The sequence below is a fragment of the Ambystoma mexicanum genome, chromosome 3p, assembly GCF_040938575.1.
Source record: "Ambystoma mexicanum isolate Mex_15411 chromosome 3p, UKY_AmexF1_1, whole genome shotgun sequence".
Lineage (NCBI taxonomy): Eukaryota > Metazoa > Chordata > Amphibia > Caudata > Ambystomatidae > Ambystoma > Ambystoma mexicanum.
In genome coordinates this window covers 910,220,953-910,365,131 of record NC_090925.1, presented here as the reverse complement: position 1 = coordinate 910,365,131, position 144,179 = coordinate 910,220,953, and the positions used below count along the sequence as shown (strand labels likewise).

Genomic DNA, 144,179 nt, shown 5'->3' with positions numbered 1-144,179 from the left:
CCCCCCCCCACTACCCCCCAATGTATTAATGCTGAATAGTGTGTGCGTGTGGTGCAAATATGTATGCACTGTCTCTGGGGCGATTAATGACTGTGACCTTCACAGAGCAAATGTAAACAAAAACCGACCCGTTGGGTCTGATACAAATTGATGGTGGGAACAGGGTCACAGAGTAGTGTCGCTTATTAAATGTAGAGATAGTGACGACGAGGCAGACAATGGGGCCATCTGGCCTGCATATCACTCGTAATCACATTCTCCTGATTATTTGCATTGGATCGTTGCCTAGAGACGTCATTTCACCAAAATGCCAAGAGTAGTGGAATTGACATCACATGACCCTTGAGCCTGATGACATCACAGGGAGTGATGTTATTGAACCCCACCGCAAGTGACATCACTGGAAGTGATGGCACACAGCCTTTCACCTCTTGGCAAAACACGAAGTGGCATCACATAGCATTGTTCCTCGGTACACTAAGAAAAATATAGTTATGCTATCACTGTAATATGATATACATTTCATACAAGAATGGATCACCATACGTAGCGTTACTATCAGTGTGTATAGGCTCATGTTGCCAAATAACTGTGAATGTAAGCAGACGTCCAAGGCCAAATAATGCCATGCAATGGAAAGAAAATGCATGTGGCTTTGAACATTGACATTATTGCCCAATCGATAGCCTGAATACCCTCTCCCATCTACCCAGAATGCCCTTGCACAAAAGTCTGCATTCTCTTGGTTTTCTTTTACAGGGGTGGGATTTCTAGTTAGATGAATGCATTTTTCTGTTTTCCTTGATTGGACGTTCTTTCATTTTGTAGTCTTTGTTCTATCGCTGTTTGAGTTGCTGCTGTTATCTGCTCACAATCCTTCTGAAGATATAGCCTGCCCTGGGCCTGCGCACCACACAAGCAAAGGGATGTTGACTTTTCAGGCTGTGACTGTTAGAACTTTATGATTGGGATCGCTGCTGGTTTATTAGTAGTGTGGAGCGTAGTAGGCAGTTAGCCACTACTCATCCCTGTACTCCTGCAGAGTAACTTTGTTAATTTGGTTGGCCTGGGGGTCTTCTTCAAACATATCCACAGGAAGCATACAGTGAAATGTATGCTTTTGTTGTTGGCTGTTCATCCATTTTTACTGCACCTTCATTTTCCCGATATGAACATTAATTGCCCATTACCACTCTGCATAACACTAGCAGGAACTAGCTGGTGGGCATTATCATCAGTGATCTTGAAGGTAGCCACTATATTAACCTCAGAAGGTAAAAGAGCAGTCTGCCTCGCTAGATTCCTGCAAAGTGAAATGCAGACACACCACCTCAATAGGTGCTCAAACGCTGAGCTATCTTACTGCTTCACTTTCGAGTGTGCTTCAATTGACTGATCGAGGCCAGGTTGTATCACTTCCTCCTTTTCTGTCCTCTTCTCACTCTTTATTTTGTGGGGATCCTCAGGGTTCTGCCTCTGGAGAAGTTCCCGTCTTACATTCCCAATCGGACTCTTTGCTCTAGCAGCGACAGGCTGGTGGTGGTCCCAAGGTTTCGCCTTCAGAGAGTGGGTGGCAGGGCATTCGCTGCAGTGGCGAGTAAGTTGTGGAACAGTCTTTCTCTTCAACTTAAATCTACTGAAAATCATCAAACTTTCTGTCGTCTACTTAAGACCACCCTCTTTTGTTGATTTTTCTCTGCTTGATTTTGGCTCACTGCGTACTTCCTCGGGCCAAGATGCCCTCGGGTTTATGTGCGTGCTACAAGCTTACCTAACATAACATAACAGATAACACGTGGTCAACATTTTTTCAGACTCTGCTTATGTCACCTCCAGTGCACTCGGGGCTGGCCCGATGGCAAAGGAGGAGGATTAGAAGGAGTGATGGGTTCCGGTCCAGCATGCAGAGCTGTTGGTGTGGCTAATTGAGGTGCTGATGATCCACGTGGAGGTAGCGATAATAAAGTGTGCCGCCCAAACAGGTGGCCTGAACTTTATTTCCCAAGGGAAAGATATGGCCGACCGAACAGCAAAATAAGCAGCCTACCTGCCCGAAGGCATGACTAAGTTGTATCCAGGTACCAAAGAGAAAGTATGCATTATGGCACAGGGTTCCAAACGACCTGAGAGCGCTGACACAACAGAGCATTTCAATACACTACGCATTGTCCAAATAATTGAATTGCAGGGAAAAGCACCCCAGGAGGAAAAGGAGCTATGGATACAGAGGGGGTGTTCTCTCTCCCCCACTGACTTGGTGTGAAGGCAGAATAGTACAGGGAAACCAGTAATGCCCAGAACATTACTCAATGTAGCAATGGAGCAAGGTATTTCCGAGGTGGGACATAAGTGGTGAATTGAGGTCAGACAATGGGCAACACTTTACCAATGACCTCTTCAAGGAGGTTACAGCCCTCCTACAGATAAAGCACAGCCCATGCTCAATGTACTTCCTGCAAGCCAATGGCATAGCAGAGAGGTAAAATGGCTTGCTTAAAGAATGCTTAGCAAAGCTGACAGTGATGCTCGGCAATAACTGGCTTCACTGCTTGCCGCTCGCATTATCTGCTTTACGCAACTCTCCTGGCGTGGATCATAACTTGACCCTGCATTCAATTGTTACTGGCAGGAGAATCCATGTGCCTTTCAGTCCACAGCGTACAATTGAAGATGCTAACAGCTGAGCCCAGATCCTTGGTGAGGAATTCAACACATACTTGACGTAACTTAAAAATGCTGTTTTTATATATCTCATCAGGTGCGCCCATATCCACGCACCTGGAGAGACATCGCCCACAGATACACAAGGAGAAGACGTTTTTTCCACTATCTGCACATCTCTATCCAGGCGACAGAATCTACATTCAGAACTTTGTCAAAAAGTGGAAAGAATCGCGCTTTACCGGCCCTCACACAGTTTATAGGCAACACATACTGCAGTGAAGGTGACTGACAGGAAGCCATGGATTAATCTTTCCAACATCCGACAAGACAACAGCACTGACTCCCTCAGAGAAGAGGAGAGGAGCACACATTGATGGGAAGTATTAGTCAACTTTCATTGACTTTTTTCTCTTCTATTAGGTTTTAAAGGAGGCCTGTGAAGGAGGTGAATGATTCACCTCACTGTAGTGTGGTAACATTAGAAAGCAGAAAAAGAATGTGCTATTTTTAGTTCTTGCTTCTTTCTGTGTCCTTCTGTCTCTTTATTTTCTCTGGTTTCTGTTATATAAAGGGTCAGGAAGCACGACCAAAGACAATGGTAAAAATATAAGAACAAAAAGCAGTATATTCAATTCAATGCAGATGTGTTTCATGATGCAATTGGGGCAAGGCAGGACATGGCATCTGGCAATGTATGGTATGACGATGTGCGACATGTGGTGTGAGAGAGGGCTAATGAGACTTGTTATGTGCGCTCTCTCATCCCACACTTCACAGTGACACCAAAGTTTCTTCTGCCCCAGGAAGTGACAGCGGGGGAGGAGGAGTGCATAATGTACTTCTTGTTGTGAGAAATGTAATGCCTTTTCAGGGACAGGCAGTGTCACGCCCCTTAGAAGGCGCTGGTCCCTCTAGCATCATTAGGCTCAGAGGTATGTGTCACCCATCTTTTCTCCCAAGATGGCGGTACACTCTGCGGCAGTCTAGTCTGTCGGATCTCGGATGTCAGAGAGGCTCCACCCCCTCTGCAGCACACAGCATATCTGGCTCTCTCCACAACACGTGGACACGTTGCTACTCTTCCTGACCAATGCTGCATAAGTTCAAACCAAGGCTTTGTCTTTCTGTTCTGACTATCCCACAATACTGATCTTCAATCTCTACCTTCTATTTCCAATTCTCAGACTACATCGACTGCCACCCTCGGGTCCACAGTCTCCCCTCGGTTGTTGTCGGAACAAGCTCTCTCACACACACACGCAGGCTCCTCCCCAGACTTCGCCGCACGGCAGTTCTATTTTCTCCCATTCTGATTCAGAGGTACGGAAGGGAGATTCAGTTTCACTGATTTATGACTCGACTCGTAACGATAATCTTACTCTGCAGCCTTTTCTTTACTCAGCTGACACTAAACCGCAATGGCTTCCACCGGTCATTGGAATACTTCCCCGAATCTCAAAACTGCATCTTTACCACCCAGCCAGCCCCGTTCCGCATCTCAGGACCGTTTCCAGCTCACAGTTGAACCTATTGTTACTCCTCCTCTTTAGTCTTTCTTAAACCCACTATTATTTTGTCAGCGACTCTCTCCAGGTCACAACTTCTCAGTACTCCACACCGTGATTCACTACCGTTCTCTGCGAGGGTAAATACTGTGACATTATTTCCCGCTTTCATTTCTACAGGACTCTCTCTCTCTATAAACGCTTACCTGGTCTTTCTCACCTCTCTGACTAGACACCTCTGATTGACTAAACCTTCAAGATCCAGTCACTGCGCAGAACCCATCCGAAGCAGACGACTTTCCAGATAACGCAGGGTTTTATTCCCCAGAGGGTTTCCCTGGAGTCCTTCTCTCCTTCTGGATTTTTCCTGCTCTGGGGAGAGAGAGAGGTAATTCAGGGGGAGTCCTATAAACATCACGTCCTCTGAATTACTCCACTGATCAAGACGCATTCAAGAGATCCGCTCTTTTGGTGAGTGCTTTACTGATGGTTCTATCCTTGCCTTAATCAAGTCTCAAGTTAACCGTGTTTTACAGTTAGCAATGCCTTAAAAATAGAAAGTAAAGGATAGATAAGATATTACCATAAGTATTGGTGGCACCAATTGGGTAGGCTGCTCTCGATATGGACCAGGCCCAACAGCAACAACTGCTGACGGCCATCCAGTCATTGACTGCCGAAGTACAGTCTTTGAAACAAGAAAATACCATATTATGGCAACATATGGGGAGAGCACCCAGTTGCTCCGAATTACCCCCTGGACCAATACCGGGAGGTATGTACGATGGGAACCCCCATAAGTTAAAGGCTTTCATAGAGGCTTGTACAGTCCAGTTTTCATTCAAGGCCGCCTTTTTTCACAACGATCATGACAAAGTAGGGCACATGATTTCTTATTTAACCGGCCCTGCCTTAGCTTGGGCTACACCCTTGGTCATCACTAACAATCCTTTATTGGATTCTTACCCAGCCTTTTTGAATAGTCTTAGGACCATGTTTGGCAGACACGAGATTACATTGTCTGCCCAAAAACAGCTCTTAGACATCAGACAAGGATCTCAAGATTTACTGTCTTACATCACCAAATTTAAACAATTAGTGGCAGGCACGTCCTTGGCAGATGATGCTCTGATCACTATATTCAGACGGGGGTTAAGTGAGGAGTTAAAAGATGAGGTTTCCAGAGTGCCTTGCCCTTCTAATCTTGCGGAATGATCACTATGTTAATGCAAATGGATTATCGGTTACAGGAAAGACATGGAGAAGGACGCAGACCCAGGAACACCTGATATTCATCCGACTACACCTCAACTACCACTAAAGCCCAAACAGACGAGCCTATGCAGATTGGGACAGCACAAGGACCTTTGACCCCAGAGGAACGTAACAGACGTCGCCAACAGAATGTATGCATGTATTGTGAGGCAAAGGAACATGCTGTACAAAATTGTCCCATCGCTCCTGTTAGAAGACAGGGAAACGCGCGCACCCTACCACCAGGGGAACCACGGATAGGGAATCAGTGAAAGGTTCCTCGCCCTTACACATTTCTTCTCAAGTCACAGAGATCCCAGAGCTCCCCATGGCCGTCCTGCGCATTACTCTTTCATCTGGGTCTTCTGAATCTGTGGAGGTGCTCGCTTTGGTAGACAGCGGTGCAGCTGGCAACTTTATCGATTACCTTTATCACACCATGCCTTGGGGGCAGTCCTCCTTCAAGAGAAGGACCAAAGTCTGGAATGTCTGGTGGCCTATATGTCGAAAACACTCTCACCATCCGAACTGAACTACACCGTCCTCGAGAAAGAACTACTTGCTATTAAACGAGCCTTCGAGGAATGGCGACACCTCCTGCTAGGAGCCTGTCAAGTAATCGAAGTCCGAACAGATCACAGTAACCTCCGTGCCTTACAGTACGCACAGACCCGGAACAGTAGACAGGCCCGCTGGCTCACATTTTTTCTCCCCTTATGAGATTGTCTTCACTTTCATTCCTGGCCGAGTCAACCTCAAGGCTGACATCTTGTTGAGAAAAGATGCCACATTTTATACCCCCTTCCGATCTGAACCCCTTTTCCCCAGGGCTTGGTTCCTGCATGTTGTAACTGTCATGGCCACTGGGCAGGAACCCCAGTTTACATCCCTTAAAGGGTCCAGTTGGCGCCAGGCTCATAAGAAAGTGTGCTCTGCACACCTTTTCCCTTGGGCACGTGTCATTCCATCTCATCTCAGCCAACCACGTGCATCTGGGGCATGCGTGGCCATTGGAATCAATGAAGCTGCACGTGCAGCATCATTTGGGAGTGGCAGGGTTGAACCATCTAGCAAAGCAAGGGGGCGTGGCCAGAACCAAGCTATTTAAGCCTGCTCCGCCCGCAGCCCTAGGCTTCGTGTTATTCTGCCTAAGCAGCGTAACGCTCACCGCCGCCTGAGAACCACCTTACCTGTTTTTCCAGTGCAACCACCTTAGAGAAGCCTCTTATCTGTCTTCCAGCAAACCATCTCGGTGAGGCATCTTACCTGTCCTCCAGCGAAACCATCTCAGTGAAGCAACTTACCTGTTCTCCAGCGAAACCATCTCAGTGAAGCATCTTACCTGTTCTCCAGCGAAACCATCTCAGTAAAGCATCTTACCGGTTCTCCAGCGAAACCATCTCGGAGAAGCATCTTACCAGCACAGCCAGCCAAACCATCGTGGAGGCGCGACTTACCTGTTTTTCTCCTTCAGAATGAGCTGAATCATCCCTGAAGCGTCTCTTACCTGCTCGCAGTAACTCCATCCGCGATCGTCCAGAGCGCACTTACCTGTCTCGTGGAATACAACCACTGACTGCACGCCTTACCTGACCTCCAGCTCAGACACCAACTCTGGAGATCTACTTGGTCAGCTTCATCGCGGTCGCAGGCATAATTCACCCATCTCCAGGTCCGCACACCGCAACTCTTCTCCAAGTGCCGCCAGATCATACATGCACAAGGAAAGAACAAATCAGGTTAGAAACCAAACAGAGACATTTATCACGGTCGCGCGCCATCGCATCTCGCGCTTACCTTAGAATTCCAACTTGTCATTCTTTCTTGGGAATTCTTCGAAGCCCTCCACCGGCGCAACGGCTCCACTGGAACACCATCACCTATAAGGGAGAAAGAGACATTATTAAGAGTACAAGCTTAAATCGTGACAAGACATTAATACTTATATGAACAATAATCATCTCAAACTCCTACCTTCAAAGTGGTTCGGTCACAGCCGGCCTGGGCCAGCCACCACATCTATGGACCAGTGAAGAAACTGGGTCATCGCGAAGCGCCCCTGCTGATGAGAAGCAGGATGGAGAGATTGCCCTAACTATATATCAGGTGAGCCTATATGGGCAAACGCTTACTTACCTCATTTTGGCACGAAAGGTCCGAGGGGAGTCACAATACCTCCACACCCTTCTCATTGCCTCTCGTATTCCTGCAGGGGCAGTACCAGCATCCAGAACCATGTACTTGGCAGCAGCTGGGGTGAGAACCGATCCAGGTGAGCCAAATCCAGGGAGGGCTCCAACCATGCCCCAATGTCCCCGCAGAGAGCAGGTGAGCGTAACAGAACGCAAAGCCTCTCTGAATCTCTGCCTGGGCATTATGGAGACCTCGGAAACCGACCAGCTGGCCCAATTACTAGGGGAATTGCGGGCTGAAGTCCATGCTTCCAGACAAGAGACCAGTGCCTTGCGAAGGGACTTGATTGTAGCTCGGGAACAAACCGATGATTTAGCAAGGCAAATGCTTCAGACACAAGCAGGACAGGTTCCGCTACCTGGGATATCACAACATCCTACATCGCAGCCATCACCACCAGTCCAGGTGGTGCTCACGGTGGCAGTGTCACTAGCCCCACCTGAACGTTTCACTGGCGATCCAAACAAATATGCAATATTGATGAATCAATGTTGTCTCCACTTTCTGTACTGACCTGGGGCCTTTCCAAACGATAGTGCACGAGTGGCTTTCGTCCTTTCCTATTTAGGAGGAAGCGCAGCAGACTGGTCGATACATTAGTGAACCAAGATGATCCTCTGCTCCGAAACTTTGGGGATTTCCAACTAGAAATTGCAAAGTTGTTTGCTAGACATACCCAAGGCCAAGCCCTAGACATTGAACTGTTGTCCCTCAGACAGGGGAGCCAAGACTTGCTTACTTATATCGCCACCTTCAATCGCCTCTTGGCGCAGACAAATTGGCCAGAAGAAAAAAAGGACCACGCTCTTCTATCGGGGTTTGCGTGGGGAATTAAAAGATGTGCTAGCCCAAGTGGTTAATCTTCCTGAGGGGTGTGCAGAGTATATAAATCTGACAGTACTACTAAATCACAGGCTGCAGAATCGAAAAATGAACCGCTCACGGAATGAAGCGAGGTCGGTCTATATGCGACCCCTGGACAATTCAGCTAAAACCCATGAATCAGTCGAACCAATGCAGATTGGAGGAATGCACGCTCCTATTACTAAGGTGGATGCAAGAGAAGAGAAAGCAGAAACAACTATGTTTATACTTCGGAAAAGCAGGACATGTCCTTCGAGAGTGCCCCATCAAACCCCCCAAAAGAAGTGTTGGAGCAACTGACAATGGGAAGGAAGAAAAGGAACAAAATCTGGAAAACTCCAGCACCCGGCAAGTGTAGGGGTCCACTTGTCAAGCGAAAAGAAGGAATCTGTACAGACCTCACAACTGGTCATCCCAGTACTTTTGGTCAACCATCAGCAACCTACAAAGGTGCATGCCTTAGAGGCATATATTGACAGTGGCGCTGTAGGAGATTATATTGACCAAAATCTGGCTAAACGAATAGGCCTTCCTTTCAGCAAAAGCTTAAGTCAGAAAACATCACAGCGGTGGACGGGTCTCAACTGTCATCTGGTCCTATGATGCGACATACCGACAAAGTCATGCTGATATGGCAGGGCAGCCATCGAGAAGACATTACCTTCGACCTTATTGGTGCTTCGCACTTGCAAATGATTTTAGGAATGCCGTGGCTAGAAACACATAACCCAAGGATTGACTGGCGAACAAGAGTCCTGCCTTTTCCTCCAGAATGCATTAACCTTTGCTTCCACCAAGAAGAGAAGATCAAAGAACTCAAAACCAAATCCATCTTGGGACTTTCTGGCTCCTTACCCCTGGAATATCGGCATTATCAGGAGGTGTTCCAAAAGGAACAAGCAAACACTCGTCCTCCTCACAGGCCTTACGACTGCCAAATCGATCTGGTACCGGGGGCACAAATTCCATGCAGCCGAATTTATGCTCTAACGGAGCAAGAAAATCAGCACTTGAAATCCTACCTGGACCAGTATCTAGCTAACGGTTTTATCTGCCCGTCTAAGTCCCCTGCCTCTTCAGCTCTATTCTTCGTACCTAAGAAGGAAGGTGATTTGAGAACTTGTATAGACTATGGAGCACTGAACCAAATCACTGTAAAGAACAGGTACCCCTTACCACTTATCCTGGAATTGCTCGATCAAGACAAGAACGCCCGAATCTACACTAAATTGGACTTACGAGGGGCCTACCACCTTGTGCGGGTAAAAAAGGGGGACGAATGGAAAACGGCATTCCGAACCAAGTACGGGCTTTTCGAATATCAGGTCATGCCCTTCGGATTGTGCAATGCACCTGCTTCATTTCAGTTCTTCATGAATGATGTACATCATGAGTTGCTAGACGTTTGTGCACTCATGTACATTGATGATATTCTCATTTACTCTTCTTCCAAGGAAGAACACGTCACTCATGTAAGAGCAGTTTTAGAAAAACTACGTCAACACCGGCTGTTTGCCAAATTGGAAAAGTGCTCTTTCCACGTCACAGAAGTCGAATTTTTGGGCTTCATGCTAACCCCACGAGGTGTTCATATGGATACCCGCAAGGTGGACGCAATTCTACAATGGCCATCACCAACATCCAGCAAAGGTGTGCTAAGTGTACTCGGATTTGCTAACTTTTACTGACGATTCATTCCTGGATTTTCGCAAATAGTCCATCCAATCACTTCCTTACTGAAGAAGAATAAAAGATTCTTTTGGTCTCCTGAGGCAGAAAAGGCCTTCCAGGAACTGAAAAATGCCTTCACTTCAGCATCAATTCTGTGGCATCCCTGCCCTGACCTGCCATATGTAGTTGAAACAGACGCTTCTACTATTGCCATGAGAGCCGTCTTATCACAAAGAGATCTGGATACTGGACAACTGCATCCCATAGCCTTCTGGTCCCGTAAGTTCTCTGCACCTGAGTTGAACTACGAAATTACCGACAAGGAACTATTGGCGATCAAAGGAGCCTTCAAGACGTGGAGACACTATCTTTTAGGGGCCAGGCACACGGTCACGTTTATTACAGATCACCAAAATTTACAATATTTAAAGACAGCCAAGGCCCAATCCTCGCGCCAGCTCCGCTGGGCTCTTTTCTTTTGCAGAATATGATTTCGGAATTACATACAGACCAGGGGTGCGCAATGGGAAAGCTGACGCCCTATCCCGCATGGGAGAAGACAAGGAAGCCTTTGCAACCTCCGAGCCCGTGGCCAGTATACCCGAAGTACGAATTCGGAATCAAATCGCTGCAACCTCCTGTTTGGAAGAATTGAAAACTGATCTTCGATCTGGAATTAACCCAACTGCACAACAGGAATGGCTAGCGCAAGGAAACCAATACTCCATTAAGGACGATTTGCCTTATTTCCGAGAAAGGTTATATATTCAAGACAAAACCTTGCAGAGGCAGATAATAGCAAATTACCATGAATCGCTAGTGGAAGGGCTTCCTGGAATCACCAAGACTCGGGCCAAGATCCAAAAGGGCTTCTGTAATGCTCACCTGACTCCCACGGAGGCGCTGGCCTGGTTCACGCTGCTGTGACCTCTTCTAAGGTGATGCGCAGGGTTCGGAAGACGGACTGGACCGGGCCCCCAAATCTGGCTTGTCTGGCTCGCAGAAGTATGTTTCTGTAGGCGAAAATAGGGGATTAACTGTCTGCGGGGTAATGCAATCGGCCTCCTACTTTCCCCTCTCACCCTCCTCGAAACCCTTCTGTGATTCCTCGTAGCGTCTAACCTTAGGGTCTGGAAGGACAAGCTCTCCATCCTGCTTCTGATGCAGGGGCGCGTTGGTATCCAGTTACTTCACTGGATTTTCGGATTGGTGAGAACCAAACTTGCTTGGCTTCCAGGTAAGTTTTTTGATAAGCGGTTCCCCTTGTGTCCATGCATTAATGTACTAATGCTAGTGTCTTTTTCCCCATAGGGGCCGGGGTACGGAATGCCGGGGAACAGGCACCGACCCGAGATGAGAGGTGAAATCCTTGTAGAAATCAGGTAAGTCTTTAATGAGCGTTTTTTGGTAATGTCTTTTCATTCGCTCATTAACGCTGATGTCTCTTTTTCCCCTTAGGGGCCGGGGTCCGGAAATGCCAGGATGCGGCGCGGACCCGAAATGAAGAGGGAATGAATCAACTGGTAATTCTTAACATGGAGATTTAGCTTTCCTTATTCCCTTCTCTCTCTCACCTTTTGTTCTGGTCTTTTTCTCCCTAGGCGCTGGGGCATGACTGCGAATCCGGATGATAGCTGCTGAACATGGAGGCGCCCTGAAAAGGTGAGTGGAATGCGGCGCTGCAGCGATCGACGCAATGAGCTTTTAAATAAAAGTCTTCCTTTTCAGGATTGTCGGCGAGATGTCTCCGGGATGCGGATTTAGCAGGCAAGGACTTTTCCTTCTTCTGTTCTCTTCTTCTCTTCCTTTGCAGGTGATCCAGGATGCTGGCAGGCGTGGCAGAAGTCAGGATGCAGGAGCAGACACGGTGAGCGTCCAGCTGCTAGATGCAGAACAACGAGAAGCACGTGTGGCTGTTCGGGTGGGGTTTAAATAGCCTTGGAAGAAGTTCCAGGTTTGTATCCTTCCTCCAATCAGGTATGTATCCTTCCCCGACCACGCCCGGATGGTAAATTAGTCCCACAGGTAAAGTAGTTGCTTTCAGGCCTCAAGGAGGCCGGGATTCTGCAGCATGGTCTGCATCAGGTAAGTGCACCCAAGCACTCCCATAATGAGCCTGGCGCCTATGGCGCCAGGACTGATGTATTTTATGAGCCTGGCGCCATAGGCGCCAGGACACTGTCCAAAGGGCCCCTATATGGGGTTGCTGGGTCCTTCCTTGGGGACTAGATGTCCGCTTTCGGGGACGCAGGGCTTGAACCGGCTCCCCGGGAGCGGGCATCATGACACTTTTGGTGGCCAACCTGGAGAAAGGTCATTGCTCAATACATCGCCACCTGTGGGGTGTGCGCACAAAATAAATCTCAGACACAAAGCCCTGCAGGGCTATTACGTACTTTAGCGGTACCACCAGCACCATGGCACACACTGTCGATGGATTCTATTACCGACCTTCCTTCTTGCAATGGGTCCAATACAATTCTGGTTATCGTAGACTTGTTCTCCAAGATGGCCCATTTTATTCCTTTGAAGGGGCTTCCAACTGCTTCGGCACTCGCCACAGTGTTTTTAGAGCAAGTTGTAAAACTACATGGTTTCCCGTCAGTGCTAATTTCAGACCGCAGAACACAATTTGTTTCCGCTCTCTGGGTGAGATGCTGCAAAATAGCCAAGAATGACCTCTAACTATCCACGAGTCACCATCCCCAAACCGATGGCCAGACTGAAAGGACCAACCAGACCTTAGAGCAATACCTCCAGTGTATGCTGCAACAAACTGAGGATATGATATGATATAATATGGCATTTGTAACGTGCCTATACAAAAGTGTTTCAAGGCGTGACGAGGCGGGGGGGGTGAACAAGGGGAGAACAGACAACGATCCTACTAGGCCAGGTGTCGTTCAGATCGCGGTAACCTTGGAAAAACCTTCTCTGGTTAACGGAATTTGCCTACAACAACTCAGTCCACACTAGCACCGGGCAGACGCCGCTCTATACAGTCCAAGGTCGCCACCCTCGAACATCTATCTTTGACTCTCCTGATGATTTGGAAATGCCAGCTGTCAAAACCTTACACAAAACTATCTCACAAACTCTAAAAAAGGCTACAGAGACACTAACCAGGGCTAAAGAACAACAGAAAAAGTTTGCAGATAGACACAGAAAGGATAAAGTTTGGTTGGCATCCAAGAACATCCCAATGAAAAGACCCCAGGCCTTCTGACCTAGGTTCTTGGGACCCTATCGCATCAAGGCTATTATTAATCATGCAGCCATGAAGTTAGAGTTACCAACTAACATGCAGATCCATCCGGTATTCCATGTCTCCCTCTTGAAACCAATGAAGCCTGATACTCGGATTGAAACAACACCCGAACCGGCTGTCATAGAAGGGGAACCGGAATACGAAGTCAAAGACATTCTGGATTCTAAGGTAGTACATTCCAAACTGTACTACTTAATTGATTGGAAAGGCTACGGACCGCAAGATCAGACTTGGGAGCCCAGTAAATTTCTCCATGCCTCACGACTAGTTAGACAATTACATCATAATAACCCCACCAAACCACGACCTGGAGGGAGGGCAATCGTGAGAGGTGCCTTGAGGGGGAGTGCTGTCATGGCCACTGGACAGGAACCCCAGTTTACATCCCCTAAAGGGTCAAGTCTGACCCAGTCCTGGCGCCTTTGGCGCCAGGGTCATAAGAAAGTGTTCTCTGCACACTTTTTTCCTTGGGCACCTGTCATTCCATCTCATCTCAGCCTACCACGTGCATCTGGGCCGGGCGTGGCCATTGGAATCAATGAAGCTGCACGTGCGGCATCATTTGGGAGTGGCAGAGTGGAACCATCTAGCAAAGCAAGGGGGCGTGGCCAGACCAGGCTATTTAAGCCTGCCCCACCTGCAGGCCTAGGCTTCACGTTATTCTGCCTAAGCAGTATAACACTCACCGCCGCCTGAGAAGCACCTTACCTGTTTTTCCAGTGCAACCACCTCAGAGAAGCCTCTTACCCGTCTTCCAGCAAACCATCTCGGTGAGGCATCTTACCTGTCCTCCAGCGAAACCATCTCGGTGAAGCATCTTACCCGTTCTCCAGCTAAACCATCTCGGTGAAGCATCTTACCTGTTCTCCAGCGAAACCATTTCGGAGAAGCATCTTACCTGCACAGCCAGCCAAACCATTGCGGAGGCGCAACTTACCTGTTTTTCTCCTTCAGAACGAGCTGAATCATCGCTGAAGCGTCTCTTACCTGCTCGCAGTAACTCCATCCGCGATGGTCCAGAGCGCACTTACCTGGCTCGTGGAATACAACCACCGACTGCACGCCTTACCTGACCTCCAGCTTGGACACTAACTCTGGAGATCAACTCAATCAGCTTCATTGCGGTCGCAGGCATACTTCACCTGTCTCCAGGTCCGCGCACCGCAACTCTTCTCCCAGCGCCACCAGATCATACCTGCAGGAGGAAAGAACAAATCAGGTTAGAAACCAAACAGAGACATTTATTACGGTCGCGTTCCATTGCATCTAGCGCTTACCTTAGAATTCCAACTTGTCATTCTTTCTTGGGAATTCTTCAAAGCCCTCCAACGGTGCAACGGCTCTGCTGGAACACCATCACCTATAAGGGAGAAAGAGACATTATTAAGAGTACGAACTTAAATCATGTGACAAGACATTAATACTTATATGAACAATAATCATCTCAAACTCCTACCGTCAAAGTGGTTCGGTCACAGCTGGCCTGGGCCAGCCACCACACCCATGGACCAGTGAAGCAACTGGGTCATCGAGAAGCACCCCTGCTGATGAGAAGCAGCACGGAGAGCTCGCCCTAACTATATATCAGTTGAGCCTATATGGGCAAACGCTTACTTACCTAATTTTGGTACGAAAGGTCAGAGGGGAGTCAAGACACCTCCACACTCTTCTCATTGCCTCTTGTATTCCTGCAGGGGCAGTACCAGCATCCAGAACCGTGTACTTGGCAGAAGCTGGGGGTGAGAACCGATCCAGGGGAGCCGAATCTAGGGAGGGCTCCAACCGTGCCCCAACGTTCCTGAAGAGACCAGGTGAGTTTAACAGTAACAACCTTTTTGCAATTGGTGTCAGAGGCAACGTGACTTCTGAGAACAGATCCTGCCGTATTGAATACCATGGAACTTGTTTTCTATCCAGGGTGCGCCTATCATGGGAAACAACTGTTCATTCCTTCTGAGAATCTCAAAAGGTCTGTACTACAACTATGTCATGATTCCCAGATGGCAGGACACCGGGGGATCGCCAACACCACGGAATTGGTCAGACGTCATTTTTGGTGGTCAGAGATGGTCCGAGACATCCAGGACTACGTCTCAGCCTGCTCGATATGTTTGCAAACCAAGTCTCCTCCTTGTGCCCCTCTGGGTCTTCTCTCCACAATGCCTATCCCGGTCCTTGGCAGCTGATTTCAACTGATTTTGTGGTGGATTTACCTGTTTCCAAGGGTTGTACAGCTATTTTGGTGGCTGTGGACTACTTCACAAAAATTGCCCATTTAGTTCCACTTCCGCAGGTACCCACTGCAGCTCAGATGGCTAGGATTTTTATTACACGGATATTCTCACTTCATGGTCTCCCGGACACCATCGTCTCAGACCGTGGTCCGCAATATACTTTGCCATACTGGCGTGAGGTCTGTAAGAGTCTACACATCACCAGGGCTCTGAGCTCAGGATTTCATCCACAGACCAACAGCCAGAACGAGCGCCTCAATCAGACACTGGCAGGGTATCTACGTTGCTACATTTCGGCCGCCCAGGACAACTGGAGTGAATTACTACCATCGGCGAATTTGCCTACAATAATTCTCGACATACCGCCCTGAACGCCAGCCCTTTCTTTTGCTCATATGGCTTCCACCCTACCTGTTTTCGTGTGGGTCTCACCTCACCTTCATGGTTTCTGGATGTGGATAGTCTACTCCTAGGCATTCAGGAGGGTCATCGGTCTGCTCGGGCCTCCCTTCTGGCCGCTCAGGAACGTGTCAAGCGCTTTGTTGACAGACGCCGCACCCCGGCTCCGCAGTTGATTCCCGGTGACCGGGTATGGTTGGCATCCCGATTTTTGCCTCGTCATTTGGTGCCTTTGAAGCTGTCTCCAAAGTTCTTCGGCCCTTTCCCTATTCTGCAGTGAGTGGGGACCGCTGCTTTCCGTCTCAAGCTCCCTTCTTCATGGTCTCGGATTCACCCTGTTTGCCACGTCTCCCAGCTCAAGAAGAATGTGGAGGACCGTTTTGCCAGACGCCAGGGTACTCAGCCTCCTCCTGTCTCCACTCATTCAGGTCCTGAATTTGAAGTGGCTGGGATCTGCGACCCCCGTTATTACCGGGGACGGCTTCAGTACCTGGTTGATTGGCAAGGTTATTCGAAGGCTGAACGTCCATGGGAAGCCGCATCAGCCGTGCATGCTCTGAGTTTGCTGCGTTGTTTTTATCGGTGTCATCTCGGAAAGCCTGGTGAACCAGCCCTTCGGAGGGGGCATCCTGTCACGCCCCTTAGAAGGCGCTGGTACCTCTGGCATCGTTGGGCTTGGAGGTATGTGTCACCCATCTTTTCTCCCAAGATGGTGGTACACTCTGCCTGCGGCAGTCTAGTCTGTCGGATCTAGGATGGCAGAGAGGCTCCACCCCCTCTGCAGCACACAGCATATTTGGCTTTCTCCACAATGCGTGGATACGTTGCTACTCTGCCTAATCAACGCTGCGTAAGTTCAAACCTAAGCTTTGTCTTTCTGTTCTGACTATCCTACAATACTGATCTTCAATCTCTACCTTCTGTTTCCAATTCTCAGACTACATTGACTGCCACCCTCAGGTCCACAGTCTCCCCTCAGTTGTTGTCGGAATGAACTCTCACACACATGCAGGCTTCTCCCCAGACTTCGCCGCACAGCAGTTCTATTTTCTCCCATTCTGATTCAGAGGTACGGAAGGTAGATTCAGTTTCACTGATTTACGGCTCGACTCGTAATGATAATCTTACTCTGTAGCCTTTTCTTCACTCAGCTGACACTAAACCGCAACGGCTTCAGCGGTCATTGGAATACTTCCCTGAATCTCAAAACTGCATCTTTACCACCCAGCCAGCCCCGTTCCGCGTCTCAGGTACATTTCCAGCTCGCAGTTGAACCTATTGTTACTCCTCCTCTTTAGTCTTTCTTAAACCCACTATTATTTTGTCAGCGACTCTCTCCAGGTCACGACTTCTCGGTACTCCACACCGTGATTCACTACCGTTCTCTGCAAAGGTAAACACTGTGACATTATTTCCCGCTTTCATTTCTACAGAACTCTCTCTCTCTATAACCACTTACCTTGTCTTTCTCACCTCTCTGACTAGACACTGGCTAAACCTTCAAGATCCAGTCGCTGTGCAGAACTCATCCGAAGCAGACGACTGTCCAGACGACGCAGGGTTTTATTCCCCAGAGGGTTTCCGTGGAGTCCCTCTCTCCTTCTGGGTTTTTCCTGCTCTGGGAACAGAGAGGGGGAATTCAGGGGGAGTCTTATAAACATCACGTCTTCTGATTTACTCCACTGATCAAGACGCATTAAGAGATCCACTCCTTTGGTGAGCCCTTTACTGATGGTTCTATCCTTGCTTTAATCAAATCTCAAGTTAACTGTGTTTTACAGGCAGTGTGCGTTCACTGGATAGATGAGGGAGAAAATGTATATGCAGACAACTACATACAGCTACAGAACATGTCCAAAAAAGAGGCTACCAGGCACGTAATATTAGAATACGTAACAAACGGTACAAGGAAAGGAGGGCAACTGTGCACAACTCACAGCAGGGTGCACTGCAGAAATTAATCAGGGCATGATGTTCCATGGTGCCACACAAGGCCATTAATGAGGATACAATGATCAGTATTTAAAGACAGCAAATAGGAGGGGGGATAAGTGCAGTGTTGAGCAGAGGGACTGTGGGGTTTGAAGAGGATTTGGTAGCAAAAATAAATGATAGTTGCAGGGCAGTATGGAGCAAATATATACATTTGTTAACTTGGATAGATGAGAGACATTTACTGATCCACATAAAACCTCTTACATGATTTTCCTTATGTTTCAGGTCCACGGGTCAACATATCTGGGTGCCAATGCCGGCTGCACCAAGGTGATGAGCATCCCAGCACTGCAGAGTGGGACAGTGGCGGTGATGGTTCTTTGGTGGGCATTTGGGACCGAGGGGTATGCCCGGCTGCCTCCTTATCTAGGGGCACTGTGTTCCCTTGTCACGCTTCACAGCCCTGCCCAGGTAGTGCCCTGAGCAGACCCGAACCCCTTCAACAACCATCCGCCAATGTTGAAAAGAAAAATAACAGAGGAAGAAAAAGCACAAGAAGGGCAGGGGCACACATTGAACAAGAGAAGGCGCAGTAGCAACTACTGGTCAACAGCATCATCACAAAGTTTGGAAGCCTTCCCACTTTTGACTATTTTCAAAGGCTTCTGTGTTTTTTTCATCCCTCTTGCTCCCTGGGGTCCAAGCAGCCACTAATGCCAAGTGGCTACATGTGACGTGCTATGAAGTGCTAGCAAACTCGGTGGACAAGGGGCTCAATGCAATGAGGGAAGAGCTTTGTGCAGTAAGACTGGTGGCACTTCAAAATCGCTATGTGTTGGATATGATAACAGCAATGGAGGGTGGCGTATGCCACAAAATAGGCAAAGGCTGCTGCACCGTGGCCATGGAAAATGATGCAGCCAATTCGACGCTAACCGAAGCCATCAAGGAAATTCACACACTTCATGAGAAAATGACGAAACACATGCTGTATTGTCAGACAGTTGGTTCATTTCGCTGTTTGCCTGGGTCCCCGACCTGGTTGGCGAACATATTTAAAGTGACTGCCTCAGTGCTCGTGCTGGTGCTTATCACCTTCTGTGCGGGCCAGCTGATATTGCAACATTGTAACTGCAAAAGGGGTAGAAGGAGCTATGTAAGATCATGAATGTTTGTGGGGAGGAGGATAAGACACAGGGTAAAAAAGTGAATGTCACACAACCTGGAGAAACAGAGTGTGATACATAAGTGGTGCTGCCCATCCCACCTGAAAATGTGGATGAGTATGATGCCTTTTGGGTGGCGTGCTTAGCCAATGGGCAGGAGTGTATGGTAATAGACTTGTCCCTATGGGAACATGAGGAAGAAGTGGGGACATGAACAAGGTAACGAGGTTGTAGATCGGTAAGTAAGAGTATGGTGGACAAAATAGTGTTGATCGATAGGTCGATCAAAGCAGCGTATGCGGTAAAGGTGCAGATTTAGCACTGCCAACCTACCAGTTGCAGAAGTGAGGGGACAGTGGAAGGGTCATCCCTATGGTGGGGGACATCATTGACAGCTGTAAAGTCTAACTTATTCTCCATGTGCACAGGTGCATCTAGAGAAGTCCCTGGGGAAGAGCCTGTGGGGGTATCCAGGTGGGCACGTGGGGGATAGGGATCCAGGGCAGAGGCAAGGAGTAGAAGGGATTGTACAATATAATATGAACCACAAAAGAGCCATTTTATGACATGGGCCCACAGGTAAGTAAACCACTTGTCTTTTTGAACTCACAAGCCTTGAATTTTTTGAGTGCTCAGCCACAGCAGTGTGCTGAAGAAATGTTGCAAGCTGTCCATTGACATTAGATGGTAGTCTCTGGGAAATGTGTCCAGGCGATACTTTTGAGGTCAGCGAGCCAGCCACCTGGGCACTCACTGGGAAATGAAGGGATCCAACTCATAAATACAGGCAAATAAGAGACAAATCACGGTGGGGTAAGAGGTTTTAAATCACCCCTTTGGCAGATGGGCCTGGGAAGAGGGCTGTGGGGTGAGGGGGTGAGCCGGAAGGGGGCAAATCATTGACAGAGGTTTGGTGTCCCTAGGGTGCAACTGTGTTTTGTGTCCTTGCCGATGTCAGCAGGGCACCTCATTGGTTGGATGCCGTGTGAATGCCTTCTCATTGCCAAGCTCAGGTTGTCTTGTGTGTCATGAGAGCTGGCCACTGGCAGGATAATAAAATTCCAGTGGTCAGCACAATCACATAATTTAATCAATGTCATTTTGGGGCATTGTGAAGTCTTATGCCCATGCACTTGAATGACCTTTGGCTGAATTATGTACCATTGATTATGGCTCTAGATTAAAGACTGGAATTTTAAAGATATACATTTCTATTGATTTTATATTTGTGCTAATATTAATGTATGATGTATTCTCTATTTTTCAAGGATTTGCCCATGTCTCTTGTGCTTTATGACTATGTTATGTATGTTGTTCCATACTGTTATGATTTTATACTGAAATAAAGTGAATTTGATTGATTGATAGCATTCCCTCTAATATACACTTTGAATCCTTGCCAAATCGTGCTCATGGAGTCAACAGTGCCTCAGTTCCACTCGAAGTCTAACTGCATGTAGAGTACAATGGATTACCAGGCCTTGTAGAGCTTAGGGCTTACATTTTAACAACGGTATGAACAAACCTATGCTGTCAGGGCCATTTTAAAAATCACCAGGGAGTGGTCTGAGTATGTACGGGCTATCAACACTACTGTGTGCAGGGTCACCATTGAGATCAGGCATAGGTCAACCCTGGATGACATGTCATGTACAGGCGAGTAGTATGAGCATGCACAAATAGTAGGATGTAATGCCCTCCATATGTCCGTAAATTCAAGGTTGCGTTTCCGTGCAGTTAAAGATAGGCTGCCTTGGTTATTGCTTTACTAGCAGTGCCTGTGCGGTCTAGCTCAAGGTCGTAGATTGTATTTTATTGTATTCATGTTATCGCCCCACATAAATGGCACCTCAGGGTATGTGTGGCACATACCAATGATGTCTACATAAAAGCCTGGGTCATCGACATTGCGGCCATACCTCGGTGTACAGGAGCATCGCATGCACTATCATGTAGCAGCGTAGCAGGTTCATATTTAAGTCCACGAGTGTGAACTGCAGAGATTTGTGAATTATAAGCAGTACGCCCCTAGATTGTGTGGAGTATGATGTAAAGAACCTGTGGCGTCCCCAGGATTTGTCAAAAGAGCGATTAGTTGGTGACAGCGCATCTGTTTCTTGTAAGAAAATATTTGCTTTATGGTGCTTTATTTGTGCGAGGATCATCCTCCCCTTTATCAGGTTACTCAAGCCTTTTATATTCCAGCTTAACACAACAACATCAGGGTGCAACACTGTGTTCTGAATTGAATTGTTTCCTGTCCTGGTAAATGGTTTTGATTAGGCCTTAAGCCTAGTGCCCCATATTCTGTAGTGTGTTTCGCCATACTAGACAGCCAAGTAATTTTAACATTTCACCCTGTAGCCGCACCACACCGCTCTCTGACACCACCACCCCAAACTCAGAAATGTCCACCCATAATATACCCAACAATAACAATAAATTATAAGCAAACCAGCAATCTTGCATGGGGATAGCTTCAATTGCTCTGGGCTGATGTCACCGTCTGTAACTTATGTGGGAGTTATGACAATTTGTGGATCCACATGGGTGCCCAAAAAGGTACAACATTTAGATATGATGGGCCTCATTACGAGCATGGAGGTAAAAACGCAGTCATTACCGACATAGTGGTATTAGCACGTCCGTGCACCCTCGACGTCGCTAATAGCGGCTGATTACGAGAGCGCGAGCACGCGCGAACCCCCATGCCGGTAATGGCTAAACTGCCATGCCGCTAAAGCCCCCCCAACCTCCCGACAGCGGCATCACGGAAACCGCTGATACCGCCTCCGCCCAGGAGCAACCCCTAAATAACAGACCCGGAAATACCATCATGCAAGTACCGGGTTCGTAATACCGGACACGGGAATAACGTCATCGCGCCGGAATGGGAAATGCTCCGGCAGCCATCTTGAAAATCACAATCCATTGCAATCCCATGGCTACAGGCACTGAAATCCAAAACCGAGATCCCAGCCTGCCAGAAAATGACACAGTCCACCCGCAAAGCCACACCTCATCTACGCAAACAACGTTTCTCCGACGAGGAGCTAAAAGTGCTGGCAGACACCCTGGCCCAGCATGCAGATGTGGTGTTATGAACAGACCTGCGCCATGCGACACAAATCAAGAAGAAACAGATCTGGGAGGAGGTGGCCCAGAAGGTGTCTGCAGTGGGGACAACTACACGCAATACAAAGGACTGCCGGAAAAGGTGGGACGATCTGCGGCTGCGTGTCTGCAACATACTGACTATCAACCGCCAGCAGGCCCAGGCAACAGGAAGCAAACCATCCTCCCCCATCAAGCTAGCAGAGTGGGAGGAAACATGCTGCTCCCTGATACACATGGAGCACATTGAAGGGGTCAGGCGTGCTGAAACGAGAGAATCATCATCGGCTGACGAGAGTGAGTGAGCGTTGGCACTGCACAAAAGAGAACACACACACCCCAAACCAAATCCAATGGCTGAGTGCAAATGGCAAGTTGATGACAGCAAGTACATTGGCCATCACCACCCACCTAATGTCTGCCATAACAGAAATGCCACACCCCTGTCACGGACACACGCAACCAACCCCACTGACACAAACCACCAATTCCCCAATTCCAAACCCAAGTACCATCAGCATGCAGACACACACATGCAGCACTGCAGAGAAGCAGGCCCCACCACTGTCACATCCCACTGCATGGTGCAGGCATCTCCACCAACAAGTGTACACCAAAGCTCTAGAGACACATCACATGGCACGCAAACCCTGAGGCATGTACACCGCACGCAATCCATGACACACCCATAATCCACCAAGCAAACTGCATGCACAACATGGAATTGCTAGAAGGATGCACAGACACTGCACCACACACCCAACACCTGTAAGCACCATGTCTGCCCCTCCAACATGCAGACAGCAATGCACAGGACCCAAAATGTACTGACATCAATATATGTTGGATGTCCCTACACCCATGACTCATGCCCTGCCTCTCCATCCCACACAGGCACAGTATCAGATAGTGATGACAGGACCACTGCAGAAACAAAGCCAACAGCAGCACGCAGAAGCAGAGGGGAAGATGATGGCACTAGGCCGTCCACGTCAATGGCCGGGTGGATGAAAACCAGCACACCCTTTCCACAGCAGTCCGGTAAACAGGGGCCACAGGCCGTAGCACCTGAGGAGCAGCCACCCCCGACACATGGGAATGTGCACCGGGATGGGAAATTGGGTGCCATCACTGCACACCTGCCACAAGGCACACCAGCCCCCAAGCCCACAGACAAAATTACCCCTGCCCCACTGCAGCCAGCTCATATGGACGAGGAGGGTACACCAACGGCCAGCAATGGTGAGGTGCCTCAGTCAAATGCCACTAGTAACCTAGGGGAGGGGGCCCAATCCGCAATAAATAGTGCAGAGGATGATATCCAACAGGACGAGGCTGACACGGCAGGCCAATGCATGTCGGTAGACACTGAGGGAACACCATCCATGGGGTACACACCACAGCACACCCTGGGACATGGGTCTTGTGGTGGTAGCTCCGTGGAGGGGATGGCTGGACCTGTATCCAGCCCTCAAAGCAGTCCAACTCCACCTCCCATGCGACCATCAGCAGTCAATGACATACGTGACCTAGAGGGCCGCATCACCCGCATGGAGGAGCGACAGCAGTCCATGGACGAGATGTTGCAACAATTCATCACAGTAGGGGAAGCCACACGCCAGGCCCACTGTAACAGCACACAGGCACTCACCCATGCTGTGAACCAAGTTGGCAGGCGGGTGCGACAGGGCATGGAATCAGTGACCCAGGCACTCACACATTTGGCTGCCACCATGGCACAACGTCCTGCAGCACGTGCCGAGTCACAACCCTTGCCATCCACGAGCAGTACCCCTGTAAACTCAGCTCAGACGAGCCCAGCGCGTAGGTCGCTATGCACCATGCACCGGCCAGAGGGGCCACAGCCTCCATACAAAAGGGGCCGACTGTAGCCAGATAAACATACGGGATGGAGGCTGTTAGAACTCTTATTGTGTGCCGGGACGTGGGTGTGTGGGGGAGTTGAGGGATGGGGGTGTTTGGGGCGTGTGTGTGGGGGGTAGAGGGATGAGTGGTGGAGGGTGGTGGGAGTTGATGGGGGTGGGTGGGTAGACTCAGTTGCATCATGGGTGGGCTGTTCATCTATGTAAATAGTTTCATTGACAATTACATCTCATTTGGTTACAAATAACATGATCGGACATTGCTTATTGGGTGTGTCACAGTTTAATGCCAAACAGTGTACAGTGCCCAGAGTCCCCCTATCCCAGTGCACAGTGAGTGGGAATTGATGCACCCTCTTCATCACAGTGCATCAAACATAAATGTACATCACTGATTGCCGCACAGCACGTCCGCCATGTGCATCGGCACATGGCTGATGTACTACTCTTATCCTTCATCATTCCCATCTTCACCTGGTGGTTGCTGGTCAATGTCAGGTGGCAGGGGTAAGTTCCACTGGATCCATGTGTCGTGCAGTATGGCACAGACCATGGTGATCTTTCCCACCTTCTCAGGCCCATCAAGGAGTGCTCCACCAGACCTGCTGAGGCAGCGGAACCTTGCCTTCAACAGCCCAAAGGTCTGCTCGATCACAACACGGGTACGGGTATGAACCCGATTGTACTCCTCTTCGTGCCTGTTCTGCTGGTTCCATACAGGGGTAAGTAGCCACAACTTCAAGGGATATCCACCATCACCTGCATGGGGGCACAATGAGGTATGTGTTAGTCGATATCAGACCTGACACCTTAGTGATCACTACCATGGCTGCCGCTATTCGGTGTTGACATTCACATGTCCCTGGATGCATGCACGCAGGTTCTTTTGACGCAATGTGCACTGTACTATGGTCTGCTGGTGTGGATTGCGTTGTCCAGATGATGCAGGGCGCTCACTTGCATGCTGATGCAGATGTACTATGGATGCGGAACAATGTTTAAACACCCATGTTGGTGATGTGTGGTACTCTGTATGTATTCACAATAGCGGCATTGCCACAGGTGTGATCATGTTTGGTCATCCATCGCTTGACATTCCCATGGTGGCCTGCTTGTATGTCTGGCATATTGTCATTGCTGTGCAGCATTGGTTTTATGTATGGCATTGATGTGTCATGTTCAGGTTGAGATGTTCAGGGCTACAGTGTTCGGCTATATGTGCATTGTCCACTCACCACCCATTCTCACCTAGGTGGAGTATGCGTTCCCCCCCCAATCTCACCGAGGTGGAGTATGCACCCCCCCAATATCACCCAGGTTGAGTATGCGTCTTCCCCCGGTCTCACCCCCCCACTGCAGTGCCATGGGCCTGTCAGGCAACTTACCAAGCAGCCAGGCACGTCGTCCAGCATGCCGCTCCATGTAGCGGGGTAGCGTGGAGTTACACAGCAACATGGAATCATGTGTGGATCCAGGATATCGGGCATAACAACGTGTGATCATCCTGCTGGAGTCACATACCGTCTGCACATTGATGGAGTGGTATTGCTTACAATTCCGGTACACCACCTCAATGGCATGAGGTACCAGCAATTCTACATGGGTGCAGTCGAGGGCACCGACGCAATTGGGCATGCCTGCCAGTGCATGGAAGCCGACTTTAGTGTCAGCCAGCTCCTGGGCAGTCCGTGGTAGGGAAATTTGGTTGCCTGCATGCTTCAGGAGGGCATCCAGAACTTGGGTCAGCATGCGTGAAAAGAGTGGTTGTGATATGCCATGCAGCTGGCCCACTGTGTTCTGGTAGGTGCCTGTGGCCAGGAAGTGGAGCACAGACACCACCTTCAGTAGAGGGGGGGTGGCAGTGCGGATTTCTATCAGGCTGACAATGTTGTCATGTATAATGTCCACTATGGTGGTGATGGTGTCCCGGTGCAAACGGTACAGGGTGTGGATCTGCATGGGGGTTAGATTGAAGGGACTGGCTCTGATGCGAGGTATTGGTGGCTGCCTACGTGGTACCACTGGCTGCACTGGTGGGACTTGCTGGGCCTGTCTCACCCTCCTTCTCCTCCTGTGTCTCCTCTGTGCTGCCTGTTGTTGTTGTTGTAGTTGTTGCTGGTGTAGCAGTGCAGGCATGTCCTCCAGCCCCAGGATTGCTACAGCAAGTGGGATCATTTTGGTGTTGGAAGGGGTGTCTTGTGTGGGTATGCTCATTTTGTGCTGGGACAGGCCCAACTGGCTCCACCTGTGGTGATTGTGTGCACCTGTGGCAGTTGGCTACACTGCAGGTTGCTATTTACGGGTGGTCCACGATGCCTGTAATACCGCCATCGTGCAGGCCCTATTTATCGCCTTCGGGATGCTGGTAAGTGCATGCCCGTGTGACTTGTGATGTCCTCTTGTTAGCGGCCACCCGGTATTGCCGCCGCGAAGGGGCGCGTGTACGCGCGTATGCCGGTAAGAAGGGGCACAGTACGGGCTGGGGCGGCATTAACGGATTGTTGGCTCGTAATGGCCCGGACCTGTAATCGATGCTGGTAATACCATTCCGCCTTCCTTTTTTCATTACCTCCATGCCCGTAATGAAGCCCGATACGTAGGAGAAGAAAGTGAATAATGTATGTATGTGCATGAGACAAAAACATTAGTCACCCTGGTTCAATGGCGTTGGCAGTCATGTCGACGCATCGGTTCTCTCGCCTCTAGGCAGGGGGATGTTGGATTCTATGAAGTTGGTTGCTTCCTCTGGTATTGTGAAAAAGTAAGTTTTTCTTTTAATGTTGGAATCTCAATTTTGCTGGGAAGAGCACTGCATAAGTTATAGATCTGTTGCGGAGCAGCTTCTTGACACCAGTAAATGTTTTCTGTTCTGCCTGTACAGATGCTGAGAAGTCCAGGTAAATATAGATCCTGCTGAATTCATACCGCAGCTCTCCTTTCTCGCGGGCTTGTCGCCAGATCTTATCACAATCCCTGTAGTTGAAGGTTCAGGCTACTATTGGTCTCGGCTGCGCACTGGGCTTTGGTCTAGGTGCAAGGGTTCTATGTGCGCATTTCAACCTTCTCAGGGACCTCAATTATGCAGATTCTGTTGCAGAGTGACTGGGATTCTAAGTCATCGCACTTTGCCACCGCATGCTTCTGTTCAGTCATCATTTTACTGAGTCCCATCTTCATGTTAGCCAAGTAGTCCTCCGCTGTGCTGATTGTGCCCTCAGCTTCAGTGATTCTTGTTGCTTCTTTATCCAGTTTGGCACGCAAGGTATTGATGTTCGCTGTGATGTCGTCCACTAAAGCAAAGCCAGGCCGCATGCTGTCCATCAGAATTTGCACAGTTGGCATTTCCTGCTCTGGTTGCTGCTCTGCACCCTCATGAAGGTATCCATCTTCCCCTGCTTCTTGTTGGTGGAGTTACCCTTGGTCAATGTGTTCTGGTGGCAGTAGATGATCACAGTATAATGGCAGAAGTATATGGTGGCTATGCCCTTTTATGCAGCGTGTCCCGTGTCTTCAACATGCCATCAATATTCAGATCGGGCAACATGGGTGCGAGTATCTGGTCGCCCATGACATGGGTCCGCTATGGGGTGAAGCGCCGAACAGAGCCGTCCGTTCAGTGCGGTCTGTTGCACTGCAATCGATCGCCTATCGGACAGGAGTTTGTAGCAGCAACCGAGGGCTCAGTTGCTGCTGAATGTGAGGGCGTGATGTTGCTGGCACTGCTCCGTGGTACGGAGCTCATTTAAAGATGCAGCCATCTTGCAGGCTGTCCCCCAAGCAACCCCCAATATGTGTTATAAATGTGACGAGAAATTCAAACAGCTGGGCGTGTCAGCTGATGGCTAAATCAAGTCATGCTTATGTGTGCATTCAATCAGCCTGCAAGCCCCAAAGAGGATGGCCCTTTCCTAAAAGTGTGCCAATACAATTCAAGTACTCATGTATGTATTTCAGCTATTACATTGAACCAAGTCATGGGTGAGCTTGTGCTCAGTCCACCCGTCTGCCCCGAAGAAGTCTGCCATTGACCCAAAGTATCCTAATAAATTTGACAATGGACTAGAAATTCAAGTGCTCATGAGTGTCAGCTACTGAGATCAACCAAGTCATGCGTGAGCATGTGTTCATTTAACCAGTGTGAACCAGCGACATTTCCCTTCGCCCAATGTGTGGTAATAAAAATGACATGAAATGTAAGCGCTGGTGTCTGTTAGCTCTTGTGCTCATACAGGTCGTTCCTGAAATTCCTCCTCTGTCCAGGCAGGTGGTGTGTTTTGTTGCAAACCCAATTACCCTACAACTAATGCCACTTTCTGAATAATCTGCAAGGCTCTGAAAACATTTTTCCCAGCAGGCTCCAAACATAATTACCCTTCCCCTCCGTAATGGAAATTCTAGTGCTTGTGTCAGCTATTGCACTCAGCCAACTTTTTCATGACCATTTCTCACCTAGCACTAGCACAAATAATGCAAGACATTTGCCCTGTCAAGACTGACTGAGCCTGCCTTTTTCAATAAAATGCAGATCATCTTTTAAATACGTTTTGATAAATAAAAAATAAAATGAGGTACTGTTCAGAAATTACTAACATCACCACTAAAATCAATGCCTTAAAATCCCTACTTCAGTGAAATGCTCCAGTTCATGAATAAAGAGCAACAGAAATCTTCCTTCTTCCTCTCTGAAACATTCTCGGCAACTGCTGAAGAGCCAGAAGCAAGCTCCTGATATAGACCGGTGATTCGGGCTACCCACGCTCAATTACCCGAATCTCTAAAATATTCATACATTTCGGCGGATCATGAAAATAGAATAAAGTGGATGATTCGGGACAGAGCAGAATAAATACACCCATTCTTAGCCACAGTGTTGCTGTTTCCTAGAAACCTTGGCTCGTCCCATGACCGCTCACTCTAGAATAAAGCTTGACTATTCAATGTTCCCTTACAGCTAACCACCGGTACTGGATGCACACAAAAGGATTTGTTATCCCAATTGAAATTAGGCATGTGCTTTGCAGAAAATGTGGGTTCTTCCAGCTAGCTTTGTGGAATCCTGAACTCACTTTAATCTTTTAATGGGTTAACATTGAGACAGAGTTATTGTTGCATGTCCTTTCTAGTCCTTTTTTGATCCCTTCTCCTATCTCCCCAGGCTCACAAAATCATTCTCGTACGTAGCAAAGTCAGAGACTGCTTTATTGTCTTGCAAACAATAATCAGAACAACATGTTTGCTGTGCTAGAACAAACCGGCAAGAACCTGATCCTTTCAGCAGACCACCACCTTTATAGGTTAGCACTGTAACACATATTCAAACCCAGAGAGATCTGGGTGGAGAGGTCTGTCCTTGATTAGGATTTCCATCACCGACTTGATCAAAGTATTGGGAGGATAGCTCAGGGGCAACATGCTCACCTTGCAAGCAAGACGACACGGAGCAACACAGGTTCGATCCCCGACACGGAGCAACACAGGTTCGATCCCTAGGTCCGCACTTAGAAACCTCTGGGTATTAAGCGCATTATAGATCACCAATCATATATCATATCTCACAATCACCTGATCAGTTCCTTCTAGAAAGCTCCCACCGGAAGTTAGCCACAAATCACCATCTACCCATACTACAAGTGCGTGTTTTTCATGGTCTTGACCCAAAGTATGCATTCCCTGTTACCTTCATCACATGACCTGCAAGAGGATGTCCATTTAAAAACACTTTAACTTTCAAGTGAATTTAGTTACTCAGTAAAAATTAGCACAGAAATGGCAAGGGGAGAAAATTATAGATATGCCTTTGAAAATGAAGCCCATATAAATTAGCATATCTGCAAGTATAAGATGGTGCGATATTCACACTGAAACATTGGATTGACAAGGGTGTAATAGTCACGTGACATTAGAAGTAAAAGTGAAAAAATAAATATTCCCTCTAAGCAATAAGGTCGAACATTAACTAAAAATACTGTAACTCACCCTGTCAGGTAGCACAATTGTTTCATGGAAAGCGGGTCTACACAGACGGACCTTTATGAATGCCCTCACTACAATCAAAATGTCACTTTGTCGACTCCTCTTTGCATGTCTTCATCTGCCTCAAATATGTCAGCTTCTTTTCTATTTCTGAAACAAACCATCATATCTCTAAGAGTAGTCGGTGGAAGTCTGGACGTATATATACTTACACTACCCTTTCAATTTAAGCACCTACAACAACAACCAAACCATGCTAGAATAATAAGAAATACGAATTAAACTTACAACGGTAAAGATTACTGGTTTATCCTTGATATTCTCAGTTAACACATTGAGAGGGAGTACACATGGGTGCATGATTTATAACGCACCTATACACAGGTGTTTCAAGGCGCAAGTACACATGGTGGCATGCTGGTGTGCCACCTGGAAAGCCTTTTCTTTCCTCATCGAACACTTCTTCCAAAATAAGTATTTATCTCTTAACATCAGTGTTTTCCTGAATCTGGGGCAGGAGTCGTAATCATTCATCAAACCTTTGTGGAATCATAGTCAAGCAATCTATGGGAATACATTGTACATTCTATTTTGAGTTCTAATCAGAACTTATATATCTACTGATAGTATTCCATTAACCCAGATGCAACTATTGTTTACTGTAAATAGTTCTTCACCTTTCATGGACGTAATAACACCCCAACCTTCCTAACTAATCCTGCCCCCTACCAACATTACCTCACCTGCCATGAATTTGTCCGGATATTGTTATTATTAGGTTTTTTTATACTGCGCTAGTTGACCATCATAGTCTTAGGAAAGCACATAAACTTTGTCCAAGCTAAGGTCTATTGAGTCCACACCAGGGACATTAGGACTTTAGTCTGTTTAAGATGAATTGACCAGAATTAGTGTAATATATGAGAAGTAAATAGTATTCATTGAAGTAGAAAGTGGTGCTGAGCATGCAAATGGATGTAAGCGGGTAGTAGAAGAGCGGAGATTGCTGTGTTGTAAATATATATGTAGAGTAAATATATATGTAAAGTCTGGATGCTGATGGGCTCCAGATGTACTCAACCGATCCTAAATCGATTGTGGGCATAATTGATCATGGTCATCCCTTCTTTAGGTAGGGTTGCCCAAAGACAAAGGACAAGGTCTTGGGGTTTGGAAGCGTTCAGCTTTAGGAGGTGGATGGCCATCCAGGTAGTGATGGTGTGGTGACAGCTTTTGATGGTGTGGATTTGTGAAGGGGATGAGATTTGGAAGTTTGTGTGTCATCTGCATATTCATGGAAATGGACATTGTGCTTGACAAAGGTCTGTCTGAGGGATTCGACATATAGATTGAAAAGGAGCGGGGAGAGCGAGGATCCTTGAGGGACCACATCCTTGACGGGGTCGTATAGATAAAGGGATATGGAGATAAAGTGGTTTCTGTCAGTGAGGAAGGAGGTGAACCAGTTGATGACAGTGCATGAGAGTTTCATTCTTTGGGGAAAGATTTTTTGAAGAATGGTGTGGTCGACGGTGTCAAAAGCTGCAGGGAGCTTGAGGAGTAAAAGTAGGGCTGTGAGTCCTTTGTGATGTTGTGAAGGTCATTGAGGGTGTGTAGTGTAGCTGTCTCTGTGCTATGGTCAGGTTCAAATCCAGACAATGTTGAAAAGTTTGTTTGTATAAATGGTGATGGACTGTAGTTCTTGGCGGCAGTCTGTGCATTTGGCATTGCATATGGCTGTTTTGTATGTGGTGCGGAAGTGTTTGAGGGGTGTCCTGGTGGCAGAGCATAGGTTCTTTAGCCAGGATTATTCTGGTAGTCTGGCTTCCTGCTTGATTGAGAGGAGGGGATTGCTGAACCATGGAGTTTTGTGATTTGAGGGAGGCTATTTGGCCAAGTGCATGTGTGATGATGTTGCCATAATTGTTGAGGAGAATGGAGTGATATGGGTGTGGGGAATAAGGGGTGGCATGAATGGTGCAATGGCTGCGTCTATATATTGTTTGCTTTGTCTGCCTGTGGGTGGAGGAGGAATGTGTGGCAGGTGGGGGGGGGGGGGGTCTTATGTGGCAGAGTGAGTGTGAAGCGAATTTCAAAGTGGTCTGATCACAACACCAAATTGAGAATTTCCTCTGAGATGTGATTTTTTCTTAAAATCCAAAGGACAAGGCTGTTGTCAGCAATGTGAGTGTTGTAGGTGAAGAGTAGTGTGAGGTCATAATGGGTGAGAGTGGTGAGAATACTATGGAGTTGTTCTGTGGATGGGAACTAGCAGGGTTGAAATCGCCAAGATATTGGTGCAGTGGGAGCTGCCGTTGTTATTAGCAAAGTCAGCCCAGTCAAGAGTCAAGTCAGAGTGAAAGTTGGGATTGTGGGCTGGGAACGGTAAGTGAGGTGGTTAAATGTTGGGTGTGGGTGTGTTGGCGGAGCACAAATGAGAGAGAGAGCACTTTTGAATGGAGTGTATGGGGGTGTTGCCGAGTATAAATGTGTCTTTGTAAATTATAGCAATACCACCACCTGTTTGTGTGGGCGGTCCCTGGGTGGATGAGATATTGTGGAGGGAAGCTTGTCAGGGATGATTGGTGTGTGGTGGGGTTTCAGCTATGTCTCGGAAAGAAAAACAATGTCAGCCGAGTGTGTACTAAGTAACTTATTGGCCCTCATTCCGAGGTTGGTGCTAGTCATGGCGCTGTTAGCGCCATGACTAGCACCAATACCGGTACCGCCACAGACTTGGTGGTATGGGGACTTACCGGTCTATTCGGACCTTTGCGGGACCGGTTAGTCCCCATTTGAAAAGCCATTCCCCATTCCCATTTGACCCCCCTTAGGGCTCAATGGGAAGGGGGAAGGCGTCAATAACGGTACCGCAAATTGCAGTACCGTTATTGACCCCGGTATCCCTTTGCGGGTCCCGTCCATAACGCCTGGTAAAACCAGGCGTTAAGGGAGGGACCCGCAAAGGGACCTCGGAATATGGTGCAAAGGGATTACTGGCACCGGTGTCATTACCGGTGCCCGGTATCCCTTTGTGCCCAGGTCGTAATGACCCCCATTGATTGTGTGTGTATGTGTGCGTGCGTGCAGAATTTGAGGAGAATACAGTTGTATGCGATCAGTTTTTTTTTTGTGGAGTCTTATATTGAATACTAGCTTCTAACACTTTGACCCTGTCCTCGGTCCTTTCCCGCAACACCTCACCCCATTCCTTAAGGATTGCAACATTGGGGTTTCTCTCTGACAGCAATTGAAACTTTAACAGTTCATTAGTACCCGGCACGCTCGGCGCAACGGGAATACAGCGTGGTGATTAGCTCATTTGTGAGCCATACCACACGGTATTCCCTTGTACGCCGTGGTTGTCCCGGGTACTCTGTTCCCGGGGAGGGGCATCACAGCCACTCAGCCAATGAGGAGGCTCGAAACGGGGCGATCCCTGCTATGAGCCTCCCCGTGGCTGGAGGCTTCCTTTGTCCCCCGCCGGGGACTCAGGTAAGACATTTTTTTTCCCTTTCCTCCCTCCTCCCACCCCACCCCACTTACCTTCTATCCCGCAGTCTCCAGGGGGGGACGACGGAAACCTCCAGCCGTGCGAAGACTCGGAGCAGGGCCATCCCCGCTCCAAGCCTCCACACGCTGGAGGCTTCCATCGTCCCCCGTCGGAGACCGTGGTACATTATTTTTTTCTCCCTTCCGCCCTCCCAACCCCACTTACCTTCTTTTTTCTTCTGGTCTTGGGAGCGAACACGCTAGGAACACTTCTGTTCCCAGCGCATTCGCTCCCGATGGCTGCCATGGAAAGGGAAAACGGACTACGTTTTTCCTTTCCCGGCGGCCATTTTTTTTTTCTTTTTTCGAAATGCGCGAAACAGAAATAAAATGCCATTATTACCCCGGTCTAACAGGCCGGGGTACTAATGGCAATAAAACCCTCTGCGGCGGGCCAATACCGCCCACGGTAATGCCCCCGGGGCTTCGTTAAGGCCCACCACCTCACCTTTCACTTCATCAAATTCTCATCTAATCTCTTGTCCTCAGTAAACTAAATTACTGCTCCAGAAATGTCATAGGGCTCATTCTTGAATAGTACTGAACTTCGCTCCTGGCATCCTTTTTGACCTGCGTCGATCCTGAACCACACCTTTGCATCTCCTCTGCATGTGGTGGTTATAAACACGCAATCAGTCTCTGTTTCAATTCCTTCCCCATGTGTCCAAATCTATTCAGCGGCAAGCTCCCCTCTAATTTGCCAAATCTATCTCTCACCACACACCACCTTGCACCTCAAGATGTCTAGCTCTCTTCAGTCCTCTCCGTGCCAATTCTCGCTTTTCCTTCTTCATCATACCTGCTCTCCATTAATTGAACTCCTTTCCCCCTGACACTGAGTTCAATCGCATTGTAGTAGGTTGCAAGATTCCCCTGAAGAAGCACCTCCTTTCCTGTGAAGGAACATCAGAGATGTCGTCTGTTACAAGTCTGCCCTCATAAACCCTCACTTGAAATCCCACCTGTACTCCGGTGTAAGTACTGCAAATTGAAAATCTTGTAGCATATTTAAATACTCCAGATGTTCATTATGTAATATGTTGATCTATTAAAATTGCATATCAGTGGCTGCAGTCCCACCACCTGCCTTATACACCAGGTGTCTCATTACTGAAAATTTGCAACGGTGTAAATGGATTTCCACATCTGCACATGGTGTATATGTAATTGATTTGCTACTTGATCAAAACGAGAGCATTTGTGGATCTCTATTGCAATTTCATAGAGCCTGTTTGTGAATGTCACGGTTGCCCTGGTTACTGTATCCGACTTTGCATCTTGTTTATTAGTGCAAGGCACTCAAGCCTGGGATTGTCCATTCAGCCATCTTTGCTTCTGTACACAGACTGCTGCTGATGCTTGTACTAATAAATACAAGAAGTACCAAAAAAGTACTAGAAACGTTTTGGGGATCGTTGTTTGCAGATGTGTTTATTGAATAGCACCAAAGTTACTTTTAATTTTACAAAGTGCTTTTTATATGAACTTAACAATAACTGGAGCAACTCTATTGTGGCCAATGTGACATACATGTATATGTGTTTTAGGAGGCGCTTGCTGACCAGAGAATTTTCAAAAGTGCTATGGCGAAGTTGGGGATGCTGAATCTGCACAGCCCTGTAAACTACAGGATTTCTCATCTAACTAGTGGGAACATTTGTCAGTGTGTATGTAACACAAAGGGGTCATGTTTTTATGTGGCAGAACAATAAACCAAGGCGTAAACGCAAGGTGTAATGCTTTTATGCCTTCCTTTAGAATCCTGGTCTATTCTCAGGATGAAGCAGAGTTAAAATAGCCGACATGCTTTCCTCCTGCGTCTTGAAAGTGCGCTTCATTTTACGCTTGAATGAGATTTTCATGCAGGTGCAAAACGAATGGAATCCACCGGCATTCAGCATCTGATAAAAGAAAGCAGGTTCCATTTAAAACCTATTTTAAATGCCATCTGAAAAGCGTAATTTTCAAGCTGCATTAACAATTTATATAAAACATAGCATAAAAAGGAAAGGGTCAATGGGGCTAATGTTGGCAAAACTCCCAGCTGCCACATTTCCGTCATTTTCACTGAGGGGTGCAAATGTAAAGGGCAAAAGGCATGTCTTTTGCCTTTCACATTTGCACTCCACAATGCAAAGGTAGTAAACGCTGCCTAGCATGCTGCCATGCCATGCAGCGTTTACCTTTCTTTGTGAGCACCGCTTGCCATGCTTGAAGCAGCACTCACAAATTAAATTAAACCCTCTCCGACATGTGTGCATGTCGAGCAGGCTTTAATTGTAATTGTGCACGCTCTGAAAGCTGCATGCAGGAGACACAACAGCCCATCATTGCTAATGCTGGCCATCCCCTGCATGCAATAACCACTTTATATAAAGTAGCGCCTAAAGTGTTTGTTTATAGTCCTGCTTGTTATGATTTCATATGATGTTAAGCACATTTGCATCTTCATATCAACTCATTTTTGGGGTTGCACAGGGCCTCAATGATGACTAAATAGTGTCCATTCCAGAATGTTCTCCATCTTCTTCTCGGAAAAAGAATGTCTGTGTTGCTGAAACCCAAAGAAATATCCTACTTTAGATTATCACCCACTAAAGGGTTTTTCAGTAGCCCGCCGCAACGTGGCACAATCTCAATATGTCTTCCCATCCACCCTTATGTTTCCTCTGAAGTCAGTATGAGCCTAACACAACCCCGTCCCTCACTGGTGGCCTTTAGTTGCAATGAGGACATTTATCCCCGATAACAAACAGCTATGATCAGGGCCACTCCACAGGCGGTGGCAAGAATCCCCACCACCATCCCCACTTCCATATAGCGCTGTGTCCACTGTTTGGGCTCCCCAGTGGGTGACGCGAGGTGGCGTGGGCTCGCTTCATTTGGAGGATCTGTGAAGAAAAGAAGAAAAGAATGAGTCAAATCCACTGGGAACAAAATACATACATTTGGGTTCATGAAGAAAGTGGCCCCACCCAATGCAGATGTTAAAAAAGCTCTCTGCACTGTAAAGTCCCAAAGCATCCTCACCAAAACACAATATTGCCACCCTTGACAATTTCCTTGTGACAGTCTTTATGAGGCACGCCCGCATGCCACACAGCGCTGAATTAAAACCCGCTGGGGTTTCTAAGTACCAAGACTTGAAAGACCCATTGAGACAGTTTGAAGGTTAAAACTGTTCAGATCAGTATCAGTGGATTAACATTCAAACCAGTGTGATGTAGAGTCCCATTCGAGATATGAGGACGCCAAATACCTCCTGCTGGAGCCATTGGAGGTGGCCAGTGGGGAAGTTCTCATCGAGAGAAAATAAATAAAAGAATGGGTCAAAAGGGAGTATTTCACTGCATAATTCTCAGAAGCAATTCCGTAAACATCCATATAATGCACCTTGACCTCTGAAGGGGAACACATGGGGCATTACATTCCTTCAGAGGCCTTGTGTGGCAAAGAACACAGGACAGGTTCTCTGCAGGAAATCATGCATGTGCCCATCAGAAAATCATGCATCCAACACAAACACTGCATGCACTGCAGGCAAACATTTCTTTTACACCCCTGGGGCCGTACTATAGCGTGCTATGGTCACATGGGGAAACATGTCAATCAAATCATATGCATGTACATCATTACTTTTGAACATTGTACAAAGTGATATAATTATAGCACTCTTAAATATTGTGGCAGGAGGCATACCACATATCATGGGGGCCTTTGCTAGCTACTACAAGAAAAAACGCTCAAAAGAATAGAACTGTATGCGTTACTCGCTCATGCCAAGGGTAACTTGTTAGCCCTGCGCCAGCATTCAGCATAATCTGTTACATCTTCCTCTATCTGAGGCAGTGAGAGCAAGTTCAGTAGTTGTGAGAAATTGCTGTCTGGCAAGGGTGTACATCTTGTCTTTTTAAATTTGTAGTAATGCAACACAATGAGGCGGGTAATTCCATCTAAGAAAGGGTGATCTGCTAAACAGATTTATTTATTTATTTTATTCAATAGTTTTTTTTATAATGCGCCTAATACTGTACCTGAGTTAGGTTTCTAAGCGCAGATCCGGGATTCGAACCTCTATCGGTCTGCGTGGTCTTGCTTCCAAGACCAGGCGTTGCCCCCATGCTATCCTCCTTTCCATTTCATAAGCTCCATGACAAAAGCATAGTGACATGTTCCCTGCTGCATTTGTCTCCTGATCTTCAGCACCTGGGTACAGAACAGTTTCTGAGGTCACCTGCCCCCTTTTGACAGCTGCAGTGACAGCCGTGTCAGCCCAGACGCTGAATTTAAAGCCTGCACCTCTGTTTCAAAACCACATAGTCGTGAGGAGTAACTATTCTGGTAGCAGTTCATCTTTAAACATAAAGCAATCACAACATTTAGGTTACGCTGGATAGTAATTCACATAACTATAGGAGGCTACATGTGATTTATAGGGTGATGTGTATTCTGGTCAGGCAGCTTGACCCTGCCAGACTGCAGAGCAACAGACTGAAAGACCGTGCCTCTCCTGTGATCTTTTGTTAGGTCTGGTAACAACTCTCTCCAGCAGGACAGCCTCCCAGCTGTACTAGGAAACAAGAAAGAAAGGGCACACCCAACACAAAAGGACGAACCTCAAACCAGGGTGCTGCATAGCAAAGAGCCTTTTATGCTTTGGGTCTGAGAAGGGAGTCAGAGTTAGTATTTTTTAATTTAATTTTTAATTTATTGGACATTTGTATGGCACCTATACATAAAAAAAAATTCTTGGCACCACAAGACAATAGGGGCGGGGGTGCAGGGGATAAAGTAACAGTAACGGTGCTACTAGGCCTTGTGACATTCGGATCGTGCAAGTGCAGTAACAGGAAGTTCAGGGACAGGTGAAGAGGAGAAGTGCAAGGGAGAGGGGGCCAAGGCACTGGGCAAGTGCTAAAGGAGGCCCAGGAGGGCAAGTGCTCAGACAAGGGGATGGGGTTAGCTAGTGCAAGGGGAAGGGTGGTGGACCAGGCTCAGCTTGGCTGGGCAGGGAAGGGTGCCCAAGGACAAGTACTGGTAGAGTTAAGGGGGAGACTGGTAAAGGGAGGGCCTGCCCCAAAAGGCTCATGATGGATGCAGGCCACCGGAGATAGAGGCAGGTAGAACTAGAGAGAGAGGGGGAAGGAGGAGGTGAAAAGGAAAATCTAGAGAAGCTTCTGGAATTTAAGGAGATCTGACTCAAGATGGAGAGGGTCTGGAAGGCCATTCCAGAGGGAGGCTCCTGCCGAAGAAAGATCTACCCCACACTCTCTGCTTATATAAATGTCTGGATAGTGTGAGAAACCTGAAGGTGTCTCCCGGGCTAGTCCCCGGGGATCTGTCATCCAGGTGGCCAGGACACGGCCATCGCTATTGGATCCAGTTCCTGGGGGTGGACCAGTGAGGGAGGATCACCTGGATGGGTGGTCCTTGGGGAGTGCGAGTGGGGCACCGACAGGTGATACACAGTATCCCCCTTCTTTCAACACCTTTTCCCCATCCACCACATAGGATATTCTAAAACACTGCGCCCCCTCCCCCCTTTTCCGACAGGAACATGTTCGCACAACACGAAAGACAACCAGAGCCGTTTACCTGCAATGTCCCAATACAAGGGTCAGGCATAGTCAGGCAATCGACCAGAATCACACACACCTTATGGCCCTTTCCCTTCCCCACAGGGATAAAAGGTGGAGCACAAAACGAGCAAGGCAGACCGCACGACCTGAGAGCTAATTCAGCACGGCAGTTCAAGAGGAGGAGAAAGAGGGTGCAGACCGAGAGGGTGACAAGGAGAGAAGCAACCTTGCCCTTTCTGACCAAGGCCCGTAAAACCTATGCAATAACAATTATAAGTCCGCGAACAATAGCCAGCGTGTGTTGCAGCAGATGTCTATGGTACATGAGACCCTCCTCCACTGATAACCAAGCCAGAGAGAGACGCAGGTCTCTATGGTACCAACCTTGACTCGAAGGAGAATAAAGCGAAGCAGTTCATCACAGCCGGTGAGTCGAGGGAAGAGCTGATAAAAAACTGAACTGTGTTGAACGATAAATAGCCAATGGCTAAATTGGAACTTTTGAGAAGCTTAAAGTTACTAGTGAGAAAAGAAGGGGAAACCAGCAACAGAGGAATCCGGCACCATATGGGTGCTTAGGCAGGAAACTCTGGGCGATTACCCCATGGTAGAAACTACTGTAACCAGAAGCCCTTGGGAAGAGGCGAGAAGAGGTCAAAGTGGTCTTACAGGGGTCTTGTAAAATCCTTTGTACGGTCGAAAGTCTTTGACCGTAGTCTTTGATTGCGAAGATAAGGGAAATTAGTCCCGCTTGTTGAAATGAGCATATGAACCATGTGTTGAAGTTGGCAAGACTAAACCCGGCAGAGGGATGCTAACGAGAAGGGGTGAAGTCTAAAAGTCACATAGTGAACTGTTTGGTAAAAGTTGAGTGAACTCAGCAGAGGGATGCTAACAAAAAGGGGCGAGGTCTGAAGTCCCTATGAACAGTGTGTTAACCGAAGTGAACCCGACCACAGGGTGTCCACGGTAAACTGTCTGTAAAAGTTGATGAGAGTGAACCTGGCAGAGGGAAGCCAACAAAAAAGTGTGAAGCCCGAAGAACTGTTTAAAAAGACATTAAGATTTGTGAAAGTAAGAAAAGACACTGTGAGCCCGAAGGAGGGAGGCAAACCTCTGAAAGGGGTCTGAGTCCGAGAGGGAGATCCAGGGTGGAAAGTTGTCATCCAAAGTGCTTTGAAAAGGGAACTGTTTAATTGATTTGTTGAATATGATTTGTGAAGGGTCAACGCCCGGAAGAAGGGGACCCAGGGTTAAGCCATCACCTAAGGTACACGTGAAGCAGAACATTGGGTTTGTTTGTTGGATAAATCAGGCCTCGAAGGCAAGAGACTTAACCTTCGAAGAACCTGATAGCTGATACGGAACTGTTGGCTCATGCTGGGAAAGCTCGAGAGTGTGCTGTGCTCAGAAGTCCCACCTCATCCTGTGCTCAAAACGTGGGGAAGGTAGACTGCTGCCTAAAGCCCATCCTTACTTATGATTTGAGTACACTTCTTTCTTTATTGAAAACCCTATCCCACACTCTTTCTATATTGAGTTGTAAGGATTCGGCAATAGTTATTTTTAGTATAGGCCATTTATTTTGACAAGACACCACAAGAACTGCCTTATTTTCATTTTGATGGTTGAAGCTTGCTCCCATCTTAGATTTAGGTTTAGTTTAGGCTTATTTTCACCCTACATTTATAGTTTAATAAACACCCTTGAACTGTGTTCACTTGTGTCTGTCTTCACTATTGCCACCATGAGTTCCTTACAATAGTCACGGAAAGCTTAGCACAAGTGGAGAAGTATTCCGTCATCTTGTTTCTCTATGTAACTCGCTTTCCTTTCTGCCCCCTCCACTTCCCTTCTCATATAGCACTTTGGGCTTGTTGTCAGAAGGCAAAGTCCACTTGTCCCAAGGACAGGGATTTGACCCTTTAAAGTAGGCTTTCTTTTGTCTAATCACCTTTGGACTTTTGCTTATAAATGCAGGAGTTTCCCATTCCTTCTTTGATTCACTTTTGGATCATTTAGGCAGAAGCTCCTTTGGGGGAGTTTACTTTACAAATGCCTCTACCAGTGAAGTGATGAGTGTCCAAGGCAGAGGGAATCGCCACTCCCTAACCATCCCCAGGGCATATTGGGGGTGATGTGCTGTTGGAGCAAGATCTGGCTCTCTGCCAACTACACTGGTACCCGTGTCCTGACAGGTGGTGAAGGACCCCTGCAGGTGTTTGCCAGCTTCCCCCGTGATCGGGAGAATGGTAACAAAGACATATCTTATCCCTGAGCCCATGGATTGGCACTCACAGCAATGTTTCAAATCAGTTTGACACAGTCGAACCAAGAGGACCCTCAAGGGTTGCTTTTGGCACTGGCTTGAATTTCAAGCCACTGTGACGCACGTTCAAACCAGTTTTCCATTGCACCATGCCAGATAAGTGTGCTATTACACTGGTTTGAACTAGATGCTCATCAAACCCCTTTTCTTACCACCAGCCTCTTCTTCGTCACTCCAAATCAACCGTCAAACTGACCCTTGTGGCTTCGATAAGGGGCAACCCTCGAACGCTTCATCGAACCATGCATCCAGTCATCAGCATCCTTTCCATCGATCCACCCTGGTTACCCTCACGATCTGCACTTCTTCGAATGCCGTTTCAAACAGCAGCAAGCTTAAGGTTGAACCCAGTTTCACACCTTCTGGAATGACTCAAATGCATGCAAGCCTCATTCGAACAGCTCAGACAGCACCAAGAAGTCTGTTTCGATGCTGTTAAACCGCTAAAAACAGCAGAAAGGTATTATTGACTGCTAAAAGCTCCCCTGGTCCATCCTTGGGCCCTAGAGACTGATTGGGTCACTTTTATTCCTTTTTTTGCACAAGACCGTATCCTTTTATGAACATTATGACAGTTGATTGACTTTTAGCCCTGTTTCATTAACCAAGTACTCTATCTTTGTACCTTTTGCATAATCTGCTTTCTTTCTACAGTGTGAGTTTTTGTAGTGTGTTTCTATTTAGTTATTATTGCATATGTTGTGTTTAATTGAAGTATATATATACATATATATATATATATATATATATATATACATATTATATTCACTGAAAGAAATGTGTTCAAGGGACGTTATGGTTAAGTTGCACTAACAAAAACCCATGAAATTCACTGAAAAAACGTTGTTAAAGGGATGTTATGGTTAAGTTGCACTGAATTTTGTGGGTTTTTGTCAGTGCATCTTAAACATAACGTCCCTTTAACAATGTTTTTTTCAGGGAATTTCATAGATTTTTACTAGTGCCCCTTCAGTTTGCTACAAGCTCCTTAAATTATATGCCCTCCCACCCACAATATGTCAGATATGGAGTCCGCAGACAGCGCAGTAGTCCGTGGACGCCGGGCGGCATTTACAAGGCTCAGGATCATAGAGGAGACCCACAAAATATGTACCCATCAACCAACAAACAGATGTACATAAAATCACAACTAATGTTTACTACATGCAAATAAACTTTTTTGTACAAACACTTACGTTAAAAAATAGGAATCTTTTTTTATTTAGCTCACATTACACTGGAATGCACCAATCACAAACCATAACTGTACACTTCATATAATCTCTTCACTACAACTATGCATACAGATTGAGAAATACCGGGTGCTTATTGGACAACAAATTCTCACTAAATAGTAAGTGCATTGTATTTATTTCTCTTTTATTAGCTTTCATTATATAAACATGTGTTATCAATCAGAAGTCCTTTTTTTCTCACAGAAATGGCAAGCAAACTTGAATGGTTAGAGGACATCTTCCCAAAAGAAGAAATGAGCGATGATAACATCTCCAATGGTATACAATAGATATTTTTATATAAACAAATAATGGATTTTAGTACACACCTTACCAAAAAATAGTATTGTGTATTTTTCTTACAGTAGATAGTTTTCATGAAGAAACTACGCCCCGGTTTAATCATACCCAATCCCCAGAATCACAAACAGAAGCCCTATCCCAATAATCATGTCAATAATAACATCATGAACTTCTCTAACAAATTAGATGAACTTAGTAATGATTACAAAGAACTTTAACAGTATGTGAAAAAATCATATGATTACAAATGTTCCCTATCACTGTCCTTGTTGCACCTGTCCCCCTTTTCCCCAGCAAATTCTCAACATTTTAATTAAAGACACTGGCCCTCATTACGACCCTGGCGGAAATCGTGGTGCAAAATGCACCATGGAGCACGGCGGAAAGCTGCCGATAGCGCCATGGGGGTTGGCGGATTTTCCGCCCCATTCCGACCTTGGCGGGGCGGTAAATCCCCATCCCCCATTTTACCCTTCCCCATTCCCATTTTTGCCCCATAGGGTATAATGGGAGTGGGGAAGGCGTTAATTACGCCACCGTAAAATACGGAGGCGTAAATAATAGCAAGGTCCCGTAGCGCCATGGATTTCTCCGCCCGGAAAAACCAGGCGGAAAACGCTCCATGGCGCTACGGGAACTCGTAGTAGGGCGGACGGGTCCGCCGCGAATACCGCTGGCGTAAACCCACTCCGCCAGGGTCGTAATGAGGCCCACTGTGATGAAACCTCACTCCCTTCCTCCCCTCATATTTATTGTACAAAAGTTCCTAATTCTCCCATTTATGTTTCCCAATCTGATACCCCATCCCAGTCTTGAATAATTGTATTTTTTGTGCTATAAATGTTTGTTTATTGTTGTATGGTATTTCCTATTTTTTTTAAAATCCCTTTATGATCCGCGGACACTACGACTATCCGGGGTGTCCGCACTCAAAATTGAGGTGCTCCCAAACAGGCGTAATGTCCGGACATGTCAGTTTTCGTGTGACATACTTTTAATTAGTCGGCGGACACTGCGCCTGTTCTACGGACACCCAGCGCATGCGCCCTGCGATTCCTGCCCGAAGGGTGTCTGCGGATGGCCATCAGGGCTGCGGATGTCCCCGGATGTCATCATGTGACCGTACCCATGCTGCATGATGGCGGTGTCTGCGAACGGTGTCCGTGGCCATGGACAGTACTGCTTTTCCAGCCAATCTAGGGTGTTTCAAGCAGAAACTTTACCCTTGCACAGCTCCCAGACCCATTCTACATTTATCTGGCAATTTTTGACAACTTTTCAAGGTCTATTTTTGACTCGATAGTCTGCAGACAGTATGACTGTCCGTGGATGGTTCCTCAGAAGGGACCCACCTATTACTTTTCCTCATTCTCAATCTGGCTATCTAGGGGAGAGCACCTGCTTCACTGCTGGGCACATTTCTTTTGCAGAACTTGGTCTTGGAGACCATGGCATTTCTTATGGCCATTGCATCTTCCCTGCCACACCCACACCCTTGACCACCCCGACCATCATCATCATCATCTGGAGGGCCTGGAGAGGGGAACAGGTGCAGTGATACAGAATAGGAGGATCAAGAGGAAGAAGAGTATGAAGTGGAGGAAGTCCCTGTAACCAGTACTCAGAATGAGTCCTGGCTGTTGCAATTGTTCACGACCGTTGGAAAAGTTCCAAAGGCTTGTGCAAGCAAGGTTCGATGCACTGGGTGCAAAGTTGTACTCAGTTGCGGGAAACCTGGCTTGTATTCCTACGGGACTACTTCCATGAGGCGCCACACCAAATTGAACCATGCAACTGCTCTGAGGAAGGCAATACCTTTCTCAGGTAAGAGCAGGTTGACTTCCTCCACCCCATCATCTTCATCTGCTCCTGTCATCACAAAGGATACTCCTTTGGGGCAGAGGATCCCAGCTGCGGCTTCATAGGGCATACAGAATGCTGTTGACCCTTACCTTTCGAGGGTTTTAGTTGTATGTATGTACTGTGAAACACCGATCTGTAGGGGGAAGCAGTTTTGGAATGCTTTGGCGGCTGCGGACAAGGAGCATGTGTAATGCTTACCTTATGCATCGCGGGAGCATCCGGACCCTCTGGCACCCCTGCTGTCTTGCACTGTGTAGCTGCAGATCGTGGGCTCTGCAGACTTCTCCCTAAATGAGAACATGTGTGTCATGCATGTACAAGACTGGTATTATGCCCCCTGGCTTCCCCTTCCTAGGAATACTGGACTCACCTGTGGCTTGTACTATGGTGCTCTCCATCCTGCTGTCGTCGCAGGTGCTTGGTTATTGGCTTGCCTTCTCTTGGTTCTTGGCTTGCCTTTTTCTTACTGCGTGTCTCCGTTCCAGGTACTTCACTGGATAAGCCCAGACCAGCTGTTGCTTGTGGGGAGGAGATTGTCCTTCTTGTTCACCTTCAATAAGTGCTCACTATAGAGTTTACCTGGTTCAATAAATGTTCAGTCTTTCTTATCAGATATCTTCTGCCTTGTTTTTCCTATGTGGTATGAAGCGGTGTGTACAGCTGCCTTATGTGCAGCGTGTGTGTGTTTGACCTCTGCTCAAGGGCTGTCCAATACTGTTGTGCTCTTACTACTTTCTCTTTTGTCTTTCTTTGCAGGTGCCGGGAGCTGAGGCACGTCGGAATGCGAAGCAGGAGGGCACTGCATCGGAGCGCGGAGCTGGAGGGAGCTGGAAGGAGCTGATGGCACTAGAGGTCTGATGCAAGCTGGGATTGTGAGAGCTGCGAGAAGGTGAGTCCCAGCTGGTAAGTGTGCTGAAGCTGCTGCAATCCATGCAAAGTTACAGCCTTTATCTAATCTGTGTCCTTTTATTGCAGGTTCGGATTCTCAGTCGGAGAGCCTTCGGTAAGTGTCACGCTGCGGAGAGCAGAGTAACGCGAAGCAAAGAAACATGCATGGGTGTGGTTTAAATAGCTACCCACCAATGCGCACTGGCTGCAAATTAAAAAGAAGTCTGATGGCCCAGCTGTCGGCCATCTTGGTGGGATTTAGGCTGGGTTTTCATGGTGGCCATCTTGGGAGGCTTCAAAGCAGCAGTAAAAGCCAGATTTATGGCCCAGATAAGTGTCAGGTGTGCCATAAAAAGGTCCAATCTTTCCTTCCCTTTGTCCTCCTGGCCCTAAATGTGATGTGAGTACATGTGGTGCAGGGGGAACTCCTGGTGGTCATGACAGCATGAGAAACACTGCCACCTACCTGATTAAGGCTCACCCAACATCTTACTCTCTCCACCCACCCCTTTGTCCCTGTGGTTGGTGCCCCTTCCCACCCTTCCCTACCCTACCTTGCCTCTCCTGAAAGAAAAGGCAAAAAATACATAATTGAAAAAACACAAAAAAGGTTCCTTTAGGAGCCACCTTTCACAGCAAAAATATAGAAGTGAGAAAAAAAGTCACAGGCCCCTGGGCAGCATCCATAGTCTGTGGACAGCGCAGTAGTCCGTGGATTTCCAGGCATGGACAATTGAAATCATTTTACTTGTTTTGCGTTCAAAAAGGGTTGCACTTAAAAGAACATTTTTTTCTGTTTTTGACTTTTATATTTTTTTATTTTTGGTTTTACAAACTGAACTAAGAAAACATTTCACTGAATTTAATTATTTCGTCTCACTCTCACAAAAGTTGCTTCAAAGCATTTTGAATGTTTTCCACAAAAATCTGATTACTCACATGAGTTAGATGTACTCCATCTCGCTGAAAAAGGTTGGCCCTATAAAATTTAATTTTCTCATTATGAAACGATGTCATGCCAACATCTCGAACAAAAGCACACACAGCTTTATTGACATTGCGCCTGGCTTTTTCCATTTGTGGACCAAATCAACTGGAACACATCCACATCTGTTCCTGGGCAATGCATCAAAAAATAATTTTCGAATTAGGGAACATTTCCTTCAACTTTCCAAATGTCTCCTTGATTGCAAACTGCAATGAAATTCCAGTCACGTTCCCCAAACTGTTCCCTCTACAATGAACAATAATAATGTCCGGATGTTTCAATTCAACAATATTTGCACAAAATGGGAGCAAGTTCACCCACTTCATGTCTCGCACTCCATACCAGAACACTTCCAATTCAGGGAATACAAGATTTTTGCCTATTCCACAATGCTCAGCATACACCTTCAACCAATGAACACAAGTGTCCCCCAAAATCCAAACACTTGCCTGCTAAAAGACATTGCCATGGCCATGTTCAATCCTCTCATAACTCCTACTAACAAAACTCCTGCTATCCTCTCTTCTTGTACACCTTACCCAGGAAACCGGATTGGCTGATCCAACGTTGTCAGCGCACAGCCACGACTGTCCTCGGTCTCTGCAGTCCCCTTTCCATGCCAGGCAACCTTAAAAGACCGGATGTGGCACGTGCCCTCCGGAACTACTGCGGTATCCGCGGATGCCACGTTCACACAAAGGGGTGGGAAAATTAAAAACAATTTAAGTTATTTAATCTTTAGTGGTGGCTCTGAAAAGAACCTTTGTCTTTTTTTCTGGTTTTGTTAACAAACATCTTTTTTCCTTTTTTTGTTTTGATGTACAGCAGTTCTGTACACTCTACATCTTCCTTTACCATTTTCTTACAGGAACGTTTTCAATGCATTCCAAACATTTTAAAGGAAAATTGCATTTCCGACATCTGTGAAGGGAACTCTAGCTTCACAAAAGAAATTCACACCATCAGAATTTATATTGTCATACTAAAAATATGACATTCCTGCAGCATATAAAAAAGCAGATAAAGCTTTATTGAAAAGCTGCCTTGATTCTTCAATTTGTAGACTGGAAATGTGTGTTGGACATCTCCATGTTTGCCTCTGATTTAGTTCAGAAAAAAATATCTTAGCAGCAGGAAAGAGTTGCATTAGGATTTTAAAGAAATCCTTCAGGGCAATCTGCAAAGGCACTGGAGTCACCAACCCCAAACTGTCCCCTCCACAATGCACAATCACAATGTCTGTACATTTAAAGTGAGTCATAATCTCACAGAATGAAAACAAGCTTGCCCAGCTTAAACTACAAACTGCATGCCACAAACCTTCCACTTCTGCAATCCAATATTTCTAAGGATGCCATAATTTTCAACATACACCTTCAATTACTGATTTGAAGAGACCCCCAGAATCCACACAGTCTGCCATCTCAAACACATAGCCATAGCCATTGTCAGTGCTCTCACAACTCCTGCAAACAAAACTCCTGCAACCCTCTCTTCCTGTACAACCCACCCAGCAAACCAGATTGGCTAATTCCCACAGTCCCCTTTCCATGGCGGGCATCCGTAAAAGACCTGGATGTGGCACATGCCATCCGCGGGCTGCCACAGTGTCTGCAGATCCCATAGCACAGGGGCAGCCCTTCTACTCTTTCCACTTCCATCTTCTCAACACTCCATCATTGGCTGCTTTCAAAGATTCAAACATCCATCCACAAATCACATCCAAAACCCCTACACTTAACCCTGTCATCTCACTTCAACACTACAGATGTACACTTGAACTCCCAGAGTGGATATCTCCTGCTAATGAAAGGCATCTGCATCAAATATGAAAAAAATGTTTCTCTTGTACACGTACAAAAAAGTCGGGATGTGCTCCCCCAAGCATCACAGAAACGCTGTGTGGGCTTCCAGCAAAGAGACAGGGGCACCAAAGGATATCCAGACAAACAAAATCCTTTAATAGTAGTTTGTCATGTTACAGGGAAAGTAGCAGAAAACGACGCGTTTCACGGAGCACACACCGCTTGATCACGTTATAGACAAAGGGTCCTGCTACTTGCCCTTAAATAAGCTTCTCAATAAGCATATTCTCTTTTTAACCACTCTAGCAGATGCCATGCATTGCAGCATTCATCACCTGCTCACGTGAAGCAGCAAACAATTACAATGCTCTGCACTTCAAAATATTTATTTTTGGAAGCATTTTGAAAAAAGTCAAATAAATGCTTATCTGCATTTACAGCAGCACTGTGTCACTTTTTCATAAAACAAAGTAAAAGCATATAAAATAGATGTGCACAGCATTTGTAATTAGCACTCAGTGTGTGCCTGTTTAATATATTTACAGTACATGTATACTTCCTACCATAACCCATTACAATCTTCAGCTACTTATGCACTCATACATTTTTCTCTACATTCTGTGTCTTATATTCCAACTTTCACAATGGGAAAAGTGGAACTACAAGTCCCAGAACGCAAACAAAAATCTAGGACTATATAAACACATACAGATTAGAATGCATTATGTTGGAAAATATGCATATAGTCCTAACATGTTAAACTTCCACACACCAACTGCCATTTAAAAGCCTACTACAAATCTTTTCCAGCAACTTTTCTTCTCTTTTACAAAACGTTACCGAGCTTCTACAAATGCACATATGCATTTCTTAACTTTCATGAAAATGCTCCTAAAAGCAACAATTTTTAACCGTCCACCAATGTTAACTGTTTTTTCCCATCACTTGTCCTTCCTTCATAAATATAAGCCTTCCTTACTAGAAGTACTTTGTCATTACCACATAGCCCCCTCTAATGTTTTTTAAGAATTACAGGAAAGAAGCACATTACTGAAGACAACACACAAAAAATGAATACCCTTTGCATCCAACAAAGTAACTACATTAATGTACCATGTACATGTATGTCATTACAGCAGCACAGTTGTACTAGATAAGTGCTTCTGTGGTGTCTGGTAATTACCTGTGTGTGCCGGAAGTAGGGGCACACATTTGGAGCAAGTATTAGAGGTTTACAATTCACTTCACTTGATGCACTTAATTGGTGCCTCAATTAACTCTTAACCTGGATGACCAATTCAATCCGACACCCCTAACTAGATCCCTGATCCATACTCCTCAGGATCCACTGATGTGCAATAAGACACCTTATGGGTAATCCCCTGCCTCATGTGAAGATGTTGCTTAAAACACCTAGGGGATCTCAATTGACTCGACCAATATCAGGAAGGAGGTTCATGGAGCATTATTTTGTTAAATAAGCTAGAACTAGCACATAACTGAAAATGTGCACAGTTTTAAGAGAGAATGCTATGTTGGACCATTCTGCTATGTCTACACAGAATTTCTTTCGGGGGCACAAAGATATGACTGACATTAGCATTATTGAGTTTGCTGATAAGGCAATGGAACATGAGAACTCCTTTAATAATCTGGAAAGTGTGATCCAACAGACTTGTGATGCATCAATACAGGACTCACCTACGGCCCTCACTAATATAATGGAGGCTAATGATAATGTAAATTTAATCCGAGAATGAAGGACAAAGTATAAATGCTGGTTTGGGGGAATTTGCTCATGAATGTGGTTCTCCTGCTCTACACCATACTCTGAAAGATATCGACGAGAGAATTTGACTGACACATCCAACTGTTTCTGCCTTTAATGTGGTTTTGAGTTCAGTTGTGGCACTCAATGACAACATATGGGCAGAACTAAAATTTACTAATGGCCTGATGGCTGAGGTAAATAGTAAATTGGATGGTATTGGTTCAAAATTGAGATTTGGGCCCATAGGTATGGGCCAAACTATGTATAGGGTGGAGGTGGTTAAAAATCAGTTGAAACGCACCACTATTGAAAGTTCCTCAGATATAATTGAAATCTCTGTCTCATTCAATATCTGAGGGAGTATTGGAATGAATGAATAATGCTGCATCTTCTAATTTAGAGATAGAAGCACTGGCATCACTCCCATCCCCGATTGATAATTTAGTGCATGATTCCCCAAGAAATGCGATGAATGAACATCTAATATGTGAAAGTAGTGGCAGTCCCCCTAGGGGGGACAATATTGGCAACAACATAAAGAACCAAGGAATGTCTGCCAGCTAAAGTTAGCCCTCTGCGAAAAATGAAACAGATTAGGTGGAAGCCAATGATGCGCAGGCCGAATATTTTGAGCATTAGAGCGGCCCACAACTCACTATTTAGATCAAAATTATCTCTGATCACGGAAGTTGGTTATCAGCAATAGGAGGCCCCCATAAAACCGATGTCTGTCGATTCAACTGTACAGAGAGATGAAATCTCTTTAAAGGCCCACATTGAGCCTGGTCGGCACCTGACTTGTGAGAGAGAGAGAAGAGTGAAATAAGAAGGGAACTACCAGTGGGGACCAGGGGCCTCTGAAAGATGTGGTGAATGACGATTCAGGGCATTTCCCGGTAGGATGGGGATGTGGGCCTGGGAAATCAAGCATCCTTGAAGCTATCTGGCAACAACGAGAGAGTGAATTGAGCCCAAGATTGACCTGTGCTATAGATGGTTTAGGACGGAGTCTACCAGCGACAGGATGTGGGTCTGGCAGAGCTTGTGTCCCTGAGTCCATATGGGGGCCAGCTGAGTGGGCATCTACTTCAGATTGTTGACCCCTGTACTCAGAGGTGGTTAAGAATTTGCCTGAAAGGGGACGTGGATTTGGGAAATTCCGGGTTGAAAATATCCCCCCATCTCCTATGTATCCCAGACTGGCCTTGGGTATAAAGAAATGTGGAGAACCAGCTCCAAAGGCCTAATAATAAGGCACTTGGGGACGGTCCGAGTATTAAATATCAAGCAATAGGCGGCATTAAACATATACCACATAGAGATGAGATTGCAGGAAATAAATTGAAAGGCACGAGTAATGCTAAGTTAAATACCAAACGTCCGACCATGGACTCCCACCAACTTAGAATAAAAAGCTTGCTGGGCCTGTTTGAACAGGCCAAATATCTTGACAATTTTTGCGGAAATTCCGGAATTAGCTATTGTGGGCTTAGTGGATATACAAAGAGTTCCCTTCCCAGATAGGAAGCGCCTAGACACTAGCATTATATTTTTAAATACACCATTGGTAAATGAGTTGATCCTTACCCAACGAGAAGCACTAATGAATCTAGGTTTTCAAATAGAGAAGATGCCGATTATGGAGGGAGTCACTCTAAATACAAAAGATAAACAGAGTGATGGGTAGGCTTAAGTGGGCAACTTGGTGTGCAGTCAAAGAGGCATTGAGAGGCCTGTCTCCGAGAAGGATCAGGGAAAAGAAATTGATTGGGCTGCCGTAATCTCAACCTTGTGGCAGAAACGTATACCATAATCAGCTATTCCCACCAGGAGGGGAACATAGAAACATCAGTTTATGCCTAAACTCTTGGAATACTAGAGGGAATCAACATCTATTTAGCAATCAAAGCTGCTTGGCTAATTTATGAGAGGCCAACTGTATTTGTTTACAGGAAACATGGATGGCTATAACTCTCATACTAGATGGCTATAGGACGTTTAACCAGCATGCTAAAAGCAGCAGTGGAGGGAGGCCCTCAAGGGGGCTGTTGATTGCTAAATAAAATAACCTCGGTATGAGCGGGATAAATGCCGAAGACCTACCTTTTGGGGCTTTGGGGGTGGATCTCACTTCCCGAGATTGGATCCCTTAAAATCGTAGTACTGAACATCTACTGGCATAAGGGAATATCAGCAGTGGATGTCTTTGTGGAGAAGGTGTGTCAAGTAATTGAGGATTGGGTGATGAAGCACCAGAATGGACGAGTCCTGGTGGTGGGTGATTTGAATGCAGATTGTGATTTTGAAAACTCTCCCTGGGAGCTCTGTGATATGGACTTGGCACAAAGGGGAATTACACTAAAAAGAAAGATTGGTAAAATCTGGTATGCAGGCTTAGGGACCCTGGCAATACTACCCTTGGTGGGGACAAAGAATATTATTTGTGATTAAACATCTTGGCATACGTGGCATTGAGGGAATAGTACTTCCCTCCTGGATTACATCTATCTCGATGACTATGTAAGGAATAGATGTACATCATTTACTGTCTCTCAAAATGCCTGGATGGACCACTCCATTCTGACTGCACTCTTTGATATGGTTGCAACTACCAGAGAGTTAAGATGTCAACCTCAGATGGCATCTAACACGTTAGGGAATGCAATCAGATGGACCTCCAAAAATATTGATGCCCTCAATCAGAACTTATGGGCTACCCTGAATAAAATCACTCTAGATTGGACAATTAATAATTTCAATATTCATGAGATACAGAGACTCATTGGGTCTGCTGTCTCAGATATTTTCCCAAGGACAACCAGAAGCAGAATAAGCACTGGGCATACACACTGCTACATCCATGAGTTAGCCCAGGTAAACTAACAATGAAGAGGGAACTACGTAGAATCCAGAGCTCTAAGCTAGATGATTCCTCCCGACAAATAAATATTAGGAAAATCAAACAAAAATGTAGAAACTACTGCAAAGCTATAAAAACTCAGTTATTGCAACAGGATACTGAAGTTATGTTGGGTGTTTTGATCAATGCCCAAGTTAGTGTTTTTTGGTCATTGGTGAACGGACAGGATCCTAACCAAGTAGTATATCAGCTGAACCCTATTGCAGAGCTGGAATCGGTTGATTTCTTTGCTAAAAGGTTTGGTGCCCCAATAAGTGTTCAGGGTGAGTGAGGGAAGGAAACCCTGGTCATTTAGAATATGACAAACTGGAACCTACTTTCGAGATCGGTAATATAAATGATCTAATAATAAAATCTAAAGGTTCACGTGCTGCGGGACCCAACAGCCTAATGAATAACACCTTTAAGGCGGATCAAACTCTCTGTGCAAATCTCCTGTACCTGGAATTTAGGGATATTTTTTGGACAGGTATTAATCACTCAATTATCGTGGCACACAGCACATGTTGTGCCAATCTTTAAGTGCGGAAGAAGGCTATACCCGAACAATTACTGGCCGATTTTGTTAATAGATGCCGATTGTAAAATCTTCTCGGCAGTAAACTATAGAAGAAACTGGCATCATGGGGAGTGTCGTTGAGTCTTTTGAAACTTGTTCAGGGGGTTTATGAGAACTGTGGGATCCAGGTATGTCTGAGTCAGAAAGGTGATGTGTCACAGAAAAGTCTGGTTTTACCGAGGGGTTAGACAGGGTTGTGTGCTAGACCCCTGGCTGTTCATCCAATATATGTCAGATTTTGCAGAGTGCTTGATGAATGAAGGGTTGATAGCGCCAAAAGTAGGCCAATCTAAAAATCACATGGCTAGGATATGCAGATGATTTTTTGATCTTTGATCAAACAAGGGTAGGTCTGCAGCGCCTCCTAGACATTTTCTCAAAATATGCAAAAGAAAATGGTCTTATTATAAACCCTAATAAAACCAAAATCTTGGCATTCATGAAAGCACGACAGAAATATATAGACCCTTCTTGGCATATTGAAGGAACTACTGTGAACACATCGACGAGTGTTAGGTATTTCATTTTGGGGCCCATAAAGGAACTAAAACTGGGACGGAGATGCTCCTACACAAGGCTAAGCTTTTGGAATCCCAGATCCTTAAAATAGATCGGAAAGGTTCTCGTTAAAACCTGCAATGATGTTTTTTGAAGGGAAGATCGCCCCTAAATTACCGTATGGCCTTGAATTGTGGCATGGTAGGATGGCGAAAACCCTGGATAAAATTGAGAGGAGAATATGGAGACGGATCCTCGGTATACCAAATGCAATGCGATTTGTGCCAATTAGGTACGAATTAGGGTATGTTTCACTTTGGGCCCGAGTGCAAAAGCTACTATTGTCACTATAAACTAAATTCATGGCCCTGACTCCTAAAACCATATATGAGCTGATGGGTAACAATGTGAATTTCACTGTAGGTTTGTTATATCTCAAAGATACATGTGAAACTATCCTTTACAATATTGGCTCAAATTTGGAAACTCTAGTTAGTAACCCAATGTTAGCCCAAAAATAATTGCTGTTAGATCATGTTTGGATCTTAACCACAGAAGCTTTTCATTCCTATGTATCTTTGAGAAATTTAGCCCATGAGCATAAGGGCCGAGGTTCCCTCTCTCCAATTCTCCTTCAATTCCCCAATCAATACTACTGTGGGCTCCTCTTAAAACTAAGATGGAACATCTTGCTGAGTAAGGATGTTAGAAGGAATCAAATACTTCCAGACGATATTGGCTGTAGGTTCTGTCGAACAAACCCAGAGTCTATGAAACATCTTGTTCTGGAATGCGAATGCTTGAAAGATCTAAGGAATATATTTCTGGCTACATTGAGTGACTACCATTTGGGGTGTAGTATGGATATGGTCTGGAAACGTTGTCTTAATATTCAAAATATACATGAGGGTTTAGCCCTATCATGATTCATCAAGGGCATTAACATTGCTCAAGATTGAAGAAGGTGCACTATCATTGCTAAGTTATCTGGACCTAGGATTTAGTGGATTCTTTCCTCTTGTTGGGTATATTATTGGAGGCTTTAAGTATCTTCTCCTGTTGCAGGTATTCTTAGAATTTTAATTGTGAGTTTAATCATCTGATCCCAAATAAGTGAGATTGATCGAGAAGCTCTAATTCTGAGATGCTCTAACGATGTTTGTGGGCTTCTAATATTCGGTATATAAGTTTTCTTTTTTTTCAGTAGCTCTTGATATTTAGCTTATTGTCTGATTTTATCTTTTTCTTTTTTTTATGATAAGTAATTGCTTGATGTGATGGTTTGGTTTTATACTGTTTATATATGCTAGGTTCTTATATTAATCTGCACTTCATTGTTTTAAATATGTTTATTTCTCTCTTTTTTTGTACGAAACCTAAGTCTGAATTTGTAAAGGTTTGAATAAACCAATTGCAATAAAAAAAAAATTAAATCAAAACTTTACAAACCATAGACTGCTGCCCAGTGCGCAGCCGCACTGGTCTGCAAGGACATTCATTAGCCTGCATTTTAGGAACTGCTTACAAAAGCACTTTCCACCACATCAAAATGTTATCGACACACCATTCTACTCTACGTAATCTTGTTTATTGACCATACTATGCAAAAAGTCCAGCTCGGGAAATGCAACATTTAAATAACATTCTCCTACATGGAACAGCCAAAGAACTGCTTCAAAAAATAGAGCACTTCCAACGTAAATACTTTGGAATTGAAGGTTCTGTACCTTCAGAAAACAGTACCGAAAACCTCATAAACACCAACGTCCTAATAAACACATACAAAAAAGAAATAGTTAAGTTTCAAAACACATCTGCTGAAATACCAGACCAATTAAGTGTCTGCTGTCGCAGAAGGTTTTATAAAAAAGAGCATAAAAATAGTAGATTTAGCATACAAAACAGAGGACAATGAAGAATCCCTATGGTTACAATTAGCTTTACATCTAACAGCAGAAACTAAAAACAAAATAACTGACCCCTCAACAGTTTGCACATACTGCAACACAATGCTTGACAATAAAGAAATGCCATCACGTGCTATCACTAATAACTTAGAAATATTCCCACTTCCGAAAGCTCTCCAACAGCTTAACTTGTACGAGAGCATTTGTCATGGGTGGTCTCCGGGGCTGGTCACTGTGGCGCCTACGAGTCTCCTCTCCCAAGATGGCGTCCACTGCACTGTGCGATGTTCCAGTCCTTTGGGTAGGGTCGGAGGATGAAGCTCCTCCCCTTCACCCGGACATGGTACTTCAGTTCACGGATCCGACACAGCAGTGCGTTTCTACTGCTCAGTACCTACTTTAAATCTTTCCTCTCTCATACTCTTATTCATCCGTTGTATGCATAGGGAATCCCCGTTCGTTGACAGATCCTCGTTGGAATCATCGATAATATCCATAAATAGGAACACACCCGGGTCCCCTTCCGACATAGGTGATCTATTTATCTCGAGTCTTACTCTCCCGGTCTCTCTCGCTCTCTCTCTCTCTCTCTCTCTCAAGAGTACGGTTTCCCTTTTTACTACAGAGTGGGTACGCCATCGCGTCTACTCGGACTACACTTCCCTACACTCCCCGCGGTTTCATTAAGGAATCCGCTTTGCCAGTTTCTTTCGCATTTCCCCCCAAGCCGGTAGGTTATAAAAACTGTTTCCCTCACATTCCTCCCTTTTTATTTCCTATCCAAGTCCATCTCATTTCTGTCCTCTCCCCAAAGCCTGGATCACTACAAGAACGAACGAAACCCTGCCTCTATCTATAGTCCAAACAAACCCGCAAGGCTTCTGGAGAAGGTATACTATTATGTCCTGTAGGGATAACACACTTCCTCCTATCCTCTCTAACTGTGCTTCTCTTTCCTTCAGCCTCCTTCAGTTATAAGACTCTAAGGCCCGCATTTACCGGCTGTTTTCTGACAACGCTCCCAGCTATAGAAGTATCCCAGACGCACCCTCCAGAGCACTCCAGCCTCATAGGGTTTTTTCCACCACAAGGGCTTCCCTGGCATTTTCTCTGAGTACTTTTGTTTCTAGGCATCGCAAGAGGACGCCAGGTGAGCTCTCCACTCTTCACACTGATTCGGAAGACCAGATTAGTGAGCCTTCTATATTATTGCCTGCATATAGACCACAGTGTGTAGCTTTGAGCTAACAGCATTATAATACAAACAGTGCACCCATTTCAAGCTATAATACTTCTTCAACTGAAACCAGCCAAATCACCTCCTTCCGAGTTAATAAAGGGCAAAATAATATATCTGCCATTAGATCAAAAAGAAAATTTACAAACTCTAGGAATACAACGACCAATGGATCACTCTTTGATTGTACTAGTTAATGGTGTGCCAACACAAGACAAAAGAAATGTGACAACAACTAGTCGAATTATTGAGGACACACCAGCAACTGGTCAATTTGAACCTGTAGGTCCTGTTACTGCAGCCAACATTTTAGACCAGTATACAATTCACCCACTACACTCCTAAGACACCATTGATGATGTATTAGAAACATATCAAATGCATCAAGAAAAAGGATCCCCAACGAGCATGTGGGAAACAAGTGTAGAAGCGCATTCTTTTCCTCTACTATTTCCTACCGGAAAATGAGGAAGATATGATGAAAGGTCAGCGCAAATTAGTGCATCAGAATATCTCTCTTTACAAATATTGAAGAGCCCAGATACAGACAAAATGTTGAATACATTTTCCACCTCCTCTTCGAAAGTGAACTAACAACTCTATGTTATGGAGTTGCACACACATTAGAAACAGGCTCCAACTTTTTAAAAATATCTGCTACCCAACTGCTTCAAAAAATAAAAGACAAAGATTACGTTTTACAGTCAAGTTTCACAAATCCTTGGCAAACATGCGTGTTAATGAAAGAATACTGGTTCTGGTATCACGCTGATGTACGTTGTATGCCAAGGAACCTAGGCCCATCCACATGGTTTGTTACTTTAAGTTGTGCAGAGTACGCATGGGATGACTTGCACAACTTCTTACGCACTGCAAACCAAAATAAAGATGGAATTGTTATGAAAACACCAGGAGAACTCTGTTCACTGGACCCTGCCAATGTATCAAGGTACTTTCACTATTGCTTCATTGCCATGTTGCATTTTATCTGCAATAAAACTACCCCTCTGCTCGGAGAAGTGCAACACTTCTTTTGGAGAAAAGAATATCAATCGGAGGTGCACCACACATCCACATGCTTTTGTGGATAAAAGATGCTCCTAAAATTGGCCATATAGTGACGCCACTGTTTTACAGTTTATTGAAAAATACATTACCTGCGACATCCCTTCATAAACCACAGATAGTGAGCTACATACACAAGTCATACGCTTCAAAAAACATAAGTGTGGAAAATACTGCTGACATAGATATAAAAACAAAGGCAAATACTATACCAAATGTCGCTTTGGCTTCCCTAGACCAGTTTGCAAAAAGGGACTGGTAAATAGCTTGATGTCTTCTGTAAGACGCGGCGTAAAAAGCAAACCCCCTAAAAATACATACAACATTAAAAGGGACAAAGCATCCAAGTACATCAATGAGTACAATGCAATCATTGCCCTCTTGTGGAATGCAAACATAGACATACCATACATTGCAGACAATTCCACTGAAGTTGCAAGATATGTCAAGGCCTATATCACCAAAGCTGAGAAAACAGAGCTAAAAGATATCTATCACAAATATTGTACAGCTTTGGTATAAAAATGTTCTCACATAGAGCATGTGGGTGCTGCAAAGCAGCATACCGTTTAACAGGTACAGCCTTGTATGGCAAATCTGAACACATTTGTCTGGCTAAACCTTGGGCCAGCTTCATCCCAAAAAAGAGTACTAAAATCCTACCAAGAGATAGAAAACATAGCCACAAATGATCCCAACAGCCAGGACATTTGAAAAAACAATGTAATTGACACATACTACCCAAACAGAAGTGCTGCTTTGGAAAACACATGTCTGTACGACATTGCCTACACCTACAACAACAATCTCACACAAAATGACACAACTGGCAAATATTCAGTCTCAACTTGTGAAGGAAGCCTAGTGAAACTCACCAAACCCAGTCTAATTAATCATATAAAGTTATCATTTAAATCTACACAACATAGAGAACTGTATTACATGGCGCTACTACAACTTTTTAAACCTTGGAGAAAAGAAAAATAATTATTAGGTGACTATGGCTCACTTGAAGCTGCACTCAAAGCATACGAAAGCAGTATAACAAATGACAATTTCAAACAATACAAACAAATTATGGATGATGAATGCCTACAAGAGGAAGAAATTGAAGCTCAACTAGACAAAGACACTCCTGAAGCCAGTCAACATTCCCTTACAGGAAGCCAAGAACCACTTGGAGAACCACTCATTCTAAATGAAGCAGAAATATCCATGAATGAGGCAGAAAATACCATGTATCAATATAAACAATCTGAGGAAGACTTGTCAGTGCTGGATTCACAGCTAAATGATGACCAACTCCCCATTTATCTAGAATTCCCTCAAGAAATTGAACATTGTTTCAAACATGAAACAAAAATCTGTAGCTGCAAAAATTATAGACCTCTGCTCCTGTATGTAAGTGGTGAAGCTGGTACTGGTAAAACATTCTGAATTAAAATAATCAACACATTTTTACAAAACTTAACAAACAACAACCTTTCAGCTGTAGTAACAGCCCCCATATGTTTAGCTGCCTACAACATAGGAGGTGTAACTTTACACTGAGTACTCTGCTCCTCCCCGTAGAATACCGAAAACAAATGACAATACTACAAATTATCACAAGAAGATGCTACTGAGTATGCAGAATTCTAAAACAAATGAAAATGCTCCTGATAGATTAAGTAAGCATGGTTTCCAACCTCATGTTGGCTTTAATTCATCTCAGAATACATGAAGTCCTAAAAACCAAGTACGAGGAACTGTTTGGAGGAAAACATGTTTTCAGAGACCTTCAACAGTTAACACCAGTGAAAGGTCAACCTATTTTCAAAACATTAGGACTCAAACAATGCTGCAATACCCTCGGCAGCATTGGAAATGTAAATCTCTGGCAACATTTTCACTACAGTGAACTAACTCAAAACATGCACCAGTCTGCAGACCTCCCCTATGCTAACATTTTAAAAAGCATTAGAACTGGTCTGCTTACTAAAGATGCAGAATCCATCTTAAATAGACTAATCCATTAGCTATATGGACGAAACACATCTGATTCTGATTTCATGGAACAATTAACTCAACAAAATCTAAAATGTATGTCCATAATGCCAACCCTTGCAAGCTGTAGTCGATTCAACAAGACCATGTTGCAAAACTAAAAGCAACCCATACTGCATATCAGCTCCACAGACAAACTAGAAGTGCACGGCATGACACAATGACACAATCAATAGCACGACTAAATAGCTTAGAAAAATATATCTCCAACACAGCTTGATTGGAGAAAATATTGAATGTGTCTAAACTGCAGTGCAGTTCTAAAATGTAACCTTGACATAGAACAAGGTTTAGTCAATGGAGCAATTGGTACAGTTGTTGGCTTCCAAACATATCCACATGCCGACAACATTCAGTTTGCCAACATCCACTTTGACAAACTTGCAGAAATTTAAAAAATTGGCTGGACAATAGCATGTTTCCTTCTTTTCAAAGACATGCACATACACAGAGAGCAATTTTCTCTATCTCTTGCATATGCTGTCACTATTCACAAATCACAAGGCCTAACCCTAGATCATGCATTGATTGACATTGGCAGCAGACTCTTTCAAGAAGGTATGAGTCCACGCTGAAACTCCTTTCATCCTAGAATACAACAGGCTATGGGCACTATACAACCCCATCTAGATATGTACCCTGTACATCAAAAAAAAGAAACCTTTAAAAAGACAAGTAATACAAAAAGAATCTATAGCACATCACCCAACAGTACAGCTAAAAAAACAATGACCAATTCCTTCTGCATCAAACTATACAACAACAAAACTGTCTAGTACAAAGTCAACTGCATGTCCATCAGAAAAGAAAGACACACATGTCTCTTCTCCAGAAGGATCTGCAGGCCCAGAACTCACTGGTTTATTTAAATTCAGCAGCACAACTGGAGTAAATTGTTATGCTAATGTGGCAATTAATCCTGTCTTTCAATTGCCACCAATTGTTCACAATTATTAAATGGCTTGGACCAGTTGTGTTTGCAAATGCTCGTCCTTCAGAGAAATGCCACAAATAATCCTGACAACACTTACAGTGTCTCAGGTATAAGGCAAGAATTGGACTACTTTGCAGGAATGGTAAGATTTACCATAAAGACGCAGGAAGATCCACAGGAATTTCTAATGCACTTACTACAAGTAATGGAAAACAAAAACATCCCTATAAATGAAATCTTCCAGGTTTCATACACGTGGAAACATACATGCACTCTCTTCAACCATTTTTCACAAGACCAAATCCCTAATTAACGATGTGTATATGTATTCATACCTAATTCTGAATCCATTCCATTTCACCAGCTTCTGCAGAATGCAAATCATGGCATATTATGCCCTTTTTGCAATTCAGACCATCGTTCCACCATACAAATAAACTCACATAGCCAATATGTCATACTAATGCTTCTGAGGTACAATGCAGATGGGACCAAAAATAACTGTAAGCTTACAGGCTTCACACACACCCAAGTATCTCTTGGACAGAAAACCTTCACAACAGTAGGTATAGTATAGCACACTGGTGCCACAACCACTTCAGGGCACTACACTGCAAATGTCAAAAAAAGAGGTGGTTGGTTTGAAAGTAACAATACCTCTGTTACCCAAAACATAAGTTACCAGCAAATGTAACACATGCCTACTTAATATTCCTTCAACCCAAATGTAGTCACTAAACTATAGCACAATTAACAGTTAGAATACGCCAGCAGGTATCTAACTACATCCATAATACTACAACAGTACTTTGCAAAGTCAATCTAGTTAGAATACGCCAACAGGTATCTACTAATTAAAAAATACCCTCCATTCCAAAACACTTTAAATACGCCATCTCAATTCGTATACAAAAAAACATCTTCTAATCTCTAATGTAGAATACGCCAACAGGTATCTAACTTCTTCAAGCATTCCCTTAATCACAACATAATTCAAACAAACATACTATCACCCTTACACTCATGTAACTGTAATCGTTTTTTTATCCAGTACAGATTTGTTCTACCAATGACCCAATGATTATTTAATGTCAAAACAACAGCAATGTGTCGTACACTAATGTTGTACCAAACATAGTACTTACAATGTACTGTTTATGAGGGTCTAAAACAAATGTGTATGTAAAATTGTATACAACTACAGCTTTTAAATGATCCTGCTTGACAAAATCTACTTTTTTGTTACACAGAAAATAAACCAGATATTCCAGCTTCAATATATAGTTCAAATACATAATTCCTCCATATTAAAAACACTTTGTACTCCCACTACATTACCTATAATGACTATACACATATTACTACTATGGTGATTCTGGCCATACTCCTACTCCAATACCTATAATTACTATACACATATTACTACTGTGGTGGTTGTGGCCAGTGCACATATTCTTAGGGCCATGGCCTGTGGCCAGGCCCCCCGGAATATGGCCACTGGCCTCAACCACCACAATACAATTAACTATGTAAGAAGTATTTACCATACACAATCAAGTAATAAAACTCACCCTGCCCCCCCCCCCCCCGCAATCGAAAATGAGTCCTGCGGACACCGAAATTGACCGCAGACTCTGCAGCATTTCCAAACCTTTTTTCACCTATAAAAGCAGCTCCCCATAACCTTCAATCCACTTCCCTACCATTTCTACACCCTCTTTCAGCCATCAAATAAACGCAAAAACTGAATTGTCCACGGACAGCTACAACACCTGTGTGACCTTTTCTGACCTACAAAAATAGCCCCATATAATTTTTATTCCACTCCCCCACCATTCCCAGAACCTCTTTCCACCACCAAATAACCCAAAATGTGTTTTCCAGACTTTTTCCCAGCACGCTGTTCGCAGACACCAGTGGCTGAAAATCTGACGCGCTTTTCGCCATCCAATCAGCCAGTGCGTTTGATGTCCACCAACCTCACATCGCCCTCTGGGCCAATCGGAGGCACGTCCGCAGAGCGAACAAGGAAATGTGTCCGCGGACAGAACCCAGATATCACTTTTTTGGCCTTTTTAAAAAAAACTACTGGACGTATTTACACCAAATCTACAAAAGCACTCTTTCGGGACCAAGCCACCGCTCCTGCCGCTAATTTGGTGAAAATCCATGCAGCGGTTTGGGCTGTAAGTGTGAGCTAATTTCTTTTTCCTTTGCATCTATGGGAAAAAACACACATTTTGGGACCCCCCTATAATTTTGCCCCCCTGCACGAAACCTCACCAAACCTTGCATGATCAATCTGACAGGGCCATATACTTTTTTTGCAAAGTTTTGTGAGGATTCGTCCACGGGGAGGGGAGAGTTATAAGCCACCCAAAAAGTTATCTTCCTATGGGTTGAGCAATTTAACCATAACTACACAGCCGCTACCGCAGGCTGTGTAATATTTATATCAATAAAAACCAGACGAAGCCCGTGTAGAGTGAAAAGCGTCGTTTTTGTGTGTTTTGCTGCTGCCTTTCTTGTTTGTCCACAACCATGGAATAATAAAGGACTATTTTTGCACAGCAACTGAGGCTGGGGTTTTGGATTGGATTCTTTCCATCTACACTCTTTATGCATTTTGCTGGAGTGCCGCTACATTTCAGACTGGGTGTCCAGTCCAGTCCAGTTTCCAGTCTACCTTTCCCTTTCATATAAGGAAAAAAACTTTAGTGCAGGGATGTTAAGGTGAAAACTTAACACAACAAAACCCCTGATATTCAGCTAAAGCCACCTTAACTTCGCACCCCCTGTTGCACAGCCTATGACCACAATTATGACATCACAGATCACATCACTGATGACATCACTAATGACATTACAACAGTAACCAGCATTAAGAATGGCCTTCAGCCATGGTCAGTGTGCATGGCCATATATATTTTAATATATTTTAACACATTAATGGGTACTAATCATGGCCTTCAGTCACAGACACTGCCCACAGTCTTCACGCATGTGCACTGTATATTTTAAAACACTAACAGGCTACCAACCATAGACTTTGGCCTTCACCAGTGGCTACAGCTTTCAGTTGTGTCCACTGTATTTTAATCAGCCACTAGTCATGGGCTTTAGCACAATATTGGCAAGTGGCCCCAACCTTTGGCTGTGCCCACTATATGTTCTAATATATAAATGGGCCTCACTATTTATTTATTTATTTATTTATTTTGCATTTGTAGAGCGCGCTGCAGTCCACGGGCATAGAGACGCTGTTCAAGGATACTTAAGAAGGCTTGCTTGAGGGTTACAAAAAGCGGCCCAAAAAGTAAATAACATTGGCTTTAGATGGTACAGTTACATAACAGTATTATACAGTGTATCATTCAATGCAGGAGCATATGACCGGGATCATACAAAGGGAAGCCCTCTAGGCAAAGAGCCTAGTTTTTAGTGCCTTGCGGATGGCAGCATGGGATTCAATTGATCTGATCTCATTTGGAAGGTTATTCCAGAGAAAGGCTGCCATAGTTGGGAAACTTGAGCCCCCAGCACGCACTCTATGCGTGTGGGGAGTCAGGATGCGATTGGCATAGGCGGCTCTGGAGGGTCTGGATGCTGTTTGTTTGTGAATCCGTTGCTCAAGATAGGGAGGAGCGAGTCCATGAAGACATTTATGAGTTAGGGCAAGGGTTTTGAAGATAACCCTTTCTTTGATGGGTAACCAGTGTGCCTCTCTCCTGACCAAGGAGATGTGTTCTCTACGTGAAATGCCTGTTGCGGCCCTTAAGGAATTGTTCTGGGCAATCTGGAGTTTGGCCAGGTTTCTTTGGGAGGTACCGACGAAGAGGGCATTGCAATAGTCAAGCCTGGAGCCAATGATAGCTCTGGCTATGGTAATGCAGTTCTGTTGAGTGAGGAAAGGCCTGATAGCATTGATCAGTTTGGAATGGTACGCTGCTGAGGATGCTATAGCATTGACCTGCCTATCCATGGTCATGCTAGGTTCTAGGTATACGCCTAGAGTCTTAATGGTTTGTGATACTGCAATGGGGGTGTTGTCTATATTGAAGGCCAGATACTCTTTGTCGAGTTTGCTCAGTGTAGCAGGGGACCCGATCAGCAGGAGTTCGTTTTTTTCACTGTTTAGACAGAGCCAGTTCTCCGCCATCCAGGTTTGAATGATGGAGTAGATGATGTTGAGGGTATCTGTATCAGTGCGATAGTCTCCCGATAGGGGTATGAGCACCTGGGTGTCATCCGCATAATTGGTGTATGAGATGCCCAGTGAGTCCAGAAGACGGAACAGGGGTCTGGTGTAGAGGTTATACAGAGTGGGGGCAATGCAGGAGCCCTGGGGGACTCCACATTTGATTAGACTGGGTGTGGCGTTGGAGGATTCTGAGAAAACCTTCATGACTCTCTCCTGCAGGAACGAGTTGATCCATGCACAAGCCTTTGGGGAGAAGTTCGCAGTGGTTGTGAGGTGATGGCATAGGGTTTTGTGCTCCACCAGGTTGAAGGCCGCAGAGAGGTCTAGGAGCAGAAGGAGCGATGGTTTGCCTGAGTCTCTGATATCGTCTATTTGATTTTTTAGGTCAAGTAAGGCAGTTTCAGTGCCATGACGAGGGCAAAATCCAGATTGGCGCAGGCCGAGAAGGTGATTATCCTCAATTAATTTCTGAACTTGCAGATAAGCTGCTTTGTCCAAAAACTTTAAGAGGAAGGGGACCGTAGTAATGGGTCTGTAGTTGCCAGGTATCAGTGGGTCGAGAGATGTTTTTTTTAGTAGAGGTCGGACCCAGGCTTCTTTGAGGGAGCTGGGTACAGTGGAAGATTGGAAGGAGGAGTTAATGAAGGCCGTCACAAAGGGGGCGATGACTGGCGCACAATCTTTAATAATGTGGGCTGGGCAGGGGTCTCTCTTACAGTTAGAGGGCTTAACAGACTTAATGAGGGCAGTGACTTCCGATTCGCTCATGGGGGCGAAATCAAATTTGGGTGCCTGGTTAAGTCTGTCCAGCGTAGGGTGAGCCGTTTGGGCTGCTAGTAATGAGGAGATGGCCTTTTGGTGGGCTAGGATTTTGGTGTGAAGGGAGTCAAGTTTGTCGAGCATAGCTTTTTGAATTTGGTTACACCAGGCCTCGTCTTTGGCAATGCTGAGTGGTGGGGTAGAGGGAGATTCAAGTTCCCTGAAAATAGCAAAGATTTCTTTAGTCCCTGACTCTGCATTATTAATTCTGGTGTTGTAGGATTCAGCTTTGGCCTGTGTAATAGCAATTTTGTATTCTTTGGAAATGGCCTTGAAGGCGGTTATGTTTGAATCAGTGGGGTTTCTTTTCCATTTGACAAGTGAGGCCCTTTTTGTGGATCTAAGATCCATGAGCGCTTGGGTGAAACAGGCATTGGAATGCTTGGTTTTCTTGGCTTTTTTGGCTGTCAATGGAGCAATAGTATCTACTGCAGTGGTTATGAGATGGTTGAAGGTGTTGGCTAGTATTACAGGATCATTGAGGAAAGGTGGTTGCATGGCTAGAACCTTTAGGTGTGGGAGGAGGGTATCTTTAGTTAGTTTCTTAGAGCTCCTGGATAGTGTCACGGGGAGCAGGATGGTGGGTTTCGATGGTTCAGTAGAGATGTCGATGTGAAAGTTAATGCAGGAGTGGTCTGACCAAGGGATAGGGGATATGGAGGGCTGGAGAATGGGGCAGTTATGTTGCGCAACCCAGTCAAGGGTCCGACCTTTAGTATGTGTGACCATGAGCAGTTTGAACATCTTTTGGCCATCTCCACAGTACATTTTAAAATACTAACATGCCATAAGCAATGGACTTTGGACGTACCCACTGTGTATTATACAACACTAACTAGCCCCTATCTATGGTCTTCGGCCATGCCCACTGTATATATATATTTTTTTTATTCATATATTTATATTTATTAACAATATAAAAAACCGTATAACAATCAAAAACAATACACCAACTACAAATTACATATATAATGAGAAATACATAAGCAGATTGAAAAAAAAAAAAAGATTGAGAGAGAGAGGGGGGAAATTCCACCTTAAAATAGATCATTAAATCTACTCCAAATTTTTTCATAAAGACTCAATTTGCATTTCAATTTATAAATCATTTTTTTCAATTCTCGACAATGTATGCATTTCATCTGTCCATTCTTCCATTGAAGGAGAAACTCTGCTTTCCCAGCCCCGAAGAGTCAATCGTTTCGCGACAATTGTCCCCCTAAAAAGAAATGTTTTATGGGCTGAGCAGAGATCATCAATCTCAGAGTCATCTCCTAGTATCATTGTTTTGAAGTCCAAATTTGGATCCCCTCCAAAAACCTGAGAACAAGCCTCACAGACTTCAGACCAGAAGCCAGAAACTCTTACACAACTCCATAACATATGTTCCATAGATCCAACAGCATTCATACATCCCCAGCACTCATCACTATCAACCATCCCTCTTCTTTGTAGTTTTTCAGGACACCAATAAACACGGTTAAGTATTTTGATCTGTCTCGTCCGTTCACCCAGGTTCAGAGAACACAATGATACATTTCTACAAATATTTCGCCAACAATCAGGTGTAATCTCAGAGCCAATCCTCATACTCCAAGCATTCTGTAGCATATCCTTGCCACCATAATTCGATACAATCATCCTGTACACCCTGCTCGCTAAGCCACCAATCTTGTTCTCAGTAGTTGCAAGAAAAACATCCAAGTTCACAGTGTTAGTCCAATCAATGTCCCCCATACATCTCTTCAAACGTCTCTATGCCGAATCAGTCATATCCCAGAAATCCCACCTCTCTCTTAACTCATTAGCGGTCATCCATCGGCCATTTCTCTCCAGATCACCAATCTGTTTAATGCCAACCAGAAACCAATCTGGCCAAAAAATTGTTCTAGTGTTGGACCCTGATCTTAGGATTCAACCAAATAGAAGACCTTAAGCATCTGAAAGCATCTTTGTCCAGAGGTGACAACAATTCGCTCCACGCAATGCGCAAAGATGTCGTAACCAATGAACTGCATCCATGAACTTTAGTATTAGTAGACAACAGAGCCTCCCGTCCTAGAGGACCAAAGGCATTAGATTCCGCCAGAGCCCACTGATCTGGTTCGGGACACAAAAAGGGGATGAAAGCATGAGAAAAAAAGGCCAGATAATAAGCTTTAAAATTCGGTACACCCAATCCACCCTCACAAACCGGAAGCTGCAGCTTCCAGATGCTGAGTCTTGGGTGTTTCTGATCCCACAAGAATTCCTGAATGAGGCGGTCCAAATCTTTCCAATATCGATTACTGATCTTCAAAGGGAGCATTCTTGTCACAAAATTCACTTTAGGAGCCAAATTCATCTTAAGGGCGTTGACTTTACCCCATAATGAGAGATTAAGAAGCAACCATCTATCAAGATTAATTTTGCATTCCCGAGTGATCGCGCTCATATTCTCATCAACAACATCCACAATTGAGGGTGTTAACCAGATGCCTAGATATCGTAATCTCACATCACACCATTTAAAACCCAGACCAGTCACCAAAGTTTTGTCAAAGCAAAAAGAAAGAGGTAGAACCTCGGACTTTAGCCAGTTCACCTTGTAACCAGAGGACGTGTAGAATTTCATTAAAATTCTCATCAAACACGGGGCAGATTTGTCTAAATTTTTAAGAACCAACAAAAGATCATCTGCATAAAACCACGTTTTCTGTGTGATACCCCAACAGCCCACTCCATCCAGCTCAGGGGCTTCCTTCAGAGAAATTGCCTATGGCTCAATAGCCAGAATAAACATGAGCAGGGAAAACGGGCATCCCTGACGAGTGCCTCTTTCTAAAATAAAGCCTTCCGATCTAATACCATTAGTGTTAACATCCGCCAAAGGTTTAGAGTACAAAAGTTAAACCCATGATAGGAACTCCGAACCTAGATTAATTTCCTTCAAAACTGAAAACAAATAGTCCCAATTACGTCTATCAAATGCCTTTTCCGCATCGAGGGACAACACAGCAGTATCACAATCCATCACATTAGCTTTCTCAATAGTGTGAAATATTTGCCGAATATTACTGGATGCACGTCTATTCTTCATAAAACCAGACTGTTCCAGACCAATTAATTTGGGAAGAAATGACTCTAATTGCAAAGCCAAAATCTTAGCCAAGATCTTATTATTAGTATTGATGAGACTGATAGGGCGGTAGTTAACCGGATAGTTGTCATCTTTGCCCTCCTTTAAAAACACAGAGATAGAGGCATGTCTGGTGCTGTCAGGTAAAATCCCGACCGACCTACTAGCAATAAACATATCTCTCAAAAGTTCAAGAGCAGAGTCAGGAAGAATTTTATAGAATTCACAAGGTAGGCGTCAGGACCAGGTGATTTACCAACGTTCGATTTAGAAATCGCATTCTTCACTTCATCAACCGTGAGATCCGCCGCAAGAAGTTGACACTCAGCATCAGTAATCTTGGGAATATGGAGACTACCAAAAAAAACACTTCCAACACCAGTAATATCTACCTCGTTACGATACAAATTCAAGTAGAAATCACGAAAAAGCAGATTAATCTTTTGTGGATCAAATGTAACCCTACCATTCGTGTCCATGATGGAAGCTATTGCGGTCTCAGACATTCTCTGTTTCAGTCTATATGCGAGCCACCTATCGCATTTCTCACCTTTTTCAAAGTAAGTACAACGGGAATAAAATAAACTACGTTCCGTACTTGATGATAAAATATCATTCATTTCCTATTTAAGGTTTTTCAAGAGTGTCAATTTTACAGACTCCGACAGATCAATCATCAAATCCCTGGCTATCTCTCGAATTCTCAGGTCAAGAGCCAATCTTGCTCTCTCTTCTTTTCTCTTTTTACCACTCGACAATCCTATGCAGACTCCACGCATACAACACTTGAAAGCCTCCCATGTGGTACAAATACCAATCTCATCAGAACGATCCTCCATAATAAAGAAATTGGCTTCAGATTTAATTTTCTCCAAAATATCATCATCCATCAAAATTGAAGCATTCAGTTTCCACGAAAAGGATCTATGAGACTGATACTTGAACATCAAGCGCATATTCACAGGGCTGTGATCACTCACTGAAATGTTCCCTAAATCACTGGAAGCATGACTCTCCGTGACCGTCCCTCCAGTCAATAACATATCTAATCGAGAGTATACATTATGAGCACTAGAGAAATAACTATACTCACGACTATCCGGATTGACAAGGCGCCAATTGTCTTTCAAATTATGTTAATGACAAAAGTGCTCGATGATGAAAATCACTCCGATTCACATTTCTAACATTACTTCTATCTAACAATTGGTCAATTATAGTGTTAAAATCTCCCCCAAGAAGGACGTTAGTAGAGTTTAAATCCAAAAGAGTCTTGGCGACCATCCTAAAAAAAGAGCCATCGTCCACCGTCGGAGCATATACATTACAAAGAGTCATCAGCTGTCCCTGAATCTCCACCAATAACGCGATCATTCTCCCCTCATTGTCAGCACGTTCTCTCAAAATTTTAATAGGGAACTTTTTACGAATCAGAATGGCAACACCTCTAGATCGTGATGAAAAAGAAGAGCCATAGGCCAAACCAACCCATTCTTTCTCAAGTTTCGGGATTTCATCGGACAGAATATGTGTTTCTTGTAGAAAGCAAATATCCGCTTTCATATCATTCAGAACTGTGAACACCTTTTTCTTTTTGAGTGGATTATTAACACCATTAACATTCCACGACACAACACAAAAATCCATATCGACCTTATTTGCTGGAGACAAGGCCATCATGTCCCCCTCGAAATTAAAAACACAAACAAAAAGTAAAAAACAAGAAGAAAATAAAAATAGAGTTAATAAACCAATAACAGAACAAACAAAACCATGAAGACAATTCAGCCTAGCGAATGTGGGAAAGAACATCAAGGATGAAGTCTCTAGGACCTCTCCCAAATCCTAAAAATACTCAAAAATTAAAAACCCTAACAATAACATTCCAAAAACCCATTCAGGCTAAGGATGGAAAATTGGAATATAACACTCGAACCCCAAATGATCACACATCCTAAAAAACTATCCCCACCTACCCCGCAAATTTGAAAATATTCTAAGACAAAACCATGCCCCAACCGGGTAACAATTGTGGAAAAAGAAAATGTAGGACTCATCAGAGAGTAAAAATCATGAGTGGAATGAACAATCACTCAATACAAATAAAGAGTAATATACATGCAAGTCCTTACAACCCAATAAATAAATAGTTAGAATAAATAACGATCCATAAGTAGTTGGAACAGACAAAGTTAAAGAGACAAAGCTACCGATGGGAAGAAAGAAAAAAAAACGAGAAGGCAAGGAGATAAATTGGAGATGTAGCAACATCAAGGTATAGAACTACAAACATGCTAATAACCCATTCCTTACCATCTAAATAGAAACACAGACAGAACTTAAATTTGTCACGATTTGCTCGAAATCCTCACCCAGCAATCTCCAATACCAGATCCGTCCATCATAAAATTAGAAAGTTCAGGCAAAATATAGGTAAAACAATTTTAAATATCCAGCATATCCACCTGCCCAAACCTGTTCCGGCGTATTAATCAGTAAACATTCAACATATGAGGACCAGCTGAGGGCTGCAGCAAGCATAAAGGAACATCAGTTAGCATCCGGACCAACCCGCCATTTGCCAAATAGGGCATAAATAAAAACCCCGATGAACACAGGACATAGCCATGCACAAAAATATATTGGTCAGTTAGAGGCCGCTGAGGTTGGCACATAAAACAGATTAAATAGAAATATAATTAGAGGCCACGTAAGGATATGGTGAGGGCAAGCCTCACTACCTAGCTATATTCAATGACAGCAGGAGGAAAGATAGGGCAGGAAAAAGTATCACACCAGATGCCCCATTGAACACAAGCAATGAGACACTCATATATGTTGAGTTCACACACTAGCATTGCCCAATCATGTCAATATTCCGTTCACCATAACAGAAGTACAACGGGTAATCCATGTAACATGCAAATGGCATAACCTAAGATGAGAAGGCATCAAAAACAAGTGTGCGAATATATATACAGTACATGTGGGCATCGATATTGCCTGAAAAAAAAAAAGGATAAATTACAGCTTCCATTGTTCAAAAGTGTGAAATACACCTCCGCAGTACACCTTTGCAAGAAGAAGGATTAATTCACTCATTTCTGCCATTATAAAAGTCAGTTAGTTGACTGGGCCATCATAGAGACAGCAACCAATCATTTGCAGAAAATCTGTATTTGTGATCCAAAACTAATATTCAACAATCATATATTAGTAAATAATAAATCAATATCTGTAAAAAAAAAAAAACAGCCATGGTCTTCAACACAATACTATCCATTAACTATGGCCTTTGCCCGTGCCAACTGTATATTCTAACATATTAATGGGCACTAGCTATGGCCTTTAGCTATGGCCATTGACTACAGCTTTCTACATTGCACACTGTATATTTTAAAACAGTGACGGGCCAAGCAACAGGATATATATTGTATCCCCAGTGAGATGTTTTGCATCTGCTTCATGAGAGGATTAAGAGGAAACAAAGTAATTTATATACTGATTGAAAGGGTGTGTGCCAACTAAAAAAGGATTAGTAACCTCACCTCCACAGATCCAATGCACAGAAGCAAAATTATTGAGACAAGCCTAATAGCAAGGAGATGCGCCAAGAGGACGCCACATGGGAAATGATTCAACCAAAGGTCTGATCTAGGTACACAGTCAGAGCTGTGCATCATTCTACAAATAAAAAAGAAAGTGGCTGGAGACTAAATATCACAAACCTTTGACTTTGAAGGAATAGCTTAAACATGGGCAACAGTACGTACCCCCGTTTTCAAACCAACCTGTAGATTAGATATCCCAGAACCTACTTAGATCTATCTCACAAAGTAGTTTATGAGCACCTTCCCATAACATTTTCTCAAATTATCAACAAGAGTTATAGGTCAATAACTACTTGTGGCACTCTTGCATGGCTTTTTAAATACTCGGACCATGTCGCCTCCAAACCGGAAAGCTGCGACAGTATCACTATTAGAAACTGCATTAAACAATGCTGTGATATATTGTACGCAGATATTAGGTTCAATTAAAAATAAATCCATCAGTCGATTCCTGGGGCCTACCTTGTTTTTTGAGACAACAAAGACAGTCAAATCTCATCTTCTGAAAAGAAAAATGCCAATCCGATTACATTGAATGTTAAAATCCTCACCTGCGTCCCTATGATGATCAGTGGAAAGGAGCTGTGAAAAATAAGATGAACAACTTGAGGGAGTAACATGATTATTAAGGTCACTCATTAAATGATCGTTGTTGCTTATAAAAAAAACAATGCGCCAAAACAAGAGGCAATTATTGCTCTTACAAGCTGTCCTCACTTCCCCCATCTTACAATGTCAGCTTCCTCCGTTTTTACATAGATCTGTGTTTCTTAATCCTTTTGCAGATGGTCTATTTGATTAGAATTAATCTTAAATGGTCCTTTGAGATCAGACAGTATCAAAGACTTTGCTTTACAGCAGTTCACATGCAATCAAGGTCTGCCATGCTGCTTATGACTCCTTAAAACAGAACCAAATACAGTGAGAAACAGTGTTACTAACACAAGGCAAAAATGTATTTGAAACTGAAATAAAATATGTCGGGTTAAGTGGTTTGTTTAATGCAAAGTTGTTTGTGTCCATTCACTTGTTCCAAGACTGTCTGCAAAGATATGACATGAGTCCAGTGCCCTTTGCAGAGATTGATAATTGCAAAGTTTCACTGTAGAACATATGCTGGCTTTGGTCAAAACAAGTAACAAAGCTAAGTCAGGATGTTTCTCGTCTTAGGTTTAATTTCAAATTCATGAAGAACCAGCCAATGCTTGGTATTCCTCAATTAAAAAATGACTGGTGAGGAATATGGCTAAAGAGGTAATGGCTTCACTACTTACTAGTAATCCCCTTTACAAGCCTTCCTCTTTGCAGTCTGTCTGCGCCCCCTCTGTTGGCCGTGGTTGGTTCTTCAAGTAATTGGTTACTGCTAAGCATTAAAAACAGGGTGCCAGGGGGTGTTTTATGTCCACCAGAAGAGCCTAATTTAAAACAAAATCCAAAAGGAAACTATTCTATTGTGCATGCGAGAAAGAATGCAATTCTTTTTAGTAGGCACGTGAGTTATCTGTACCTAGCGTGGGGGCATGCCTGATAAATAATGTCTGTGTCAAAGCAAACTCAGAATTCTTGAGCTGCTAGAAAGTTATTAAGACATTATCAACTACTAGACATAGCTGCCAAATAGCCCCATCCTGACACATTGAGATGGTTCTGGCATTGCACTTTGCAAGAAGAACTTGTAGTTTTGATTTTGTCATTATAACAATGGGCCTATGATTCCCAGCGTGGAAATTGAAATGTCAAGACTGGCCCAAGTTGTCACGCATGACATGGCACCATTTGGCAGCTATGCCAACAAGTCAAGGCCCGTGTCTCGCTCTCTCCCTGCCTCAGTGCTTATCCGTAGAAGCCTGACGCTTTCCTGCTCTCGCAATGTCTGACGTTGAAGGTGAAGGCTTGTCTCTCACTACCTCATCCTCTCCCAGTGCCTGCCCCTGAAGGTAAACCCTGCCCCTCTCTTCTTGCACCTGTTGGCCCACATCCCTCCTCCCTATTCATTGTCAGAGCCCAGTGAGAAATGCTTTGGCCCAAAGAAATGGAGAGATGAGGGGTAATTGCAGATTTATTCTAAATGATAGGGCTTGTTCTTCTAGTTCAGGGGAGGTGTCTGCCCCCATGTGATTTGTGTTGAATGATTTCACTCCTAAAGGAGATAAGCACACTGAAACCATATAGTTTGATGCATTTGACTAAGAATGTGTTTTTATTTACTGATTACTAACACAATGTTCAATTTTATAGCATTCTAAATAAGATCTGTTACTATAATCCAGCACAATGGGACACTTGTTTTTTTGCCTCAAAGGATGTAAGACTAAGTCGGTCCTGCCAGGCTTCGAACTTGCCACCGGCAGGTTGCACCCAGATCTCAGCCAGTTGCATGAAGCCATGATTACCCAGGTATCACTGTAACATGGCACTCACCCTATTAGAGGGAGGTAAGCCTGCCCTCAATGGGTGAAAGTGATGAGAAGAAGTACCAGGCCATAGTACTAGGAAAGAGTGATGGGATGAAAGCAGCTGAAACAAGTGCCTATTAAGGGTGCCAGGCAATGAGGGCTTTAAAGAGTGCAGGACAATGGCAGCTGGAATGAGTTTAAAGCTATTAGGGATGGATGGTGTGGGGAGCAATTATGGCTGGAAAAGCGCAGAGCACAAGGTCAAAAGAAGTGCTGGGGGAAGGACTGTTGGAGAGAGTGCCAGTCATGCCCAAATGAAAGATTACTAATTGGAGGTGTTATGTGATTTTGAAGCTCTGGCCATGGTCATTGCCTCTTAGATGTCTAAGTATGAGTGGTTTTCCCTCACCTTCCACCTTCAATATGATCTTGCACATCTCGTTCTCCTTGTTCTGGTAGGTTACGAGACAATGGTACGATCCTGCATCTGCTGGCATCAACTGGTCTATGACCAGGGTGGCATTCCACATGCCATCTGTTTCTGGCTGCAGGTGTTCATGAAATGTCGGACTGTAGTCCTTTTTGCCATTCTTCTTTATCCACCGTGTGGTCAGCTCCTTCTGATGCACGGGCTGTGGGGTCACTCTGAAGAGACACCAGAGCACCAGCCCATAACCATTCTGGCCAATAACTTCATCCACTTGTAATGAGGTGTCCACCACACTTGGGGGGTCTGCAGCTGAAAAGAAAGCACATCTGGGATTAATGCTTCAGCCATGCCAGAGGCAATAGAACCCACCTTATATAATACCCCTACTGATTCCGATTAATGCCCACAGCCACCCTGGTAGAATACTGTATTGAACCACCAATACTTTCCATAGCTAATGTGCTTTTGCTGTTCTCTATATTATGTGATCATTTGTGTACACATACATGTACCATGTAATAAGCTATATTTGGAGACAGTGTATGTTTTTCTTGCTCTAGGATATCAGAAAGCACATATGCAGCACACCCTCCTGGTAATCACCATGGCATGAATCGCGCTGCAACTAGCCCTTCTCAAATTGTAACTATAGGAAGCCCTGATGACCATGAGAGCTCAATAAGACCCTATGATATGATATATGATATGGCATTTATAACGCGCCTATACACAAGTGTTTCAAGGCGCGACAAGGCAAGGGAGGGGAACAAAGGGAGGACGGATCCTACTAGGCCAGGTGTCATTTAGATCGCGCAAGTGCATGGGAAGGGGGCAGAGACAGTGCAGTACATGGCAAGATGATAAAAGTAAGTAAGTAGCGGCCAATATGTGGCAAGTGCATAGATAAGTGCAGACAACAGGTGTCACGGGCAGGGAGGGGGACTGCAGGGGTACAGAAACAGTCCCCAAGTGCGGGGGTTGCCAGGAGGGCAGTGCAGGTGTGAGATGCTGGTGTGGGAGGGACCTGGTCCCGAGATCAAACTGTGTCCAAGTAGCCAGCGTAGTTCCTGTTATAGCCAGGAGGTCAGCAGAGGAGTGGAGGGGAAAAAGCAGAAGTAAAAAGAGAAAGGTTTTGAGGTGCTTCCGGAACCGGAGATGGTTCTCCTCAAGTTTGAGAGAGGCAGGGAGGCTGTTCCAGAGGGAGGCACTAGCCGAGGAAAGAAATCTACCACCAACTCGTTGCTTGGAGAAGCGACTGACCCTGAGGGAGTTGGAGGTGGATGAGCGAAGAGCTCGGGAAGGAAGATATTTAGGAAGAGAGAGTTGAAGGTACAGAGGCCGCAGGCCCCAAAAGGCCCTGTGGACAATGCAAAGGGTTCTGAACTTAATACTTGCAGACACTGGCCTAGGGGGTGTATGGCTTTGCCAATATATCGGAGACAAAATGGCTCCAGAGGTGCTCTTCATATTTTCAGACTTGATGGAGGTGATGGTGGTCACTCCTACCTACTGTGGAAGAGGTCTACAGGGTAGCACACCCCAGGAGATGTTAGTAGGCCCCAACGTGATCATGGAAGTGGCATAAGACCTTGGGTGGTGGCAGGGTACATCCGAGCTTTCTAGCTCCCATGCTGGCGGCATGTTTGTGTTCTTCTTTAGGTCACTAAAATAAGCCCTGCGGTTGCAAGAGCGACCTGTTCCACAAATGGAGAATATGGATCCCCAAAGTTGAATGGGGTGCATAAGAGACAGAAAGCGTGCCCTGTAACCCTCTGGCATGCTGAAATGGTGCAATGTTCTGAGAGGAAGTGGAAGAGGCAACGCCTGCCTGTGGATCGTAATTGAGGAAAGTACCTTCGCCAGTACAATGCATTTCCTCACACTAAGTGCATCATATTCGCACAAGTCTCACTCTCAACACGACATTCACAGCAACCTTGAATTGCCTAAACATCATACAGCGTAGACGAATACCAACAGATGGCACTCAAGAGTGCTGTTTAAAAAAATGATTACGTACAAAGGTATTAAAGAACTTCCTAATTGTGTATTATACAGTTTCCAAAAGCATAATTCCAGTCATGTGTAACAATAGGCAAAATAATCGCTTTATTTAGAAATGCATAAAATGTGTATAGAAGTTTGTGTTGGATCTCGTCATAAGAATGCTAGTGTTCACAAATAAAACTGCACATCATATAGTAATCATACAAAAAGTGTATTAACAACTGAGGGTGGTAAATCAGGAGCTGAAATGATATGTGAAACATAATAAAGTTGTAAATACATTAAATAACATTAAAGTGATAATAGTATAAGTAAACAAGTAGACTAAATTAGATAATCACTCTATAACACCAAATTACCATACCACCCAACTGAAATGAGACTGCAGCAAACAGCAGAAACTATGAAAGATAAGTGTAGAGAATTGCGTGTTCGCTCACGCTCTGTGCCTCGCTGCGGTCACGCGAGCCTTGTTTATGTTCGAGAGGGTGGCTGTCGCGGGACCGCAGTGAGGCGGTTGGAGACAGAGTGAGAGGCAGGTGTTTGCTCTGTGGGGGCTCTTTAATAAACACACTTGAGCTTACCTTAACGAGTGTGCCCCCATCCTTTCAATAAGCATCAACGGTATTGACAACATGCTAAAATCTATCTATATTTTCAGTGAAAAAACGTTGTTAAAGGGATGCTATGGTTACAAGTAAAACCGAAAACCCCCATAAATTCGGCAGTTATTGTAAGCTAAGCACCCATAACTCGCACCACCACTAGGCACTGCTAAGAATAACACCCAGGACATCAACACTGGCATCACATATGAAATACATTTTGATGAAAAGTACCTGCAAGAGGTGTGTTTATAATGTTGGTAACAAGATGTCAAGGAGCCTGTTAGGAGTCTCCGGACCTTACTGGCTACATGAAGTTTGAACGCCCCACCCCTTTCCCCGGATTTTCAGCAAAAGTGAAAATGTGTGTGTGGGTTTGTGGCTTTGCATATGTTCCCTATACAATTCCACACTGTTTCACCAATCTGCATCAAATTTTGCAGTCACCTGTTAGGAGCCTTTGGCCATTACTGGTTACATGACATTAAAAAACCCCACCCCTTTCCCCAGATTTCAGCAAAAGTCAAAATGTGTTTATGGGTTTGTGGTTTGGTGAAGCGTTCCTTATACAATTCCACAATGTTTCACCAATCTGCACCAAATTTTGCACTGTTACCTGTACCTATGAGGGAATCAAAGCACGGGCCATGCAGGGTATATCAGCTAGTATAATTATACAAGTGAAAATGTGCGGGTTTGTGGATGTTTCTGGCTTGGCAGAGCATTGTTTCTTACACAATGCTACACTATTTCACCAATCTGCACCAAATATTGCATAGTTACATGTTATGACCCTCTGGACAATACTGGCTACATGACATTTGGACACCCCATTCCGTTCCCCGGATTTGAGCAAAAGTCAAAATGTGTTTGTGGGTTTGTTGCTTTGCGTATGTTCCCTATACAATTGCACACTGTTTCACCAATCTGCACCACATGTTGCATAGGTGCCTGTTAGGACCCTCCATACATTACTGGCTTCAGCACCTTCACACAAGAGACAGTTGCCTGAAATCAGCAAACATCAATGTGGTCGTAGAAGGACCGGTCTTCAACCCTAGAATGCACGGTCTCTGGGACATTTGCACCACAATAAACTGCACCACGTCAGTGTGAGGCAACAGGTGGGGAGAGAGCGCAGTAGGTCCCAGTATGTAGCAGCAAATCAACCCTGACCTCCACCCAACATCTGCTCTAGGGTATGCAGGCCAGCCACACACACCCATTCTCAGTGCAGTTTACTTCAGAGTGTAAATCACATCAAGCAATAAGCGAATTGGAAAAGCGATCTACAGGATCATTGGTTTTCAACAATTGATGAGAGTGTTGTCATGTCTGTCCACAGAACCCATTCGGAAAACGGGTACTTTCTGCTAGTAAATCAAACCAATACGCTAACAAAAGGTAAAATAACAACATGCAATATAACATCAAGACAAAACAAAAAGAGAAAATATATATCTGAAGTTTGACTGCTCCACTGCAAATGTGCTGGGAAAATTTGTCATAGTTCTTGGACTACGCCTTTGTCAGACGATAACTCTCTTCAGTACGTATGGCCCTAACATAGATGTGAATTGCATTTATAAATCAAGTTATATGTGAATTTAATAAAAGGACATCCATTTCAAGACAAGTTGGTGAAAGACAGCAGAGTCCACAGAATATTGGATCGGACAGATCCTGCATCAGGGAACTGTCTCAAAATAATACAGAAAGATATGTGGAATATGTGGTAAGAAGCACATGAAGAGCAATTCATGAATCGCCTACTCATTAACCCATTACCAGAGATTAGTAACATACTGTTGTTCAGGATGTCTAAATAGCCAATTAAGTGATCTACAGTTACAAAAGGAACATGATAACAGGCAGACCAATGAACAACCAAGCTCTACAACATTATACATGCACATTAATGTAAGAAACGTAATTTAAACGTAGTGGATATTTATAGAAAATATAATGGTCCAACATTCAAGAATAGTGTCTTAAACTCACAGAGAGTGAGTCAGAAGAGGAAACCCACATTAACAATGATTCTGTAAAACAAAGCAAAAGTAAGGAAACGTTGCAAAAAAAGTTTATCATTCAAGAATTGTAATCAAATTGGACACAGCAATTGGCAAAAAGTGAATGCACCGTAAAAAGGTGTTGAGGTGCTTTAAAGTCACTGGGCCTCATTACGACCCTGGCGGAACGGGTTAAACGGCGCCGTAAAAGGCTGCGGCGCCGTTCAACCCGTTCCCTCACATTACGAGGTCCCCTCGAGGGACACGTTAAGCACGCCTGGGAAAACCAGGCGTGCATACTGGGTCCCGCGAGGGGAAGAGGGAGCAAACAACGGGCCATCTCGTAATGGCCCGTTGTTTACTCCCTCTCCCATTCCCATTCAGCCCTATGGGGGCTGAAATGGGAATGGGGATGAACCGTGTCCGTGTCCTCGAGTGAGGAATTACCGGGCCATCCGAACTCGGAATGGTCCGGTAAGTCCTCATTCCGAGGACACGGACGCGGTTTTGTCGGCAGCCATGCCGCCAATAGCGGCATGGCCACCGGCATACCTCGTAATGAGGCCCACTGAGTTCCAAATTGAAGAATACACTGCCCTTGTCCTCCTTGAAAGTGTGTTATGCCCAGACTATCTCGGCTGCTGTCTATGGGAGCGAAATGTGGGGTTTCATGCAGGTGGACAACTTAACAAGAGTGCTAATTCATTAAACAAACCTTCTGCCTACCTGTAAGCACCCTTTTGCCCCATTGTACTTGGAAACAGGGACTCCCCTCATTGATCATTAAATTGCTTTTAAAGCTGTGATATTTTGGTTCCTCGTCCATTCGTTCGATTAGCGAATTATCTTCATATAAAGGAGCTACCTGGGATGTTATGGGCACGGAAGGGGGTGCAATCTTGGAGGTGGTAGAAACATGTGAAAAATATTTTAGAAGCCAGGTTAACTATCCTCTCTGTGGCCAAATTAAAGTCTCAGTGGTTGAATCAATATTTTTCCAGAGCTTGCCTTTCTTGTCCAGCTTTATCTGAAAGTGAAATTCACTTTCTTTTAATCTGTCTTGGATACAGTGGGGTCTGAAAGAAATGGTTAATACCCATTTTCGGCAAAAATGGCGCACGTTCTGTAACTGATGCTTATGTGGTATGACATTTTTTCTAGAAGTCAATTTAGCTAGTTTCATTAACAAATATTGGAATAGGAGACACGACTACCTGAAGAGCTGAACTTTTCTTCAGTTTATATAACTATGCATATTTATTTGCTTTCTGGATTGATTGATGAATTGTTTTATCTGTATTTTTATTGTTTGTGCTTTTATGGGTGTTTACCCGAAATAAGGCAGACTTTGAATTTAAAATCCAGATATTTATGAAAAAAGCCACCTTCCAAGAAACGCAATTGTCAACTTACTAAAAATGCTGCAGTTCTAGTCAGTAACGGGATGCATCCATTTCCAAGAAGGTTTCTTGCTAGCTCATTGCTTTCTAAATACTGTACAGAGGGCAAATGTGTATACTGATGTGCTTTTAGAAACCTTTCCTGTGAAAAAAGGCCATTAAGTAGAAGAGTATTATTGGGTGTGGTGCCTTCTCCATTTTGATTTTGTTTGGAAAGGTGGGAGTGAGGTTGAAGAGGTTGTGTGATGGTATATAAATACTGGAAAGAACAGAAACATCTGATAAGAGACTATTTGTCATCTTATGATTTCTTTAGATATTCATCATCCCCTAGGGCCAGGTGGCATTAGGTAGGGCAATTTAGCTGCTGCTCACCGTCCTGATCTTGTCCTTCCTGTTGGCATCTTTGGTACCTAACTATTCACAGTTAGAGAATTGTACCTTTAAGGTACAGCCAAGACCACAATGCCAAAACCCATATTTGTATTAAAACAGGGTAAGTAGTAGGTATTTTAATATTGTGCATGTGCGTCATAACCCATAGAATATCATCTACGATGACATCTCGACATCATATCATCTGTCCTTTGAGTCATAACATCTTTGCTTTCATTTGGGAACTTATATTCCGATTGTCAGATGAAAAATACTAGCTACTGAATCACTTAATCACATAACTTAATCTTCATTGGCATTTCTACATGTCTGGGGATGGTGCAAACTAGGCACCCCCATTCTAAGTTACAGACAGTTACCAACACAATCTTCATGCCTCCTTGCCCAAAACTACCTAGACTAACAGCTGGTAGACCACAAACTCACATGGATCACAAATTATTTCATCCATCAAGGCAACAGGAACAATTCCTTTGCCAGTTACCACACAGTTGCATACATCAAACCATACACTGTGGCAACCATTTCACTGGACTTAAACTTGTGGAAGGGCCTCCTCTCCTCTCCCAGTGTTAAATATATGTTTATTTCCCTGATACATAGCTTGTGTGCGAGTGTACACACACTCTGAGATATAACATGCATCACATATCTGCCGCTGGTACAATGGTGAGCACTTTTAGCTCACTGCCTAATTCTATATGGTTTACCCTACCTTGGGCATCTGTGGTACACCAGTTTCACTGTGTCCTGCCGACAATGCTGGTCATCACACAATAACTCTGCACCACCCTAGATGCTCTCACACCAGAGCTCTGCTTGCACTTGCTGTGCAACATTCTCTGAGATTACTTTGGTGGTGATTTGGTGCAGTACAAAAACAACTATATCATATTAACATAACATATTCTCTGTGAACTTTGTATATTTCCTCATCTAACATGGCCGACAAAGAATAACAGTATGTTACGACGCAGACTCTTTCCAACTATTGTTAAAATGGATCCATGATGGTGCTGCACTATGACCATATGAATGCTTCAATCAAAGACAGTAAAGTGATTAACAAATGATTACCAGGTGAGCCCCTGTGCCCTCTGCTTGTACACAAAAAGCTTTTCATACTGTTTATGCTGTGACTCACTAAGCACATATGGTTAATATTCCTTTAATCTAGGAGCCAATGGGAGTCTACAATGTGCCACCCTGCTCCTGTAGTAAGCCCTGGCTCCTACCATACTTTCCCGATGCAAACCACATAACCCAGATTCCATAAAGCATCACAGTAGTCCCCTCCCATTTGTCCTTATCATTTTATTTCCCTGCACTGAACCCAGATATCTTTAATGTGCTTCAGCCATAGGATTTAGATCAAATAATTCACAAGGCCAACTAAGGAAGGACTCTCCCTTAGTTTACCTGTTTATTTACACACGTGTTAAATCCTGTGATCTGCGTGATTGATTCTGGTCTCCTTCTCTCTGTGTTGAGGTAGGTTCTGGTACAGCTTAACAGTACTGTTGCCCACAACATTCAGTGTTTTCAAGCAACATGATGTGGATAATGTTTGGTTCATTATCTTCCTGAAGGCCTGCCCCTATATACAGTGATTTCATACTTTGAGATGCCTGAAAAATATCTCTCTTGATACCATGCCTATCTGAAAATATCCTCTATGGCAATCTGTATTATGCCTTCTAGTTTCCTTGGGTTTTATATTTAGAACTGGCCCCAGTAGAATGCTCCTTCAGCAAAGGTTATGGGGCTGGTGTTGTCAGTATCCCTCCATTAGCAGCACTGAGACATATTGAGATTTTACTCTGGCATTTCAGTACAATTCTTAATCAGGTCCCGAACAGTGCTCAGTTCAGCTTGAAGTGCATCCTATGTACAAATGATTGTGGCACACCCTTCATCGACTATGCTATGCATCTGAGTCCCAAGTACACTTCTGGAATGGTCAACTAGTGAACTTGGAGAAGAAGCTTCCAAGTATTACTCTGTCTATTCCAGTTACAATAATATTTTCTGAATAACATTAAACTCATTGCTGTACTGCTCGAGATTTACCTCACGATTGAAGTTACGGCTGAAACTCCTCCTCTTTTCCCAGAGGCTATACATGTTTGGCCTGTACGCACACAGCACGTGCACACAGTGTGGAGTGCACAGTCGAGTGCTGTCACGCTGTCTCGCAGGCTGCAGACTACAGGCCAGACCAAATATCCTTCTGAAAACTGGTAAAATTGAACAAATAGTTTGAGTGTGTCTTGAAGCAGTGTTCCTAAAAAACATTAGGTATTCATAATAATTACATTTCCAGAGCGAGGGTAAAAGTAAAACAAACAACGTGAGATATCATCTACGCAAAGGAAAACAAAGACCACTAAACTTATCAACATCTGTATTAGTTGACAAATTATGTGGAGCTATACCTAACCGTACCCGTAAGCCAGTACTTGGTAAACAAACAGATAGCAAAATGACCAGCTCTTAAGGAATTTGCGTTCTATTTTTCAGTCCACAATACCTAGTGTCGACAGGGCTCAGAAGAAGGATCAAGGATTGTTTAATTCTACCCTAGACCTTCTAAAATCACTCTGTGGTGGCCCTGAGGGTGTGACTGGGAAAAAATGGAATGCAAATGGAATGACATTTATACATCTCTGATTCTGAGAAAGCCTTTGGTACTGATACTGTGTTTCCATAAAAATTGGGAAGCTTGATGATCTCTTGGCTAGCTAATGCACATGATACTGTATTATTGCATAAGGTATTTAAATGTGGTTGAGAACTATATATAAGCCAACAACCTGATTGTAAACGTACAAAAATCTAAAATCATAAATTACATGCAATCTAAGAAGAATAGGAATGTTACATGGAAACTAAATAACACTAAATTAATTAGAAGTTGTTCAACAACTTCCCTATGTAGGTTTTAATATTTTTAAACACAAACAGAAAGGCTCAGATTGCATCAACGGTGTTAAAAATAGTTAGCCCAAATGCAACGAATTCTAACTAAATTTGGCAAATGTTCACTTATTCCTTGAATTCCTTTCTACAAGATGAAGATATGTCCAAGCATTCTACATGGCTTAGAATTAGAATTAACAAGCAACTACGGTTGGCTCAATGTTCTGGAGGGAAGACTCCGGAAATACATATAAAAGTACTCACTGCAATAACAATAGCATTGATATGATAAGAGTTGGGTTTAGTTTCATGGGAAGCACTCATCCAGTGGTAGAAATTAGAAATGCACACAAAGATTATACAGGCTAAATCCAGAATCCCTCCGTTATGACTTATTATATATCTATAAGGAGGGTATAGTTCCTCCATTGAATAACTTCATGAGCCTCTGTAAAGTATACTTGATAGAATTGAAGAGTGAGGTAAAGAAGGAAATTATAAATGTATCCATATTTAAAAAAGAATGGAATTGTAATGGGTAAAAAAACGAATAGTGATGAAAAAGTATGTAAAAAGAATACCTATGCTTCTCAGGGAAATTAGGAACATTATGTTATGCTATGTTATGTTATTGGGTATTTGTATAGCACCTTTCACCATTGGTATGGTCTCAACTCGCTGTAGGTTGAACACACTTAGAGACTAGAGTCCAAGTCAGTGGAGATAGTCAGAGGAGTAAATAGTGCGTATATGCACTCTGTGTGCAGCTAGACTACATTTTTCATGGTGGGTAGCTGCATTCTGATGCTGGAAGTAGTGTTCAGGGTATGTGAGACAGGTAGTATGTGTGCTGCTAGGCCGAACTGTTGTGGGAGTAGTTGCATTCTAGTGGAGGTGGTGCTAGTATGTGAGATTTTGTGTGCAACTAGGCTGAATTGATCGTGGGGCATAGCTGCATTCTAGTGTTGTAGGTGCTGAGCGGAGAGTCAGGGTAGAGGGAGGTAAGTCTGTGGGGTTAGAAGAGGCCTCCCTCTCACCGATTGCCTTCCTGGGCCTACCAAATTAACTATGCCCCCCTTTATAGGAGGCTGGTGGGTCAGGAACCTCTAAGTCTAGTATGAACTCAGTTCTATCTGCAATACGTGGCAGTACCTTCCCGGGCCTAGTAGTTCAAGCAGTGCTGTGTTAGGACAGCTCCCACCTGCTGTATGAGGCTAGTAGCTTCCAGGTGCAGAAGACCGTACAATAATCTAGGTCAGTGCATGGCTAGGGCTGCTGAGTGTAGTAACTATGCTAACTTGCTCAATCATGCATAATTCTAAATTAGGATAACCTACTCAATAAGGTGAAAATGCTAAAATTAGGCTAACCTACTCAGTCAGGTGAAATGGAGTTTTAGGCTAATTAGTGCGATCAGGCAAAACGCAACAATAGGCCAACCAGCATGACCAGGCAAAATAAGCACAACAAGAGACATACGTCTGTGGGAACAGCGCCAAGGTTTGAAAGATATAGCAATGAAAAAATGCACATAGATTTGAAACACACATCAGTGGAAAAGTGGACCTAGATTTGAAACACAATGCAGTGGGAAAATGCACCTAAAATTGAAAATGCACCTAGATTTGAAACACAAAGCAGTGGAAAAATGCACCTAGATTTGAAACTCACATATAATCAACAGTGTAATGAAAACCACTCAGATTCAAACGTTGGCAGTGTAGTGTACTAACAGTTACATAGTTAGGCTGGGTACAAGTAGGTAAGCTGTACTCTGCACCCACACCACACTTACCCTATCCATCACTGTAGGTTGTCTGTGTCAGGTGTCCCAGGCGTACACGGGCAAACACGGAGTGGAGCTGCTTGGTAGAGGAGCTGCCCTTTGCTTCTGGCCCTTGCCCGGCTTCCCGGGCAAGGCTGCCCTGTGAAAGCCTCTAAAATGCCGGTCATGTGAGGAGACAAGGGCCAATGAGAACCAAATGGGCAGTCAGTGGGGGTGGGGATGGAGGGAGAGACAGGGAATGGAGGAAGGTGGATGGGAGTAGGCATGGGGGATGCACTCAGAGAAGCTGCCTGGACAAAGCCACAGAGACACTTGACTGCCTTAGCCAAATGCCAATGGGTGGGCGAGGGGAGGAAAAAAGCCAGAAACAAACAAAGGATTGCAGCATGAAGCCAGATAACCCTACTTGCATATCAGCTATAAAAAAAAGATTGCAAATCATAGTACAAATACTGAAAAATCCCTCTTTTAAACTAAGGCCAAAAAACGAATTCGAAACTCACAAATCATCCTTCCTAGAAGCACTTTACAAGCCAAAAACCGATTGAAAATATAAGCAAAACGCAGTCAAATCCTCCCCAAAAAATTACACAAATACCTAGTGCTATTTGTCTGCCCAAAATTTTGAGGGATTTAAATTAGGTTTAGATTTAACCTACACCTCCACCGTGAATGAGCCCTAGGCGCCTATTACCGAAAGATAGGTGAATCTATTGCTTATGTGGGAAAGAAGAGGGTATATGAAACCTTAAAACATCTTATCATTTATTGTCCCTGTTTGGAATCAAAATGTATACAATTCTTGGGGCAATTTATGCAAAACCTAGAATTTCTGTGTACCGAAAACGTTTAGGGCAGATTTATAAGAGGCTACCAGATTTCACTAATTTTAAATTTGATTGCATCTTGTACATGTATCTGTAAGTCTTTAGTTGGAGCGCCTCATTATGAGTTTGGTGGCATACAGTAAAAGTGGCAGGAATGGAATTACCGTCACTTTAACCACATCGCTGAAATAGTGGGATGCACTAATTCAACCGGCAGAAATAGCCCCATTGGAATTACTGCCAACATCAGGCGGTATTAGCATCAGCCCTAATGCTGCTGGCAGATTTACTGCCAAGATGCAAAATAGTATTTCCGCTATATCAGAAGTTGAAATACTGCTGAAAATGGGCAGTAGTTCCACCAAAAACACAGTGCACTTACCTCAACCTAAAAGGTGGAGGTAAATGCATACAGGTGATGGAAAACAAGTCACAGGTGTACCGAATCCACGTTGAAAGACCACATAAGGCCTTCACCTGATCCAAACACACTTTCAAACCACATGCTGCCATCAGCTGTCGCTAATTGGGACATGCATGTCAGTGCCACATTTTGTGCCCAGGCAGGTACTGAAGGCATTCCTGTGCCATGCATCCCGGTACATCTCCCTGTGCTACCCTGGCACAGATGAATGCAACAAAGGCATACGTCTATGTAGCAGTTCACCTCTCAAACGTTATTGCTGTGCTTGACTGCATTCATGTGGCGTAGTTTGCCCCCCAGGCATTCGAAGATGCATACCGCAACAGGAAGCAGTCCCACTCCATGAATGTGCAGGTTACGTGCTACGATGACCTGACAAGAACACACTGCTGCGCCCGCTTCCCTGGATCTACCCACGATGCCAGGGTCCTCCATAACAGCACCCTGCCTGCGTATATTGACAGACACAGAGGGCAACTGACATGGATGCTGAGTGAGTACCATCACACAATACAATCTTGCAGCACCAGTTGAATGCCATGTGAAGGGGGGTTGGACATCACTACTATTGATCAATGCATGCCCTGACAAGGCCCCATACATGCAGGACCTGCCCTTTCATGCCACATATGACAACCATCAACCCACAGGACTAGGCCCATCAGGACTATGCAGTAGGGTGACAGCAATGCATAATACCCCAACAAGTAACTAATGCACGAACAGATGACTCCAGGAACCACAATACATAGTTCACAAAAACCCACACAACCAATGGAACAGTTCAACACTGCACAATGACAAATCAACACTTCCAGCCACTGATGGCATGCTCACTGCAAACCATGTGAATCCATTGTGGCAGGAATACACATACCACATAAATGCACAAGAACAACAAATAAACCAGCAGGGCACTACCTGACAGCACAGCACACCACAGGCCCACCACAGACAATATGCAAATTTCATATCCTATCACAGGCCATATCTGGCACAACTTGCGTGTGAGTCATGTGCACAGTGGATCTCTAAGTGACAATACACAGGTACCCCTTTAGTATATCAGACATCAATAAATAGTTTGGAATGAAAACCATGTAGCACAAATGCAATATAGCTTCATCAAGAGAGGGTCCTTTAATAAGACATGTAACATAATATGCATCCTCAATGCACTGTGACTGACATATGTGTCCTGTGTTCTTGCATGTGACCTTGGTTACCCCCAGGTCCCACGGGTGATGACATCTGAAAAGGAAGACCCTTAGTAATCTCCAGGAAACCATGATGAGAATCACAAATTGAGAGAAAACACAGGTTAATTACAAAGAATTAACAGCTGGCAGAGGTCAGTTAGTCGCGTATGACCAAAAAGCGGAGAACTCGCCACCCCCACATCAGTCAGTAGTATTTAAAGACAAAAAACAAAAAATGTGAATATATTTGCATAGAATCTCAACATTTTTTGTAACTACATTCCAAGCATCCTATTGGCTCCTACATATATAAGACCTAAGTCAGGAGAAATTGGCCTATGCTCATATGTTAGTACATTTCCCCAATCTTATTGGTTAGTACATTTCCCCACTCCTTTTGGTTAGTACATTTCGATGTGCATCGTCCAGAATGTGACTTAATCATGGTCAGTCACCAAGAAGAGCGAAGTCCCCCATCCCCAGCAATAAACTAAATGCAAGGCCATTCTCCTCTGTGAGACCAGATAACCTGGCTACCATGTTACTCCCCACACCTGCAGCTCTCCCACGTTAAAGCATCCCTGTGTTGCTATTGCATTTGTGTCTGTGCATGCCATGGCCAAAACCTGTGATTTCATTGTGTGCTCATCTCCCTAAAAAGGATCCCATGAGAAAGTGTAGCAGCTGCCCAACTCTTAGACTAATAACTCATATGTGTGCTCCCTGGCCATATTCGTCAGTTTGATGGCTCTCTTGGAGTGCTGCAGGCATAAAAAACAAATTCAGTAAAGGGCAAATTAGTGGTGTGCATTAGGCCTCAACTAGACCTCAATTCTATTTGATGACCATAAAGCCTGAAAACGCAAAAAAAGATGGCGGAAATGCAGCTTGTTAATGGCAAAGCCTATACCAAATATAATCAAAAAGATGCCCACTTCAGTATTGTTCACGTAATTTGTATTTCTGCCTACCTTCGTGAAATTGCACCTGCATGTTTACACACCTGTGTGCAATCCACATATACTACAGGAGGTGGCCTACAATGAGGCACACGTTAGGACCAGGCTCTGTATTGAGCGGACCTGTGGCCCCATAGCATAGCATGCAGGCATGTTTTCAGGTGCCTGAACCGTACCGGAAGGGCCCTGATATACAAGTCAAAGAAGGTTGCCCAGATCTTTGTTGCTGATGCCATGCTGCATAAGATCTGCCTCAGGCAAATGTCCCCCTGGCCACTGATCTGGACATGCCACCCCCAGCAGACAATGATGCACTGTGCCCAGATGCAGTGCTGCCACACACCGACAGTGACGGACGTCTGGTGTGGCAAGAACTAATAGAATTTTTTTTTCTAAACACATTACTTTTCACATGCATCACATTTTAGCATATATGCACATTTTGAACAGATCACCTTCACACAAAAAGTATGGTCTCGCATTTCTTCTAGTGAAATATTTCTTTATTTATCAACTGTGCTGAGCTCTCATCCCCAACACCCATACCCTCACACATCCCCAATCCCCAACATTCCCTTCCAAAAACCTCCCCAATTGCCAATCACCTCCCCAATCCCCAACATCCCTTGCCAAACACCTACCCAATCACCAACACCAATGGCCTCCCACCTCCCTTGTGCCAGCGAAATAGTGTCACATCACGTAATGTCACTTTTGTGGCCTATTGCCCTCGCCAGCTTGCTCGGACACTGTATGGGCCACATTGCACAATGAGCGCCACCTTGGGGTCCCAGACAATGACTCGTGGGGTGACGCAGGTCGAAGGCCCTGATTCCTTGTCCTGGATGTGTTGCATCATGAAGAGCATGTTTGCATGCATGGATTCGGCAAATGCTGACATGCTCTTTCTGTGCTCCCTCATCCTCTGACCCACAGATGTGATGGCAGCAGTCGCTATGGACAGCTTCTGGCACTTGCGGTCCAATGACCAGGCAATCCTCCTTGACGTACCCTTGACACTGTCCCTAATGGCCTGCAGATGCTGCACCTGCCACTCCACCAGGTTATCTATGGTGATTTGACACTGCTCCATGGTGTCCAGCCTCCCCCAGATTGCAGCCAGTAAGTGCTAAGGCAAAGGCTGGGGACTTTGGAGAGTGCCAGGGCTGAAGCAGGGCAACCTGATGCCAGTGTCATTCTCCTCATCTGTATGAGTGCCGTCAGTTCCTGTGTCCAGTAAAGCCTGGTGCTGGTAATGGCCGTCTGCCTCAAGTGACGAGGGGATTTCAGGGGGCAGATGGGTGGGTGCAGGTGTGACAGTGGAAGCATGTTGCTTCTCAGGGATCACCAAAGGGGACGGATGTGGTTTGTCAGTTGCAGCTGCTGGGGGTGCTGCACCTGCAGCTACATGTGTAGTGCCTTATGTGCCATCGGTAGTGCTGGTGGAGGTGCCACTAGTCACACTTGTGGGGACAGCGACTGTCTCCACACTTTGAAGGGCAAACATGGGGCTGATGTGATATAGCCTTGGTACCTCCATCCTGCTTTTCCTCACGCTACCCCTATAGTTGGCCTGTGGTGGAGGTCTCCTGTGCAGTGAAGGAAACTGTTGGAGGGATAATGACATGCTGTCAGTCATCATGAATACATGTAAGTGGGCTAGCAAGACACTCATGCAGCATGGAAAATGGTCATTCTACACACATTTTGTTTGTTTGGCATGGGTCAGTTGCAGGCCAATGAGTACAGCTAATGCAAGGTAGGAGTAGTGTCTGCTGAGGGTGTACACAGCACGTGCATGGGCACATTGCCTATTGGCCTGGCAATATGGCTTGTTGTTGTGGTGGAACAGGGGGTTCACTTTGCAACATGGACTTTCACAGCACACATTGGTGCTTCTCATGGTGCCATGGCTTCATATCCACATTTCCGCTTTGGAGAGGGTGCATTAAAACAGTATCCCATCTTCCCTTGAACATGCATGTGGTCTTTATGCCTTTGTCCAGACTGCCATGTAGTGGCCCATTCCCTTGACCATTGGGCTCATCCATGCTGGGGAACACATGCTTTTGGCCAGTGGATTCAGACTCACCAGCGTCTCCTTTGCTGCTAGCTCTGACTCCAGCATTGCCGATCTGCTCCATATGGAGGATTGAGCTGTTCTTTTCTTCCCATGGAGTTAGGACAAATGGTTGCTCAGTGCTGCCGCCTGTGGAGAAAAGTCTCACGCCTGTGCTTGGTGAGAATGCTGTGGATCCTGGCCTTCAGGTCGTTCCGCCTTTTGCAGCAATCTTTGCTATCCCCTGGGGCAATGCCCACTGCCACAACCATGTCCAGTATGTTTGCCCAGGTGGCAGCCTTCCACTGGAAAGAGATCTTCCACTGTCTGCTTCCATACAGCTCATTTGAATGAGTGACAACCTCATCCACCAGCACCCACCTGGAGTTCATCCTCACTCAATTTGCGCTTCCAGAGCCTCATATCCGCCGCCATCGTTTTCCCCTTTTCTTGGGGCATATTCCTACCAAATCTTGTGTCCGGATGGCACCAGGAAATCGAAGATTCAGAGTGGATTGGATTTTTTAAGATGGCCGCCGTCAGACTTTCAGTTCTGGCAATAACACTTTTTCCGCCAGTGGTAATTCCGCTGGCGGTGGAATTAGTGCTGAATGTGGCAGCGGTAACAGTGATTCTGCCAATGCCGGGTAGAATTACAGACCGAAACATATTTACGGCAGTAATGGTAACTCCGCCTGGACAGATTTACAGCTGTATTACTGCCCAACATTTAATGAGGCCTGAAATATTGTAAACAAATGGTTAGCTTAATATATTTTCTATTTGGTCAAACTATGTACATGAATTTGCTAGTTTTAGACGAAATTCTGTAATGATGTGATATGTTAAGTGCGCAGAGCAGTCAGGTGCATCAGCCGGAGAGAGGAAGAGAGAAAATGGAAGTGAAAAGGAAGGTCTTGAGTTGCTTCTGCAACCGGAGGGGGTTCTGCTTAAGTTTGAGAGAGGCAGGGAGGCTGTTCCAGAGGGAGGCCCCAGCCGAAGAGATATTTCTGCCCCCAACTCTCTGCTTGGAAAAGCTTGTGACCCTCAGAGAGTTGGAGGTCTACGTTATATCATGTTAATAACTTTTTTACTGCACAGTATCAGAGCTGCTAGGCTTATCAGTAAGGTGGTGTATTGTACCCCCACAAGGTGTAACCAGACCTTAGTCTGCACCAGGAATGTTAGCTCTGAAAAGAGGATGGGAGAAGAGAAGAGGAAAATGGACGCAACAAAAAAAGGTAGGCAGGGAGGCAGCCGGTGAAGTATATTTTATGAAAGTGTGGGTGCATGTCAGTCCTGTTAGGTGAACCATACTTTAAAAATACAGAGAGTAGCTTATGCCTAAAGAGTTGAGAGAACTGGAATGCCCTTCCAAGGTATCATCGGAGAGGAGAACAGGAAATCAGTATACAGTGCAATATTTGGATGCATGAGTGGCTCAAGAGTCTGCTTGGCCAACCCTAGAACATTTGGAAGCTAAATTGCCTAATCATACAGTTAAAGTTCACTCCAGGCGAGCTCTACAATATTGATGCCTGCAGTGCCACGCTTGAGCGGTCTAGTTGATTGTGTAGAAAGGAGAATGTTGTTGGATACCAAAAGGTAGGCATTGAATCCATTACATATGGACATGCTGACATGCTTGAGGATGAGCTGTGATGTTTTGATAATTCTTACATGGTCCTGTCTTGCTAGAATTCATTTAAGCCCCACGTTTACAAAGGGCCTACTTTTAGCAACATATAATCAGCCCTGGTACTCAATTACAATAAACCAACCAAATAGTCTTAATCCTCCTGGAACAACTGAAAGTGGGGGAGTTTTCATGCAGGCTGTTTCAAGCTGACCAATCTCAGTATGACCCCAATATGTGCCCAAAATCTCCTGGCCCTATAAACTGACCAGGCTTATTTTCCTGACAACATCCAGGGAGCAATCTGGGGTGCCATGGCAATCAAACAAGCATTGGCATCAAGATCAGGTAGTACACAGTTACTTGCCATTCTATGTTAACAAGCATCTACACTGCACCGATCACACCCTCAGCAGCCCCATAGCATACAGGCATGGTGTAATAATTGCTTCGGTTGAGTGGAAGTGTCATCCTCCTTGCCACCAAGCCTCAAGAAATTTCCTTAAAAACCATTTACCAAAACAACAGCTGACATAACATAAGAACACTACATAAAATACAATAGATCCATTAGTTCCACAGAGTCACACAAGTAAAGTGCATAGTGCAATGCAATATATAGATACTTCGAAAATTAGTATAAAATCCAAGGTGTTGTACAATATATGGGAACTGAAAAATTATATCATATCCACACAAAATCAAAAAATAAAAACACTTGATAAAATACAATAGATTATATAATTCCACAAAGTAATAGTGTAAAGTGCAGAATTATGTAAAGTGTACAACATGCGGGCACTTAATTATATATTAACCTCACAAAAATTGGACCATTACTTACTATAAAAAGAAATCATAACACTTCTTACGAACTCAATTTAATTCATCATACAAAACAGTTCTATACATTAATACATTAAACACTAAAACCTATCCAACTCCATTCACTGTCATAAAATGTAATAAATTAATAGCTTTTAGGAAAGATACCAACAGAACGTGGTCTATTTGAATAAATATTAGTCCAGCCCCCCCACCCCCCCATGTTGCATCGTTCATGTGGATTATCACGAAAGCATGAACATCTGTGGCAACTCGTAAATCCACGTAGTAATCCACCTGGCAACAGTTAGAATTCCCCTTTAGGTCTTGGTCATGCGGGTGCCCTTCTGCTGATCCGCCAATGGAAATCTTAATCTCTTATGCCATGCTGGATAAAGGGCATATTCTTTACATTTTCGGTAACCTTACAAAAGCATACTGTATCCCTTAAATGTATCATTCCCCTGTCCTTAAGCAGAGGTTTAAGCCAATTATCTCTTGCCTTTCTCTAAAGGGACATAACAGTAGGTAGTGGGCTACTGTTTCATCATAAACTACACAATACTAGCATTTGATTTTGATTATTTATACCGTGCTTTAAGACAAACTAACTGTATCCAGGCGCAGATGGATCAACACACCTGTAATCAAGGTGCCACAGAACGAATACCATGCTGTCTTTGGGTTGAACGGCCTACTTGAACACGTGGCTTTTTAACACCTTCCTGAACTGACCCAATGACCCATTTAGTTGTCCAACACCCCTGCTCCCCCATCTTGAAGTGAAGGCTTGGATGTGGAGTAGCCATAGCCTTAACTTCAATAGGAGGGAGTGTTCCTTGATCTCCAACAGGTCAAGATAATCCCCAAAGTCAGCTACACATTTAAACTCTAAGTACTCTATTGACATGTGTGCACCAGCTTTGTTCGTCCAAGTCGCATATACGGCCCACTCCTTATATGCTGCATTCTTTAGGAATTTAGCATTGATTTAGCTAACGCAGCTTTTGAGTTTAGCTACATCAGAATTCTACTGAGTTAATTAATGCTGCTTTTGAGTCTAGCTGGTCACACTGTTGGTATTAAGGCGCTACTTGCATTCAGCCTTAGAGTGCCCAAAAAGTAGACTTTGCTGTCTTGCAATCAGCCCCTAGAGCGCCCCAAAGTAGATTTTGCTGCCTGGATATTTTGCCACTAATTGTACTTTGGCACTACTTGCATTTAGCCCTAGAGTGCCAAGAAAAGTAGACTTTGCTCCCTTCCAATCACACGACTGTTTGTGTATAGCTACCACTTGCTGACACATTATGTCACCACTACTTGTGTGTTGCCACTACTTGCATTTAGTCCACAGTGTCCCAATGGTAGATTTTGCAGCCCATCATCACGACACTATTTATGTAGTTCTGTTACTTGCATTTAGCCCTAGTGGGTCCTGAAGGTAGATTTTGCTGCCTTGTTACCACAACACTGTCAAAACCACGAGACAAGTTCCAAAGGGAGGCTTCTGCGCCAGGGAACCCCAGAAATGATGCAGAGCTCAGCATCCAATTAACCAAACCAAAATTCAACCGCAAGATAAGTCCACAGAGTGAAACAAGGCACCTTAAGCCTACAACCACCACATGGCCGATGTCACTGTGTGTCACAGCCTGCCGACTTGCCCCGGAGACCAGAAAATGTATCAACCCAGAAGGTCACCCGCCTCTGGAATATATCACAAACCCGAATCCAAGTCCGAGGTGAAAAAACAATACGCCACAGCTCTACAACCACAGCAAGGAAGATGTCACTGTGTATTGCAGCACAGTGAAGTTTGAGTGTTTCGTGTGCCCATATGTTCAGAGCATTTCTTTTCTGCAGCAGCAGTCTTTCTTGGCTGCCTGACCTGGAGGCCGGGCTTGGAAGCACTACACACTCTTCATAGTCTCCGGCTCCAAGCGGAGCGGAGTGAAGGTTGAGTATTTTGTGTTCCTTGCTTCCGTGGCTTTGTGGATTAGGTTCCTATGGTTCATTTGCAGTGTTCCAGCTGAAGCAGGTGCGTGCTTTCCGCGCCTCCCCTTCTGGGGAATTCTTGACTGTGGGCCTTCACCCCCCTGCTATTTACTTTATGGTATTTATCATTTTAGCCTGAACATTTGCCCCTGGAGTGGAGACTGTGGGGAGAATTATCTCTGATCCATGCAGGGCTAGGCGGGTACTGTAACCTCTGCAAACTACCATGAAAAACGAATCCAAAGCCAAACGTTATACCTGAGAAGCTCGAGATATACCTCGGTACAGCAGGAGGTGGTTGCAGGCACAATTGAGGGTGGAATTCCGGCAAGTTCATCTGCCCATGCCAAAATCACGGTTTTCCTACCGCAGAAAGCAGGAAAAACATACAGTCAAGCAGTGGGGGACGATGAGGCGCCACAGGCCACACAGAGGTCTGGGGTGGAGGAAATTAATGGGCAAGAGTTGGAAATCTCTGGGGTAGTGCTGACCCAAGCTGAACTGGAGGATAGCATCCCCCTGTCGGATGTTTGCATGAGCCTGGAAAAGGAAATTAGGGAAGCAGAAGGCGCTTATGAGCATTTGAGAATGTCGGCAGGCCTTTTTAAGACCCGAGAAAGAGAGGCGATTGTAATTCCAGACACCATGCCGGCTACTATATCCACTTCTAGTCGACTGGACGACACTTCTTCCTTCACAAATGATCGCTCGTCACTGCGAGTCCAGCGCAATGATTCAATGTCCCGGAAAGCCCCAGAGGAGGTCTTAGGTTTGTTAGCAGCCCTGAACATTGTCCTTCAGTCATTCATCAGACTCTACGATATCATGGCTCTGGACATGAAAACAAATACCCTCCTGTTGACAGAGATTAAGAAACACCTTGCAAGGGGATTGCATTTTACAGCTAGTCCTGGCATGAGTGTGACCACCTCCCCAGGCCAATTTATGGCACCAGTGCCTTTAGGCACTATATCTAAAGATGCGTACATCGAAGTCGGCAATTCGCACACACTGACAACACTGGAAGAGGACCGCTCCACCCAAAGGAATGGCGGCCCCAGCAAAGGGCAGAACTTGCCCACCACCAAGAAATTAAAGAACATGAAAAATGGTCAAAAAATTTCAAATAGGTGATCACGCAAGTTAGGTCTTTGGGGCTAGCTGCTAATAAGCGCTCTGGAAAAAAAACAGAGGGTAACATTATTGATCAAAGGAGTTAATAGTGGATCTGACCGACACAGGAAGTGGCCATAATGTGCTTTGCCTCACGTCCAATACAGAGCCTGTAATGGCCTTGCCTAGGTGTAAGTGTGACGCCACAAAAATAGACACCGGCAAGAGGGACCCGGGTCTTAGGCAAAACAAGAAATTTCCAAAAACAAAAAACAAAGTGAATGCAGAGGCCTCAAGGATCGGAGGAGGTGGAGGGGGCGAGTCGTGCCACATGCCACTCAGTATGACCGCGAGGTGCGTTGTGAGCACATAGAAGATGGCTTCAACCGTCACCACCCCTTTGCAGCATGCCCATTATTGGCCGGCGAAAATTCCACTGAACACAAGAGCTGCGGTTGACACTCCCAAAGTGGGGGTTGCTCCCAGCCGGTTAGAGGATCGGAGTCCTCATTGGGGCCATCAGACCCAGTCAACTTGATACCGCCCCTTAATTTTTGTATCCGTTTTTGAGGAAGACAAGAACGTGCCGCTAAATAGACACAGTATATTGGCCCTGCATGCCTCGATCCCTGCCTTAAAGTCTTTCTCCTCTATGTGAGAATAACAGTTTCCCCAAAAAAAAACAAGCTACCTATTGGTGTCACACACTTAGACTCTAGGTCTAGACAAGGATTTGGCACATCTTAGAAAAAATCTTGTGTTGAAGCAAATATCACAAGATATAACACATAGGCTAGTATTTTGCCATAAATATATTCTCTATCCTCTATGGACATCAAATTCGTCCATCTCTATGATTGTTCACATCTTGCGAAATGCAGAGTCCACTTTTATTCCATGTTGGCTGAATCCTTGGTGAGTGCCAGGAAGATCTATTATTCAATGGTTTCGAGACGTATTAAGCCAAAGGCCCGAGGAACGATCATTTAGACATGGGGCGTGTCAACCTTACAGTGAAATCCTACTTTGACAATAATCAACGGAGGCTAGTTGACCACGATCCTGCCCTGTCAAGTTGGAGATGGCTTTCCAGCTCACTGCCAGCCACAACGCGACAGCGCCCATGGTTCTAATGACACGGAGTATAAAATTGGCTGTTGGAAGTTGAAAGGCCACAATTCCTTCTTGAAAACAGACATGAATGCAATATTTTTGGGAGCAGATGTAATCTTTTTGCAGGAAACCTGGTTTAGGGAAAGCCCCACATTTGATGGCTATATGATTTTTTGTTAAAAGGCTAAAAAAAAGGCTTCAAAGAGTGTCCGGTGGGTGGATTACTAACTGCTGTGAGAATTGAGAGCTCTCGGACGATTCATCATGTGAAGACATGGTCGGATGGCGTACTGATAATCAAGTTGACAGATAAGATTGATGGCCATCTGGCACTCACTCTTCTAATTAACATCTATTATAACCAACTCACGGGGGGACTTCGATAGCGTCGTAAATGAGGTTGAAAATGTGTTACTTGATTGGCATGCACAGGACGGGGTGGGCCCCATTGTTATTGGGGGGACTTTAACTGCAAATGTACGGTATCTCCCGATGAGCATGGTAATGTGGATGGGCTTGACTCCAGTGGGGAGTGCATAGCTTTCACCAGAAGGGCCAATACAGGGAGAATGTGGTCACACTTTCTGTCTTATTGGGGATTTGTCCAGTCCAATTTGATTGGGGAAGCCAGACTAAAAGATGTTCCCACATGGGCCAACGCAGTTACGTCCTGAACGATTGATTACATTTTTATTAAGAACATAAATTTGGCTAGGGTGAAAGATCTAAATATTTTAAAAAAATAACTTGAGTGACCACTCCCTCCTTTGGTGACCCTACTGCAGATAGGTGCCAGGGAAAAGTTGGAGTCCATAAGTAGTAGAAATCCTATTATCACCAGACCCATTGGGTAGACTGGTCAGCGTAGTCGTAATGCAGAGGCAATAAATAAGAGGCTGAGTGCTTGGTGGTATGGGCTTACTCTGGAGGGACAGGAGGGGTGCGACAGCACCTGCACTCTTACCCGAATTATTATCAAAATTGGGGAGAATTGGGGAGGAGGCTCATGTGTGTGTGTGTAGCCAGATCGTTGGCAGCTGCCATATGCAATCCGTTTGACAGAGAGGTTGTGGACAGAAGGCGTCTTATGAGAGCAGAAATTCGGATAATAAGGAAGTGTAGTCTTAACTCCAGTGAAGAGAAGCACAGATTAGCACTTATATCGAAGCAGAAGTATAGACTTTGGGCCAGACATCGCAAAGTACAGCAATACATGCATAACAATCAGGCACACCTGGTCAAAAAAGACATGAGGGCCATTTGTGAACTACCTGCAGCATAAGTTCAGTGGAGGTCTGAAAGTGCCCGGCGTGGAAGGTAATCCTCCGGAGAAGGAGCCCATCTGGGACTTCCATTTCGACAGGGAGGACATAGAGTCGGTGATTAGCAATTTGAATAATTCCCGAGCCAGTGGCCCGGGCAGGGTAATGAACAAGGTTCTGAAAAACAATCCTCAGCTGTGGGCCGAGATCCTCCCTAATCTGTTTGAACAAGTAACTAGGAGTAGGACGTGCCCTAAGTCAACGGCGTAGCTCTATTGTGATTTCGGTCCAGAAAAGGGGCGAAAGAGGTTCACCTCAGAGCTATTGCCCAAGTTTGCTACTAGACACGACATCTGAGGTCTTTGCAACTTTTATATTGAGGGAGCTAAGAAATTGGGCTGGAGCGACACATCTCCTGCACCCATTCCAAACAGTGGTGAGGAGGGGAGTGGGCACCATACAGAGTGGAATGACTGTCCACGCATGTCTTTCAGAAATCGATGGCAGCGCCCAAGAAATCTGTACGTAGCTGCCATCGATTTATCGGCAGCCTTCAACACAGTAGATCTGTCATGTCTCTGGAAGAAGCTAGCAAGGCAGGGTATAGACCCGGGACTCCTGGCAATGATCAGGATGTTATACACAGATAACTCTGCCAAGGTCAGGCTAAACATCAAGGGAACATTTCCAGGGACATTTCTGTGAGAAGGGGTGTCCGCCAAGGGTGCGTAGTTGCTCCCACTCTCTTTGACTTGAATCGTTTAGACTTGTGGGAGGAGTCTAAGAAGTGGGAAGGGTCTGCCCCCCTCTGGTTGGAATTGAAAGTGCGATGTATCGCCTATGCAGATGACTTAGTCCTACTGGACTATACTCCGGCAGGGTTGCAACAGTGCCTGACAGGGATAATGAATTATCTGGCACAGAGTCATCTAATTGTCAACCCTGCCAAATCCTACGTCATGACCTGCACCAAGAGGAAAAAACAGCTTAGTTTCTCTTGGAAGATGAATTATTTACCCTTTGAGAAGGGATATTTGCATACAATATCTGGGCTTCTTTGTCTCCTACAAACAGAAAACTAAAATCGAGGAAATAAATATGAAAATGAAAGTGGGTGCATGTCTAACTCCATTGAAGGCAGTCAAAAATAGGTTATGTGCATTGTCCCTGCTCCCCCTAATTGTGTTTTACAGGGCAAAAATATATGCAATCGCGCTGTATGGCTGCGAACTTTCCAATATGAGTTCCAGGAAGTTCCATGACAAAATGGAGGGCAGGATCTTGAAGCAAGCTCTGAGTCTTCCGCTATCAGTCCCGGTCAGCGTGATTAGATTAGAACTTGGCCTGATCGCGTGGTGGGGACAGTGCATGAAGCAAAGTCTCTCCCTGCTCTTTAAAATGTCTAGAGTGGAGAAACCACACATTGGGCCTGATGACGACTTTGGCGGTAACGCCGGTGGTATTTCCGCAGGCGGTATTAGCCCTACCGCCAAACTCCCCGGCGCTAATAGCACCGGATCACGAGTTCAGCGGAAATGTAATTCCCCATTCCCCATTGAGCCCATTCAGGAATGCCCCATTCCCCATTGGGCTCAATGGGGAAAATTCGCGCTCTTACCGCCGGTGGATTCCCCACCGGCGGTAATAGCGCAAATTTTCGGCGGATTTCCGCTCAGCTCAAAGCTGGGGTGAAATCCGACGAAGTCCTGATTTGGCTGACCCTTAAATCCTGCGGTAATAGCGCTACCGCCGGATTTAAGGGTTACCGCCAAAGTCGTGATCAGGCCCATTGGGCCTGATCACGACTTTGATGGTAACGGCGGCGGTATTCCTGCCGGCGGTATTAGCCCTACCGCCAATCTCCCCGTCGCTAATAGCGCCGGATCACCAGTTTGGCGGAAATGTAATTCCCCATTCCCCATGGAGCCCATTCGGGAATGCCCCATACCCCATTGGGCTCAATGGGGAAAATTTGCGCTCTTACCGCCGGCGGATTTCCCGCCAGCGATAATAGTGCGAATTTTCGGCCGATTTCCCCCCAGCTCAGAGCTGGGGTGAAATCCACTGAAGTCCTGATTTGGCGGACCCTTAAATCCGGCGGTAATAGCACTACCGCCAGATTTATGGGTTACTGCCAAAGACGAGATCAGGCCCATTGACTTTTATCTGCATAGTATGATGGTCAAGGGATGAAATCCCTTCCTATCAAAATTTAAGAAAAGATGTGAGCAATTCCTTGAGCAGTTAGGATTATCGTGCCCTGTATCTGATGATATACTAAAAAGGAATATAAAGAGATGGGACAATATAGTCGATATGCAGGATCTGGGGCATCTAAAACTGTACAGTGGGCAAGATCTATTGTATCTACCTCTTGAGGAGGTTAGACTGTATTTAAAAAAATGCTGCCAGCAAAACTAAGAGACTGGTACTTTAGATTTAGAATCAATTGTCTTCCGACTTTAGAAGTAATAGGGCCCAAGTTGGGCATTCCCGCAGAACTATGTTCTTGTAGATTATGTGGCGAAGAGTTTGAGTCACTGAAGCATTTGGTGCTGTCCTGCCCTAGGTTGTTGGATGAAAGGATTGCAACTTTCGGTCCCTTTATCAATTCACCGTCAAGGTCGTAGTCCCAGACCTATGCCATAGGCTTATGACGACCTCAGATCTGTCCCTCATGTTAGCCCTAACAAAATTTCTAATATTAATTTTTGAGGGAATAGAGGAGGTGATGTCCGGAGCACAAGTTGACCTAGATAAGATAATTGCAGACTAGGCCAATTGGGACAGAGCTCGACTCCCTCCCTCTGTCCGGCACATGTTGGTCAGTTACGTGGCAACAGCCATATACATTGCATTGTTTGAGTTAATGAATTTAAGCTCCTGCTCATAAGCCGTGCAAGCTAGAGGGGGCGGGGAAATTGAATTGCATTAACGCATGATTTGTATATTAATTTGTTCTGTGTTGTTTAATTGTTGCATTGTCATTTGATTGTAACTTTATTGCTACATATTTTTTATTTTCTATGTAAAATTGCCTTGTGTACTAAACACAATTTAATAAAAGAAAATGGCAGCACATCTATCTACTACTGATTCCAGGAAAGAAAGCAAGCCAGGACAGTACCCACCCCTGGAGTATATCACAAACCCGAACCCAAGACCAAGGTGAAAAAGCAAGATGCCACAAACCTACAACCATAGCAAGACAGACGCCACCGCCATTTGCAGCTCCTTGATCGACTAGTGATTCCAGAAAAGAAAGCATCCCACGAGGGCACCAATACTTGAAATATATCAAGCCAAACCTGCTGTACAAAACCAAACCACAACAGCCCGACACACCAAGACCCCAAATATGCCACGATAGAAGAAAGACAAAGAAACAAGAATGGAAAGCAGAATAAGAAAGAGAAATTAAATTGCCTCCCTGTTGACCTGGAACCACCTATCAGAATTTGCAAAACCTTAAAACCTGACCAACCCCCACTAAGCGGACTAAAGCTAACGACAAAGATAAGAAACAAAACAGCATACTTCTCCCGCTACCTCTCCACCTACAACCCCACCACAACAGAAAACAAGCAACCTACAATTAAGTACCCCACTAGACCGCCAAACTACAGACCTCAACAAACAAACACAGACCACAGCAACTCCAAAGCCATTTTCAGAAAAACCCCAACTAGAATCAGAGCTAAGCTAGAATCTCTAACTATCCAGACCTGTTACATAACCAGAGACTGGAAAAAAGACTACACAGACAATCAAACACCAGAATACTAAGAACAAAGAACCTCATTACTCAACTTAATTGACTGCCTCAACGAAGCGACATAGGCCCCAATTACACAACCACCAAATAACAGCCTCACCCAAGAGAGAACCGATAATCTGACAGACACCACCCCAACCTAGACATGAGAAATGATATACATTAATGAACAAGGAAAAACACACACTCTACACTGCAGTCTACTCAACAGTTTTTTTTATTTTTATTTTTTATTGTTGCATTGTTAGTTTACATAAAACCTTATACACCAGTCTACTCAACGTAAGATCCATGGCTAAGCACAAAACATAAATCTATGACCTTCTAAGTGAAGGCGCACTGACGTGCTTTTCCTCACAGAAACATGGCCATCTGACAACTACAAAACTTTCGCCCACCAAGCCATATCCGACAACTTTAAACGAATGCATGCCAGAGAAAACCAAAGAGGAAAAGGAATCGCAATAGCACACAAGGACCACATCTGCTCCACACCACTGCCCTCAAGTGACATGGAAGATTACGAATCATTCCTAATAAATATTAAGCTCCATGACCAATCCAACCAACTGTTCCTCCTGATCTACACACCACCCTCCTACAACTCCATCTTTTCCACAAATCTCACTGAAACCATTGCCAACCTCCACTTATCATGACAACACAATTGTTCTGGGAGACTTTAACATCTGGTTCGAAAGAGAAAATGTAACCGCAGCAAACTCCCTCAGAGCCCTACTGGAAACTCTACACTTCAAACAAATAGCAAACGGCCCCACACACAGTGCTGGACACACCTTAGACTCAATATTCTGCAGAGACAGACTTTCGAACACTGCCCCACCAGAACCAATCAAAAGGAGTGATAACCATATTATCCCATTCACTGACAAAATCCCAAACTGCATGATGCCCACAAACGTAAAACTCCCTGCGACAAGCAAAAGCAAGTGGAAACGCTAACTGATCTACTGGAATCAACAAAAACAAACACCTCCCAGTTAAATAGATTGACACCAGACTCAGCGGAAAAGAACTTGACACCTGGATCACAGACGCCCCAGACCAATTAGCACCTGAAAAACGATTCAAAACCAACCCAAAGAAACTTGCAGCAGGATGGTTCACAGAATAACTTCCGGACCTCAATAAAAAAAAACGCAAACTGGAAAAACAATGGCGAAATCACTACAACCAATCAGACAAAAACAAATACAGACAACAAATTCGAATGTACAAATCAGTAGTCCTGAAAGCAAAAAAAGCATACTAGACCACAAGAATCCAATCAGCAACAAACCCACAAAAATAATGATTCAAAATCCTCGAGGAAATTAAAAACGCAACCTTGTGCAACAAATGCGTCATACCATCACAATCCCTATGTGACATCACTCCACCTGAGGACAAAAATAGAAGCAATAAAACAGACCATCGATGCAAACCTCCCTACCAAAAACATGCACCCCAAACCACCAGTAAACCAGTGGTCCACCAACCACCACGGCACTAAATCACTTCTAATCTATAAGCAAAGAAACGTTCAACAAACTAATTAAAGACACCAATCTCGCCGGATCGCCCATTGACCCATGCCCACCGGGCATCTTCAAAAAACTCCACAACCAGAGAACGCCAGCCTCATTCTTCTGACTTCTAATGAACCTATCCATGAAAACGGAATAGTACGTAAATCTTTCAAATCAGCATACAGCAAGCTCCTCCTAAAAAAATGAAACAGGAAACGCGGGAGGCCCTACCAACTACAGACCTATATCGAATCTACCTTATCCAGTGAAATTCCTTGAGAGCTACATCTACAAAATATTATTCAGCCATGTGAAAAGCAACGGAATGCTCGACCACTCCAAAGATGGCTTCGGACCAATGAGAGGAACTGAATTAGCACTTGTCTCAACATGGGATGACCTAAAAATAAACACAGACAACAGCACACAATCGGCCCTCATACTACTAAACATTTCAGCCGCCTTTGACACAATCAGACACACAACACTAATACAGAGACTGGAGGTATGCAGCGTAAAAGACTCTGCACTGCAATGGCTGTAATGTTTCCTCGCCGACCGAACAGAAAGAACAACCACCATTTAAATCTAACACCAACACATCACCTGCATCTTACCACCAGGATCAAGCCTCTCCCCACTCCTCTTCAACATCTACATGTCCCCCTAATGAACCTCAATAAAACCCATGGACTGACCACATACAACTACGCAGATGACACTCAACTCATCTTCAAGATAACCTCTGCCCAAGAACCAAACAATACCCTCAACAAATGCCTCATGGACATATACACATGGATGCCAAACAACAACCTCAAACAAAATCGGACCAAAAAAGAAATAAATATCCCCTTTCCCCCCAGTAGACACCGTAGCACAGACTCACCTGAGCTGGCCACCATGCATGGCAACCCAACCGGAAACATTGCCAGTGATAAAAAAGCTGGGAATCCTCATGGACAACAGACTTTCACTAGAACCACAAGTCAACGCAATCACAAATAAATGCTTCTGCCACCTGCAACTAATAAGAGGGATACTCCCCAACCTCAACTTCCCACACAGAACCCTCACAATCATCTCCATGGTACTATCAAGACTAGATTACGCAAAAAGCCTCTATCTCGTAATGCCACAACACCTCACAAAAAAGCTACAACGCATCCAAAATACTGCAACAAGACTTCTCCTTAGACTAAATAGAAGAGACAACATTACACCAGTCCTGAGAATCCTACACTAGCTTCCAGTAAAACAATACATGAACTTTAAAGCCCCCTGCATCACCCACAAATCATTTCACAGACAAATCAACTGTTACCAACCAGGAAGAAATCTAAGATCCAGCAACAACCTCCAAATAGAAACGAAACACTACAAGAAAAGGAAATTCTCAGGAACCACATTCTCCCATTTGATAGCCGAACTAAGGATCTCGCTACCGAATGAAATAACTATGATGGAAGATTACCTAACTTTGAGAAAACTACTGAAACCCTGGCTATTCAACTCACTGAGACAAGCATAAAAACGCACACACCCACTAACTATACTCTGAACCCAGAACAAGCATGGGAGAATTTGGATCAAAGAAGCAACAATAAAAACAACCAAACACCCAGAGCCAAAAAGAAACCAACTAACCACCCCCTTCTTCTTTTCCACTCTTCCATACCTCCCCCATACTACACATGCCCAAGAGCTAGCAAAACTACACATAAAACACACAAACCACACATCCACAGGTAACCACGCCACAAGACTAAACAACTGCAAACAACAAACAACCCAGACACTGGACGCTATCCTTCTGGATACAACAAGCACAATGCACAACAACAAAGTACACCCAGAAAGCTGACACATACAGACACCTATTCCTTCTGGTTCAGCAAGCATCAACAGAAGAGAACAACCTCCGCTCCCTCTTTCCTCATTAACCAACCCCACCCACTTTCCTTACAGTGCACGTCAGCACCTGGGGACCATGCAAATGGCAGCGATGTGCAGTATAAATCATCATAATATAACATAACATATTTGAAGCATGGTAAATCTCCCAACCCAGCTGTTGACAGAATATCCTTTAGGGATTCGCTGTATTTCTTAAAACTCACACAATTCCAAATCTTCATCCCATAAATAAGGGCTTTAGTCTCAAAATATAAGGAGCTTCGTTGAGGGCCAACTCCATCCAAATTGGTAGGGACGGGGGACTATATTGAAGTCCCGGCAGCCTCTCTAAGATTTTATTTTCCCTTACTTCTACAGCTTTGATCTTACTGTGCCCTATAGTTCTTTAGGGCAATTTACAGTTGCAGATATTGCCTGTTCCCTGTAACCTTCCGGGGCACTTGATAGTGCCCTGCCATCATGCTGTTTGGAAAACTTTTGTCCTGTTGACATTTACGTTCTGGGGCACGGGGCAGGATAGAAGGCGGGGAGGGAAGTGACGGGGTGCGGGCGGGGGAAACACGGTATGTTCGGGAAGGCACAGGGATAAAGATGTAGTTAAGAGCACTGAGGCTCTGTCTCCTTACTTACTGCGCAGCATGGTGTGCGCTCATGCTGGGTTTTCCCTCAAGCCCAAGGCATGCACATCACAATGGCAACGTGGCATGCGTGAAGGGCGGAAGAATCCAGGCGGCAACAGAGCACGGCAGGGGTGCCTAGGACAGAGGGCAGTGAAGTTGCCCGGGCTGCGGGGGTGAAAGCGGTGCCCCGCCCTCATCCTGAAAACAGCAGGAGGCTTAGAGACAGACCGGGCTGCGGCGGTGACATGCCGATAATAGGCGATGAGTGGGGAAAGAGAAGGAGGTGGAAGGGAAGGTGCTTGTGCTTTACGGCGGACTTCCCTTCACGCCAGCTTCCCCTGGCAGCCCTCAGAGGACAGAAGGAGATGTCCACGGTGCTCATGCCTCATTAGGCGGCTGTGTGATGGACTTGGGCAGACAACAGTGTATTAAAGGGCCAGTGCAGGAAAATTACATGAGAGAAACATGTCTGATCAGGAAGGCCCGCAGGCAGTCAACCAGGACATACAGGGGCAAGGCCAGAATCCCCAACAGGTTGCTACTCCCTACAGGCTTCCTGATTCTTTGACGGTGCAGTTACCAGGAGCTTTCAATTTGTCTGAGACAAGTAATATGGGCCCAAGATGGGCCAAATGAATCAGGGAGTTTGATTTGTACATGGGGGCAACGGGACCTGTGGATGAAGAGAGACAGAAATGCTTACTCAAGCTAGCAGTGGGGCCAGTGAAGAGAGGCATCATTGATGAGATGCCGGCAACTTCTATTGACTCTATTCAAGATCTGAAAGATGCATTGTCAGCCTATTTTACCCCTCAAACCAATGTAGACTATGAACGCCATCTATTTCATAGCACGAAGCAGGACAAGGGCGAAACCATGGATGCAAACGTTATGCGTCTGCGCATCAAAATGAAGCTCTGTGATTTCGCCAACTATTCCAACACAGAAGCCCTGCTCTCCCAAATCATAGCAGGCTGTGAATCTCAAACATTCAGGCGAAACCTACTCCAGAAGGCCCGGACTCTTGATGAGAGCTTAACACTGGCCAGGGCTGAACTGGCAATTGATACGCAGGTCGAAAGTTTCAACACGAGCGCACAAGCAGAGTCCATTCACTGGATGAAGAACGACAGGAGTAAGGAGGAACCTTTTTGCTATAGGTGTGGGCACGAGTATCCGCACGATGGAACCTGTCGAGCCATAGGACAGAGGTGCTCTGCTTGTGGTGAAGCAAGAGAATCTTACCCTGACGAAGGAGGCCATAATTTGTGGGCACTTTGCCAAAGCTAGTTGCTGTTTGTTGTATACATTGTTGAATCAAGCCTGGAATTTTACAGTCACGATCTTTGTACATAGTTGGATTAAACCATGAAGTTTACAGGCAGAAACATGCAATGTATATGGTGGTGGTAAAAATGTATTCTACAGACATTGGTGATAGAATTGTATGCTCTGTGCACATGCCTTTTTATACAATCTATGAAAATTGTAAATTGCCCTGACACAAACATGGGGTCATTACGAGTTTGAAGTTATACGTTAAAAGTGGTAGTAACAGGATTACCGACACATTTACAGTTCCACATAATTATGAGACCACGGTTTTACCATTGATAGTAATTCTGTATATCGGCGGAATTACTTTTGGTGGTATTACTACAGAGAACACAAAAGCTGCATTACTGTCATATTTCAAGTTGGGACATAGCAGGAATACCACCGAAATCTGCCAGTAATACCACCAAAAACACAGCGCAGGTGAAGGTAAATGCAGACTGGTGGCACAAGTGAAGCCACAAGTGTACCCAATCCAAGAGGGCTAGATAAGGCACACGCCTTCCTCAAACACACTTTTTTAACACCATGCTGCCACTAGCCATTGTGACTTGGGATTTGCAGCTGCTCACGCTGTGCTTGGACCTACAGAGGCAGGAGAATCAGCCCAGGGCACATGGTGCAGAGAGGAAGAGGAGGAGGAGACACCAAGGGACAAGCCCTCACCCTGGACCCTCACGGACATCCAGCTGGTAACCATTTACCGGCTCAAAAGGGAGACCATAGGTGAGCTGTTCACCATTATGCATGGGGACATTGAGAGCAGGATTAACATCAGGGCAGCTGTGCCCCGGCTGCTAAAGCAATTGCCGTCCTGCAATTCCTTGGAACTGACACCATTCAGCGCTACGTGGCCATGCTGCATGGCATGTCACAGCCAATATTTTTAATTGTGCTTGGGCAGGTGCTGGTAGCCCTTCTGCGACATGTGTCATGGTATATCTCTCTGCCCACCACCCCGGCAGAGGAGCATGCCATGAAGGCACGGTTTTATGCAGTGGCACACATGCCAATGTCATTGCATCCCTGAACAGCACCCATGTTGGGTTGTTGGCCCCCCGGGCACATAAAGCAGTGTACCGCAACAGGAAGTGCTACCACACACTCAACGTCCAGGTGGCCTGCGATCCAGCCCTCTACATCACACACTGCTCTGCCAGCTTCCCTGGTTCCACCCTCGATACCATGGTCCTATGCAATAGTACACTACCTGGATACATGGAGAGGCACAGAGGACAACAGACGAGGATAGTGGCTTCACTACAGAAAAGCATAGTGAAGGGGAGTGCATGGGCACAACAGCAAAATGCATGCCCTGACAATGCCATGTACATGCAGAACCTGCCCTGTCACCACACAAATGGCATCCTACAACCCACAAGACTAGGACACGATGGACAATATTGCATGAATATGCATATGCACATTGGCACAACAGCCTAACAACACACACACATGAATGAATACAGGTACCACAATGCAACATGATACATCCCAAATCATTGAACCACAAAGTGCTACACACCACCAAAGAACAGTAACACTGCAGTTGTTCAGGCAAGTACTCAGGTACATGACACCATCATGGAAGAGATGCAGACACCAGAAACACGCTGAGGTACAACTAACCAACCTTCAGGGCACAAGCATGAGAGCATCACACAGGCTCAAAACAGGCACCATGGCAACTTGCCATAACAATTATAGAAAGCAACAATGGCAACTGCTGCCATTGAGCTATGTTCATGGGGTAACACAAAAATGGAAAATACTGCTGAATTCCACATGCACATACTGTGATAGATGTGGTTTGAAGAAACTCATAATGTATGCACAGAATGTCCACCAACATGCTGAAGTAACTAGCAACACATCCAAAGGTATCAGGTAATATGGTCCCCATACATATGGTTGCCATACATAATGTCACTGGGAAAAAAGGTTGTGGTGACATTATATATGGTGACCATATATACGGGGTCAAGGGGAGCAGAGGTTGCGGGGGTGTCCCCGCTCCCCTTGAGAAAGAAAAAGGGTTTGGGAGTTGCGGGCTGTCCCCTACATGTTAAATGCAATAATGTCCCTGCAAACAACTGCCATTTTTTGGTGACTTTCTTGCCAGGCGACATTTTTGTGGGGACATTATTACATGGAACCCATCCAAAATGCACTGTGACTGAAAACTTTGACCTTTCTCCTTACAGGTGACTCTGGATACGCCCAGCTGCCGTGGCACATGACACCTGTATGGGATCCACAGATGGCACAGGAGGTGTCCTACAATGATGCACACAGCAGGGCTAGGCTATGTGTTTAGCAGACTTTTGGCCTTCTGAAGGCCCGTTTCTGCTGCCTGGACCGTACCAGTGGGGACCTTGTGTATGGGACTGAAAAGGTCGGCAGAATTGTGCTGGTTTGTGAAATGCTGTATAATATGTGTATCGGGAGGTATGTCCCTCTTCCCCCTGATGTGGACATGCCACCCCCTGAGGGGGCCGATACACTGCCTATGGCTGAAGCACTTGCACACAGTGGCCGAGAGGATGTCAGAGCTGGACGAATGGTTCATTAGGAACTCATGGACAATTTATTCTGAACACATTTATTTCCACTTGCCATGCACCACTGTAAATATAGTCATATTAAGTATTAAACACATGCACACAAAAAGGAATGTCCTGGCATTGCTTCAGGTTAACTAAGGTTTAATGTGAAATTGTGCAGACACCCAACACAACCTCTCTTGTCCCCCCAACCCCTCCTCCCCATAACACCATTCCCAACACACCCTCCCCCACCTCCCATTCCCCACAACACCTTCCCTAACACACCCTCCCCCTCTCCACAACACTAACGCCAAAACCCCCTCCCCTGTGCCTATTATAAACAAATGAACAGTTACTTGTGTGGCCTCTTGCCCCTACTAGTGTCCTCCAGCACCTTCCGAGCCAGACTGCGCACAGAGCAGCACCTTGGGGTGCTAGGCAGTGATCCCTCTGGGGGGTGACAGAGTGGATGGATCGGATTCTGGCACCAGGTTACGTGACATGACCAGCAGCGTGCTGGCCTGCAATGCCTCAGCAAAGGCCTAGGTGCCCTCTGTCATCTCCCTCACCCTCTGCCTGACAACAGTCAGGCAGGTGGATTTTGTGGCTGACTGCCACCGGTCCCACTCCATGGCCTTCACTGTCCTTTGTGAGGCTCCCTGTACACAGTAACCGATGGCCTGTAAATATTGGACCTGTGAATCAGCAAGTGCCTCTAAATGCACCTGGTGCTGCTCCATATCATCAAGCCCTCTACATATGGCTTCCTGTGATGGATGGATGATGGGCTTAGGGCTATGGGGAGCGCTCGGGTTGAAACAGGGTGACCCATATGACTGGCCATCGCTGTCACCCTCTCATTCCTCTCATTCCTGGCCACGCTGGTCAAGTTGCTGGGTGTCCCGCTGAGGTGATGTGGGGTATCATGTGCCAGATAGGTGGGTACGTGCACAGTGTCCTCTGTGCACCTGCCAGCATCTGGCTTCCTTCTCACATATTCATTGGCCTGCTGTTGGGGGGTTGTTGCGGGTTCCAGGGGTGCAGTACCCCTCTCATCAGATGATGTTCCACAGCTGGCACATGTGGTGCTGCTGGGCCCTAGTTTTGTGATCCTGCCCTTTCTCGTCCCCTTCCCATCATTGGGCAGTGCAAGGGTGGAAGCTGTTGGCATTGCCCTGGATGCCCCACCATGTGATGTGGATATGCCTGCATCCTTATGCGTCACCTGTGAACCTGTTGGGCGAACAATGGCATGCTGTTACTCATCATGCATACTTGTATGTGGGCTTGCTTGTCACACATGCTACATGGTGGAGGGACATCCTACACAGGTGGTCTGAGGGTTATGGTTGATTGCAGGCCCATGCATGTGGCCACTGCAATGTGGGTCTAGTGACTGCTGAGGGTGTACTACCCGCTGGCATGTGGTGGTAACTTCCACTGTCCGTTGGGCCTATCTGTGCTTAGGGACAAATGCTTGGGATGGTCATTTGGCCTGCGCATTGTCAGGGGGTCCAACTTGGCTGCTGGCCCCGGCCTCCACACTCCCGAGTCCCTGGATCCTCTCCATGTGGAGGATGGGGCTCGCCTTCTCCTCCCATGGGGTCAGAACTAGGGGATCCATGCTGCAACCTCCTGTGGCCAATGACTCCCACCGATGTCTGGAGAAGGTGGACTCTGCCCTTGAGGTCATTCCACCTCTTCCTGCATTCCTCTCCATCCCCTTGGACTCTTCCCACAGGTGTCACCTTCTCGCCGATGTCAGCCCTGATGGCGGCCTTACTCTGCACCACGGTTTTCCAGGGCCAGGATCCATAAAGTCCATAAAGATCCTCTACATGGGCTACCACCTCGTCAACAGGGACCTGCAGCTCCGCCTTGCTGAATTTTTGTTTTTCGAAGCCTGTGATCAGGCACCTTCCCCTTTGCTTTCTCCTGGGACACCTTTTCCCTCTTCTGTGTGTTTGGATGGCAACAGGAAATGGGAGATTGAGAGTGGATTGTGTTAAAGACAGCCACCGCCGTGCTTCCTGTTCTGGTGACGATGCCATTTCCTTCACCGGAATTACCGTCAGCGGAAATAGCGTTGGCAGATACAGTGCCGATTACACTGTGGTAATGGTAATTCTGCCAAATATGGATGGAATTACCGCCGTGGACCAGTTTAATTCCACTGCATGGGATTACAGTTACCGCCAATGGTGTGTGCCTGCTCCCCCCACATTTTATTATGGTAGTGATTACGCCCGACAACACAGCAGTAACAGTAATTCTACTGAGACGGAATCATGATGAGCCCCATTGAGTCTAGCAATTTCTGCCTGAGCATTTACATGTGATATATGGTGACCCTGCTTATGGGCACTTGAGTTATTTATGATTTAATTTGCAATCATTGTTTTCCCGAGTGTACCATTTCCCGTATGCTACTTCCACTAACCCTGGCATTTTGGTGAATTGATGTACCTGGCTAGCGTCACCACCATGGAGTTACCAACTGCAGAAGGGTGTCGGTCCGTACGGGACTGGGTGCTGCTCATTCCTGTGCCCCCCTCACTGAGAGTGTTCAATCCCCTTTTATGCTGCTGCCCAAAAGGAGAATTACCCCTATAAATCATGTTTAGCCATAAGGGAACTGAACAACACATGGCTGCACTACTTCTTATGTTCCTAAAATGCTCTTTGATTTTATGCAAATCACTACTAATCCATTTTGGGGCTGTTTGTCCCCCTCCCCTCCATTTTTGCATAGGTAATTTATTTACATAATGACAGTGATGTATTTCCTCACTGATTGAATTGGTTATATACTGAGAGAGCAATTCATTTACAAACCCGAGAGAAATGAATTTACAATATGCAGACTAGTTGCAAACCATGCAATACCATCTGGGATTATGCTGAGTGTCCCAAAGTGCATGTTTGCAGGGTACAATGATCTATTGCTTTGGTCAGGTTTCACCCGCTTGAGTCCACGCCCATCACATCACAGGGGTGTGGAGTCCCTATAACCACACGCCGAGAACAAGTTCTTTGTTGTCAGGGACAAGAAGCATTCATAAACATATTGTTGCCTGGAGGCAGTCTGAATAGGTTGTTTGGAATTCAAAATGCTCCCTTTAAAATATTGTGTACCTGGCAGCATCATGGCTACCAAGTCTATGTTGGTAATTGAGCTGCATGGCTCCAGCAACTGTGTGTTGGTTGCTTTGTGGTTGAAGAATAGTATTGCCAGCTTGGGTAGGTGTTGCAAAGTGACCACATTGACTTTTCCAAATCGGCCTAGATATCCACCAGTCCAGAACAGCAGCTGTCAGCAATAAAAGCCGTTTCCCTGGTCATAAACCATTCCCCTTGGGTTAATGAAACCAGAAAAACGTCATCCCCATAATTCCCCACTTGAAACCAAATCAAAATTCAGACTGGATCTATGGAGGGGAATTTTTGACACGGGAGAGGATGGACCATACAGAAGACCTAGTCAGACCACTTACGTCAAGAAGAAGGCTGGAAAATACGTCCATGTTCCAGACAGCCCAAACCATGTTAACGAAGTAGCAATAAAGGGATTGCATCTTCCATAATCCCTCTTTCCCAACTGTAGAAAACCCGGACAGGACTAGCGAAACAAACTTACAGATTTGGGATCAGGAAGATAATGTAGGAGGGTTTTCCACCCCCTCCCAACCAACAAAGTAGGCAGTCTTGGGGTGCACACATCCCTCGCCCATGTCATATCCAAGGTGGCAGCAGGAAGCCCAGTCCTCACCCATACATTTAGTGGACAAACAGACAGAGCCTCACTTCCTTCCCACGCTTCCAGGAACACTGGGAAGAACGTATCTTCTCTCCTCACAATTGCCAGCACAAGGGAGACAGGATCACCTGCAGCCTCCATTATATGAAAGGGAATGGATACCAGTGATCCACCAAAGGATTGATATTTTTTTCCAAACTCCTACCCCTCCCCAGGAGTAATACTTAATACATACACTGAGCGGTTTCGCACAGAAGGTCACCAAAATGAGATTCAGAGAAGTGAAACTCCCCAACACAAGATGGGGGAACAAACCGCCAGCTGCTTCCCAGCCAGCAACAAAACAGATTGAAGTGGGATCCAAGATGGTGGCTTCCCCATCTAAAGAGACAGAGAAGGCGAGTTGTGGTGTTAAAGAGAAAGATGATAGCTGGAGTAGAGAGGATGTTTGCTGCACTGGATGTAAGACCTGGAGTGGAAGACCAGATTGTAAGACCTGGCGAGGAAAAGGGAGGTGAGGAAGACTGCTGGGCTGGCTGCAAACCCTGGAGTGGAAGAACAGATTACAAGAGCCTGAGAGGAGTGGAAGATTCTGATTCCTGTGCAGACTGTAAAACCTGGAGTGAAGCGATGGATTGTAACTTCTGGGGAAGAGAGTGTGATTGTAAAATCTGGACACCAGAGAAGACTGAAAGCGGGAGACCAAAAATACAGAAAATGAAGGAGATTGAAGCAGCAGGGACCTGGCGACAGCCCTAGTCAAAAAAAGGGCAGCGCATGGAAAGATGGAGGCTTTTGATGAGGGAAAGGCAGGTAAGAAGATGAATGCTCTGATCCAGTGGATGGCAGGGCAATTAGACCAAAGAGGTAAAGACAAATGCTCTGTCCAATGAAATGCAGAGCAGGAAAGGCCAGAGACCCCGAACACGGAAGTGCCCAAAGGCAGCAGAGAATGGCTGGGTAGAGACCCAGGACTACGAGAGTGAAAGGGTGGCGAGAAGGAGAAGGTGAAGAAAGTAAAAAGGTTCCCTGGGGACTAACCTGGGAAAGAAGAACATGCCGTTTCCTTGTGAAGTGTCGGAGAACACAATAACAAACCTCAGCAAAGCTGACACCTTAAATAAAAAGCATAAACTTGAATATCCTTGTTGTGGCATTTGTTACAACTTGTGACAGTAGGACTATTAAAGTTCTCCATCTTTTGAAATTGCAATCAGTCTTCTTTGATGTTGAAATGCGGGTCCAACTAGACTTCACCATTAAAATGCATCAGACTGAAAGCAGATCTTGGTTAGCTAGAGCATGAAAACGTCTGTTTTTGGACTATGAATTAAGTGTACATTGCTGGTCAATGCAAATAACTTTTAGTGGGGGCGTCTTTAACACTGGGAGAAGTGGCTTTAGGTCAGTAAGTGAATGAGGAGGGATGAGGTGACAATTACGCAATTATATTTTCAGCATGTAAATCTTCTGTCGTTTGCTTAGACAGTTCATGCACCGCCTACGTTTTTCAATTAATTGCAGACAATTAGAAGTAGTGATTATGCTAAAATGCTGTGACAGAATACAGGTATTAATGCGAAGCTTTGTTAATATTTGTGCAGACAACATCCTCCTACTCTTTTCGGCTGCAAGGCCAGAGTACCACGTTCTCTATGGATCAAACCTTCCAACTTGACGTTAAAGCTCAAAGCGTCTCTTCTTCGGGCCGCTTACACCCAAGATGAAGTGAGAATGAAACCACCTTATGCCCTCCAACTGCAGACGAGCGCATGGATGGCCTATAAAGTGTGGACTGAAAACTTGATTTCTGCTGCTTTGATAGTTCTGGGAAAATAAATGAATAATGATGTTGTTCAGTTTTCCTATGTATAGCTTAGGTACTTAATTATGCTGCCCAAGGGATCATTATATTTATTTTGGCCATGGTGGACCCTACTATTTTAATTCTAGGTATAAAGCTACATTCTTCAATACTGCACGTTTTGGTTACAGCTGAACATGATGTGTTGTATTAATTGCATATCTGTCTGGTATATTTGACAATTAGCAAATATAAAATAGGATTTTGCGTCTGTGATATTACATAATTTAGGTCACTTATTGCCAAGTAGATTTTTCTAACATCTAGTCCCTTGGACAGTAGATTTTTGGAAACATATCCATACCCCTCAGGGCATGCCCCCTTATTGGCGCTCCCCTGACTTCACATCCCACTTAAGGCCTAGCCTGCCTGTTTGCCCCTCACTGCCACACATCTAGAGTAAGATTATTAGTCCATCGTATGCAGCAGTGTGGTCTCTTCCACCCCCTCTACCCAAGTCCCCACTAAAACTGAAGCTGAGACCCACCTCATTCCCCACTCTAGGTATGCTTCAGCCGGATTCGATGCCGGGAGGTGCATATGCCATCCCCCACACCCAGCCCCCATTTACCCCTCCACGCAATACACCAGGGCAAACCAAACTCCCCTCCAGATTACCAGCAGTCCACACCACATCCCTACAGCACCACCACACCCCACCGATGCATCACCACACTCCACATCACCACACATTACCAATCGACACTGGCACTTCACTCCACCACAAATCTACACCGCCACTCCAGACCTGGACTCCACTCTGCTAAAATACCATTCCAAATCCCACACCACCGCTCCAAGCCACCACACCTGCACACCACACCATGACTCTACATTGCCATACAACTCCATACCACCAAACCTGCTCACTTCTCCACTCCACAGGGCCACTCCACACTGCCACCATTCCACACCACCACCAAAGAACACCCCCACACCACCTCACAGCATATCAAGATACCACTTCACAACTCCACACCACCACACATCCATTCTATACTCCCACTCTACACTCACTCCACACCCCCACTCCCACCACTTCACACCACCACCCTACACCAAGACCCAACTCCAAACCACCACACTCCACACCAAAACTTAACTCAACCCCACCACTCCACCAATCACCCCATTATTCCACAACACCACTCAACACCTGTTTCACACCATTCCACATTCATGCTCCACACCCCCCTTCATGCTCCCACACCACTCTACCACCCCATCACACTCCACCACTTGACACCAACACACACCCACTCAAACATCCACACCACCACTCCACACTTCCAATCCACAAAACCACTCTCACTCCACACCAGACCTCGACACCACGAATCATCACCCCCACACCACTCCAAAACTCAACACAACTCCACACTACCACACCCAAATCTCCATACATCCATGCCTCTACACCACAACTACATAATGGCACACCACACCTGCACTCCATATCATTACTACACACCCTGACTCCAAAACACCCCCACCACAACACTTTGCCCCATCCCACTCCAAACCACCCTACCTCATCGCCCCACCATGCCACTCACCCCCTCTCTGCCTGTTTCTATCCATTCCTAGCCTACCCCACTTCACCACCACCCAAACTTCCTCATCCCTCTCTAAAACATGCAACCTTCCTCACCGCTCTCTACCCCACCCACCTTTCATATCTCTTCTCACCCACCCTTCCTCACCCCTCCTACCTCCACTCAATCTTCTTCACCACCACTCCACCACATTCCTCCACACTTTCACTGCCACTCGACATGCCCACACCTATGCCAAACCTGACCACTCCACAAATCCACACCTCCATGTCACACCACCACACTGCCACTCTACACGCCCAAACCACACCACATATCAACTCCACAACTCCCCGTACACTTGACACATCACATTTCCACTCCCCTATTCTGAACCCCTCTACTCTGTTCCACTCTAACACCATGCATACAATCTTCCAGACCGACCCTAAACAACCTTCCTGACACCTGCTTAACTCCAACAAACCTACCCTACCTCATTTCTGCCTTCCTCCACTTATCATAGCTAATCCATTCCTACCGTGCTCACCTTTGCCTTCTTGATCCCAACTTTGCACACCACGTGTACCTTCCACAGTAGCTCACCCTCAAAGGTGCAACGCGCTGGTCTGGGAAGGAAGCCAACACAGAGCAACAGAGGTTTGAATCCTGGATCTGAGCTTAGAAACCGAACTCCGATGCAGTATTAGGCGTGTTATGAGAAAACAATTGAATAAATAAATTAGCTGACGCTTAGATCACCATTGTTGCTTTTAAATGTTCAAACATGTTGTTTGCTGACCTGTAACGTTAGTGGTACTCATAGTAAAAATACTCTGTTCAATGTGGGGAACAATAGTATTTCTACTATATCTATTAATAATGCAGTAATTCTATCAGGGTCGGATTGCCCCTCGGCCTTTTGGACCGTGGCCGGGCCGAAATTGTCCCTGGGGGGTGGGGGCCGGTTTCTGGCCATGCCTGAGCCGGTTTGGAAGAAGAAAAATAATGAAAAAAAGATATATTTTTTTCAAATTATTTTGTTTCTTTTTTTTCAAAAAGCCTTTCATCCTTCTTAGGTCGATAAATGAGTACCAACCCAGGTTGGGTGATATTGTGTGCATATTTGTTCCATAAAAAAGAGTTTAAGTGTAAGTGCTATACAATAACATATCATTTGGCCTTGGACTTCTGCTTGGAGTCACAGTCATTTTGCACTTCCCATGCACTTGCGCGATCTGAATGACACCTGGCCTAGTAACATCGTTGTCTGTCTTCCCTTTTTTACCCCTCCCTTGCCTCGTCGCGCCTTGAAACACTTGTGTATAGGCGTGTTATAAATGCCATATCATATCATGCTTAGGGACAATGCTATTTGATGCCACTTTCTGTTTTGTCAAGGGGTGAAAGGTCGTGTTTCATCACTTCCCGGTATGTCACTTTGGGGTGGGGTCAAATGACATCACTTCTGGTGATGTCATCAGAGGTCAAGGGTCGTGAGGTGAGGGGTGGCCACTTCTTTGAGGCGAGGGGTGGGCCACTTTTTTCTGGGTGACCAGGCCTATTTCTTGTACCAGTCCGACCATGAATGCTATATACATAGTAAATCATTTCTGTACAGTGAAGAGAAGCCTTTCTACTATGTCTATTGCTAATTTCTGCAACAACTAATTTGCAGAAATGTTTGGCATTACTGGCTAAGTAGAGCCAAGTATTTACTCCATAAATGCAAAATGCAATAAACAGCCACAAAAGCCCAAACTATTTGCATTGTCACTGCTTTTTTACTTCCCGTGTGCTCTTAGTGGCATCATTCTGAGTGCGGGTTTTAATAGCCTCACCTTTGACTGTTAGGCTCATCCGAGTGGTCATCGTCTTCTTGCCATATGTTACAGTGCAGACGTAGAGGCCAGCATCCGCATGTGTTACTTGCCCTATGACCAGGGAAGCATTCCCCCGCTCCAGCTCATCCGCCCTCAGCTGCATGCGTTGCAGGGCCACCGTGGATATCCCATTTTCGAAGGTGGCCTTAATGTTCCCATCCTTGGACCAGTGAACTGTCAGCAGGTTCATATTCACCGGACGCATATCTTCAGACACAAGGCAAGGGAGGTGCACATCATCCCCAGAGCGTGCTGTGAACTGCTGCTGCATGCTCACCGTGGCCAGCGCGGCACCTGCACCTGCAAAGGAACCACACGGTGTGAGATGCAGGCACAACTTCAAGATCCCACCACGTTCACATTTCCCCTGTTACTTTGCCTCCCATCTTTACTTTGGAGTGCTCTGAGGCATACGGGCATGTAGCACCTTATAAGAAATAAAATAAATAAATACTTCTACTCACACAGTATTCTCTGCCACCCTTTCTAAAATATCTGCTGACACACAGGAGAGTGCTCTGGCATCTAGGTGGCAAAGCGTCACATAGAAAAGTGGTATCCTCTCTAGAGTGGCCAGTGGTGGCACTTGGGAGAGTTTAAGGACATGCGCACGTTTGCAATGTCGTTCTGGGCACAGAAAGCCGTTTTAGACAGTGAAGTGTTTTGCAATCAATGGCCTCGGGAGGATAGCTCAGAGGCAACGCGCTCGAATTGAAAGTAAGGCGATGCAGAGGCAGGTTCGATCCTCGGGTCCGTGCTTCGAAATGTCTGGGTATCAAACGCGTTATAAATAACCAATTACAATTAATAGTTCCACAGCTTTTTACCACCACTTTCATCTTGCCGAACTGTTCTTTTTTAAGTTAAAGCGTACCTCTTAATTTCACCCCCCCTTTGGCAGTTGCAAGCAAGCTGAAATCTGGTTCACCGTTATATTCATGAAGCCTGGATAACATCTGTCTGGGTGAGCTCCATCTTGCTTCATTTTAACCATGAGAAGATGGAGGAGGTTCCTCAGAAATGGTCAATAAGAAATGGTCGCTCATCTTTCCCTAATTACTGGAAAACGAGTCAAGCTGTTGCATGTTAAATGCTTCGATGATGCAATTGAGGAAGGTTGATGCCATGCCCATGAGATTTTATTTTAATAACAGGTGGCTACATCATGGGACAAAGGTGCAGTGGTGGTTGTAGGAGTCTTAGTGGCGAGTCACTTGAACTTCTGTCATGTACTCCTGTGGGATACCTCTGGAACACCGACTATTCAGCCAAGTCAAACCCGAGTAGAGGCACTGTGCCACACCCGCCTCCCCAACACAGTCAGTTCCAATCCTCGTGAAACGTGTGTGTCTTGCTTTGCATATCGGCTGCTCCTATGGGGAGTGAGTGCACGGCTTCATTTTCAATGCATATGACATCCAGGATATTAAGGGAGGGAAATAGAAAACGGAGGCCGGCATGGAGTGGACGTGAACGGGGCCTGGAATAGTTCAACTGTGGCACGATGGGGGCTGCTGAGGGGAGAAGAAGTCTGGCACCGTGAAAGTCGAGAGCAGATCCCATAGCTCTCAATGTATTGTCACCCCATGGCGGGTGAAAACACCCGCTTTTGGTGGGAGAAAGCCCATTCATTTATATGGACGGGTAGGGAGCTTGGCGGGTGAGCGAGCTGCTTTCAAGGCGGGTGACACCCGCCAAAAGCGTGTGAGTTGCCAAAAGCGTGTGAGTTGAGCGGTATGGAGGCCAAGGGACAGATAACATGATAGTGGACGGGACCAGGGAACAGGAAGGGGTTCTCGGGCAGGAAGATGTCACAGATGAGAACAGGGAGCTCAGGAAAAAGTGGCGTTTGCGGAACAGCGGGCCGGGACGGGGGAGGGGTTGCTGCCATGGACAGGCTGTGCAGGCACAACTTACCGACAAGCCCCACCGTCAGCCACAGTATCACTGCGAGGCGCACTGCGCTGCTCATCTTCAGAACCGCGTGCTCCTTGTTCGCCCCTGCGGCAGCCATGGGCCCTCGGCGCGGGAGACCTGTTGTCTCCAGAGCAGTCGCGGTCTCTAATTTAAGATGGCGCTGCTATTGAAGAGAGTTGGGTTAGCAATTTGCGACGGCTGGAGCAGTGACAGGGAGCAGATACATTCAGATGGGGACGTGCAAGTGTTCCAAGAACCGTTATGCCCGGACCTTGGCCTTGGGGCACGTGTGCATTGCTGCAGAGGACATGATAACGCTAGGCCGCACCCAGGCGCGTCTCCCCACCCACAAACAACATTTCTTAGGCTCATGAAATGGCGTTTTAGCTAATCTTCGGATCGTTCTTGAGCAGCTCTGACGGAACGCAAACCTCAAAAGTCCACAGGCTTCCCTTAATCCGGCACCCCATATATAACCCCTGGAGCTCCCCAGCGACGTGATCACGCACAGAACACAGCAGCATCACGTTAATATCTGGAGCAGGGCAAATATTAGTCATTTTGGGGCACGCGGGTACAGATGTATTTGCACCAGGCTCGTACTGGCCAACAGGGCAATGCCTGAATCAAACACAAAATGCTAGAGTGGGCCGGGTTTTTTGGTAAAAGTGGGCCACTTTTTGACCAATGTGGACCAGTTTGATGACTTACTTCACCACGTGGCCAGTAGTTTTGAGCAGTGTTGCTGAATAAATATTCTTCAAATCGCACACATTTGCATCACATTTGATCAAAAACCTCCGCCGTGGGTACTATTCAAACAGTCTGCCACAAAAGGAATGAATTCCCATTTGCAACTGTGGCCCACTTTTTCATTGGGGCCCGAGTCATGGAAACTCGCGCGAAGCCCCACTACCCACTTTCATTGCTGGAATTAGAATACTAAAAGGGGGCAAATTAGGGCAACATTAACTGTCCACCATGACGACGCCTCTCTGTGTTTTATCATAGGTACCACACACATTTTAAAAATAGCACCTAGAAACAAGTTTCCGGGTTGTGTTATAGAAAGAGGACAGACCGGTAGCCATATCAAAAAGGTATACGACCCCAGCATACCCACAGAGCTCTGATTAGCAGCCTTGCGGAATGCTCATGTGTTCCAGGTGGAAACAGGGGCCCGGCTACGAGGAAGCATTGCATTGGTGGAGATTGCAGGTTAAAAGCTACCAGCAAGGTGCACATGTCTGATCATATGGTGAGATCATAGGCAGGCCATGGTCTCAAGTGGTGTTGCCGCCAGACAGCCAAAAAAACGATGAGTTACTGATGTGCGATATTCCAATGGTCACAGTTATTAGTTTTGGCAATTGGGTGGTGTTTTTGTGCTAGCTATAAGCTGAAACTATTGTATTGGAGTCAGATATGAGGGGATGTGAGGAGGGACACACAGCCTGTGAGCATTGTTTGGTTATTTACCGACCCATTGACCTCCCGCGGTCTTGCTAAACCCATACGGCAATTCCCACATGTGACCTGAAACTACCCCCCGTAAGCACACCCTCATAGGATCTCTTGAGCTAGCTCAGTCATGCAATACCATCAAACTTCGTGCTGTTTAGTGCACACCATTGTTATTTCTAAGCAGTCATTTGAGAGTAAATGGTTTAATTGTTGCTGTAAATGAGCTCCTGGTGGAATAAAAATGTCTTACGCAAGTGTGCCTTCAGTCACTTGATTTGTAAGCAAACTTGTGAGTTCTATCATCTGTTCCTTGCAAGGAATGCCTGTAAAAAACGAGTGAGCACTGGCAAACTTAACCGTTTTGGCTTGTGTACATGTGTTCGATAGACATTTGCCTGGCACTGACTTCAAATGCCCAAGTACAAATACCATTTGTCAGTTGTTGCCATCTTATGGCTAGATGGTAAAACTAAGGCAAAAATATGTTAGTGTCTGGCACATGCTTATGCGAAAGCTAAAACTGTTGGCTTTGCCAACGTTTGTTATATATGAACAAGCATAGCCATGAGTGAAGATTTTTTCAGAGAGCATATCCTGAGTCCTAAATCCCTTTTAGGGGAGGCCATTTTTGCAGGTTAGCTACTTTGAGAATATATGAGCAACACACGATCACACGCTTTTGTTAAGTGGTGAAGCTTGGATGTAAACCCAGCGAGCAATTTGGCACTTTACTACATTGTTTCACAGTTCTTGTCGTACAGAGAGGTGCAATGATTTGTGAATGTTTGACTGTGATGAATTACAATCAATACTCTGTTTTGTAGAACTAACTTTGAAAGTTAAAATAAAAAAACACATAATAAACCAGCATGCTAATAGTTTTACAAACAGGTGGAAGCGTTATTCAGAAGGAGAATGGCTGTATTCTTCCTGTTCTCCATCATACATGGAAGTCTACACATTTTAGAATACAACTTGATGTAAGCCTAAAGTTCTAATCTGGGCTTTACTACTTACTGGGCCTCATTAGGACCCTGGCGGAGAGGGTTTTACGCCGGCGTAGTGCATGGCGTACCTTTCCGCCTGACTACGAGTTCCCGTAGCGCCATGGTCATTTTTACGCCTGCTTTTTGCAGGCGGTAAAATCCATGGCGCTAAGGGACCTTGTCGTTAATTACGCCACCGTAATTTACGGTGGCGTAATTAACGCCTTCCCCACTCCCATTATACCCTATGGGGCAAGAATGGGAATGGGGAAGGGTAAAATGGGGATTGGGGATTTACCGCCCCGCCAAGGTCGGCATGGGGCGGTAAGTCCGCCAACCACCATGGCGGAGTTGGCAGCTTAGCGCCATGGACCATGGTGCAAATTGCACCATGGTTCTCCGCCAGGGTCGTAATGAGGCCCACTGTATTTTAAAGATTTCAATAAACCCAACAAAATATATTGTGGAATACGTGTAGCTACTTATAGTCATTTAGGCACACACTTCAAGAATGTCATTCATGAGGTCAGAAGAACATTTGACGTTGTAGAAAAAAAGCAAACATTTTTTCAAAATATGCAGACAATGGAAATACGCTTTCCAGATGTCTGAGACATTTGTTCAGCTATCTTCTGTCAAGGACCCTGTCTGCCCAAATTGCCTATATGAAAAGAAAAAGTAGGCAATAGGCTGAACAATGCCACTAGAGTGTGAGAAGGCACATATTTTCGCTGACAGCAGTACATTACTATGAAGTGAGCTGAGATGATCTCAACAGAATCACAGTATTGTTCAGTGGCAAAGCGCCTATTTGAGCCTCAACACTTTGGTTCCACTGTCCCGAATTTGACTATCTAATCACCTCTCCAAACCAATGCATGCGTCTCTTTATTGGTGCAGCTGCCTAGACATTAAAATCTGCGATTGGGTGGACCGAGGTGTAGGCCTGTACAATACCGATTCTATGTTAGTTTTAAAAACTAGCGCTTTTCTGGTGCAGGTACTTTTTTGCAGGACAGTTGATATTACTATCACCAAAATGTATACAATCAAGTTTATCACCCTCAGAGAGCGGGAAGGCAACATACCAGGTTATGGATCTGCCATAAGAATACTGATCTCTGCACCAAATGCTTAATACACAGGGCAGGGGTACTGTGAGGTGTGAGGTGTGGGGGCTATGGCCGGCAGGGGTTAAAAAAAAAAAACAATAGCGGCTGATGTGGGGTTGTGGCAGTCAAAAGTAATATATCAAGGCGCGCGCCACCCTTGGTATAATCAAGTTCAATAAAAGGTACAAAAAGGTATTTGGTGCTCACCAGTAATCCACACTATGAAACAGAAGTGTATGTGCGTATCCATACGCGGTAACATCACCACGCGTGCATCTTTACGCTGCTGCAAGATTTGACCCCCAGTTTTCAATAGATATACACAATAGTATCACAATCGTGTAACTTTTCAATCCCAATTTTTTCAAATTAAGAGGCCATTATCCTTGAAATTGGGTAGTCCATACTGGTTTGGGGGAGTCTTTATTAGTATTTTTTTTTTACATATTGTTACATTTTTCAAAATTCCTTACTTTCAGTTTGTCGATAACCGCATCTCATAGGGACTGGACACCTGGACAGACAGGGACGGTTCTTTAAATATATTTATTGTCCATTATATGCTTTACACTTGTCCCATGATAATTGCTTTCATAATTATTTTATATATTTTTTAGATTGCTTCATATACAGAAGGGAGGTTTGTTATCTAGATTAGGGCATATTTTTATTTCACATCACATATCTAAAATCTGGGGTACGTGAACAATACTTTTGACACTGTATGTTAATTATGCGCAGATGATTCTGCCCTGATGAAGGACCATCTGGTCCGAAAGGCATTGGCTCTTTTGTATCAGTGATCTGTAAACATCAAGATGCTGCTTTATAGAATTAATTTTACTTGTGTGCCCTGAATTACTCTTTTACCGTTTGTGGATCATATTAAAAATCATTGTTATTACATGCAAATCAATTTACTAGTAGTCATTTTAATACTGGGGTGCTCCAAGTTGGGAGGAGAGCTCGTAATTGTTGTATTGGCGGGTTGTGGTAGGCACCCTGGAGAAATGGAACGAGGGCTTATACCTTTGGTTCCTAGCCTCCTGATTGTCGAGCGCCAGTGCCCGGGGTGTTAACGTTAGTAAAGCCATCTGTCGCTTGTTGGCCAATAAGACCAATAATGCCATTTTTGATGGTGTCTATTTTTGAGCAAATGATGTCTGCCCTGAAGGAGCACAAGGATGAATAGTGGCTAAACCACTTACTCTGCCCTCAGACCTCTACGAAACAAGAGTGATCCCAATCATAAAGGTGAAACTGGGGGGGGGGGTAAGATACCTGCCTACCTCTGAGCCTCCACTGCTGCCACCCCGACGACACCATTGGATGGCCTGCTAAAAATGATATCTGAATCCATCATAAACTTGGGCAGAGCTGCTGGAGCCTCTTGTGTGTGCACTGGGAATCTGATGCAGATTTTCTGAACCGCGTGCCAGCAATACCATGCTGAAGATGGGGCCTGTGGCGCTGCAGCTGCGTGAATGGCTGCTGCTGCGGCGCTAACGCCATCGTTGTCTGGAGGGAAGGCGAGTGCGCGGGGAAGCCTTACCCCTGACAGAGCGCCAGCTGTGGAAGTGGCCGGGGGAGCACTCAGTGTCATGGAGGGACCCGCGGAGTAGAGCTGCACACTGTGGCAGCAGTGAGGAGGCCGGGAAGGCATAGCTCCGTATGCAGGAGGAGGTGCATAGACTACGGCCACAAACCAGGGTCGGCTCAGCATTGCAAGTGGAGACCTAGAGGGCACCAGCATATGTGACCCTGCGGTGCACTGCACTGAGACCTGCAATATTGAATGTGTTTACTTTGAAGCGGCTGGGCAGCGAGGAGTGCTCCAAGGGCCTGGACCTGGCTACCTACACCCTGTTTGACTGCTGGAGGCTGGGCAAGCCATAATCTTGAGTGCTGGGCCAGGGCTGATCTAGGGCACTAGAACCATGGTGAAGAGGAGCTGCAGTGCTGGGGCTGTCCATATGGCAACTGGGGACAACAGCGATACACAGTGAGAATTGGGGGCAAGGTGGGCCCGTCTCCGGATTAGAGAGGGACGTCCCTGCTGGGGAGTTGCGGAGTCTGCCGGGGGTGTTCCCTGCCTGGTGACCCTGTGCACTCCAGCGGGATTGGTCTCCTCTGGGATCCGCAAGTGCAGGGCTGCGCATTAGTAACATCCATTGCTGGAGGGAGGCTGCCCACCACCTGACTAGCTTATGCAATGCCCGGGGCTCCCTGGGTAGACAACCATTGATAACTACTGTTCAGGGCACTGTGGCAGTCCTGCATCTTTGAGGGGCCATGACATAAGACGTGCAGAAGAAGCAGAGCAGCCTGGAGGAGTTTGCGCGCTCTGTGAGTAAATCCCGTACTGGATCAACACTGGGGCCGAGCGGCCAAGGGGGCCAGGAAGAAGAGGACACCCCCAACCTTAGGCAACTTATGGACAGCATGCAAGCGGTCTTTGTCGCCGTAAAGACAAGCTACATGGTATTAGTACAATTATTGCCAACCTCAACAACCAAATGGAGCATGTGTGCTCCAGGGGGACAGAAGCAGAGACACGTATTGGAATGGCGTAAGCCGACATAACAGCGCTCAAGCAACATGTGTCTCACATGGCAAGGACCTGAAGAAAGCCCTGCTGAAATGCAATGAACTGGAATCCAGATTGAAAAAGGAAAATGTCTGTCTAGTGGGGCTACCCGAGGGCTTTGGGCAGCCGCCCATGGAAACTTAAGTTGAATCTATGCTTAAAGACCTCATTGGGACCAAAGCTTTTCATCTGCGTTTGTTGTAGTGCGAGCGCATAAATGCCTACTGTGAGGCAAAAACCGAGCTCCCACTACTCCTAGAGCTGTTATTGCAAAGCTCCTTAACTACAGAGGCCGAGACACCATTCTGAGACTGGCGAGGGAAAAATGCCCATTGTGCTACGAAACTGCACATATACCGAGAACCCTTCCTGGAAGTTAAGAAGATGCTCAGGGAGTAGGCTGTTCCATACTCCATGATGTTTCCGGTGAGATTACGAGTGCAATATCTGGGCAAGACACGCTTCTTTACGATACTGGAGGAGGCTGTGGCATTCATAGAAGCTCATATACTGCCTTAGGACCAGCAAGATGTTGCCAGGGAGAGAGAAATGGAGGCCTTCTAGACTTGAACGATGAAGTGCAAGGGGCTAGAAATGTTGCCAGGCCTAGTGCAGACGGCTCTGGTGGTAACATGCGCACAGTGGATTGTTGGCTGTAGGTTGTAGAGGCTTTTGGGACTCCTTATACTAGAAAGATACCTATGGCGGGCGTTCAGATTGTGTGCTTAGTTGTCCTGTGTAGGGTCGGGTGGGCTAGTAACCGGGGTGGCGGGAGAGGTTGTAGTGTTCCCCTATGCAAGGTTGCTTGTATGATGTTGGGGTTATGGTGTGGATTGAGGGGGGAGCAGTGAGGGTAGGGGATGTAATAATTATAATTTTTCTTTTATAACGCGCTTAATAACACCGAGTGGTTTCGAAGCGCGGGATCGGGATTCAAACCTGTGTTGCGCTGCGTTGCCCTGCTTCCAACACAAACATATTGCCCCTGAGCTATACTTCCTTGGGCTACCAAGTTGGGATAAAATTGTTCTGGCAAGCACGAGACTGGAAACTTGGGTGGCAGCAGGTTCCGCTTGGCAGAGGACAGATTAGTATACATTGGACCATGTAGGATTTAGTGTCTGATCAGGATGGGGACCGTTAATATCCTCAGCTGGAATGTCAAGGAATTGGGAATCATTCTAAAGCTAGGCGAATAGTGTTTTATGTGAACCGGCAAAATATACATATATACTGCTTCTACAAGAAACCCATGCACGTGGAAGTACAAACGAAGGCTTCACAAAAGGGTGGGCTCTAATAGATTCTACACCAACTTTTCCACTCAGTCCAGAGGGGTCATGACCCTGATACATAAGCATGTTTCCTTTGAGCTACTGCACTTACATGTGGACCCGGAGGGCTGCTATGTAGTTGTGCATTGTAAACTGGGGAACTGTCATGATGCCTACCCCCGGGGACCCAGACCAAGTCCAGCAACCCCGGAAGCAGGCATCAAGTTATTCCAAGCAAGCCCAACAACCCCTGTAGGGGCTACTTGGGTGCAGTCCTGGCATCTATGGCGCCAGGCTCATATAGAGAGTCAGTCCTGGCGCCATAGGCGCCAGGCTCATAGATTAAAACGTACCTGTTGCAGACCATGCTGCAAACTTACCTGATGCAGACCATGTTGCAAGAGCTCCAAGCCAAAAGAGGCTTGGAAGGGACTACTTTACCTAGGGACTATTTTTTTACTTGGGTGGGGCTGGGGAGGAATACTTACCTGGGACTACTTTGGAGGCTATTTAAACCACGCCCGAAGATCAGCACACGCTCCGCGTTATTCTGCATCCAGCAGCGTAACGCTCACCGTGCCTGCAAGTCTGCATCCAGTCTTCTGCCACGCCCGCCTCGAGTCTGGAACTCCTAGAAAAAGGGAGAAAGAAGGAGAAAAGGTTAGAACAAGAGCAATACCTTTGATCGTTACCTGAATTCCCGATCCACCGCGCCTTCGAGCTGGAAGAAAGAAGCTATTTTATGTGTGTCGCCTCACCTGCTGCAGCGCCACGCTGAACTCACCGGCCTTCGCAGCATCTTCACATTCCACCGCATCCTTCTGCATGTTCCCGCCGCATTCCGGCACCTAAGGGGAAGACAAGAACAGCAAGGTGAGCCAAGGGAATAAACAGAAGCAATATTAGTTACCCCCCATAGACTTACCTGATTTTACCACCGGGGGTACTATTCCTTTTCACGGGTCGGCACAGCTTCCACTGCATCCTCGTCGAACCCTGGCCCCTAAGGGGAAACAAAAGGACAGCGAGGTGAAACAAAGTAACAAACAAGAGAAACCTCCTCACCACAATAGACTTACCTGATTTTACCGCCGGAGGCATTATTCCCCGAGACTTCATACTTTCTCTCAGCGCCTGAATAAGGGAGAAAGCAACAGGTTACATACTGACATTATTTTATCGAACTGTGTTGGATAATACAAATCCTTACCTGAATATTACCGGTTGCCACGAGGAACTCTTCGCTAGGGTCAAGCTGCAACCTCCAAGGAATCGGACAAGAGTGAAAGTCATACATTTGAACTCTTACGAACTACATACTTACGGCGTCTTGCCGGAAATCTCAGAGTCAATATTGTTCTGGAACTCACCAATTCCTTCGAGCCAGTGAAGCAACTGGTTATCTATGCGCCCCTGCGCTCAATGCAGGATGGAGAGCTCATCTTTCCAAACCATCAGGTGAGACTATAAGAGGGGACATCAAAGGTGATCAGTGGGGAGAACAGCGTTAGTGGGGGGTGGGGTTAACGCTCAACTCCACGGGTGGTTAATTCCCTTTCTACATTTGCAGAATAATATTCCTACGGGCCAAGCAAACGAAGCTAGGTGGGCCATTCCAGTCCGTCATCTCGGCACTATGCGTCACATTGGTGGAGACCGCAGCTGTCCAGTTCAGATCGACGCCCCTGTGGGAGCCAGGTGAGCGTAACAGAACGCGAAGCCTACCCACAAATTCCCACCCGGGCGTTATGGATACCTCAGAAACTGACCAATTGGCCCAATTACTAGGGGAACTGAGGGCTGAAGTGCATTCCGCCTGTCAAGAAACCAATGCTCTTAGGAGAGAACTGATTTTGTCAAAGGAGTGAACTGATGACCTTGCTAGGCAACTACTGCAAAGCCAGGCTGGACAAGCACCCCTACCAGGTCCCGGGGGAAATCCAGCTCCTGTGTCATCGAAATATTCCATTAGCTCCGCCCGAACGCTTTGCCGGAGATCCCAAAAGGTTCGCCGTGTTTATGAACCAATGCCGCTTGCACTTTTTATGCAGACCTGGAGCCTTCCCAAACGATCAAGCCAAGGTAGCCTTTGTATTGTCATATCTCAGCGGCAGTGCAGCTGATCGGTCAATTCCACTAGTTACTCAGGATGACCCAATTCTTTGGGATTTTCAGGGTTTCAAATGAGCATGGAAAGACTATTTGCCCGGCACTCCCATGGACAGGCCCTGGATAACGAACTTTTGTCCATACGACAGGGTAACCAGGACCTTCTATCCTACATCGCGACCTTTAATAGGATGATAGTGGAAACTGGATGGCCTGAGGAAAAACAAATCACATTATTTCATCGAGGGCTTCGAGGAGAACTCAAGGATGTCTTGGCTCAAGTCATGAACCCACCTCAAGACTGCGCTGAATATATAGACTTACTGGTCCAGTTAGATCACAGACTTCAGAACAGAAAGGCTGATCGAGCCAAGTTTGAGAATCGGGTGTTGGTCAAAACCCACGCTAACGCCAAAGGAGCAGATGCTTCAGAACCCATGTAAATCGGAGGGGTTAAAGGACCCTTAACCCAGAAGGAAAGAGAAAGGAGACAGCAAATGCAATTGTGTCTATATTGTGGAACTTCTGGGCATTTTCTACAAGATTGCCCTGTAAAACTACCCAAGAAGGTGGTAGGAGCTGCTGATAAAAGCCATATGGAGTCAGACTCGGGAAACGACCACGCCCGACAAGCGTAGAGGTCCGCTTGCCGAGCTTGAAGAAGGATACTCAGACCTCGCATTTCATCATACCAATGGTGCTCGTAGATCCAAGGCAGCCATCGCGTATGCATGCAGTAAGGGCATACATTGATAGCGGGGCCATAGGAAACTATGCGGACTACGAATTGGCTTCCCGGATGAATCTACCTCGCTGCCGAAAAACCACCTCAGATGTCATCACCACAGTCGATGGAACTGAAATTGCCTCTGGACCTGTAACTCATTCCACCGCAGAGATGATACTATTGGGTCAGGATGGGCATCGAGAGACTATTGTGTTTGATCTAATCAAAGCCCCACCGTTCCAAATAATACTGGGGATACCTTGGTTGGAAACACATAATCCTTGTATTGATTGGCGAGAGAAGAGAATAACCTTCCCGGATTGTGCACAAACCTGTTACCCAAAGAAAAATCTGAACGCAGGCCTGGCCACAGTAACCACAGCAGTCGTGCAACTACCTCCAGAATACCAAGAATTCCCAGATGTCTTCCAAAAAGAACAGGCAAACACCTCACCACCTCACAGATCGTACGATTGTCAAATCGATCTCATACTCGGTGCACAACCCCCTTGTAGCAGGATCTACGCCCTTACGGAACCTGAGAACCTTCACCTACGACAATACTTAGACCAGTACCTTGCTAATGGCTTCATTCGCCCATCCAAGTCCCGTGCATCTTCAGCTTTGTTCTTCGTGCCCAAAAAGGAAAGTGACCTCAGAACGTGCATAGACTACCGCGCATTGAACCAGATAACTGTTAAGAACCGATACCCATTGCCTCTGATCCCTGAACTACTAGACCATGTGAAGGACGCTTGCATATACACTAAGTTAGATCTCCGGGGGGCATACCATCTGGTACGTGTAAAAGAGGGCGACGAATGGAAGACTGATTTTCGCACTAAGTATGGGTTATTCGAATACCAGGTGATGCCTTTCGGGTTGTGCAATGCACCAGCAGCCTTCCAATACTTTATGAACAATGTCCTTCGTGAACTCATTGACGTTTGTGTTGTCGTATATATTGATGATATTCTAGTATACTCCTCTTCAGAATCTGACCATGTGAAGCACGTCCGAGCAGTCCTTGAGAAATTGCGCCAGCACAAACTATATGCAAAACTGGAAAAATGCGTTTTTCATGCCACAGAAGTTGAATTCCTTGGGTTTATCCTGACCTCAAGAGGAGTCCGAATGGACTCACGAAAGGTGGACGCAATCCTTAAGTGGCCATCACCAAGTTCAGTTAAAGGAGTACAAAGCATGCTCGGCTTTGCCAATTTCTACCGCAGATTCATCCTGGATTTTTCACGTTGTACATCCCATCACAGCACTCTTGCGAAAAAATAAACGCTTTATGTGGACTGAAGAAGCTGAAAATGCCTTCCAAGAGCTAAAAGCAAAATTCACATCTGCACCTGTATTAAAGCACCCACGCCCTGAACTTCCATACATAGTGGAAACTGATGCATCCAGTCTAGCTATGGGAGCTGTCCTGTCTCAAAAGGACCCTGAAACTGGCCAGCTTCACCCAGTAGCATTTTGGTCCAGAAAGTTCTCGGCATCCGAGTTAAACTATGCGGTTACCGACAAGGAGTTATTAGCCATTAAATCCGCCTTCAAGGCTTGGCGGCACTATCTTCTCAGTGCCAGGCATACCATTACTGTGATCACCGATCACCGGAACTTACAGTATTTAAAGACAGCCAAGGCCCAATCGTCACGCCAACTCCGATGGGCATTGTTCTTTGCCGAGTTCGATTTCATGATAACCTATCGACCAGGTTGTAAGAATGGTAAAGCAGATGCCTTATCCCGAATAGGGATGGGAGAGGCAGAAGTGAACCCAGAACCAGTACCTATAATTTCCAAACAAAGGATTCTTTGGCATGACTACTCTACAGACACTAGAGGACATTCAGGTAAAGATCCAGCAACTCTTTGATCCTCCAGCCCTGCAGGACTGGGTAAAGAAAGGCCCGGACTACTCTGTCACCAATGACCTGCCTTTACCAAGGGCGGCTATTTCTGCCATACAAGGAACTACAAGAGCTAGTCACTTCCCGTTATCATGATACCCTAATGGAGGGGCACCCAGGTATTGCAAAAACTGAAGCTAAAATTAAGAGACAATTCTGGTGGTCCATCTGGCGAAAGGATATTAAATCATTTGTGATTTCTTGTGGCATTTGCGCCCAAAACAAAAGTCAAAAGAAAAAACCAGCTGGACTCTTACAACCTTTAGACATTCCGCTTACACCATGGCACACCTTATCGTTAGACTTCATTACTGATTTACCCCCATGCAATGGATTTAACACCATTCTAGTTTTTGTGGATCTTTTTTCCAAGATGGCCCACTTTATTCCTTTAAAGGGATTACCTTCAGCTTCAATCCTGGCCAAGGAGTTCCTCGAAAACATTGTTCGCATACACAGATTTCCGTCCGTATTGGTCTCTGACAGTCAATTCATTTCACATTTTTGGAAAAAATGTTGTCAATTGGCGCAAATCGATGTGAGGTTATCGACCAGTCACCACCCCCAAACCGATGGTCAAACGGAGAGGACCAACCAGACTCTCGAACAATACCTGCGTAGTATGTTACATCAGACTGAGAGTAATTGGAAAGACATTCTTTGGATTGCCGAATATGCATACAATAATTCAGTACATTCCGGAACTGGACAAAGCCTCTTTTATACCTTATATGGGCACCATCCTCGATCCTCAGACCTTTTACTCACCCCAACACTTAGAAATGCCCGCAGTGGACCATCTGCACGCTACGATTACACAAGCCTTTAAGGAAGCAACTGCACATTTAAAACAGGCGAAAGAAAAATACAAGAAAGATGCTGATCGGCATAGAAGTGATAATCCACAATACCAGATAGGGGACCAAGTATGGTTAGCCACAAAACACATACCTCTAAAGGGAACATGGACCTTTAACCCCAGATATTTCGGACCGTACTCTATTAAGGCCATTATCAACCCGGCGGCTGTCAAGTTGGACTTACCTGCTAATATGCAAATTCACCCCGTCTTCCATGTGTCACTTTTGAAGCCAGTGCAACCAGGGACAAGACTAACCAAGCCACCAGACCCCACCCTTGTAGACGGGGAACCCGAATTTGAAGTTAAGAACATCCTGGACTCCAAGCTGATAAAGTCAAAACTTTTTTATTTAATCGACTGGAAAGGTTACGGACCACAGGAAAGGTCATGGGAACCTAGTGACCACGTTCATGCACCCCGACTGGTGAAAAAATTCCACCGAAATTTCCCAGACAAACCGAAACCGCAGGGAAGAACGACTTTAGGAGGGGCTTTGGGGGGGAGTGCTGTCATGATGCCTACCCCCGGGGACCCAGATCAAGTCCAGCAACCCCGGAAGCAGGCATCAAGTTATTACAAGCAAGCCCAACAACCCCTGCTAGGGGCTATTTGGGTGCAGTCCTGGCATCTATGGCGCCAGGCTCATATGGAGAGTCAGTCCTGGCGCCATAGGCGCCAGGCTCATAGATGAAAACTTACCTGATGCAAACCATGCTGCAAATTTACCTGATGCAGACCATGCTGCAAGAGCTCCAAGCCAAAAGAGGCTTGGAAGGGACTACTTTACCTAGGGACTATTTTTTTACTCGGGTGGGGCTGGGGAGGAATACTTACCTGGGACTACTTTGGAGGCTAGTTAAACCACGCCCAAAGAGCAGCATACGCTTCGCGTTATTCTGCATCCAGCAGCGTAACGCTCACCGTGCCTGCAAGTCTGCATCCAGTCTTCTGCCACGCCCGCCTCGAGTCTGGAGCTCCTAGAAAAAGGGAGAAAGAAGGAGAAAAGGTTAGAACAAGAGCAATTCCTTTGATCCTTACCTGAATTCCCGATCCACCGCATCTTTGAGCTGGAAGAAAGAAGTTATTTTATTGTGTCGCCTCGCCTGTTGCAACGCCACGCTGAACTCACCGGCCTTTGCAGCATCTTCACATTCCACAGCATGCTTCTGCATGTTCCCGCCGCATTCCGGCACCTAAGGGGAAGACAAGAACAGCAAGGTGAGCCAAGGGAATAAACAGAGGCAATATTAGTTACCCCCCATAGACTTACCTGATTTTACCACCGGGGGTACTATTCCTCTTCATGGGTTGGCGCAGCTTCCACTGCATCCTCGCCAAACCCCGGCCCCTAAGGGGAAACAAAAGGACAGCAAGGTGAAACAAAGGAACAAACAAGGGAAACCTCCTCACCACAATAGACTTACCTGATTTTACCGCCAGAGGCATTATTCCCCGAGACTTCATACTTTCTCTCAGCGCCTGAATAAGGGAGAAAGCAACAGGTTACATACTGACATTATTTTATCGAACTGTGTTGGATAATACAAATCCTTACCTGAATATTACCGGTTGCCACGAGAAACTCTTCGCTAGGGTCAAGCTGCAACCTGCAAGGAATCGGACAAGAGTGAAAGTCAGACATTTGAACTCTTACGAACTACATACCTACGGCGTCTTGCTGGAAATCTCAGAGTCAATATTGTTCTCGAACTCACCAATTCCTTCGAGCCAGTGAAGCAACTGGTTATCTACGCGCCCCTGCGCTCAATCCAGGATGGAGAGCTCATCTTTCCAAACCATCAGGTGAGACTATAAGAGGGGACATCAAAGGTGATCAGTGGGGAGAAAAGCGGGAGTGGGGGGGGGTTAACGCCCAACTCCACGGGTGGTTAATTCCCTTTCTCCATTTGCAGAAGAATATTCCTACGGGCCAAGCAAACAAAGCTAGGTGGGCCAGTCGTTCAGATCGACGCCCCTGTGGGAGCCAGGTGAGCGTAACAGGAACTCCTATAGCCCGAATTTGGACAACCCAGGGTTTTATGCTGGGCTGGGGGACATTCTGCTGGCGTACCCGATGGTACCGCTTTTATTGGGTGGGGGGGCATGAACATCATTTTGGATTTACACCTTGACCGCACAGGTACAACAGCTAGGACACTTTCAAACGCAGCTGGTAGCATTTTAAATTTAATGACTGTGCTACATTTGAGAGACATATGGCGTACACTACACCCAGGGGGCAAATGGGTTCTCCTACTACTCCACTGCTCATGATATGTCTTCCAGAACAGACTTGTTCCTGATTTTGGACCACATGGTGGGGCAGACGGAGGTGGCTGATATACTGCCTCGTACCTATTCGGACCACTCACCACTGATGCTTACCTTGAGGTGGAACGCCAGTTCCTGGGGCCGCATGGCATGGTGATTTAAATCACTAGCATTCCAGGGAAGGGTGTTCCGAAAAAGTGTGGAGGAGGATATCCGTACCTTTTTTCAGACCAATGACAATGGCACGGTGTCACCGAGCACACTCTGGCAAGCGTTTAATTTTTTTTTTTATCAGGGACATGGCTATGTCCAGAGAATTTGGGGTGTTAAAAGTCATGCACAGGGATATTTTTTGCAGTGAAGATAAGCTTAAAATGCAAAAAAGTGACTACGCAACCGCGCCTAACAATGCTACGCTGGTTGATATTCTGCCTCGTACCTATTCGGACCACTCTCCACTGATGCTCCACTTGAGGTGCAGGGCCAGTTCCTGGGGCCACACGGCATGGCGATTTAAATCACTAGCATTGCAGGACCTGGTGTTCCGAACAAGTGCAGAGGAGGATATCCATACCTTTTTCCAGACCGATGACAATGGCACGGTGTCACCGAGCACACTCTGGCAAGCGTTTAAGGTTTTTATCAGGGTCATGGCTATATCCAGAAAATATGGGGTGTTAAAAGTCATACGCAGGGATATATTTAGCAGTGACAATAAGCTTAAAACGCTAGAAAGTGACCATGCATCGGCGCCTAACAATGCTACGCTGACTGCCATTCAGTCCAGATTGGAAGAATTCCGTCAGGAGGTTGGTGGTGGGAGGTGAAATATTTTGCGGGCCCTCCAACTGCTAGGAGATACAGGGAAGGGGAAAGACCAGGTAGGATGCTGTCTAACCTAGTGTGACTGGAAGGGGGCTTGAACTTTATAGTGGGAGTGTGAGATGAGCACCAGGAGTTGTGACACTCGGATCAGGGTATTAATTATGTCTTTGTAAGATTTTATAAAACACTCTACTAGGAGAAGGGGATGGGTGAGTATGCAGTGCTTTCTGAGATACTAGATTCTATCCCTTCGTCAATTCTTTCAGACAACACCAGGAGCCAGATTAATGGCCCGTTCACGACAGAGGAAATAATGACAGTCATAAAAGATCTACCAGAGAACAAGACGTCAGGCCCAGATGGCCTCACTGTGGAGTTTTTCTGGGAGTATAGGGCTCTCCTGGTGCCTCATTTATTGGAGGACTTGGTGCAAGGGAGGCAATTATCATGGTACTTTTGAAACCTGGGAAGCCCCGTGAGGATTGTGGCTCCTTTAGACCGCTGTCCCTCATGAATGTTGATACCAAGGTGTATGCCAAGGTCATAGCTAACCTGCTGCTGCCCCTAATGCCGTCAATGGTACACCATGATCAAGCTTGGTTCATCCCGGATAGATCGACATGTCAGAACATTAGGCGGCTTTTTATTGTCATGGCCCGCATATCTCCCACTACCAGTGCAGTGGATGTCGCATTGGATGCCCAGAAGGCATTGACCATGGTGTCTTGGAAGTTTTTGTTTGTGGTTCTCCAGAGGTGCGGCCTGGGTGGCAGTTTGATAAGCTACATAGAACTTCTGTATACGAAGCCTATGGCCGTGGTCCGGACTAACGCGATGCAATCAACCACGTTTGAGCTCAGTAGGGGGATGTGTCAGGGCTGCCCATTGTCGCCTATCCGTTTTGCACTGGCGATTGAACCAATGGCAGATCTCATTAGACACCGGCACAAAGGCCAGGGTATCCGGATAGCGGGGCATACAGAAATAGTATTGCTCTATGTGGATGGCGTCCTGTTATACATGAGGGACCCGCAGGATAACCTGAACCCTGTAATGGTGGACATTACGCTCATTGGAGTTTACTCTGGGTTCAGGGTAAACTACGGGAAATCGGACATGTTCCCCTTAACTGATTGCACACCATGCCCCCAAGTAACTGTCTCACTGAAATGAGCGCCAGGTCATCTGAAATGTTTTGGTGTCACAGTCCCCAGGGAAATAAATACATTGTTGGCTGATAACTACAAGGCCCATGCAGCATATGCTTGCAGAAAAATGGCGAAATGGGTATGAGTACCGCTGTCACTGGCAGGCAGGCTAGCACTGATCAAAATGATATTATTCGCGGCGCTGTTGCGCACAAAATCAAGAAGGCCGCGTGAGTCTCGAGTTCTGGCAGCCCGTCAGTTTCGAATGGCGGAACGCCATCCTGTAGAACACAAATTGCTGTAAACATCAAGCTACAGACAGTTGAAGCCTCCGACTACCTGCCGCTCCAGTTTGGGGCATGAGGGACCCTCTTAGTGGCAACCTGTGCCACAAACCACTGAACTCTGATTACACCACAGACGCTGTGCAGGCCGTGTGATCGAGGCCGCCTGCCGTGATTGCTCGCAGTGCCTGAGCCGTGCCTGGCCCCTGGCCCTAAAGTCTGGTGCACACCCTGGCTCCGCCAGAGAGACGTGCTAACACCGGAACGCTCCACTGGGGCATCGACATTGGAACACCTGGCACCAAGCTTGCAGTGAGTGAACCGCACACCCAGGACCATTGCACCTCCGGTGTGTGAGGGATCTGAGCTTTCCCATTCTCCCTGCTACAATGAGGCTGCTGATTCCACAGGACTTGCGGCTGTGCTAAGACTGCCACGGGTGTGTCATGGGTGCTGCTGGGCCTGCTGGGCAGCTGGTACTGGGTAATCCCGAGCCACTATGGCGCAGCATATGCTGCATGCACCACCTGATCACGGCTGCCCTGCTGGGCCTGGTCACGGCACCCGAATCTTGCCTGGCCTCTGTCCCTGGGACTGGTGCGCCCCCGGCTCGGGCGGTGATCTGTGTTAGTGCCAGGGTGCGCCACTGAGGAAGCGACACAGAAACACTCGCCGTGGGACTAGCGGTGAGTGAGCCGCGCATACAGGACCTTCTGCCTCCCTGCCGTGGGGGGATCTGGCCTACCTCTCCATCTTTGCTTCTGGCGAGATCGCCGCTCCTGCTGAGCCCATGGCGGTACTGCACCAGCACCGGATGTGAGGTGGGCGCTCTTGTAGCAGCTTGACCGCTATCCTGAATGTTTTTACCTGTGTGTTATTGTCGCTGTCTTTTAAGCCTCTGGGCCAGCGGCAGCGCTATACAAATTAATAAAGTAAAGTAAAGAGACGCATGCGCTGGCTATGGGTTGCGACAGGTTTGCTAAGACCTGGGGTGGACAGCGCTACTACACTACCTACTACACCCAGAGCCGTGGGCTAATGACCCTACTGCATAAGTCTTTTAGATACATTCACAAGATGCCTTATATAGAACCCCTAGGGCGATACATCCTGCTGCATGGTATATTGATGCAGCGGGAAGTAGTTCTTCTAAATATATATGGACCCAATGTTGATGATCCTGAATTTTACTCCCAGTTGACTGCCCTGCTAACCCAATATCCCTTGGTCCACATACTATGGGGCGGTGACTTTAACACCATAGTCAACGTAGATCTTGACAGATCTGGCACTAAGACTCGGCAGCTGACCAGGTCAGCCAAAGCCATTTTGGAGGAGCAGGCTTCACTCGGTGTTGTTGATGCTTGGAGATTGCTGCACCTGCTATCCCGCAAGTTCTCTTTCTACTCTACAGTACACAACTCAGATTTGCGGATTGACAAATGGTTGCTGTCTGACACCCTCATTGGGCTGATGGATAAGGGGGTTCCACTTCCACTCCCTCCTCCCGCCTCCCAGCCCGCCCTCCACCCATGTGATTGGCCTTCCTGCTTCCCTTGCCTGAGTTAGCTGCCGGCATCGCTGGTGCGCGGCTCTTTTCTTTGGTGACGCCAGGTGAGGTGTTGTGTGTGTGCTGACCCTCCTGGGCCTGACTTTGCTGACATTCACTTTTATTGAAGCCCCCAGGCCACGTTTGCAGCATTGTTCGCCCCGACCCCTCCGCTCTTCTTGGTTCCACTTCCCCTCCCTCCTCCCGCCTCCCAGCCCGCCCTCCAACCGTGTGATGGGTCTTCCTGCTTCCCTTGGCTGAGTTAGCTGCCGGCATCGCTGGTGCGTGGCTCTTTTCTTTGGCGACCCGAGGGGAGGAATTGTGTGTCTGCTGACCCTCTTGGCCCTGACTTTGCTGCCATTAACTTTTATTGAAACCCCCAAGCCCCGTTTGCAGCGTTGTTTGCCCCCGACCCCCTCCGCTCCTCTTGGTTCCACTTCCCCTCCCTCTTCCTGCCTCCCAGCCCACCCTCCACCTGTGTGATTGGCCTTCCGGCTTCCCTTGCCTGAGTTAGCTGCTGGCATCGCTGGTGTGCGGCTCTTGTCTTTGGCGACCCCAGCTGAGGTGTTGTGTGTGTGCTGACCCTCTTGGGCCTGACTTTGCTGCCATTAATTTCTATTGAATCCCCCAGGCCCCGTTTGCAGCGTTGTACGCTCCGACCCCCTGCGCTCTTCTTGGCTCTTCTAGTGACCCATTTTACAGATTGCACTCACTTGAGGAGCCATCGAGAGTGACGAGGAAAGAAGAACCCCTAAATTCTCAACCACTGTGACTGTAATGGGAAGATAACCCAGGGCAGAGGGCAAAAATGAAGAAGTCTGCAAAGGGGGAGACCCTCCACCAGCTCTTCCGTCTTGTCCCCATTAAGCTTGTGCCAGTTCCCATTCATCCACTCTCCCATGGCTGCCAGGCATTCACACAAGCACAACAACACTTCTGCTTGGTCTAGATCGAATTTGGGTGTCATCTTCATAGGAATAACATTGGAAGCTGTGGAACGAATGCGATGAACCAAAGGCTGAAAATAGACGAGGTGGAGCCTTGAGGAACACCACAAGAATGCAATTGAGATGAGGAAGAAAAAGGAGAGAGAGAGAGAGAGAGAGAGAGAGATCAATTGGCCCTGTCAGTCAGGATGGAAGAAGTAAACCAGGCCAGAATGGGACCAGAGAGGCCCGCCGAGGCCAAGCGGGGCAACACAATGGAGTGGTTGACGGTGTCAAATGCCGCAGACAGATCTAACAATATCAGGACTCCCACTCCACCCCAGTCAACCAGCATGGCCGGATCATCAACTACGGACAACTACGGACACCAGGACACTCTCTGTTCCATGCCTCGACTGAAAACCAGACTGAAAAGAGTCAAAGAAACAAGAAGTTTCAAGAAAGGAAGGCAGAAGGGGAGACACCAAAGATTCCAACAATTGACCGAATTTAAAGGGTCACAATTGACCTTTTCACAATTGACCGCATATATATATATATATATCGCTTTGGTAATAAGCGGTAAGTAAGGGGTTTTGGGCGGGTTTGGGTTGGGTGAGGGGTTGCGGGGGGATAACATATATCCCCCCGCATATATGTTACAATTGACCATCACAATTCGGTCAATTGTGAAAAGGTCAATTGTCATTCGAACAGTTGTAACATGAACAATTCGTATACAAC

The 144,179-nt window shown here is 45.6% G+C and overlaps 1 protein-coding gene across 1 annotated transcript; it reads right to left on the bottom strand.

The window, feature by feature from the left end:
• Nucleotides 1-35,087: 35,087 nt before the first annotated feature.
• LOC138581097 (V-set and immunoglobulin domain-containing protein 1-like) lies at nucleotides 35,088-123,638 on the bottom strand. The gene is made up of 4 exons (XM_069652173.1): nucleotides 123,393-123,638; nucleotides 121,434-121,775; nucleotides 76,157-76,486; nucleotides 35,088-36,566 (listed from the first exon to the last, which is right to left on the bottom strand). The coding sequence occupies exons 1-4, from the start codon at nucleotides 123,487-123,489 to the stop codon at nucleotides 36,412-36,414; spliced, it is 924 nt and encodes a 307-aa protein (XP_069508274.1). The 5' UTR covers nucleotides 123,490-123,638; the 3' UTR covers nucleotides 35,088-36,411.
• Between the last annotated feature and the right edge of the window lie 20,541 nt (nucleotides 123,639-144,179).

Bases quoted from the DNA above. Each gene is read 5' to 3' on its own strand.
- LOC138581097 (XM_069652173.1), bottom strand. From the start codon at position 123,489: ATGGCTGCCGCAGGGGCGAACAAGGAGCACGCGGTTCTGAAGATGAGC. The intron at 121,776-123,392 runs GTAAGTTGTGCC...GTTCCTTTGCAG, and splicing joins GCTGACGGTGGGGCTTGTCG to GTGCAGGTGCCGCGCTGGCC. The intron at 36,567-76,156 runs GTGAGGGAAAAC...TTTTCTTCACAG, and splicing joins GATCATATTGAAGGTGGAAG to ATCCTCCAAATGAAGCGAGC.